The 112,994-nt window shown below is 40.8% G+C and overlaps 1 protein-coding gene across 2 annotated transcripts; it reads right to left on the minus strand.

The window, feature by feature from the left end:
- Positions 1-7,689: 7,689 nt before the first annotated feature.
- Positions 7,690-106,788, minus strand: HTR7 (5-hydroxytryptamine receptor 7). Of its 2 annotated transcripts, none has more exons than XM_069567956.1 (3): positions 105,873-106,788; positions 16,722-17,480; positions 7,690-9,381 (listed from the first exon to the last, which is right to left on the minus strand). In XM_069567956.1, the coding sequence occupies exons 1-3, from the start codon at positions 106,415-106,417 to the stop codon at positions 9,177-9,179; spliced, it is 1,509 nt and encodes a 502-aa protein (XP_069424057.1). In that variant the 5' UTR covers positions 106,418-106,788; the 3' UTR covers positions 7,690-9,176. The 2 variants fall into 2 exon arrangements, with proteins under 2 accessions (XP_069424057.1, XP_069424058.1); XM_069567957.1 differs by having other exon boundaries at positions 16,717-17,480.
- Positions 106,789-112,994: the final 6,206 nt, after the last annotated feature.

Genomic DNA, 112,994 nt, shown 5'->3' on the forward strand with positions numbered 1-112,994 from the left:
TACCTTCCTTTTGATCCATAATCTCTGAGCACAAATTATATAGTTTGAATAGAATCTAAGATATCATACGTCTGTTGAGGGAACCATAATTACAAGATGTCTCAGTTCTTTCTCAGCTTTTCGTAAAGTGCCAAATGCCCAACATAACTGTCATCTGTTACATATATTTCTGGTAAGTTATCAGCCTCTCTCATTTGTTTTGGATTACCCATCATAAATTTTGCTTTCACGTTTTTATTGATGATCATATCATATCTCTGTTGCTTGCACTGCATAAGCAGGGTTTGGGGATTTTTTTTTTTAATGTATTTAGCCAGCAGGAGTTTAAATAGCAAAGTGTTTAAGAAATTATTTTTCTTCTCCAGAGAAAGTGTAGACAAAGCAAGTTGAAAGAGAGACCCAATTAAATAAACTTCTGTCTCTGGACACAAAATCCCAAGGTCTGCGTGCCTCACACATAATACTAACAAGGCCTGCTTTTCTGGATTTACACTCCTTAGAGTAAGGAATGACATCACGATATGCATTACTCCCAGTGCTTTCAAAATGCACTGAGATGCTGAAAGTTTCCAAATGGCTTCTCTGTACGCTGTTAGGGACCATCTGGCTAGCTGGAGATAAACAAGTTTCAACATAGCACTGCTTCACTAGTGCAGAAAATTAACCAAAGGTCACTCTCTTGATATGACAAACTCATGCTAACGCAGCAGCACCATGTGGTGGAGGTCCTGCCCTAAGCTGCACACAGGAGACCTTAATTCCAGGCCCTTTCTGCCCGCTCACTGCACGTGGCACTCGATCACACCACGTCGCCTGGAGTTCCTCACCTGAAAGCTAAAGAGGACCAAGTCAACACTGTCTTTACTCCTTCCCTTCCCTTAGATCTTTCCCTGTCTCTGTTTTTAGTTCTTCCTCCCTATGAAGGAATATTTATTAGTATTTTATTTAAAGTTCTCAGCAAAAAGGCATTTAATCTCCTTCTTTAGGTTTCCTTCTAGGTATTGTTTCTGAAGTTATTTTAAACAGGATTGTTTTTTTAAATTTCTCTGATATTTCATTGCTGCTGCAACTGCTGCCGAGTCATTTCAGTTGTATCCAACTCTGTGCGACCCCATAGATGGCAGCCCACCAAGCTCCCCCATCCCTGGGATTCTCCAGGCAAGAACACTGGAGTGGGTTGCCATTTCCTTCTCCAATGCATGAAAGTGAAAAGTGAAAGTGAAGTCGCTCAGTTGTGTCTGACTCTTCACCACCCCATGGACTGCAGCCTACCAGGCTCCTCCATCCATGGGATTTTCCAGGCAAGAGTACTGGAGCGGAGTGCCATTACCTTCATTTTTAGTATATAAAAGAACAACAGATTTCTCTATATTATTCTTTTATCCCACTACCTTGCTGAATTCATTTATTATTTCTCATGGTTTTTGTCTGGAGTCTTCAGTGTTTTCTACATAGATTATCTTATCATCTGCACACAATGACAGCTGTAGCTCTTCCCTTCCAATTCGGATACCTGTTCTTTTTCTTGTCTGATTACTGTCACTAGGACTTCCAATACTTCGGTGAATAGAAGTGGTGAGAATGGGCATCCTTGTCTTGTTCCAGGTTTTAGCAGGAAGGCTTTCAGCTTTTCACTATTGAGTATTACATTGCTTGTGAGTTTATCATTAATAGCTTTTGTTATGTTGAGACGTGTTCCCTCTATACCCACTTTGGTGAGAGTTTTTGTCATGAATAGATGTTAAATTTTATCAAATGTTTTTTGCATATCTATGGAGATGATCATGTGCTTCTGTCTTGTCTTTTGTTAATGGGATGTATCACATTGATCCGTTTATAGGCTGAACCATTCTTGCAACCCCTGGAATGAATCCAACTTGATTATGGTGTACGATCCTTTTTCTGTATTGTTGGATTCAGTTTGCTAAAATTTTGTTGAGGATTTTTACATCTAAATTCACCAAACCTATTCTAATTTTCTCTTTTGTACTGTCTGTATGGTTTGGTATCAGGGTGATGGTGGCTTTTAGAATGACTTTGGAAGTGTTTCCTCCACTTCAGTCTTTTGAAATAGTTTAAGAAGGATTAAGTGTAAGTTCTTCCATTGAAAAGGAAACACTAATAAATGATACTGAAGATGATTCAAAGAAATGGAAGGATATCTCATTCTCTTGGATTGGAAAAACTAATATTGTTAAAATGACCATACTATGCAAAGCAATCTGTCACTTGAATGTGATGCCTATCAAGTCACCCAAGACACTTTTCACAAAACTAGAACAAATAATCCCTAAAATTTATTCAGAACCACAAAGACTCAGAATTGCCAAAGCATTCTGTGGGGGGCGGCGGGGGGGGGGGGGGGCGGGGGTGGATGGAGGGAAGCTAGAGGCATAACCCTCCTAGACTTCAGACAATTCTACAAAGTTATAGTAATCAAAAGAGTGTGATATCAGGGCTTCCCTGGTGGCTCAGTGGTAAAGAATCTGCCAGCCGATGCATAAAACACAGGTTCAGTCTCTGATCTGTGAGTATCCCACGTGCCACAGAGCAGCTAAGCCCATGTGCCACAACTATTGAGCCTGCGCTCTAGAATCTGCGAGTGGCAACTACGGAGTCCATGTGCCAAAACTGCTGACGCCCACGTGCCCTACAGCCTGTGCTTCACAAAAAAGAAGCCATTGCAACAAGAAGCCCATGCACCACAACTAGAGAGAAGCCCCCATCCACTGAGACTAGAGAAGAGACCACATAGCAACGAAGACCCTGCACAGCCAAAACAAAACGTGTGGTCCTGGCACTAAAACCATAGAGATCGATGGAGCAGAACAGAGAGCCCATAAAGACACCCATGGGCTTTGCAGGTGGTGCTATGGTAAAGAATCCGCCTGCCAAAGCAGGAAATGCAAGATGCCAGGTGGATCCCTGGGTCAGGAAGATCCCCTAGAGGAGGAATCACAACCCCCTCCAGTGGAATTTTCTTGCCTGGAAAGTTCCATAGACAGAGGAGCCTGGCTGGCTACAGTCCATGGGATCACAGTCAGACATGACTGAATGACTGAGCATACACTCACAAACAAATCGATATACCCATGGCCAATTAATCTTAGAGGCAAGAGTATACAATGGAGGAAAGATTGTCTTTTCAGCAAGTAGTTTGGGAAAGCTGGACAGCTGCATGTAAATCAACGAAGTTAGAACACACCCTCACACCATACACAAAGTAATACATGACACCATAAAACTCCTAAAAGAGAACATAGGGAAAACATTCTTGTATATAAATCAATGCAATATTTTCTTAGTCTCCCAAGGCAAAATAAATAAAAACAAAAGTAAACAAACAGGGCCTAATCACACTTGAAAGCTTTTGCAAAGCAAAGGAAACCATCAACGAAAAGAAGAAAACAACCTACAGAGTGGGAGAAAATATTTGCAAATGATGCGAACTGATAAGGGGTTAATTTCCAAAACATACTGACAACTTAAACAACTTAAAACGAGCAAACAAACAAACAACCCAATCAAAAAATAGGCGACAAACCTAAAGAGACATTTCTCCAAAAAAGATACGCAGATGACCATGATTTAAAGCACATGAAAAGATGCTGTGTGTGTGTACATGTCAGTCGCTCAGTCATGTCTGGCTCTTTACAACCCCATCAACTGTAGCCCTCCAGGCGCCCCTGTCCATGGAACTTCCCAGGCAAGAATACTGGAATAGGTAGCTATTCCCTTCTTCAAGGGATCTTTCCAACCTAGGGATTGAACCTGAGTCTCTTGCATTGCAGGCAGATTCTTTACCACCTGAGCCACCAGGAAAACCCAAAGATGCGAAACATTGCTAATTATCAGAGAAATGCAAAGCAAAACCACAATGAAGTATCATCTCACACCAGTCAGAATGGCCATCATCAAAAAGTGTACAAATAATAAATGCTAGAGAGAGTATAGAGAAAAGGGAATTCCTACACTGTTGGTGGGAATGTAAATTGGTACAGCCTCTGTGGAGAACAGTATGGAGATTCCTCAAAGAACTTTAAAAAGCTCTATTATATGACCCAGCAATAAGGAAACATGCAGCCAGTGTTCATTGCAGTGCTGTTTATAATAGCCAAAGCATGGAACTTGCATCCATCAACAGATTAATGGATAAAGATTTGATACACAAACACACACACATACACACCCACACATTAGCTTGGTGCAAAAGTAACTGGTTGTACATTGTTGAACTTTGCTGTTTGATATTGGAATACATTCTTAAATAAATGTCATTATGTTATACATTATTTTCATTAGCATTTCTCACTTTGTTTTTTTGCTAATGACTAATTACTTGCTGTTCATTTTATATTTATCTTAGACTATAGAAATGATATTAGACAAAGAGCAAATTCGAGTGATTTTTAAATTTCAGTTCAAAACGGGTCGTAAAACAGCAGAGACAACTTGCAGCATCAACAATGCATTTGGCCCAGGAACTGCTAATGGATGACAGTGCAGTAGTAGTTTAAGAAGTTTTGTAAAGGAGACAAGAGCCTTGAAGATGTGGAGCATAGCGGTCAGCCATCAGAAGCTGACAAAGACCAACTGGGAGCAATCATCAAAGCTGATCCTCTTACAACCACACAAGAAGTTGTCAAAGAACCCAACATTGACCATTCTACAGTCATTCAGCATTTGAAGCAAATTGGAAAGGGGACAAAGCTCGATTAAGCAGGTGTCTCATGAGATGACAGGAAATTTAAAAAAATTGTTGTTTTGAAATACCATCTTCTTTTATTTTGTGCCACAACAATGAACCATTTCTCAATGGGACTGTGACATGCAACAAAAAGTCAATTTTATATGACAACCAGCCATGACCAGCTCAGTGGTAAGACTGAGAAGAAGCTCCAAAGTGCTTCCCAAAGCCAAACTTCCACCAAAACATAGCTCATAGTCACTGTTTGGTTGTCTGCTGCTGGTCTTATCCACTACACCTTTCTGAATCCCAGCAAAACCATTTCATCTGAGAAGTATGCTCAGCAAATCAATGAGATGCACTGAAAACTGAAAAGTCTGCAGCCAGCATTGGTCAACAGAAAGGGCTCAGTTCTTCTCTACAACAATGCCCAATTGCACATCACACAACCAATGCTTCAAAAGTTGAATGAACTGGGCTACAAAGTTTTGCTTCATCCGCCATACTCACCTGACCTCTCACCAACCGACTACAGCTCCTTCAAGCATCTCACAACTGTTTGCAGGGAAAATGCATCCACAACCAGCAGGAGGCAGAAAATGCTTTCCAAGAGTTCATGAAATCACAAAGCATGGATTTTTACATTACAGGAATAAACAAACTTATTTCTTGTCAGCAAAAATATGTTGATTGTAATGGTTCCTGTTTTGATTAATAAAGAGGTGACTGAGCCTAGTTATAATAATTTAAAATTCATGGTCTGAAACTGCAATTACTTTTGTACCAACTTAATACACACACACTACATTATCACTCAGCCATAAAAAGAATTTTCAGTAACCTGGGTGAACTGAGAGAGTATCATACCAAGTGAAATAAATCAAAGAAAGACAAATTTTATATGATACCACTTACATGTTAATCTAAGAAATATTACAAATGAATCCATTTATAGATCGCATGTACACCCATGGTGGATTCATGTCAATGTATGGCAAAACCAATACAGTATTGTAAAGTAAAATAAAATTAAAATTAAAATTAAAAAAAAAAAACAGACATAGAAAAGAAATTTACAGTTATCAAAAGGGAAAGGGACAGGGGAGATGAATAAATTAGAGGAGTATGAGATAAACAGATAAATACCACTATATATAAGATAAACAAGCAACAACGATTTAATGTATTTTATAAGGAATATTTAATATCTTATATAATAAGTTATAATGGAAATACATTGAAAATATATATATAACTGAATCACATTATTGTAAATGTGAAACTAACATAAAATTATAAATCAACTATACTTCAATTTAAAAAAGAAAAATTTTTTGCCTTCTATACAAGTTCTAAGTATGGTGCTTGGTGCTGAGAATATTGGTTAAAAAAAAAAAAAGACACGGTTCATGCCCTTGAAGAACTACTAAACAATGAGAAAACATACATAAAATCAATAATTGAGAAGAGAAAGAAAAAATTCCAGGCAGAGGAGGAAAACACGTGTGAAGAAACTCAGATAGGGAGGAGCATGGACTGTTTTTTAAAAATCAATAGATTTGTAAACATTTCTATCCATTGAATTGAGAACTCACAGGACCACGGAAACACTAAAAGGAAAATTCTCATCATCCCCAGATGCCATTCAGACATTATTATATTTGTTGTTATTGTTGTTTAGTCACTAAGTCATGTCAGACTCTCTTGTGACCCCGTGGTCTGTAGCCCGCTGTGGTTCTCTGTAGTTCTCCATCCATGACATTCTCCAGGCAAGAATACTTGAGTGGGTTGACATTTCCTTTTCCAGAGGATGTTCCCAACCAGGGATCAAACCTGCGTCTCCCACAGAGATTGAACTTGCGTCTGTTACGTTGGTAGGCAGATTCTTTACCACTGAGCCACCAGGAAAACTTATTATTACCACAATAGCGTACACTATTTGTAAAATTGCCTGAACTTTCTATTTGTCTTGCTGAGGTAATGTCTATAATCGATGAATCTAATAAAATTACATGAAAATATGATCATCAAAAATATTTACAGGCATCTCAGGCACATGACACCATGGTAAATGCTTTAAGAATTTATGAAACAGTTTCCAGAAAACCTAGGTTCTATGAGTGCCTCCTGTTTAATATTTACAAAATAAAATTAAACACTAAGGCAACAGTCACTAAGTTAGCTCTCACAAGTACGCTACTTCTCAAGTATCATTTCCCAATATTCGGTCTTACCAGAAAATAACTGATAACCTAGAGTCAGAAGATAGATTAGTTATAATGGTCACTGTTGCTGAATAGTCCAAAAATACATATAAAATTTTTAAGTGATTTTCCCAATTCTTAGTTAAAAGCTGTACCTTTGGTACAAATTACATCATAGGTGAAATAGTATAAATTGTTTGACATTTTTTCTCATTCTCTCCCAGCTTCTACTTTTTCTTTTCCTTTGGCTGCTAGGCATGGAAAGTACAGTATCCAGTGCCAGCCACTCTAACCAGAATGAGGCAGAGAGTTCAAGGGTCAAGGGGTTCAAGTCAGGCATGATAAAGAACCAACTTTAATAACTAAGGTCCTAATAAAAAAAACACACACACACATATGAAAACCTGAATCAATCCAACTAACCATAAGGCCCTGCCTTAAACTACAGGGAAGAAACATGTCACTCCTTAAAAATCTCTACTGTGCTTACTATACTATATGGTGACAGGCTGAGAAAAGTGTCCCTTCTGATGTAAATTCCTCAAAAGTGAGGACTTGCTTTACCATCCCGGTTCCCTCAGTGTCCACAGTGCTGAACGCAGCAGGAACCTAACAAATGCTTATTAATCAAATCAAGGAATGAACAGTCACTATTTTTAAAAAGTTACAAAATGGATGCAATTAATTACAGAACTCTCTTAGCTACCTGTGAGGACTGCAGCAAATATATAAAGTTTGCCATTGTTAGTCTATGCAGAGTGACATTTGTAACATCAGACCATCAATTAAAAGTCATTATTTAAGTTGCTTTATTACAGCTACAAATAAACTTTATTTGATGTAATGTAATAAAACATTTTCAAATTTAACAACATTTACCTGACCAGAATGACTCATTTAAATTATGGATATAAGTATATACAGTTACTTCAGCAAATCCGCGGTTCAGGAATTGGTACAAGCTTTATCAGAAAGGACAGTGCCCACCTCCCCTTTCAGAGAGGCAGACCTTTCCTTGTGTGTGATAAGGAGCGAAGTCAGTGAAAGTTGGGAGAAATCTGCCATCCGTGCTGGAATTCCACATTATCCTGTGAGAAAACAGCTACACGTATTACAGGGAAACAATATTCTCTTTCCATTCTCTGTTGTCAAATGAAGGTTTCCATTCATTTTGTCCCCTTAGAGGTACTCTTCTCTGATCTATTTTCTGTCTCCCTAACTCATTATTACATAGAACCATTAAAAAAAAAAAATACCAAGTACAAAGGGAACTTTTCCATGTCCTGACCTGCCCTGAATATCTACCACTTTAGGGAGGGACAGGGGAGAAGAACAGAATTGACCAGGCACACATGTGATTTCAGATACAGAGAACACAAATACCAACCCTCTAGAAGGAACAGAATGATACTACAGAGGCTTCCCAGCACTGCCCCAGGTGACCGCTGGGGCACACATACAACGCTGCTCAATGAGAATTAGCACAAGGACGCTCCATCTCCAAAAGCATCACAGCCTGGCATGGAAACCCCATTGTTACCATCCTTTCCCCCCCCAAACCTCAGAATTAGGAGCCAGCCCGCAGGCCCACAGCACCCAGGTGTAAAGGACAGTCACAAGTTCTGTGCCAACCATCATGTTCATGTCCAGGGCAGGAAGGCAGCCCTCGCTCTCCATCCAGGGAAAACTCCTCACAGGAGGAATGCCCCTCCCCTCTCAGAAGCCCCCAGGAGAAGAGTGAGCGAGCGTGATTTAAAAAAAAAAAAGCTTTATTCAGGTTTTAAAATTCTCTCCATCCTGAGCTCTGTTCCTGAGTTACTCCAGAACGAGAAGCGAGTTAAAAAAGAAAGGAGGCTGGTGGGGACATCACAAGGACCCTGCAAAAAAGCCAAACTGTTTGACAGAAGCTTTGAACAGACACTGCTCTGGGAGATCATTTGTAGTAGCTGATGACTGGGTTCTGTTTTCTAATGTGGACATGCAATGTATTCATCACTAGGCTTACCGCAGTGGGCTGAGGAAAACACCCTCTGTCCCACAGCAAAATACATCTGTCTCATGAATGATTCCTGAATATTCACCACAAGGCCTAGACTCAAAAGCATGGGAAGTGTGCACTGGAACTTCTTCACTTGCACAGACTTGAACAGAAGCAAAGCACCAGAAACTGTGTTCTTTCTGGAACTCAGTTCTGTGTGTGCACTTGCAGCTGAGCCGATCAGGCCATTTTCACGTGCATACAGTAGCACGGATCCACAGAAAACAAGGAGAGGCCACCATCCCTCTCACGACATACTCTCAACAGTGGACATACTCTGCTGGTCATGTCTTAGCCATCCCAAGAAAGGACAGACGCCGCATTCCATTCCGAAGTCTCGGCAAATGATTGCATTCTGTTTCCACCTCTGTCTTGCCTTGTTTATTTCATCTCCATTATTCTGCTTTTGATCATGAATCATGACTTTTTTTCTACAGTAGTCAGAGTTTTGTCTACAGAGAGAGAGAGAGAGAGAGAGAGAGAAAGAGGATGCAAGAAAATGATTTAGCAGAACTGTAATTGTGAGTTTTGTGGTGGGTGGATTTAATTCTTACAGCATTTGATAATTTGAATTATTTGTGGTTTCTAAGGGGATATGAGCTTCTAAGGGGGAAGAAAAATTGCTATGACTCTTGTCATATATTTCGTAACATCTGCAAGTTGCAGAGGCCTTAATATATTTGCAAATCAGCTCCAGATAACCCATTTAGAAGTTCACTTTTATAATATAGCCCCAAATGGCTCTATTCTCAATAATCCTTTCAAAATACTACTGCACTTGCTGTGCCTGAAAAGAATAACGATATCTACAATGGGAAGTGTCCTCCTCTTCAAACTTAGAAGGGTGCATTACAGTAAACCATCTGTGCAGAGACTCAGAAGCCCCTCCTTCCTAGCTTCCTTCCTCCCAGATTCACAGAAATGGCATGAGTCAGGAGAAGTCTTAGCCAACAGCTGCAGAAAAGTCCCTTTCTCCTTAGTGCAGAGGCAAATCCCTCTAAACGCCTCTAACTCAGTACCTTCACAGGAAGTCTCAACTTACCAAACTACATCTCTGTGCTTGAGAGCTGGGTCTCAGAGGGTTTGGGGCCTCTGCCTCCCCATCCCATTGAAAGTACCTCCCCACGTGGCTGTCAAGACTTGAGGAGTCTCCCTGGTGACAGGATCAGTTTCTCCATAAGACACCAACTCTCAATTTGTTCCTCACCCCCACCACGGTGCCTGAGGGGAAGCACCATGCTCTGGCTTTGACCCACGGATCCAGGCTGCTGGGTAGCTAGGAAAAGGCACTGAGAAGAGGCTGTGCCCCCCTCCCCCAGGGCTCTACACTTACTCTTGCCCCAGGGCCTCTGCCTCTTCTCCGTACAGAGGAGACTGCAGTTCCTCTGAGGCTCACAGCGGCTCATGAGCTTTACTGAATCCCTCAGGCTCCAGCACCATCTCTGAAGCTCCCCTTTCCTCACAACCTACCTGTTAGTTTCCAAATGTCCAGACATCCTGGGTCTCTTTCCCAGTCTGGATGCCCACCTTCCTCGGGCAGGCCTCATCACTTTTATGTTGGTCTCCTACCTGTTTCCCTTCTCCTACTGTGAACTCCTATTTATCCAGTAGATCTTTTCTCACTCCAGCTCAAAAACCTTCATTCCCCTCCCCACCCATTTTGCCCACATGCCCTCCAAGTTGACCCCAATCTACCCAGCTTCCAGGTCCTACTGAAGACACAGCCAAGGGTCTTATTGTGTCTCTGTCCACTTCTAAGTCCCTCTGTCCATACTGTCCCCTCTTCTTGGAGTAGCCCCCAACCCACCTCCACCTCTGCCATCCCTTAATCCTACTCTTTATTCAAGACCCACCCCAAAGATCATCTCCTTCATGATGATATTTCCTTCATCATGGATATTTTCTTCCTAAGACATCCCCCTGAGGCTTATTTTTCTTGTAGACATGTTTATACTGCTTGATTTTATCTTGTGCTGTGTGTATTTAACTGTCTACTAAGAAAACAAACAAAAATATTAGAAAGAAGCAAGTGAGGTCAATTGCCTCCCTTTCTTACTTTAAAGAGACGCTACAAAGTTAAAATGTAGGCAAATACAAAGCAGGAAGTGAACAAGTTATTATTAGTACTAATTGATGATTTAATAAAAATAAAGAGCTGAATTTCAGCTCCAATGATGAGGAAAATACTACTCAGGGGAAAGAAAATTAATGAAACAACCAACTTTTTGTTTGGCTTTGTCTTTAAGACAACATCCTACCACAGACATCCAGGGTTTCAAGAGCCGTGATGTATCTTCGCAATTTTCAACAGGACCCATTTCATCTTTTTTTTTTTTTAATCACTCGTAAGTGATCCCTTGCCCATAAAGACAAGGCAGATTCAGTCTGAATTCCTAAGCTTCAGTACTCACCATGGAGCAGCATTCAGGACAAGAACTCAAGAGGCCTCCGCTACAACTGCAATGGGCAGGGACTGTAAGAGTCTCTTTGCTGGGAAGAAGGGAGAAGGGAAGGCAGAGCTTCTTGAAAACAATATCATGACATTTTTTTACACGGAAGTATTTTAGAAATTGCTGTTCAATACTGTTCACAGTAATGGTGTTGAAGAACAAAAGTCATCCAAATGTGACACTTAAAAGCCATTTAGCTTTTTGGCAATTCAAAGCAAATCCATAAATAAAGTCATCAAATTAAAAAAAAAAAAGTCCCTGCTTCTATCACATTATCACATTTGGTTTTATATTATCCGTATCTGGATACTTGTGAAAAGGTGACAAAGACTATAATTTAGGGTAGTACATTATAATTACCAGTGAAGTATTTATAGCCTTTTCCCTCTATTCACTCCCTAGCCAAGGAAGACTCCCGAGTGCCTGCCAGACTCCTGAGCCTCCCATTATGCAGATCAAAAAAATGGGGAAATATTTGGAAGCAGCAATACACAAGCTAGTAGATTGTTTATATAGGAAAGGAGGAAAACTATTATATAGGAGGAAAAAATAAAGCCAAGAAGATGGAGTTGGGGCAAAAGTAAAAGAGACTAGAATCTAAGCAGCCAGAGGAGGCGGGATGGAAAGAGGCCTGGAGAGATTGGAAGGAGCAGCCCAGAGTCTCTAGGTTGGCCAAGAAATGTGTGTGCTAGAAAGACAGGGAGGGGGAACAAAGGCTTGTAAGATTTGCTGTGAGCTATGGACTGGATGCCAGATCATTACTCCAGAGACTCGAGCAGAGTTAGGATTGACTTGGGTTATCCAGCTGGTGTTTACTTGAATGCAGCTGTGCAGAGCGTGGACCACAGCGGGGGTTCTGGTTGCTAGTCATTTACCAGCCACCACTCCCTCCACGTCTACAGCCACCCCAGCCCACTGGATCCGTGAGCTTCCAGAGGCAAGGGCTGCCACTTAGTTGTCTTTCTATCACTGCCATGCCTGGTGCCATGCCTTGTACACAACAGGCTCTCAAATATTTCTGGAGAAAACAAGCCAATGAAGAGATGCCTTAATTCCAACCTCTACCTTCTAATTCATTCCACATGATACCACCAAATCAGTCTCATGGTTTTGGTGACTTCGTTTTCCGTACTTGCAGAGATTTGGTCAATGGCTTCCTTCTGCCCACAGGAGGATTTTTGAACCTTAGCATTATGGACATTTTGGGCTGGGTAATTATTTGCTGTGGGGGCTGCCTGAGTAAGACAGGATGTTTAGCAGCATCCTCAGCCTCTACCCACCAGATGCTAGGAGGTCTTCCCCTTCCCTATCTGAGGCAACCAGAAACATCTTCAGACATTGTCAAATGTCCCTGGAGTGCAAATTAATCCTGGTTAAGAACCATTTGCCTACACAAAAAATCCCTAAAATTTCTGGGACTGGAATGGAATTTAATGATTTAATTTATTTGATTTTTCCATTATGATCTCTAAATCTCCCCTACAACAATGCTTCAGTCAGCCTGTCCCTTGCATAAAGTCTCACGTCGACACCTCTATAGGAAATGTCCCCTTCATGAGGAATGCATCTCTAGTCTCCCGTAGTCGTAAATGCTTTGACCCTGATAGTCATATTTGAGCCCATTTAGGAAGTATTCCCTGGTCAGAGGTAAGGATATCACTGAGCTATTTTCCTCTCCTTTGAATCTTATAGCTTTTCCTGTCTCCAATTTCCTTGTGCTCTCGATACAAAAAGAGTAAATGAGCTTGTGTGTGTGTTTACATATAGTCTGTGCAATAGAAATACACGCACTATGGCAAGAAAGACATCGTATGTTTTCTGTATCCTCCTCCATGCTTGACACAGTTATAAACAAGAATTTAAAAATGAGTCCTCCCACATTGGAACTGAAAAGAAAACTGCCTGCCATAGAATTTTTTCAATAGCAGCTATTGCAACTAATTAGAAATCTCCTAGAGTTAATGAATACTTAGATCCATCATCCCAAATGATTTTAACATTCCATAATTCTAAATAAACATCAATAATTAAACATTTAGACAGAAAGAGATGTAATGAGGACACAATCATTTTCTGAGACCAGGGAAGAGCAAACTATGACTTGTAGGCCAAATCCAGATTGCCACCTGTTTTTACAAATAAAGTTTTATTTGTATATCACCATATTCATTTGGTCACTTGTGTCTAGGACTTGTTGCTCACTACAACGACAGAAATAAGTATTTTCAGTGGAGACCATATGGCTAGAAAAACTTAAAATATTTACCATCTGGCCCTTCACAGTGAAAGTTGGCTGATCCTTGTCTTAGATTAACAGGAAAACTAATACCTAAGACTCCATACTAGCTAAAGATGCAGAGGCAAATATCTTTTGATGTTATGTTAGCTAAAATACTTTTATAAAAGTCATAGCAGCATGGAAGTTAAAAATACATTTGAACACAGATGTCCGGAGCTCAAATTCAGCTCCCCATGTAAGACTCTGAAAAATTATTTGACCTCCCCAACAGAATGAAGATAAAGGAAACCAACCTCCCATAAGGTTTTAAGAATTTAAATCACATAATTCACATGGAGTGCTTAGAAGAATATCTGAGAGTGAATCATCAATAAATGTGGGTAACTATTATTTTAAACTGGAAACCTATTTGTACGATGTTTGAAAAATTAGCATTTTTTGAATTATGTGTGAATTATTAGCTAAAGTAATTGATAAAATTATCCCCGAGTTCTTTGACTGTGTATAAGGAAAACTTAACACAGTGGTGTTTTCTAGTTCAGCACCTCAGTGGTTCTTTCCTAGTTTCTGCACTGGCTGCTTAACTGGACCCCCTGCCATCAGTCTTCTTATTTTATCTGTTCTTCTCACTGCTGCCAGAGAGACTTTCTTCAAACACCTCTTTCAGCATGTTACTCCTGGGAACTGAAAGCAACACGCTTTCCTGCTCCTGTGCTGAACAATTCTGGAGCCAAGCAAAAGAACCCAGTACTTGTTACAGGAAATAGTTGCTCCTAAAAGATAAGACTGCACACCAACTGAACTAGCTTACTCCTCAAGACTGACAGTTGGCTCATGAAAAGTGGTTTCAAGGTCCTCATTCAGCTATACCCACCAATGCAAAGTTATCACATCATAAACTCTGCCCAGTCCTCACTTCTCTGCCCTAGCACTACCCGGCCCAAGCTCCCAAACTCTATCAACAACATTTGTTTATTTCCTCATCAGAGAAATGACCAAGACTCTGTCAAGGAGGTGTCCTCTCAAACTGCAGTAAGTCTAGTAAACTTAACTTACTCCTATTAATGGGTTTTTCTAAACATCTTCTTAGTGAACTAATGGTTAAAATCCCCAGCTCAAAACATCCACAAGCTCATTGCTACTATAGACTGAAGTCATCTGACAGGTAGTGCTACACAATAGTTAAGAGCACATGCACTGGGCTGATTCATACCATATCTACCACTCGGGACTATGTAATCTTAGGCCGTTACTTTATGTTCCAAGCCTGTTATTCTTCTGAAAACTGGGGGTGCCAGAAGCAACTAGTTTACAGGTGGAATGATAAACACCATGATAGCATCTGGTAGGTATTCAACAATTGCTAGAAATTATTACTAGATTCTACAAACAGAAATTTGGCTAAGACATGGCTCTTTCCCTGAAGGAATTTAGAACCTGGACCTGGTGGATACACACTAGTGGTTGATTCAGTAAGAATCTTATAAACCTGGAAAGATCCTTGGCAATATAGGTCGCTCATTGCATATATTCTGAAACCAAGACTGTATTCTTTTATAATGAAATTTTATTCATTTTTTGATGCAACATGGGGAATTTCCCCAACCAGGAATCAAACTTGTGTCCCCGCCAACGGAAGTTCAGAGTCTTAACCACTGGACCATCAGGGAAGTCCTTGTATTCTTTCAAAAAAAAAAAATCTAATTTTTTATTATGAACAAGTTCTTATGTACAAAACAGGGTATAGAATAGAAGTAAAAATAAATACCTGTGAAGCTATTTCACAGCTCAAGAATTAGCATATCTGTAGTCTTACAACTTTGAGTTCCTAGGACAGGAAATGATGATCTCTGGTTTCCCTTATCCATATTAGGGAGATGTTTCTGCCTCCTTCATCCTGGTGATGAGTTAGAGAACAAGCTGAGTTCCTTGAGGTTTTCAGAGTCGTTTGGTGTGTATCCTAGTTGGGAGCTCTGGAGTCTACCATAACCCATGAGGGCACTTTGGGACCCTATTCCCCCGAGATAGCTGAGAGCACCGAAGTCTCCTTGGCCACCTTGATTACACATAAAAGCAGTCTAGTATATGGACAGCATCTGGAGGTAAGATTCACATGATGTGGGATCTAGACCCAGAGGTACCACTAATCACTGCATGATAGCTCACTCGCCATGACCCAGTTATGTCTTCTGTCAAAGTAAGGGACTGGACACGATGACTGGGAAGGTCCTTCTCAGCTACAGTGGTCCAGGATTCTCCGGCCAATTCCGAAAAACAAGGTTCAGTGAAGAGGGACACCTCTTGTCTCACCTTCAACACTGATCTATTCTCTAACCAGCACCTTCTATTTCCTCAATCTAGCTTATTTCCCCTCACTTTTCAAGTATGAAAATGTCTCCTCTACCTCAAATTTAAAACAAAATCTTCATTGGACCTGATGACTTTGCTATGATGTCTCCTTCCTTCTTCACAATACCAAATTAATCCACATGTGTGTTATATTTCCTTATCACCATAGGCTCTTTGTGGTCCTTTTCCAGACTCCAACATCCTATTATAATTGCTTCTTGAAAAGTCACTAATCGCTTCCTAGACAAACTCAACAACTCTCTTATCAGTTCCCAACTCCTACAGCTGGGTAGCACTTTCTGAAAACTCTGTACCTATCAAGGCTTTGCTCCACCCTGGCATTTCCCCACACTAACCACTCCCTACTGCCTCAGACTACTTCTTTTCTCTTTACTAGATGTAAGAGTAATAGCAACTAAAATGGTAATGTTACAAGAATTAGAGCTATAAGGACCTAAGGTGAATGTTATTTTCAGAGAAAGGAGAAAACACATCACCTTCCTTGTCAGCCATGGCATCAGCTGCGATTCATCAGCAAATCACTCTCTTCTTCCAATCCAACTGAATACCTATCTTTGGCTTTTGGAACTCTATGGGGTGGAACACTAGAGTACAGTAGTCTGGACTCAAATCTGATACACTTGGGAGAAAATAAGCTTGCTACTGGTTCTGGAAGCTTTCTGCCATGTGCTTCAGAAAGGAGGTCCATGAAAGGGTTGGGGGAATAGAAGGAAACAGTGATAAAGGACCTTACGGCACGAGCTCAGGCCTCTCCGGCCTCTCGGCGAGCTTCAGGGCCTCGTGCATGCCTGCGGCCGAGAGTTTCCGGTTGATGTTCCGGTACTGGCACTGGAGCAGGCTGCGGTAGGTGGTCCTCAGGTCCCGGTTGAAGAAGGCATATATAAAGGGGTTGATGAGAGAGTTTGCATAGCCCAGCCACAGACATGTCCTCTCCACCCACAGCGGGATGCAGCTGCAGGCGATGCCGCAGATGAAGGGCCTGGCGGTCGAGAGGAGGAAAAACGGCAGCCAGCACACGGTGAAGGCCCCGACGATGATGCCCAGGGTGGTGGCTGCTTTCTGCTCCCTCTTAAAGATGGAGATGTTTTTCCTTTCGTGTTTGAGGAGCCTCGAAAGGTTTGCACACTCCTCTACCTCCTTCTGGAGCTTCACCATGCCATTGAGGGAGATGACGCTATCGGGCTCCTCTGGCCGGGGGAAGCCAGGGAACTTGTGTTTGGCGGCGCTCTTCCTGGCGGCTTTGTAAATCTGGTAGTACATGAAAAGCATGACGGACATGGGGATATAAAATGCCACTGCGGTGGAGTAAATCGTGTAGCCAAAGTCCTGGCTGATCAAGCACACCTTGCCGTCATTGACGTTCTGAGCCCAGCCAAAGAGCGGCGGTAAAGTGATGGAGGCGGACAGAAGCCAGACGGAGAGGATCATCTTGGCCATGCACTTCCCATTCTGCCTCACAGGGTAAGTCAGCGGCCTCGTGATACCAAGGTACCTGGGAGAGAAGTGGGAAGAGAACACATGACTGCCATGATCACAACTGATCAACTGGGGAGTACCACTAGGCTATGAACCTAGTAGCTCCCTTCCTTACAGACCCTTCTAGGCAGGCATCTGTCTTCCCATTTCACAGAAAGGTAAACTAAGGCTCTGAGAGGCTTTGCATTTTATTCCAGGTCACATAGCCAGCCAAAGGCACTGCCAGCACTCAGCCTGAGCCCTCTGCCTGTAATGCTGGGCCATGCTCTTTTCATACCTTGCAGCCTCTCACAGTCTGTGTGGTCAAGGAACCAAAGACTCAATATCTGCCTTCACCCCATGACTGCTGCCCCTGAAATCAGTCAGGAACAAAATGTCAAGCCTGGTGGGATGTTGTGATATACCCTCACGGGCTGGCCAAGGTCTACTACACTCAGAGAGTATTCAACCCACTGATCTCCGCCGTCTGAATTCAGACCAGTTCTGAATTCATTTTTACTTCCCCTTTGCACTGAAATGAAAGCAAGTCTCTAAGATCACAGACATCTGTGAGATATTTAGGAAATCCTAGGGTTTTGGAATGGAAAGTAGCAAGTGATCATTTTTTTTTAATCCCCAGAAAATTCTCACACAAGAGTAATGTCCTAGAAGCAATCATTAGAAAATAAAAACAGCCTGCCTTGTCTTTCCAATTCTAAGGAGGATCACAAGGAAAAGCATAATTCTGAAAAATATTAGACAAACCCAACATATCCTCTGTGCTTAGTTCTATACAGAGAATAAATATTTCTCTGTGTCTGTTATCAAGGATTTATAATGCAAGAGAGACTCAGCAAACAGTGAAAACATAGTCAGCAAGATGTTCTGCCAAATGCTTGGTAGTTTTCAGCTTTCCAAATCTGTTTTCTTCTCTATATTTAATGGTCTTAGCTTCTATTTGAGAAGGGATTCAAAGAGCACTTGAGAAGCCAAGATAGGTAAAACCTGGCCATTCTGTCGGTTTTTTCATTTATATATATATATATGACATATTCTTGAAACATCAAAAGGAAAGGTACAGAGAATGACCAACTTACCAACATGTTATTTTCTGAAAGTCTGTCACTTGATGGGTTGGAGTTTAATACATAATTATTTTTGTGCTAGAAATACCCTCACACGTTATGCTTGAATTATCTCACAAAAGTCACTTTCATAATGACAATTAGCATCAATGCAATACTTACAGTAAGGCAAAAATTGACCTATAGGAAAAAAAAAAAAAGCAGCAGCCAGATTTGCTTATTCAGTGACAAGATTCATTCATTCCTTTAACAAATATCAACAGAGTTCCTTCTATATGCCAGGTACCATTTTAAATGCTGGAAATATGAAACTGATGAAAGAGACACAAACCTTGAAGGCGGGCACATGGGGCAATCCTGCCGGGGTGAACAGGACAACTGAGCTTGTGGTCATGTTAAAGTAACCCCTGACCCCTCCTCCCAAGCATGCAGGTGTCAGCGGTACCAGTTCTTCATCCTCATTTCTGCCTTCCTTTGTCCACAATAAAGCTGGCCCACAAGCACAATCTCTAGGGTTTTCAGCTGTAACTAGGATTATATTTTGGCTCCCAGATAGAATGCAGCATGAGAAGGAAGGGGGTTTTCCTGAGAAATCAAGAGTAAGAGCTGAAAAGGGACGGAAAAGAGAAAGGAGGAGGAAAGGAGGACGATCAAGAGAAGGTTAGTGTGAAGCAGCTTTAGTCTGGAGAAGGCACTGGCACCCCACTCCAGTACTCTTGCCTGGAAAAGCCCATGGATGGAGGAGCCTGGTGGGCTGCAGTCCATGGGGTCGCTACGAGTCAGACACAACTGAGAAACTTCACTTTCACTTTTCACTTTCATGCATTGGAGAAGGAAATGGCAACCCACTCCAGTGTTCTTGCCTGGAGAATCCCAGGGACGGGGGAGCCTGGTGGGCTGCCGTCTATGGGGTCACACAGAGTCGGACGTGACTGAAGCGACTTAGCAGCAGCAGCAGCTTTGAACTTATGTGGAAATGTCTGAAATTATCTGAGTTTTAAGCTATGGGGAAAAAAATTATTAAAAAAAAAAAAAGAAAAAGGTACATAAGGAAACCCCTGAAGAAAGATGTTAGAATTGACGGGCAGCTTACAATCAAGCTCATCTGTGCCCTAAGGCTGAATGCAGAGGTTTCACTGAAAACAAAAACAAAAAAAAACAAAAAAACAAAAAAAAACACCTCTCTCTGTCTTTGCTTTGGTTCAGGGGCTCTCTCCAGGTTTTTTCCCGCTAAAATTCTTTTGCAGACCTCTCTTTTCGGACCTAGTTTTTGCCCTCTACCAACTCCTGTGGATGGAGCCTGAGCTCTTTCCAAGCTTCCCTAGGCAGCCTTGGCTAGGACTTGGACTTTGATCATCTCCCTTTGACTGTAGCCACAGGCATAAAATGCTTTCTCCCAAGCCTGGAACTGGCTTCCAGGATTATTGTATCAACCCAGGCTGCAGGTCCAAAGAGAGATTAGTTCATATAGGCTCTTAGGTGGCCACCAGATGGCACTGTCAGACCATCTTACTGGAGGTTGGGATGGTGGGTAGTTAGAGCAGTTAAGTGCTGGAAGGAGGAAGGAGGATTACTCATGACAAGATGAGAAAGTATACTGTATTTGTGGGGTCATATAAAAAATTAGCAAGCCTGGAACTCACAACCTGGTGAACTCTAATTCTTGAGGAAGTCAGTTCAGTTTTCCCTTCCATCCTTCACATTTTCAGTACTTAAAAAGGAACTTATACCTTAAGGCTTAATTAAATCTAGCTTCTCTCTTACTCACGTTAAGTAATATCAAATCCACAAAGATTAATCCTGAGAGGTTAATTAATCGAGTATCAAAGGACATCTCAGAATATTAAATAATCTCATAATAACAGCATACTTACTCATTCTAATATATTTAGTCTGACATATTACATTTCAGTGATGAGGACTCAGTCCTTCCTGGATATACAAATTATATTCCATAAACTTGCCTGTTTTAGGCTCTAGTCTATAATCACCTCAAGTAATGTTCTACAATAGGGGGATTACATTTTCTTCTTTCGTCTCCTGGGTACCATCGAAGACTTCTGAAAGCTAAAATCAACCAAAAGATGATTAGGGAAAAAATATGAGTGCTCATTAAAGTGTCTGGAAATAAATAAAAAGCCAATAGCTTTCTAAAAAAGGATTAACAATCAGAAAATTTCATGGAAGAAAATAATTTCATTAACAACAATCAAAAAATTAAAATGTCCAGAAAAATCTTTTTAAATGATCAGGGCCCATATAAAAGAAAACATGAAATGCTACTGAGAGACCTAAGAGAATGCCTGAATCCAAGAGAAAAAAAAAAGATTTAAAAATCCGGTACTATAAAAGTGCCACCGTCCCTTCAATTAATGTAAAAATAGCATACAAGTCTAGTTGAAAACCCTAGCAAATCTTTCGTTAGCTTGACCAAATGATTCAAGTTCATCAAGTAAATATACAAAAGTAGACAAAATCCGGAAACAATGAAAAATGAAGAGATGTTTATAAAAAATAGCATAAATCCACAGACATAAAAACTGAATAGTAACTATTCAGAAATAAATAAATCAATAGAACAAGATAGAGCCCCAGAAGCATATTCAAAAGTATAAGAGAATTTAATATCAGAAAAATAAGTCATTTTAAATCAGAGTATAAGATTAGATATTCATGAAGTCTAACAACTGGCTAGCAGTTGAGGTAAAAAATAAATCTGAATTATCTTCCTTCTTATTCAAAAATAAATCCCATTGGATTAAAGATTATCACGTAAAAAAATTAAACCCTAAGACTGCTACAAGGAAATACAGATATTTCTGCAAATCCTGCCAGAGGTCATCATTAACCTTTGGATACAAAAGCTTGATATTATAAAATGATATATAAGCTTGAAACTATTGATAAACTTTTGACAAAAATTTTACACAAAAATACAAATAAATAAGAAACATTTTATTTAATTCAAAAATCACTATGCACAGAATTAAAAGTCAAATGACAAACTTGCGGTCCAAAGAACAATATATCAATATTCACAGATCTCTTACAGGTCGGTAAGAAAAATACAACCATCTTGATAAAAATAGTGAAGCAATAAAACAAAAAAGAATATTCTATAAGCGCTCGGAAATATGTATAACTTCATTAGTAATTAAAGGTATGCAAATTTTAAAATAATGTTAGAATTTGGAATCATTTGTCAATTTTTAAGAAAGACAAAACCCAATATTGGGAAAATGTAAAAAACAAGTGTGCTATCTTTTTGCCAGTGGGAGTTTCAACTGAGATAAAAGTTTGGGAGGGCAGTTTGGTAATTAATATACATCAGCATTTGTCTTTTAGCTCAGCAATCAAGACTTCTGGGAATCTGACTTACAAATATAATTGTACAGATGCAAAATGATTACTGTGCAAGGATATTAACTAAACATATAAGAAAGAGAGGAGAAAAAAGATGCAATCTAAATATCTATCAATAGATATTTTTGTGTGTGCAGCTACAGACACAAAATGTGTATGTATATATATCATGTTACCATTAAAAATTATGAGGTACATATCTATTTATTAAATATTTAAAAACCCAACCAGAAGTGGTTAGAAAATGATGACTAGCCCTAAAAGACAAATAATAGAATATCATATGTTGTATTAATCTGTTTACATAAAACTAGGTGTTTTCATGAGTGGGTGTGCATGTGTATATACTGAGATGTCTAGAAAAATATCTACCAAGATAGTAGCAATAATTTTAACTGAGTTTTGGAGGTTTAAAATTTTTTCTCTTTGTTTTTTATGCCTAAGTTTTAACTTTATATAATTTTTTAAGTCATTTTAATTCTAAGAACAAAATAAAAGATTTAAGAGGATTCTATGATTCCTAAGTCACATAAGTGATTTTGGCAACAGAGATAATCTGGTTTAAAAGTCTGACAATTAAATCTTAGATAGTTTTGTTTGATTAGCTTTTCAAAAGTGTTTTATTACATTCATAAGTTCACACAAAGAGCACAGAACTTACTGGCATTTAAAATCCTATAATTACTATATAAAGTAATACTGGTATTCAGGAAAGTGTTTGTCCAAATTATAAATTGATCCCCACAATCTTGTATAATACAAATCTTACCATTGGTGGGGGAGCAGCCTAGATTGATTCTAAATATTCCCTTATATGCGTGGCTAACATTTGTCAAACTAACATTTTATGTTCACTGTTAATTAGAAAGCAGGTGCTTATAAAGCCTTCAGAATTTTATTTTTAAATGCATACAAATGTGAAAGTACAGTAAATCTTAAAGACAACGGCAGCCAAGTATTATATAATTGAGAAATGTATGCAATTCACATTAGGGGTTCCATTAAAATGGGGTTTAGAGAAAAAGAGGATTAGAGAATTATTATATACATGGAGAGGGATTAGAATGCAAATTAACTCTGCTGCCTGTCTTCCATTCAAACTGTATAGAAATTATAGATAATGGCTCTTTAATTAAATGGCTTCTTCTGAGTTTTGTTAATATAGAATAATCATTTATGGGGTAAGGAAACTGGGTAGAATTACTCTGAAATACACTGTTTTTTTTTTTTTTTGAATGTTAGGCTTTAAAAAGGTCCGTACATTTAGAAGACCTCTTCTGTGAGACCTCCTACCTTACCGTAAGTGAAATTCATGGCAATCTCCAGCCTACATCAATGGTTCCCTGAATTATCAGATTATCAGAATCACCAAGAAGCTGTTGAAACACAGACTCCCAGGCCACCACCCAAAGACTCCCTTTCAAGGTCTGGAGACCCTGGGCACTTTATTTGGGACTGATGTTTCTTGTTCTTTATCCCATGTACTTTTAGAGTCATTGTCCCTCATTCAGTCACAAAGACTACACTTATGGCATGAAGGGCTTTTTTGTTACTTTATATCTCATCTTAATGGTATGCATCCCCTCAGGTCTAACAAAATCATCATGAATCACATTTCCAGTATCTCAGCCATTAGTTCTTTCAGAACTGTGCTAAATGAAAATAAGATAAGAACGGTTTTTACGTCTTAATAAAGTTGTAGATTTTTTTAATGTATAATACACAGCAGAGTTCTGTAAAATCTTTCTGACATGAATTAAAAATAAATATTTTTTTACAATAAGAAATACATTTTCCACCATCACTCAGTACAAATATATATACTGAGTTGGCCAAAAAGTTCATTTGAATTTTTTTCCTTAACATTTACGAAAAAACATTAAACAACTTTAGGGCCAACCCAATATTTATTTATGCAAATTTAAAACACACATACATGTATGTACATCTATGAAGGTATGTAGATACAGATGCATATATTTATACATATGAAATTCAAACAAAAGTCTTACTATACCATACTTACCATTACACCTTGCAAATCAATCTCTTCTACTGTATGCTATCCAATTTCAGATATTTTATATCCGGTCTTCAGTTCAGTTCAGTTCAGTCGCTCAGTTGTGTCCGGCTCTTTGCAACCCCATGAATCACAGAACGCCAGGCCTCCCTGTCCATCACCAACTCCCGGAGTTTACTCAGACTCACGTCCATCAAGTCAGTGATGCCATCCAGCCATCTCATCCTTGGTCATCCCCTTCTCCTCCTGCCCCCAAATATCAGAGTCTTTCCCAGTGAGTCAACTCTTCGCATGACATGGCCAAAGTACTGCAGTTTCAGCTTCAGCATCATTCCTTCCAAAGAAATCCCAGGGCTGATCTCCTTCAGAATGGACTGGTTGGATCTCCTTGCAGTCCAAGGGACCCTCAAGAGTCTTCTCCAACACCACAGTTCAAAAGCATCAATTCTTCGGTGCTCAGCTTTCTTCACAGTCCAGCTCTCACATCCATACATGACCACTGGAAAAACCATAGCCTTGACTAGACAGACCTTTGTTGGCCAAGTAATATCTCTGCTTTTGAATATGCAACCTAGGTTGGTCATAACTTTCCTTCCAAGGAGTAAGCATCTTAATTTCATGGCTGCAGTCACCATCTGCACTGATTTTGGAGCCCAGAAAAATAAAGTCTGACACTGTTTCCACTGTTTCCCCATCTACTTCCCATGAAGTGATGGGACCAGATGCCATGATCTTCATTTTCTGAATGTTGAGCTTTAAGCCAGCTCTTTCACTCTCCACTTTCACTTTCATCAAGAGGCTTTTTAGTTCCTCTTCACTTTCTGCCATAAGGGTGGTGTCATCTGCATATCTGAGGTGATTGATATCTCTCCCCGCAATCTTGATTCCAGCTTGTGCTTCCCTTAGCCCAGCGTTTCTCATGATGTCCTCTGCATAGAAGTTAAATAAGCGGGGTGACAATATGCGTACTCCTTGACGTACTCCTTTTCCTATTTGGAACCAGTCTGTTGTTTCATGTCCAGTTCTAACTGTTGCTTCCTGACCTGCATGTAGGTTTCTCAAGAGGCAGGTCAGGTGGTCTGGTATGCCCATCTCTTTCAGAATTTTCCACAGTTTCTTGGGATCCACACAGTCAAAGGCTTTGGCATAGTCGATAAAGCAGAAATAGATGTTTTTCTGGAACTCTTGCTTTTTCCATGATCCAGCGGATGTTGGCAATTTGATCTCTGGTTCCTCTGCCTTTTCTAAAACCAGCTTGAACATCTGGAAGTTCACAGTTCACGTATTGCTGAAGCCTGGCTTGGAGAATTTCGAGCATTACTTTACTAGCATGTGAGATGAGTGCAATTGTGCAGTAGTTTGAGCATTCTTTGGCATTGCCTTTCTTTGGGATTGGAATGAAAACTGACCTTTTCCAGTCCTGTGGCCACTGCTGAGTTTTCCAAATTTGCTGGCATATTGAATGTAGCACTTTCACAGCATCATCTTTCAGGATTTGAAATAGCTCCACTGGAATTCCGTCACCTCCACTAGCTTTGTTTGTAGTGATGCTTTCTAAGGCCCACTTGACTTCACATTCCAGGATGTCTGGCTCTAGGTGAGTGATCACACCATCGTGATTATCTGGGTCGTGAATATCTTTTTTGTATAGTTCTTCTGTGTATTCTTGCCACTTCTTCTTAATATCTTCTGCTTCTGTTAGGTCCATACCATTTCTGTCCTTTATTGTGCCTATCTTTGCATGAAATGTTCCCTTGGTATCTCTAATTTTCTTGAAGAGATCTCTAGTCTTTCCCATTCTGTTCTTTTCCTCTATTTCTTTGCATTGATCACTGAGGAAGGCTTTCTTATCTCTTCTTGCTATTCTTTGGAACTCTGCATTCAGATGCTTATGTCTTTCCTTTTCTCCTTTGCTTTTTGCTTCTCTTCTTTTCACAGCTATTTAAGGTCTCCTCAGACAGCCATTTTGCTTTTTGCATTTCTTTTCCATGGGGATAGTCTTGATCCCTGTCTCCTGTACAATGTCACGAACCTCCGTCCATAGTTCATCAGGCACTCTATCTATCAGATCTAGGCCCTTAAATCTATTTCTCACTTCCACTGTATAATCATAAGGGAGTTGATTTAGGTCATACCTGAAGGGTCTAGTGGTTTTCCCTACTTTCTTCAATTTCAGTCTGAATTTGGCAATAAGGAGTTCATGATCTGAGCCACAGTCAGCTCCCGGTCTTGTTTTTGTTGACTGTATAGAGCTTCTCCATCTTTGGCTGCAAAGAATATAATCAATCTGATTTCGGTGTTGACCATCTGGTGATGCCCATGTGTAGAGCCTTCTCTTGTGTTGTTGGAAGAGGGTGTTTGCTATGACCAGTGCATTTTCTTGGCAAAACTCTATTAGTCTTTGCCCTGCTTCATTCCATATTCCAAGGCCAAATTTGCCTGTTACTCCAGGTGTTTCTTGACTTCCTACATTTGCATTCCAGTCCCCTATAATGAAAAGGATATCTTTTGGAGGTGTTAGTTCTAAAAGGTCTTGTAGGTTGTCATAGAACCGTTCACCTTCTTCAGCATTACTGGTTGGGGCATAGACTTGGATTACTGTGATATTGAATCTGGTCTTAATGTACTAAATTGATTTCACGACCCAATAATGAAGCATGTCCCAAAGTTTGAAAATTGTGTGTTAGTTGCTCAGTCGTGTCTGACTCTTTTGCAACTCCATGAACTATAGCCTGCCGGGCTCCTCTGTCCATGGAATTCTCCAGTCAAGAATACTGGAGTGGATTGCCATTCCCTTTTGAGAAGTTTGAAAATTACTGACCTCCAATAACCATATGGAAAGGTGTTAAATATTATGAGTCATGAGGGAAATGCAAAGTAAAAACACACTGATCTACACCAGCATGTATCAGAACAGTTATAATTAAAAATGATGATGACAATAAGAATAATAAATTATGATGCCAGTGTTTTGTGAAGATATAGTACAACTCTAATTGTCATGCATTGCTGGTGGGAATGTAAATAGATGTAGTTACTTCGGGAAACCATTTCTCAACATCTTCTAAAACTGAAATAAATATATATGTATACATTTCTTTCTCTATGACCCAGCAATTCTTCTAAGTATACAATGAACATGCATCAAAATACACATATAAGAATGTTCAAAGCAGTAGTAATGGTAATAAACCCAAATAAAACCAACCCACTCTACATGAATAAAGTAAGTACAGTTCTACAGCAGTAGAAAGGGTACATAAACTGTGGTACATTTACACAGTGAATTCTATAAAACAACAAGAATGAACCAACTACTGTATCAACATGGATGATTCTCACAAACATAACTGAGCTAAAGAAGCCACACTCAAAAGAGAACACAAGGTTCAAAAATAGTGAAAACGAATCTATGGTGACAGGAGCCAGAAGTGTCACTGCCTTGAGGGGAGAGGACATGCTCTGGAAATGTTGTTTCTTTACATTCTCCCAACAGTGCAAGATGGTTTCCTTTTCTCTACATCCTCTCCAGCATTTATTGTCTCCAGACTTTTTGATGATGGCCGTTCTGACCTGTGTGAAGTGATATCTCATTGTAGTTTTGATTTGCATTTCTCTGATAATGAGCGATGTTGAGCATCTTTTCATGTGTTTGTTAGCCATCTGTATGTCTTCTTTGCTGTCTGTTTAGGTCTTTTTCCCACTTTTTGATTGGATTGTTTGTTTTTCTGGTATTGACTTGTATGAGTTACTTGTATATTTTGGAAATTAATCTTTTGTCAGTTGTTTCATTTGCTATTACTTTCTCCCACTCTGAAGGTTGTCTTTTCACCTTGTTTATAGTTTCCTTTGCTTTCCTTTGCAAAAGCTATTAAGTTTAATTAGGTCCCACTTGCTTATTTTTGCTTTTATTTCCATTACTCTAGGAGATGGATCAGAGAAGATCTTGCTTTGATTCATGTCATCAAATGTTCTGACTATGTTTGCCTCTACGAATTTTATAATTTCTGGCCTTACATTTAGGTCTTTAATCCATTTTGAGTTTATCTTTGTGTATGGTGTTAGGAAGTGTTCTAACTTCATTTGTTTACATGTAGCTGTTCATTTTTCCCAGCACCACTTATTGAAGAGGCTATCTTTGCCCCACTGTATATTCTTGCCTCCTTTGTCAAAAATAAGGTATCCATGGTTACATGGGTTTATTTCTGGGCTCTCTATCTTATTCCATTGGTCTATATTTCTGTTTTTGTGTCAGTACCATAGTATCTTGATGACTGTAGCTTGGTAGTATATTTTATCTGTGTGTGTGTGCGTGCATAGATCCATTCATTTTTAGCCACTCTTTTTTTACATTCTTTTCCCATATGGGTCATTACAGAGTATTGAGTAGAGTTCCCTATGCTATATGGTAGGTCCTTCTAAGTTATCTATTTCGTCACCCTGATACCAAAACCAGACAAAGATATCATAGAAAAAGAAAATTACAGGCCAATGTCACTTACAAACACAGAGACAAAATTCCTCAACAAAACACTAGCAAACTGGGTACTTCCTGGTGGTTAAGAATCCACCTGCCAACACGGGACACAGGTTCAATCCCTGGTCCAGGAACTAAGATCCCACATGTTGTTGCAGTTGCTTAGCCACTAAATTGTGTCTGACTCTTTTGCAACCCAATGGACTACAGCCTGCCAGGCTTCTCTGTCCATGGGATTTCTCAGGCAAGAATACTGGAGTGGGGTGCCATTTACTTCTTCAGAGGTCTTACTGATCCAGCGACTGAATCCATATCTCTTGCATTGGCAAGCAGTTACCACTGAGCCACCAGGGAAGCCCCAAGATCCCACATGTTTGGGGGCAACTAAGCCCATGTGCCATAACTACTGAGCCAGACAGCCCTAGAGCCCATGGTCCACAACAAGAGAAGCCACTGCAATGAGAAGCCCATGCACCACAGCTAGAGAGTAGCCCCCACTCACCACAACTAGAGAAAGTCCATGAAGCAATGAAGAGCACAGGCACTGCCAAGAAAACTCAGCACAGCCAAAAATAAATAAACATTTTTTAAAAATATAAATGTATTTATTTTAATTGGAGGTTAATTTACAATATCGTATTGGTTTTGCCATACATCAACATGAATCCACCACAGGTATACACGTGTTCCCCATCCTGAACCCCCCTCCCTCCTCCCTCCCCATACCATCCCTCTGGGTCATCTCAGTGCACCAGCCCCAAGCATCCAGTATCATGCATCGAACCTGGACTGGCTATTCATTTCATATATATTATACATGTTTCAATGCCATTCTCCCAAATCATCCCACCCTCGCCTTCTCCCACAGAGTCCAAAAGACTGTTCTGTACATCTGTGTCTCTTTTGTTGTCTCGCATACAGGGTTATCGTTACCATCTTTCTAAATTCCATATATATGTGTTAGTATACTATATTGGTGGTTTTTTTCCTGGCTTACTTCACTCTGTATGATAGGCTCCAGTTTCATCCACCTCATTAGAACTGATTCAAATGTATTCTTTTTAATGGCTGAGTAGTACCCCATTGTGTATATGTACCACAGCTTTCTTATCCATTCATCTGCTGATGGACATCTAGGTTGCTTCCATGTCCTGGCTATTATAAACAGTGCTGCAATGAACATTGGGGTACACGTGTCTCTTTCAGTTCTGGTTTCCTTGGTGTGTATGCCCAGCAGTAGGATTGCTGGGTCATAAGGCAGTTCTATTTGCATTTTTTTAAGGAAATCTCCACACTGTTTTCCATAGTGGCTGTACTAGTTTGTATTCCCATCAACAGTGTAAGAGGATTCCCTTTTCTCCACACCCTCTCCAGCATTTATTGCTTGTAGACTTTTGGATCACAGCCATTCTGACTGGCGTGAAATGTTACCTCATTGTGGTTTTGATTTGCATTTCTCTGATAATGAGTGATGTTGAGCATCTTTTCATGTGTTTGTTAACCATCTGTATGTCTTCTTTGGAGAAATGTCTATAGAAAACTATAAAACACTGGTGAAAGAAATCAAAGAGGACACTAATAGATGGAGAAATATACCATGTTCATGGATCAGAAGAATCAATACAGTGAAAATGAGTATACTACCCAAAGCAATTTATAGATTCAATGGAATCCCTATCAAGCTACCAACAGTATTTTTCACAGAGCTAGAACAAATAATTTCACAATTTGTATGGAAATACAAAAAACCTCGAATAGCCAAAGCAATCTTGAGAAAGAAGAATGGAACTGGAGGAATCAACCTGCCTGACTTCAGGCTCTACTACAAAGCCACAGTCATCAAGACAGTATGGTACTGGCACAAAGACAGACATATAGATCAATGGAACAAAATAGAAAGCCCAGAGATAAATCCACACACATATGGACACCTTATCTTTGACAAAGGAGGCAAGAATATACAATGGAGTAAAGACAATCTCTTTAACAAGTGGTGCTGGGAAAACTGGTCAACCCCTTGTAAAAGAATGAAACTAGAACACTTTCTAACACCATACACAAAAATAAACTCAAAATGGATTAAAGATCTAAATGTAAGACCAGAAACTATAAAACTCCTAAAGGAGAACATAGGCAAAACACTTTCTGACATACATCACAGCAGTATCCTCTATGACCCACCTCCTAGAATATTGGAAATAAAACCAAAACTAAACAAATGGGACCTAATTAAACTTAAAATCTTCTGCAAAACAAAGGAAACTATAAGCAAGGCGAAAAGACAGCCTTCAGAATGGGAGAAAATAATAGCAAATGAAGCAACTGACAAACAACTAATCTCAAAAATATACAAGCAACTCCTGCAGCTCAATTCCAGAAAAATAAACGACCCAAACAAAAAATGGGCCAAGGAACTAAATAGACATTTCTCCAAAGTAAACATTTTAAAAAAATACTAGCAAACTGGATCCAACAATACATTAAAAGGATCATATACCATAATCAAGTGGGATAAAACTATCTTTAAAATGGGGTTCTACTATACTTTTAAACCATTTTCATTAGTGTGTCCAAGCTGTAATTATAGTTAAAACCAGTAAACAATCTAAATTCCCTATTCTGACCTTAGCACTGAAGAAAAAATGTGAGCGGACAAGCAGGGACAAAAAAGTGACAAAATTCAACTATATTTAGAAACCACAACAAAAGCTTTTTCTTCTTTGAAAAAGTAAATCATAAAACAAGATACAAGTTTCCCTTTAAGGAGAGAATCAGAGAATTAAAGCAATTCACTTAGAAGCACTTTTAAAATATTCATATATTACTGCTACATAATTACTTACCACAATTCAGTAACTTAACACCAATTCTGCAGTTCTCACAGTTCTGTAGGTCAAAAGTCTGGACACAGTTCAACTGGGTTGTCTACTCATGGTTTCATCAGGCTGAAGTCAAGATGTTGGCTGGGGCTGAGGTGTCATATGAAGCTGAGGGTACTCTTTCAAACACATGTGGTTGTTGGTAGAATTCATTTCCCAGTAGCTGTAGAACTCACAGAGGTTGCCACCTTCAAGCATACCGGGAGAACACTGGCTGCAGGTCTCAACCTGTTTGATCTTTAGACCCACTTTGAAAAGGGCTCACCTGATTAGATCAGGCCCACTGAAATTCAAGGGGAAGGAATATACAGGGTGTGCACACTGGAACCATCTTAGAACTCTGCCTAAACAGATACTTGGTCATAACAGAAGCTAAAGATACAGAAAATATCCTACCATTTTCTGTAGGACACAAAACTCTGCAGGAATTCAACAAAGACCTATTTCCTACCTGCTCAAGTTGAGACAAGCCTTCCAGTGAGACTAATGTTGTCTGTACTCTATCATAAGGCAGTGGTTTTCTACTGAATTTTTCTGTCATTCAGCGCAAAAATATGTTACCTTATTGTCAACTCATTTATTTAGCCACCTGTTATATAAAACTCTCTATGTCATCTATTAAAAACTATCAAAGGAGATTTTTAAACAATTACAGAAAGTCATGAAAATGAACAATACAGGAGATCAATAGTGGTCCCTACATTACGCCTACTGCAGTTGTATCTGAACTTTATTATATAATCAGTTCAGTTAAGTTGCTCAGTTGTGTCCGAAACTTTGCGACCCCATGAATCGCAGCTCGCTAGGCCTCCCTGTCCATCACCAACTCCTGGAGTTTACTCAAACTCATGTCCATCGAGTCAGTGATGCCATTCAGCCATCTCATCCTCTGTCGTCCCCTTCTCCTTCTGCCCCCAATCCCTCCCAGCATCAGGGTCTTTTCCAATGAGTCAACTCTTCGCATGACATGGCCAAAGTATTGGAGTTTCAGCTTTAGCATCAGTCCTTCCAATGAACACCCAGGACTGATCTTCTTTAAAATGGACTGGTTGGATCTCCTTGCAGTCCAAGGGACTCTCAAGAGTCTTCTCCAACACCACAGTTCAAAAGAATCAATTCTTCAGCGCTCAGCTTTCTTCACAGTCCCACTCTCACATCCATACATGACCACTGGAAAAACCATAGCCTTGACTAGATGGACCTTTGTTGGCAAAGTAATGCCTCTGCTTTTGAATATGCTATCTAGGTTGGTCACAACTTTCCTTCCAAGGAGTAAGCATCTTTTAATTTCATGGCTGCAATCACCATCTACAGTGATTTTGGAGCCCAAAAAATAAAGTCTGACACTGTTTCCACTGTTTCCCCATCTATTTCCCATGAAGTGATGGGACCAGATGCCATGATCTTCATTTTCTGAATGCTGGGCTTTAGGTCAACTTTTTCACTCTCCTCTTTCACTTTCATCAAGAGGCTCTTTAGTTCCTCTTCACTTTCTGCCATAAGGGTCGTGTCATCTGCATATCTGAGGTTATCGTTATTCTCCCGGCAGTCTTGATTCCAGCTTGTGCTTCCTCCAGCCCAGCGTTTCTCATGATGTACTCTGCATAGAAGTTAAATAAGCAGGGTGACAATATGCAGCCTTGACGTACTCCTTTTCCTATTTGGAACCAGTCTGTTGTTCCATGTCCAGTTCTAACTGTTGCTTCCTGACCTGCATACAGGTTTCTCAAGAGACAGGTCAGGTGGTCTGGTATGCCCATCTCTTTCAGAATTTTACACAGTTTATCTATTATATATTATACGATAAACTCTGAATGTTCCCACCAAAGAATCTTCCCACTCAGAGAAAGAGAAATGGCAAGGCAAAGAGGGAGCCCAAATTTACTAACAACAATAAAGGAAAGAATGGCATAAAACCTTAGAAGTATGAAGATTACAGGAAGGAAAAAAATATATATAGAGAGAGTTATGTGACTGTACTCAGTTCAGTTCAGTTCAGTAACTCAGTCATGTCCGACTCTTTGCGACCCCGAGAACTACAGCATGCCAGGCCTCCCTGTCCATCACCAACTCCTGGACTTTACCCGAACTCATGTCCGTTGAGTCAGTGATGCCATCCAATCATCTCATTCTCTGTCATCCCCTTCTCCTCCTGCCCCCAATCTTCCCCAGCATCAGGGTCTTTTCCAATGAGTCAGCTCTTTGCATCAGGTGGCCAAAGTACTGGAGTTTCAGCTTCAACATCAGTCCTTCCAATGAACACCCAAGATTGATCTCCTTTAGGGTGGACTGATTGGATCTCCTTGCAGTCCAAGGGACTCTCAAGAGTCTTCTCCAACACCACAGTTCAAAAGCATCAATTCTTCAGTGCTCAGCTTTCTTTCTAGTCCAACTCTCACATCCATACATAACTACTATAAAAACTATAGCTTTGACTAGACAGACCTTTGTTGACAAAGTAATGTCTCTGCTTTCTAATATGCTGTCTTAAGGGGCTTCTAATCCCACCTCACACCAAGAAGCAGTACTGAAGAAAGAAGGTAAGTGAATCAAATCCTTAAAATTCTGTCTGTGCATACTGCGTGCTAAGTTGCTGCAGTTGTGTCCGACTCTGTGTGACCCCAAGGACTGCAGACCACCAGACTCCTCTGTCCACAGGATTCCTCAGGCAAGAGTACTGGAGAGGGTTGCTGTGCCCTCCTCCAGGGGATCTTCGCAACCCAAGGATCAAACCAGTGTCTCATGTCTCCCGCGTTGGCAGGCAGGTTCTTTGCCACTAGCGCCATCTGAGAAGCCCAAAACTCTGACTGTGCTGTACTTAGTCATGTCCAACTCTTTACGACCCCATGCACCGTAGCCTGCCAGGCTCCTCTCTCCATGGGGATTCTCCAAGCAAGACTGTTGGTGTAGGTTTCCTTGCCCTCCTCCAGGGGATCTTGCCAACCCAGGGATGGAACCCAGGTCTCCCGTACTGCAGGCAGATTCTTTACCATCTGAGCTATCAGGGAAACCCAAGAATACTAAAGTGAGTAGCCTATCCCTTCTCTAGGGGATCCTCCTGACCTAGGAATCAAACTGGAGTCTCCTTGCATTGCAGGTGGATTCTTTACCAGTTGAGCTACCAGGGAAGCCCAAAATTCTGACTATTACCATCCTCTTTGGAGAGAAGCAAATTGGGGTGATAAACTAGCATTAAAAAAAAAAGTAATGAAAAACTATCATGTACCAATTGTACATAATTTCAGCAAAGATTTGAGGGGCCACCATAATTTGCTCTCTTTTAGGACACTGGGATGAACTGGGACACACCAAGGTTTGGAAGGGGTAACCCTTAGCTAACTGGAAAGTGCTCTGGTACCGGACATGGAAGAGAGGTCAGAATAAAGAACAGTCCTCTAGTAAAGGCCACACTTGACTGCAGTGAAGTCCACTCCCTTCGCTTCCCCCAACTCGACACCTTTTTCAGGCTACAGAGAAGTAGATACAGTAAACAGTAGCCTAAAGGATAAAATTAACTAAATCAAATAGGAATGAGTATCAAGAAGAGTTCAACCACATCGTGTCAGAAGAAACATCAAGTTTTAAGTAACTCATGAATGAGCAAGATGAGGAAAAAAAGAAAACACTATAGTAACTACATAAACATGCGACGAAAATAACCCCAGTGAAAGAAGCAACTGAATATGCCCAAGACTGTTGAAACACAAAGTTCAAAAAGAAAACACAACTCTCAGAATATAAGCTGTTTTCCTACAAATACTTTTCGCTGTGAAAGACCTTAACGAGTATATGTTATCACTAAAGCAGAGGCTCAAAGGTGAGATTTTAAAACAGAACACGACACAAAAGGGGACCGTAAGGTAAGGAAATAAATTGAGGTCAAAACACCACCACTGTAGATCTAATACATAAATTAGAAGCAACTGGGAACAGAATAGACAGGCTTGAAAAGCTAATCAGTGGCATGAAATAAAGGCTTGAGGTAATAATGATAATAAAACACAGGGGGGAATTTTTATTCAAGCAATTAAAGAGATGATAACCAACATACAAAGAGAATATAACATAAAGATCACTTATGCTCCCAAAGAAAAGAACACAACAAATGTAACCAACCAAATGTAAACAGAGGTGTAATATGTAAAAAGTATACAAAGATACAGGATATCTTCCTTAATGCAAGAGCTGAATGTTATGATCTAAGCAATACAGGATAAAGTTGGAAGAAGTGACAATTATTATCAAGAAGACCTATCCAAGTAAAGTCACTAAACTTCAAAACATGGGAAGACGTATGCAGGCATCTGAAGTGAAAAAAGAAACTGAAAAATACGCAAGGGGAAAATAATCGAGCTGATTCTCAACAGCACCATCCCATAACAGGACATACTCAAAAATATCCAGAAAGATATGAATGTACAATAATATTCTACCTGCTATTAAAGGTTATGAAATCAACAAGGATACTTTCTCAAACATGAAAATAATGGTGGGGGCGGGGGGAGCGCGCGGTGGAAATAGTTCCCTTTGGGGAGGAAAACCAAAATTCATCCAATCAAAAGAATTTAGAACCATGATTCTAAACCATGGTTATCACTGAGCCTGTTTAAATGTAGAAACTAACACCTGTGGGAATTATATTAGAAAAACAGAATATAAATTTTACAAAGTAAAAATAAATCACAAGAACCAGGAGCTGAGGGAAATGGCATATGATATAGTTTTAGAGTTCTAATAATGTCCACTCTCACAGTAGGGCACAACCAACATTGTCTAAAATTTTAACATAGAGTCTATATAAATCCAGTTTCTTGACAGTTTTCATATTTTCCCTCATACTCTTCATACAATCTTTTAGGAACTAGGAGAAGGCACGGCACCCCACTCCAGTACTCTTGCCTGGAAAATCCCATGGATGGAGGAGCCTGATGGGCTGCAGTCCATGGGGTCGCGAAGAGTCGGACACAACTGAGCGACTTCACTTTCACTTTTCACTTTCATGCATTGGAGAAGGAAATGGCAACCCATCCCAGTGTTCTTGCCTGGAGAATGCCAGGGATGGCGGAGCCTGGTGGGCTTCCGTCTGTGGGGTCGCACAGAGTCGGACACGACTGAAGTGACTTAGCAGCAGCAGCAGCAGCAGCTCTGAAATTAATAAAGGTCTTAAAGGTCTGAAATTAATTAAGGTCTTAAAGGTCTTTTTTCTTTTCTTTTAAATTCAAGTAAACTCAGTTTTAATATTTTGTGAAAAAAAAGTATAATATGATTTCATTCTTAAAAGTTTTTATCTATCAACTTTCTATCTAGCTGCCTGTGGAGTTAGCCAATCAGAGAGCCAGCCATTCTTCTAAGTGGATATAAGAATAGACAACCTAAAGACGCAGACACAAAGAACAGCCTTGCGGACATGAGGCGTAGGGGACGAGAGGGTGGCAGATGAGAGGGTAGGACGAATTGATACAGCAGCATTGAAACATATACGCTGCTATATGTAAAACGAGACAGCCAGTTGGAATTTGCTGTATGACACAGAAAGCTCAAACCCAGAGCTCTGTGACAACCTAGAGGTGTGTAATGGTGTGGGAGGTGGGAGGAAGGTTCAAGAGGAGGGGACATATGTATACCTATGGCTGATTCATGTTGATGTATAGCAGAAATCAACACAATATTTTAAAGCAATCATCCTCCAATTAAAAATAAATAAATTTTAAAAAATAAAATTTGAAAAAAGAGAGACATCTAAAATGATGCTCACCAAATGTTAACAAAGGTGTTTTTTTTCAACCTCTGCAGAGAGAGAGTTCAGATGATCTGTTGCTTTATTTGCATTTTTTATTTGTATGTTTTACAACTGCTTGAAATTTTTATAATGAGCACATTTAATTTTCACAAAATTAAATTATTTCCCTAAAATATAGCAAAGCCTTTTAAAAAATAATGATTTCAACCAGTCGTTTCATTCACCCACCAGTTGGTCTCTTAAGAATCCCTCCAGGAACTTGGCAAGTTTGGAATTAATGGCTAATTTAACCAGATTCACTTTCTGAGAAATTTTGGCAAATTATCTGTTCTCTTTGAATTCTCACTAACTTCTTGGACTGTGAAGTAAATCGACGAGGAAGCCAGTTCTAAGCATCCTAACACTATAATCTCCTAATGAGCCGTGGTGGACTACAGACGGCTACGTATTCTTCGCCCCTCTCTCTTTGAGAAGTAAGCTCTTCCCCTCTCCTTTATTCTGAGCTCTCCCTGTGACTTCTCTTTACCATCAGAGAGTCGGCCAAGTGATAATGTGTAACTCCTGAGGCTGAGCCTTAAGAGATCTGCAGCTTCCACCTTCACTGCTTGGAAAACTCCGTCTTGGGAGTCCACTATGTTGCAAGGAGGCCAAAGCTACCCCTGTTAAGAAAATCAGTGCCATGTCAGGGAGCACCGGGGAGTCAGACATCTAAGCAAAGCCTTCCTGGACCTTTCATTCCAGCCTAGATAGCAGCTGAGTGCAGCCAAGTGAATAATCCCACATGATGCCATTGGGAGTCAATAAGTACCCACGTTCCTGAAACAGGAAATTAGGAATAATAAATGAAAATAAAGTTACAGGGTAGTTTATAAGGCAACAGTAGATGCCCCACCCCCCCCCAGGTGGTGCTGGTGGTAAAGATTGCACCTACCAGTGCAAGAGACATAAGAGGCACAAGTTTGATCCCTGGGTTGGGAAGATCCCCTGGAGGAGGGCATGGCAACCCTATATTCTTGCCTAGAGAATCCCATGGACAGAGGAGCCTGGTGGGCTACAGTCTATGGGGCTGCAAAGAGTAGGGCACGACTGAAGCAACTTAGCACTCAGTACAGATAATTGAGACAACATAACAATGCCATATTCTCCTAACACATGACCTTAGAAATTGGATTGGCTGGCAAGCACTTCACCCCAATACTAGGAATGACTCTATCCAACCACTTTGACTTGACATCTGCAGCCCCTAAAGTGAGCCACAAACACCAGTATTTGAAGCAACTCTAAAATTCATTCCATGCTTACTTTGGAATTTTGACTCCATCTTGACTGATTCATTTATTCATTCAAAAACTGTATCCTAAGTGTCTGCAGTACACCAGGTACTATTTTAAGGACTAGGGATACAGTAGTGAATGAAACAGACAAAAATCTGTTAAATATGAAGCTGACAATCTAGCAAGGGGGTGAGGAGACAACTCCGAAATAAGTAAAAATGCAGAGTCAGATAATTATGAGTGCAATGGAGAAAAATGAAGCAGAGGAGGGGAACAGGGTGGGATTGGGGGTAAGCTGCAACACAGACTTGCATTGTAATCACAGCCTTGAAGCCCTTTCACCTCTGTGTCCCAAGGTGGATATCTAGACCTCAGCTTTTCCTTGAAACATGAGATTGGTGTGTCCCTTTAGGATGAAGATCCCCATTATCTCAAGCAGGAGTTTCCTATGCAAGTTTCATTCAACAGAATCTAAACTCTCCCTTGCAAGGACGAACTTAAAGAAGACTGACTGTGGGCCTAAGCTTTCTTCCCTCCTCTAAGGACTGGCATTTAAATTATTTTTCTCCCCCTCTAACTTCAAGACTATAGGTTTATTCTGTTCCACCTACAGGTATAAATGGATGGGTGGGCACATGTGCATCTGCTGTGTATATACATTAATCATGTGTATGTGTAGTCAGTCAGCCATGCCTGACTCATTGTGACCCCATGGACTGCAACCTGCCAGGCTCCTCTGTCCATGGGATTTTCCAAGCAAGAACACTGGAATGGGTTGCCGTGCCCTCCTCCAGGGGATCTTCCCAACCCAGGGATCTAACCTTTGTCTGTTGCATCTCCTTCATTGACAGGTGTATTCTTACCAATGTACCACCTGAGATGGATCTTGCTGGGATCACTGATGCTCTCTCTGGATTCCAAAGACATTTCTCCACTGTCATCATCTCCTCCCTGAACTGTGGCTGCAGACTGCCCAGTCTTTATCCACTCTCAACTTCTGTGGCATTGTCTTCCCCACTTCTTTTTCTTAGCCTGCATGGACAGGTACCATCTCTACATAGTAGCTAGATGATATTCAGTCTAAAGAGAAAATGAAACCAATCTAAACCTTGCATTGGAGAGATCTGGTTTGAATTTTGGCTCTGTCCTTTTAATCCACTAAAATACTCCAAAAAAGCAACTCAGCCTTCCTGAGCTTTCTCTGCCTCATGCATAAGGAAGAGGAAAAGAGTATCTTGTGATTCACTATGACAATTACATGAGAACAGGCATGTAATTAAAGCTTTCACCCCACCTCCTACCTAACAGACATTCGTAATATATAGCTGACTTCCTTCCCTCCAAACGCCCTTTTAAAGAAAGGAATGGGCAAATAAGGTGATCCGGTAAGAGAATAAGAGGATTACAATACAAACATCTGAGAAAGGAAGTCGGACTAGAAGGTGGTTGTTTCTACATACAACAGAGCGTACAAGCACAGAGCAGGTATATGTGGAATTCACTGGTGTGATCGGTGGCTGCATCTGAATTGGTGAAATGGTGCTATTAGTGGTGAGAAGAAGACAGAAGCAAGAGAGAATGTTGAAACAGAGCAACTAGAACTTGAAAATGGTTTGGTAAGGATGTGGGATGCTATGTGCGCTCAGTCGTATCTGACTGTCTGTGACCCCATGGGCTGACTACAGCCTGCTAGGCTCCTCTGTCCATGGGATTATCCAGGAATAAGATAAAGGAGGAACTAAAGAAGCTCACCGATTTTCCTGCCAAGATAACAAGCAAAATGGTTAGCCAGTATCTGAGGTAAGCAGATCTCAATCCACTGTGATCCACCCAAGAAGCCTCTGAGATGGATCTTGCTGGGATCATTGAGGCTCTCTCTGGATTGCAAGGACATTTCTCCTCTCTCGTCATCCCCAACAGCTCTGCAGCCCTCAGGGTGCACTCACTGCCTCCTTCTTGAAACTTTTCCTTGGTTCAGTATTATCGCACTGTCCCAGTTTCCCCAGCCCTCTGCAACCTCTTGCCCTCTCCTCTCTACCTCCCTGTCCTCCCCTCGCACACCTTTATGTTTCAAAATTCCACGAGACTGGGCCCCAGCTCTACTTTTCTTCTAGTTCTAATTTCCTAGTTGTCTTCAACAATTACCAGTTCTTCAAAAATCTCTACTGGCTGATGATCCCCCAATTCAAATCCTCAGCCCAGACTTCCCATGGAGCTCCAAACCCACAAATGCAACTGCCTCCTTCATGTCTCTGTTTTACTATCTCTAAAATATCATACTCACGTCTTTGTTCAACAGACTGTTATTAAATACTCTGTACGGGTCTGGCCCCATCTAGACAGGTCCAAACACATTAGCATCTCCACAAACTGAGCCTCCTTCTGTTTCCTCAACTTCATGACTCCATCTAAGGGTGCAGTCCAGAAACCTGGGGATGATCCTGGACTCCTCCTCTTTCATCATTCTGCTCCCAGTTATTAACACATCCTGCCCTATTTTACCTCCTCAGTACCTCTAAAACCTATCCACTTCTGTCTCCACTGCCCCCACTCTTGAATCACTCTCTCTCCACTGATTACTGCAACGACCTCTAAATTTGCCCTCCACATCTCTTCATGCATCCAGGGCACTCTTCTTTTTAAATTTTGTAATGTTAATTTATTTCATTGATTAAGTAACATCTTCACATACCTCAACATTTTAAATCAGGTGTACATTAAGGAGTCTCACTTCAAATCCTATTTCCATCCTCCTCACCCTCATCTCATATATGAACCACTTTGATTAGAATCCTGTGCACTCCTCCAGCTTTTCTTTGTACAAACGCAAGCAAATAGAAATATGTGTTCTTACATGTAAGACAGCATACTGGATACAATATTTTGCATTTTTTCACTTTAAAATATCTCTTGAGGATATTTTCACATAGGTGCATTGTGAGCTCCCTCATGTTTTTTCAGAGCTGCACAGCATTCCATTGTATGGCTCTGTAATTGCTTACTTATCCAGTAAACAATAAATAATGGGCTTCCCTGGTGGCTCAGTGGTAAAGAATCCACCTGCCAATGTAGGAGATACAGGTTCGATTCCTGGGTTGGGAAGATCCCCTGGAGAAGGAAATGGCAGCCCACTCCAGTATTCTTGCCTGGGAAATTCCATGGACAGAGGAGCCTGGTGAGCTATGGACCATGGAGTTGCAAAGAGTCAGACACCACTGAGCAACTGAGCACAAATCAATAAACAATAGGATGAACAAATTCTGACGGTATCAACAACAGTCTTACCCACTTTCTACCTGATATCCACACTTCGGAGGTGAACACCCAGGCATATAAAGGATAAAGCAATTATAACATCTTGGTGATACGAACCCTAAAATTTAATGGCCACCAGTCCTTCAGCTCACCTTTGAAGAAAAGAAAGGATGCTGATGACAAAGGCTAGTGTTCAGCCACTCACGTGGCATAGAACTAACATTCCTTCCTACTAGCCAAGAACAGCCCCATTATCTGGAGCCTAGGGCCCACTTGACAACAACCCTGCAAAGGCTGAGGGTATGTGTCCCTGAGGCATCCTTGTAGAAAAGACAAGAAAACAAGTTTCCTTACTGAACTCAAAGTTGCTGCACTATTTGAATATGAACATCGCTTTACTCCTATGTTAAGAATATCACACATAGCAACCTAAATCCATCAATATTCAAGTTTTTAAAAAGCATATAAAAATATGGCACCTACAGCTTTGGGGAAGACATATGGCTCTCTATTTAATATTTCGAAAACACCATTTCCCCTTAAGTGAATTGTATGGAAAGTTACAAATTAAATTTATTCTATACTCTCTTTTCTATTCATTATTGTTGATAATTGTTAATTAATTTGCCCATTTCCATTAATCTTCCCCCAAAGCAATCAGCTAGCAAGTATATTTAATCTTCAAAAGCACATTATGTATGCATATGAATGCGTAATTTCAGTGTGTTTTCTTTCTGAACTAAATTGCTTATCTGATCTAGGCCTATCACAAATGTTCATATATTTCCACTGAAATAGAGTAGAATATAAATCAGCATGTACCAAAATGCATTTTCTAGTTTAAAGTTTTAAACATAAATCAGCTTCATATGTTAGAACTATAACCAAATACATACCTTAAAATAATTATGAGGACAATGAACAAAAGATGTTTTAGAATTATAAAATCAATGATATATTCCAACTCAGAAAGTAATTTTAAAAATTAAAGTCTAAAAGCCAAAGCAAAAATAAAAGAGTAAGATCAGAACCAGCCACCAGTGCTTTGAGCAAAATGAATAAAACTGAAAATCCCCTTTGTGGACTGTGAAGTAAGAAAGAAATGAAAAGAGAGGAAATATTATATGGAAAGGTCAATAATTTTCTAAGTAAATTAAAACAGAAAGCAAAAAATGAAGAAAAGCCCCTTGGTGAGAACCATAAATCATTATATCTTTAAAAACAGTATTTAGAAGAAATCTCAATTGAAAACTGATGGTAAAATTACTATAAAATAATTCAACAACCTCCTAAATTCAGAGAATATTAAAACAAATTCCTAAAAACAATACTCTCACATCATAACAGCACAATTTTATTCATATCCACTGGATACTATAAAATAGCAAATAGGCATCAGGTGTTTGGTTGTTTATTGTCTTAATCCTTTATTCTCATATTTTTTAAATAGTTTCTCTTAAAATGGCATTATTCAATAGTTTGAAATAACATTCAGTGCTATAATCTGTATGAGTCATCACAGAGTCTAATTGCTTAGCTGGTGTCTTGTCCTAGGATACACAATATACAGCAGTAAAAGAGACGCTTCCCCTCCTCTTCCTTTCTCCTTTAGCACACTGACCACTAAAAATCCACCACAACTTTAGTCCAGAGGCTATTTTTATTCTTCTCTTCTTCCCTTTGGTCCCATTTTACATGACAAGTCTGTTTGCATGCATGCACGCGTGCGTGCTAAAGTCACTTCAGTCATGTCTGACACTTTGCAACCATAGCCTATCAGGCTCCTCTGTCCATGGGATTCTCCATGCAAGAATACTGGAGTGGATTGCCATGCCCTCCTCAACATGTCTCTTTACACTAAAGCAAAAACCTTCCCAATTAAATATTATAACTGACAAACTTACTTTCTACTTGTATGGGGAAAGAATTATGTTCATTTTATACATGTGTCTACCCAGAAACCCACTCTGCATTATGTAAGGTTAATGAAATACGGCATATTTTTTTTCTTTTCTCCCCAGAATGATTATGCTGAAAGAATAAGAAGAGCAAAAATAATTCTGCCTCATGTTTTCACAGCATTTGAATAAAACTGGCTGATATTTACTGAGCATACAACATCCCAGGCTCTGTGATAAGTGCTTATACAGAGTATTGGATTCAGTTCTTACAGCCCTAAATGGTAGGTATTATCTCCATTTTACAAATGAGGAAATTGAGGTTCAAAGAGGTTAACTTACTCTCCCAATGTCACATAATTATTTAATAAAGTTCAAAACTGGGTTTCAAACATGGATTTTTCTCCAGATCCTCCTCTTAATCAATATATACTTTTCTACTGAGTCACTTACAAACCACATCCATATACCTGGTCTAGTATAATCCCTGTTTCCTGTTTATTCTGGAGAATCAATGGAAGTCTTGTTGGCAAGAATTTAGAAGACCTGACTCTGACTCAGTATAGAAATTCCCACTTTGAGCATCCCTAGCTTTTAGTTAAACTCATATACTGACAGAGAAGTCATAGCTGCTTGAAGCAAACATCTACACTGCTGGATGGTCACAAGTGTTTAAAAAGTCCTATTAAGTTCAGGACAAACACACCTTTTAATGGATTTCCCTCCCCTCCATGGGTGTCATTCTTTCAGAGCAACTAAGACTAATTCTTAATCTTTTCCATATGACACTTATTCAAAGTACTGTAGCCATTTGTGATCTTTTCACACTTTTCATTCAGTTAGGTCCTTTCCTTTGGAAATGACAGAACCCCAAGCAAAAATCAAGAGTAAGCAAGAAGGCTCATGTTGAGGTTATGCTTCAGGCATGCCTCAATCCAGAGGCTCAAATGATGTCACCAGAATCTGGGTTCTCTCCAACTCTCATCTCTGTATCCATCAAGATGGTTTCATTCTCAAGTTCAGTTATGGATATGGCATTTCAGCAGCCCCAGGGTTATATTTTGCAAGGATCAATCTGATTCAAAAGGATGTGCTCTCCCCCAGTACACCCAGAAAATGTCTGACTGTGTTTTTCTGTCCCAGATCAGTTTACATGTCCACCCCAAACAAATCACGCAGGCCAGGAAAAACACCCCACCCTCCACACTGGGGCATCCACTCTACCCAAAACACATGGAATAAGAATAGGGGTAGGGGTAGCTTCCTGGACAAAAATAATAGCTGTTCCAGGTATCATCCTTGTTTTAAGTGGAATATGTCAGTTATAACATGACTACAGAAATGAACTCAGGACTTCAAAAGTGCATGAACTAGCATTCAGTTCAGTCCAGTTCAGTCGCTCAGTCGTGTCCGACTCTTTGCGACCTCATGAATCGCAGCACGCCAGGCCTCCCTGTCCATCACCAACTCCCGGAGTTCACTCAAGCTCACGTCCATCGAGTCAGTGATGCCATCCAGCCATCTCATCCTCTGTCCCCTTTTCCTCCTGCCCTCAATCCCTCCCAGCATCAGAGTCTTTTCCAATGAGTCAACTCTTCGAATGAGGTGGCCAAAGTATTGGAGTTTCAGCTTTAGCATTATTCCTTCCAAAGAAATCCCAGGGCTGATCTTCAGAATGGACTGGTTGGATCTCCTTGCAGTCCAAGGGGCTCTCAAGAGTCTTCTCCAACATCACAGTTCAAAAGCATCAATTCTTCAGCGTTCAGCTTTCTTCACAGTCCAGCTGTCACATCCATACACGACCACAGGAAAAACTATAGCCTTGACTAGATGGACCTTAGTCAGCAAAGTAATGTCTCTGCTTTTGAATATGCTATCTAGGTTGGTCATAACTTTTTTCCAAGGAGTAAGCGTCTTTTAACTTCATGGCTGCAGTCACCACCTGCAGTGATTTTGGAGCCCCAAAAAATAAAGTTTGACACTGTTTGCACTGTTTCCCCATCTATTTCCTATGAAGTGATGGGACCGGATGCCACAATCTTCGTTTTCTGAATGTTGAGCTTTAAGCCAACTTTTTCACTTTCACTTTCATCAAGAGGTTTTTTAGCTCCTCTTCACTTTCTGCCATAAGGGTGGTGTCATCTGCATATCTGAGGTGATTGATATTCCTCCCAGCAATCTTGATTCCAGCTTGTGTTTCTTCCAGTCCAGCATTTCTCATGATGTACTCTGCATAGAAGTTAAATAAGCAGGGTGACAATATACAGCCTTGACGTACTCCTTTTCCTATTTGGAACCAGTCTGTTGTTCCATGTCCAGTTCTAACTGTTGCTTCCTGACCTGCATACAGATTTCTCAAGAGGCAGGTCCTGGTCTGGTATTCCCATCTCTTTCAGAATTTTCCACAGTTTATTGTGGTCCACACAGTCAAAGGCTTTGGCATAGTCAATAAAGCAGAAATCGATGTTTCTGACAGAATGTGGTCCACTGGAGAAGGGAATGGCAAACCACTTCAGTATTCTTGCCTTGAGAACCCCATAAACAGTATGAAAAGGCAAAATGATAGGATACTGAAAGAGGAACTCCCCAGGTCGTTAGGTGCCCACTATGCTACTGGAGATCAGTGGAGAAATAACTCCAGAAAGAATGAAGGGATGGAACCAAAACAAAAACAATATCCAGCTGTGGATGTAACTGGTGATAGAAGCAATGTCTGATGCTGCAAAGAGCAATATTGCATAGGAACCTGGAATGTCAGGTCTATGAATCAAGGCAAATTAGAAGTAGTCAAACAAGAGATGGCAAGAGCGAACGTCTACATTCTAGGAATCAGAAAACTAAAATGGACTGGAATGGATGAATTTAACTCAGATGACCATTATATCTACTACTGCGGGCAGGAATCCCTCAGAAGAAATGGAGTAGCCATCATGATCAACGAAAGAGTCCGAAATGCAGTACTTGGATGCAATCTGAAAAATGACAGAATGATCTCTGTTCGTTTCCAAGGCAAACCATTCAATATCACAGTTATCCAAGTCTATGCCCCAACCAGTAATGCTGAAGAAGTTGAACAGTTTTATGAACTAGCATAGATTACATGAAAAGCGGAATCATTGTTTCACATTTCTGTGTTATATTTATAATTCAAACTTATATAATGGTAATTGAAGGTATTTTTCCTTTGTTGGAGTTTTTTTGTCCCTCAAGTCCTGAGTACTCATTTTGTGCTAACTGTGTCTCTAGCCTACTCCTTAGAGAGAGTCTACTTATTGCCACTTATTATGACTTCTGTACCTTCATCTGACAGGTTTATAATTTGGAGGCTGCTTCACTTGAATTTTATTATAACATAAGACCAGTTAGATACATTTGGCTGCAGAGAAATTTTTTTCAGAATAATCAGCTCAAAATGGCCTAAGCAATGAGAATGATTTATTATCTCCCCAAACAAGAAGTCCTGAAGTTGGCCGACTCAGAGATACTTAATTTGCCAGCCTGATGACATCAGTGGGGACTGGGTTTCCTTCCATCTTTTCACTTTGCCATCCTCAGTGTTCGACTCAGCAGTTCCAATGGACAGGGTACGGCAACTGCCACCCAAGCATCACCCACAAACCAAAATCAGTAGGACTCTGACAAACTGTTTCTTCATAAGCATCTCTTTTTAAGAAATAAAGCCTTCCCAGATGGCCTTCTTCACATCCTTCTGCTCATGGCTTGCCAGCTGTAAACTATATCACGTATTTATCCCTAAAGCAATCACATACAACAATATGAGACAGCCACGAGTGGTTGAGTGAAACATGACCACATGTAGAAGAGGGGGTGCCTGAACAAAATAAGGTTCTTTTAACAAGGAAGAAGAGGGGATGAACTCTGAGAGGTAGCAGAAAAAAGTTAAAATCAATCATACTCTCATCACCCCAGGAATAGATCTGATTAACACTGCGGTGTATTTGTTTCCAAACTTTGTTCTATTTTCGTTGCTTCTCTTAAAAGGTTTTCATTCACTCATTTGCTTGGCAAATATTTATTGAAAATCTTCTACTTCCCACTAGTGTTCTAGGCATTGGAGATATGGTGGTGATAGAGGCACGGAAACAATTGGATACAGCTTCTCGGACAGTGTTAGGTGCCACGTACATTAATTAAAAAGGGATAAAGAGCGAAGAGGGTGCAGTGGGCAAAGAGAGACGGTAAGGTGCGGGCAGGACTATCTGAGCAGAGTTCTGAGAGAGGTGACAGTGAGTCACATGAGGGTCCAAAGAAGGGGAAGCCTTGATGCAGAGGTCCTGAGACCTCTGTCCACGAGCACTCGCCATGTCCAAAAGGACCAGAGTGGCCCCATCATCAGGTGGGTAAGTAGGGGAGATGTAAGTGATACATCTGGTCAGGAATCAGAGCTTACGGAGCCTGAAAGGCCCTTTTGAGGCCTTTGGTTTTATTCTTGGTGAGATGAGAAAGCCTTGGAGACCTGAGTGGGGGAGGCGTGGACTGACTTGCATTTTGTGATGTTTACTCAGGCTGCTCTTTGTAGAAGAGACTGTGGACACAAACTTCTAGGAAGTAGACTGTTTTCACGAATGTCTGCCAGCTTTTTAATGTCTCTTTTCCCCTGATTTACAAGAACAATGCTGTCCACTCACTAGCTTTCTCCTGTATCTCTGACAGTCTCTTTCAATTTTCTGTTTTAGACCATACCTGGCCAACAGAAATATATGATGAGAGCCACAGATTTAAAGCTTGTAGTAAAAAGAAATGAAGTAAAAGAAAAATCAGATGAGCTTGAATCTAATATTTTATTTAACCCATATTTCCTAAATAAAATTTCCACAATCAACTAATACAAAAATTTTAATGAAATATTTTAAAAGCTTTTCCTTATATAAAGTCTTTGACATCTAATTATATTTTATGTAGACAACACAGCACAATTCTCACTAACCACGTGTGGTCACTGCTCACCATATTGGACGTGGACGTTTGGGACAATAGTTTCTACTTGTTCTGTATTCCTTTTAATGTATCCCTTATGCTATATCATACCTTTAATATCTGTGGACTTAATTTCATGAATATTTAAACTGTAAAAGGTCCAGCTAACTTTAATACCTGTATCAGTCAGATATGTTGGGTGGATCTTGTCTCATTCTATTGTCTCTTTAGATTAACTTTTTATTTTCAAATATTTTGATTCAAAAACGCACTTATACAGTTGACTGCAGGCTAGGAATAGTTCATGATATTCACCTGAAAAAGGCAGAATGAATACTGACCGTCTTTACATCCTTTCTGTTCTGTTTTGTTCAGCTGCTCAGTTGTGTCTGACTCTCTGTGACTCCACAGACTGCAGCACGCCAGGCTTACCTGTCCTTCACTATCACCTGGAGTTTGCTCAATTTATCTGCATTGAGTTGATGATGCCATCCATCCTTTACTTAATTGGATAAATTTTATTAACCTTAGAAAAGATGTAAATCTGATTTACCTTTTCTTTAAGTATATGTCAGAACTATGTTAACATCCTCACACATCACAAAAGTGCATGCTTCCAAAAGTGCATTCAGCTCAGTTCAGTTCAGTTCAGTCACTCAGTCGTGTCCAAATCTTTGTGACCCCATGAATCGCAGCATGCCAGGCCTCCCTGTCTATCACCATCTCCCAGCGTTCACTCAAACTTACGTCCATCAAATCAGTGATGCCATCCAGCATCCTCTGTCATCCTCTTTTCCTCCTGCCCCCAATCCCTCCCAGCATCAGAGTCTTTTCCAATGAGTCAACTCTTCACATGACATGGCCAAAGCACTGGAGTTTCAGCTTTAGCATCATTCCTTCCAAAGAAATCCCAGGGCTGATCTCCTTTAGAATGGATTGGTTGGATCTCCTTGCAGTCCAAGGGACTCTCAAGAGTCTTCTCCAGAACCACAGTTCAAAACCATCAATTCTTCAGGACTCAGCTTTCTTCACAGTCCAACTCTCACATCCATACATGACCACAGGAAAAGCCATAGCCTTGACTAGATGGACCTTTGTTGGCAAAGTAATGTCTCTGCTTTTCAATATGCTATCTAGGTTGGTCATAACTTTTCTTCCAAGGAGTAAGCATCTTTTAATTTCATGGCTGCAGTCACCACCTGCAGTGATTTTGGAGCCCAAGAAAATAAAGTCTGACACTGTTTCCACTGTTTCCCCATCTACTTCCCATGAAGTGATGGGACCAGATGCCATGATCTTCATTTTCTGAATGTTGAGCTTTAAGCCAACTTTTTCACTCTCCTCTTTCACTTTCATCAAGAGGCTTTTTAGCTCCTCTTCACTTTCTGCCATAACGGTGGTGTCATCTGCATATCTGAGGTTATTGATATTTCTCCCGGCAATCTTGATTCCAGCTTATGCATCTTCCAGCCCAGCATTTCTCATGATGTACTCTGCATAGAAGTTAAATAAGCAGGGTGACAATATGCAGCCTTGACGTACTCCTTTTCCTATTTGAAACCAGTCTGTTGTTCCATGTCCAGTTCTAACTGTTGCTTCCTGACCTGCATATAGGTTTCTCAAGAGGCAGGTTAGGTGGTCTGGTATTCCCATCTCTTTCAGAATTTTCCACAGTTTCTTGTGATCCACACAGTCAAAGGCTTTGGCATAGTCAGTAAAGCAGAAATAGATGTTTTCCTGGAACTCTCTTGCTTTTTCCATGATCCAGTGGATGTTGGCAATTTGATCTCTGGTTCCTCTGCCTTTTCTAAAACCAGCTTGACCATCTGGAAGTTCACGGTTCACGTATTGCTGAAGCCTGGCTTGGAGAATTTTGAGCACTACTTTACTAGCGTGTGCTGCTGCTGCTGCTGCTGCTGCTGCTGCTGCTGCTGCTGCTGCTGCTGCTGCTGCTGCTGCTGCTGCTGCTAAGTCGTTTCAGTCGTGTCTGACTCGCATGTGAGATGAGTGCAATTGTGCGGTAGTTTGAGCATTCTTTGGCATTGACTTTCTTTGGGATTGGAATGAAAACTGACCTTTTCCAGTCCTGTGGCCACTGCTGAGTTTTCCAAATTTGCTGGCATATTGAGTGTAGCACTTTCACAGAATCATCTTTCAGGATTTGAAACAGCTCAACTGGAATTCCATCACCTCCACTAGCTTTGTTCATAGTGATGCTTTCTAAGGCCCACTTGACTTCACATTCCAGGATGTCTGGCTCTAGGTGAGTGATCATACCATCGTAATGCATTACTAGTCTTTTAAAAATTCAAGTATGGTATTCAGTACATGGTACAGAAGTGGCACATAGTTGGGGATGATCTGTGTGAGATAATGGATTAAGTGAATAAACACAGAGCAGCTCAGAAGGTACCAGGAACAGTGGGAGGCTCAATGCCTTGGGAAATGGAACAGACTCCCATTCAGTGTGAAGATCAACCATCACCAAGAGTGACAAAATCAAGTTCCCTGCATTTGTAAATCTAAGGAGTAAAATCTAATGAGATTATGGGAAGTTATCTGATTTTGGATTTGTTTTTTAGGTGGTTTTGTGGTTGTTTGTCCCAGCAAAAAAGAGGCATAGCCCAGAGCCCAGAACATTATAGGATTCCATATGTCTTACTTTCTCTCCTAAGAGTACCATTGGTTTGAGGAAAAAAAACAGGACAATCAAAACTCCTTTGCAAGGAATAAATATTTATATCTATGACATATCAGATTTCAAATTTTAAAATTTTTATTTTACAAAATTTTATTTTCTTTTTTTTTAATTTTTATTTTTACTTTATTTTACAATACTGTATTGGTTTTGCCATACATTGACATGAATCCACCACGGGTGTACATGCGATCCCAAACATGAACTCCCCTCCCACCTCCCTCCCCACAACATCCCTCTGGGTCATCACCGTGCACCAGCCCCAAGCATGCTGTATCCTGCATCGGACATAGACTGGCGATTCGATTCTTACATGATAGTATACAGTTTATTTTCATTTTTCATATTGGAATATGAGATACACATCATTGAAATAATATGAAAAGGTGTCAATTCAAAAGTAAAATTCTCCTTGTCCATTCGTAACCTAAATTTCTAACACTACTCTCCAAAAAAATTGCTGTAACAATATATTCTTCTTAAAATTATCTACGTATACTATATTTATACATGTTTATATGTAATCTTTTCATAAAAATGAGATTATACTCTACATATTCTACAACTTGCTTTTTCCCCTCCGACACATACAATGGACATGTCTCTGTCAGTAAATATAAATACATTTCCTTCATTTTAAAGCTGAATAGTGAGAATAAGGAATTTAAGCCAAATCAACGAGCCAAAACTTTCTGGAATTTCACTCTTAAATATATCTTTCAAAGAGAAAAAGTGTTTAAGACATTCTCTTGCAGAAACAATGAGAAAACTGAGCTCATATTTCACAGAAAAATCAGAAGACCTCAGAAGGGTAATATATGGTCAATACAATGCAACCATTCACCTTTTAACTGAAACTAAGAATCTGAGAAAGTAAGTATTTTACTTTCCCTAAAAAGTGTGTGTGATTCTACCGGGGGAAAAAAAGAATGATTTCAAGAGTCCTTATTTCAAACATAGTTTCGTTACAAGGCCTCTTCTTTTATTTTCTCATAAGCAGAGAATCAGAATTAAAGTCCCTCCCCATCACTTCCCTGGTGGTGGCTCAGACGGCAAAGCATCTGCCCACAATGTGGGAAACCCAGGTTCAATCCCTAGGTTGGGAGGATCCCCTGGAGAAGGAAATGGCAACCCACTCCAGTAATCTTGCCTGGAAAATCCCACGGATGGAGGATCCTAGTAGGCTACAGTCCATAGGGTCGCAAAGAGTCAGACACGACTGAGAGACTTCACTTTCACTTTCCCCATCACTTAAAAGCAATATTCATGCATCAGACTTCACACATCAAATCAGTATTTTGCGGGGAAAACTCTCTCAGCAGTTCTTTGCCCGCTGTAAGGTTCCTGGCAGAACACTGCCTGTAGCCGTAGGGAGCACAGACAGCAGTCAAGCCGCAGCCTGCACCTCACTCAAGGATTGTTCCCCCAGCCCAGCTCCCTGCTTTGGGCATGTTCTTCTTTGGTGCCAGACCTCAGTTCTCTCCCTCTTCTGTCTGGGTTGGATTAGACTGCATTCCAGGACTGACCTCTGGCTCTGCTCTGGTTTCCCCTTGGAAGGTTGATTCCTGCCATTCACGAAACATCACAAATACAGCAAGGATGGCTTCCTCCCACAACCTGGAGAGGCTCCTGGATACGGGCACTGGCAGATCCACGGCACCTCCAATTCCATACTCGTGAGCAGAAGACAATGCACCCACGCCCCACCTCCTCGGGTACCACACTGCTGCTCTGCTTCTCCACAAGGACACAGAGCAGCTTCCAGAGAAGCCAAGTCAGCAATGTAAGCGCAAAGGTCAGGCTGACTGGGGTCACACCCAACTTCTAATTCGTAAGCTAGAGCGAGCCATTTTTAGAAATATTTAGTTATTTATTTGGCTGCACTGGTTCTTAGTTGTGGTATGCAGGATCTAGTTTCCTGACCCAGGATCAACCTCTGGCCCCCTATGTTGGGAGTGCAAATCAACCACCAGACCATGAGGAAGGTCCCCAGAGTGGGCCATTTAACCCAAGACTTCATTAACTCACTGATAACATTGGGTTAATGACAGCACTTTCATAATACGGTTAAGTAAAATCTTATTTAATAAGATTAAATAATCCCTATTATTTATTGTGCTCGGTAAAGTTCAGTTAGGTAATAACACTATTATTGTGCTCAGCACAATGCATGAAGCTTAGTATATGCTTAATAAGTATTAGTGGAAATGACAGTGGTGATGGTGATAATGATGAAAACGATGATGACAATGATGATGCTAGACCTCGCCAAAAGACTTCAGAACTACTGGCTTCCTAAATAATGAACACGAAGAGCAAGAAGAGATTAAAAAAAAGCCTTCTTAAATGAACAGTGCAAAGAAATAGAGGAAAACAACAGAATAGGAAAGACTAGAGATCTCGTCAAGAAAATTAGAGCTACCAAGGGAACATTTCATGCAAAGATGGGCACAATAAAGGACAGAAACTGCAAGGATCTAACAGAGTAAGAAGAGATTAAGAGATGGGAAGAATATACAGGAGAACTATACAAAGAAGGTCTTATGACCCAGATAACCACGATGGTGTGGGCACTCACCTAGAGCCAGACAGCCTGGAGTGTGAGGTCAGGTGGGCCTTAGGAAGCATCACTACAAACAAAGCTAGTGGAGGTGATGGAATTCCAGCTGAACTATTTCAAATCCTAAAAGATGATGCTGTTAAAGTGCTGCACTCAAATATCAGCAAATTTGGAAAACTCAGCAATGGCCACAGGACTGGAAAAGGTGAGTTTTCATTCCAATCCCAAGAAGGGTAGTGCCAAACAAGGTTCAAACTACCAGATTATTGCACTCACGTCACATGCTAGCAAAGTGATGTTCAAATTCCTTCGAGCTGAGCCTCAACAGTACATGAACCGAGAACTTCCAGATGTTCAAGCTGGATTTAGAAAAGGCAGAGGAACCAGAGATCAAATTGTCAACATCCACTGGACCAAAGGAAAAGCAAGAGAGTTCCAGAAAAACATCTACTTCTGCTTCATTGACTACAGTAAAGCCTTTGACTGTGTGGATTACAACAACCTGGAAAATTCTTAAAGACATGGGAATACCAGACCTCCTTACCTGTCTCCTGAGAAACCTGAACGTAGGTCAAGAAGCCACAGTTAGAATCAGACGTGGAACAATGGACTGGTTTAAAATTGGGAAAGGAATACATCAAGGCCATATATTGTTATTCTGCTTATTTAACTTACATGCAGAGTACATGCGAAATGCCAGGCTGAATGAAGCACAAGCTAGAATCTAGGTTGCCAGCAGAAATATTAACAACCTCAGATATGCAGATGATACCACTCCAATGGTAGAAAGCAAAGAGGAACTAAAGAGCCTTTTGATGAAGGTAAAAGAGGAGAGTGAAAATGGTGTGAAAAAGCTGGCTTAAAACTGAACATTCAAGAAACTAAGATCATGGCACCCAGTTCCCTCACTTCATGGCAAACAGATGGGGAAAAAGTGGAAACAGTGTCTGACTTAGTTTTCTTGGGCTCCAAAATCACTTCGGACTGTTACTGAAAGTGAAAGTGAAGTTGCTCAGTCGTGTCCAACTCTTTGCGACACCATGGACTGTGGCCCACCAAACTCCTCCATCCATGGAATTTTCCAGGCAAGAGTACTGGAGTGGGTTGCCATTTCCTTCTCCAGGGGATCTTCCCGACCCAGGGATCGAACCCAGGTCTCCCACATTGCAAGGCAGATGCTTTACCGTCTGAGCTACAGGGAAGCCCTTGGACTGTGACTGCAGCCATGAAATTAAAAGATGCTCCTTTGAAGAAAAGCTATGACAAACCTAGACAGCATATTAAAAAACAGAGACATCACTTTGCTGACAAAGGTCCATATAGTCAAAGCTATGGTTTTTCCAGTAGCCATGTACAGATGTGAGAGTTGGACCATAAAGAAGGGTGAGTGCCAAAGAACTGATGCTTTTGAATTGTGGTGCTGGAGAAGACTCTTGAGAATCCCTTGAACTGCAAGGAGATGAAACTAGTCAGTCCTAAAGGAAATCAACCCAGAATATTCATTGGAAGGACTGATGCTGAAGCTGAAGCTCCAATACTTTGGCCACCAGCTACAAAGAGCCAACTCATTGTAAAAGACCCTGATGCTGGGCAAGATTGAAGGCAGGAGGAGAAGGGGGGTGACAGAAGGTAAGATGGTTAGATGGCATCACCAACTCAATAGACATGAGTCTGAGAAAACTCCGAGAGAAAGTGAGGGACAGGGAAGCCTGGTGTCGTGGCGTCTCAAAGGGTGGGGAATGACTTAGCAACTGAACAACCACAAGTAATTAACTCCCTAGAATCATGCCCCATTAACTTTCCTAGATATCAAGGAATGAGATGCCTGGACCCTTCCAGAGGAAAGGCACTCTGACAAAGCTATGACAGTGCCCTGAAATGACCAACTACACTTACCCAGAATCCTCCAAAACTACAAGGTAAAGCCTTGCCACTTTCCATGCTCTTGAGGCTTCCAAGAGTTCCTCTGAGGCTTGTACAATTTTCTATCACTCGTCCTGGAGCCATTTTTCCTCTTCCCACAAACCTGCCCAGTCGTTTTGTATTACTTTCGTTCCTTGCTCATACTTTCGATTCCATATTTAACTTCTTTAAACACAGTAAACTTGGGTATCTGAGGTTCAGTATTTGATAATTACATCGAAAGTCTACAGGCCAAATTGGGCTGTGTGCAGTGTCTGTTAGTAGTGCCTGGCTTCCTAAGGATTTGATGATATGTTGACTGTGATGATGTGTTTACTGGGACTTTAACTGTGAGGATTCTGTGAAGCCTGTAATGAAGATGTGTTTCTCCAGGGGCCATCTGCATCCATTTCTGCCAGGTCAGGCAGCATTGTCAATCCAGGATCCCTTTACATTAAATTCCAGTTTGGGTTTTTTGGTTTGTTTTTCCTTACACCTCAGGAGTAGTCCCCAGTCTGGTTACAAATTCTTAAGAGAGACTTTACACCACACAGTGCCAGGGTTAAGAAAGGCAAATTTCCCTGCTAAATCCCCTGCAAGCCCCACCCCCACAGGTCACTTTTTTAAGGTCCTAAATTCCAGTGGTAGCTTCAAGCTCACTCCCCCATTCTGTAAAACCCCTGGGTTTATTTCTTGCCTCCAGAATGCAGTCTTTATAGACCAGGTTCTAGGTCACCAAAAATCAGCAACTATGCCAAGGGAGGCTACCAGCTTCCATGCAGGTTTTCCTCTCTGCTTTCTCTACATTTCAGGATTATACGGATTTGTCTCACTTTTTAGCCAGATCAGCCTCGTGATTTAAATGACAAATATTTTTCACATTTTATCCAGTATTTCTAGGGTTTTACACTAGATAAGTTTTACAAAATAGCTAGTACATCCATGATACAACCAGGAATAGCCTGGATTTTAATCTGATGTTAAAATTTACTCAGTATTTTGTTTCCAGGGATTAGAATGACTTGTCTGCCTCTCCTTGTCATCTGCTTCAATGATCATGATGTTCCTGCTATACTGTGAAGGCCCCATGAACTCACCTGTCTGAGTTGCCTCTTATTACCTCCTCTCATTTTCCATTAAGCTCTGGCTCTTCACCACGAATTTTCCCAACCAGGTCTGCCCACAGGAGAAAGGTTACTGCATAACTATTATTTTATTCTGTGACTTCAAGCAAGATTTCTAGGAAATTTAGTTCTTGACAGGTACAATAAAATTACACAAAGAAAGATGGGGATTAATTACATTCTCATTAAGACAAGTCCTACTAAAGAGATGATATGGAATAGTATGGCACTTCATACATTATCTGTCATAAAATACACCACACACAAAAAACTATCTAGTTATGTTTCCAACCACCTCAGGGATATAACTGTCTATATCCTATAATGCCTTCATTATCTTAAAATTAATCACAAAAGACTCTGAAAAGATTCTCTAATAGCCCCTGCAAAACATACTAAATACCCCCATATTGTTCTTTCTCTGCAGCTCAAGTATTGGGATTTCAAGCCTAGCCTCTGAGATAAACAGCCTGGGTCTGAGTCCTTACTCTGATCCTTAGAGGTGACAGCCAACAGCAGGTCACTTCGTCTTTATGAGCCTCCAGTCCTCACTTACACAACAGAGATAACAGCTCCTCCTTTACAGAACCACATCAGGGTTTAAATAAGAGTGTTTATAAAAGCCTTGGTACAGTTCCTGGTACATAGGTTGCCTTCAATAAAAAACAGCTAAAAGAATGAATTCTATTACTACCTAGTTTTTTAAAAATACCCAGCATTCTTATAAATGGAGTAGGAAGCACAACTGGACCAACATCAGTAAAGCATAAGGAAGCCAAGAGATTTGTTTAAGGACTGGAGATTAATGTGTGCTGGCCTGATCACTCTTCACTCTGTGGAGCCAACCCACTCTCCAAGATGGTCAGTCAGGAGAAAGCCTAAATTCAGGATCTGTAATAGCTGGTTGTGTGGCTTGGTATCATTAGCACAAGTACATACAGTTCTATGCTATTGCCCGGTTCATTTATCAGCTGTTCCTGCTCTTGTCCTTGGCCTGGAATACTCTGCGGTCTTCCTTGGGCTGCTGCTGCTGCTGCTAAGTTGCTTCAGTCGTGTCTGACTCTTTGTGACCCATAGACAGCAGCCCACCAGGCTCCGCCATCCCTGGGATTCTCCAGGCAAGAATACTGGAGTGGGTTGCCATTGCCCTCCCTGTTCCTTGGGCTAAGTCCTACTTATTCTCCAGATACCAGGTTGGATGCCACTTTCTCCAGATTCTCCAGAGTTACTAAGTGCCCTGCTCAGAGTTCCTAGAGCATTTTCTCATCACAGCATTAACTACCCTGGACTATGATTAAATGCTCATGTGTTTGGATCCTCAGTAAGGTAAGATACATTAGGATAGGAATCATGTTTTTCCTTGATCAGAACTAAATCCAAACACTAGTACAATGGCTGACAGGCATTAAATACTGGTAGGATGAATGAATGAGTGAAACTTGACAAATTATACTAAAGGCTTTTTTTTCCCACAGACATCATTTAGAGGTATTAGAAATATCAAAGGTGTTTGATCACTCAGGCAGTGATCATTAGATCTAAATATCTAACAGAGGTAATCAAACTGAAGAAATGGCACAGACATACACTCAAAACACTATCTTCTTGGTGAAAGCCAAGTAGAGCCTAAAGGCAAGAATACTTCACCTGGGGATCTTCCCCACCCAGGGACTGAACCTGCATCTCCTGCATTGGCGGGCACATTCTTTATCACTGAGCCACTATGTGGTACACAGTCACGAAATAAACATTATCTGAATAACTGAATGGCCCCCTTGCATTTTTCACCCATCAACCTCAACACTTTGCCTATGGTTAAATAGTTAACTTTCAGCAATCCGCCTCCAGCCTTCATTTTGGGGACATACTTTAAATAATACTATAGTTGATCCTTCTCTTTTTTTCAGTGAATATATATGGTATTCTATTAATTTCATTTAGGAGCTTTTAAAAATAATGCGATGGTCCAGTGGTTAAAACTCCACACTTCCACTGCAGGGGGCATGGTTTGATCCCTGGGTCAGGAAGTTTCACATGCCATGCGGTGCGGACAAAAGACAAAATCAATCAATAAACAAATATATACCAGGTGATCACTAATATTTTACTAGTATGTGGACAGGTGTTTTTCTTCTCATTAATTTTGGGATGAGGGCTTTTTAATTATTTGTTTTTATTGAAATATAGTTGACTCACAATGCTGTGTTGTTTCTGGTGTACAACAAAGTGATTCAGTTATACATTTTTTTTTCAATATAGGTTATTACAAGAAACTGAATATACTTCCTGAGTTATACAGTAGGACTCTGTTATTCATCTATTTTATGTATAGTAGTTTGTATCTGCTAATCCCAAACTCCTAACTTTCCTCTTTGGTAACCATGAGTTTGTTTCCCAGGTCTGTGATTCTGTTTCTGTTTCATAGATAAATTCATTTTGTCATATTTTAGATTCCACATGTCAGTTGAGTTCAGTAGCTCAGTCGTGTCCGACTCTCTGCAACCCCACGAACCGCAGCGCGCCAGGCCTCCCTGTCCATCACCAATGGCGGCAGTCTGCCAAAACTCATGTCCATTGAGTCGGTGATGCCATCCAACCATCTCATCCTCTGTCGTCCCCTCCTCCTCCTGCCCCCAATCTTCCCCAACATCAGGGTCTTTTCCAATGAGTCAGCTCTTTGCATGAGGTGGCCAAAGTATTGGAGTTTCAGCTTCAACATCAGTCCTTCCAAAGAACACCCAGGACTGATCTCCTTTAGGATGGACTGGTTGGATCTCCTTGCAGTCCAAGGGACTCTCAAGAGTCTTCTCCAACACCACAGTTCAAAAGCATCAATTCTTCAGCACTCAGCTTTCTTTATAGTCTAACTCTCACATCCATACATGACCACTGGAAAAACCATAGCCTTGACTAGACAGACCTTTGTTGACAAAGTAATGTCTCTGCTCTTTAATATGCTGTCTAGGTTGGTCATAACTTTTCTTCTAAGGAGTAAGCGTCTTTTAATTTCATGGCTGCAATCACCACCTGCAGTGATTTTGGAGCCCAGAAAAATAAAGTCAGCCACTGTTTCCCCATCTATTTGCCATGAAGCGATGGGGCCGGATGCCATGATCAGATCCTTGGGTCAGGATAATTCCTTGGAGAAGGGAATGGCTACTCACTCTAGTATTCTTGCCTGGAGAATCCCACGGACAGAGGAGCCTGGCAGGCTACAGTCCATAGGTTGCAAAGAGCTGGACACGACTAAGCTACTAACACTTTTTTACACACACACACATATATATACACACGCACGCACACAAATATGGGCTTTCCTGGTGGCTCAGTGGTAAAGAACCCACCTGCCAAAGCAGGAGATGCAGGTTTGATCCCTGGATCAGGAAGATCCCCTGGAGAAGGAAATGGCAACCCACTCCAGTATTCTTGCCTGGGAATCCCCATGGACAGAGGAGCCTGGTGGGCTTCAGTCCATGGGATTGCAAAAGAGTCGGATATGACTTAGCAACTAAACAACAACATACATACATATGTGTGTGTATACCTACCTCTTCTTTATCCATTCATCTGTCAGTGGGCATTTAGGTTGTTTCCATGTCTTGGCTATTATAAATAGTGCTGCTATGAACACACAGGTGAATATACCTTTTGGAGTTACAGATTTTTCTGGATATATACCAGAGGGATTGCTGGGTTATATGGCAATTTGATTTTTCATTTTTGTGGGAACTGACATACTGTTTTCACAAGTGAACTTATTTATGAAACAGAAACAGACTCACAGATATAAAGAACAAACTTGTGGTTGCCAAGGGTTGTGGGGAGGGATGGACTGAAAGTTTGGGATTAGCAGATGCAAACTATTATTTATAGAACAGATAACTCTCCAAAGAAGCTGCACCAATTTACATTCCCACCAACAGTGTAGGCAGGTCCCCTTTCCTCTACACCCTCTCTAGCATTTGTTGCTTGTGACATTTTTATATGGACCATACCCCACCAGGTTCCTCTGTCCATGGGATTCTCCCAGCAAGGATATTGGAGTGGGTTACCTTCTCTGGGGGATGATCTTGACCCAGGCATTGAACCCTTGACTCTTACGTCCCCTGCACTGGCAGGCAGGTTCTTTATCACTAGCATCACCTGGGAAGCACAGCTGATTCTTTACTCTGTCTTAAAATCAGGTTGTTTTTTTCCCCCAACATTTCTTACTGCTCCTCAAAGTACACTGTAATGCTTGATGGTAAGGACTGAGCTCTGAATACAAAGCCCCACAAAGTCCTCCAAGAAACAGTTGCTGGGTGACATGCTAAGCACCCAGCATGGGAATGGTACATTTCCACCAGGCATGGGCTTCCTCACTGAGTTTCCCGTGACCACTGATGCGGCGTTTCTGTGAGCAGCTTAAACACCACCTCAGTTCAGTTCATTCACTTAGTAATGTCCGACTCTTTCTGACCCCATGAACCGCAGCACAATAGGCTTCCCTATCCATCAACAACTCCCGGAGTCCACCCAAACCCATGTTCATAGAGTTGGTGATGCCATCCAACAATCTTATCCACTGTCATCCCCTTCTCCTCCTGCCCTCAATCTTTCCCAGCATCAGGGTCTTTTCCAATGAGTCAGCTCTTCACATCAGATGGCGAAAGTATGGGAGTTTCAGCTTCAACATCAGTCCTTCCAGTGAACACCAAGGACTGATCTCTAGGATGGACTGGTTGGATCTTCTTGCAATCCAAGGGACTCTCAGGTGTCTTCTCCAACACCACAATTCAAAAGCATCAATTCTTTGCTGTTCAACTTTCTTTATACTCCAACTCTCAGATCCATACATCACCACTGGAAAAACCATAGCCTTGAGTAGATGGACCTTTGTTGACAAAGTAATGTCTCTGCTTTCTAATATGCTGTCTAGGTTGGTCATAACTTTCCTTCCAAGGACTAAGCGTCTTTTAATTTTATGGCTGCAGTCACCATCTGCAGTGACTTTGGAGCCCAGAAAAATAGTCAGCGACTATTTCCACTGTTTCCCCATCTATTTCCCGTCAAGTGATGGGACCAGATGCCATGATCTTAGTTTTCTGAATGTAGAGCTTTAAGCCAACTTTTTCCACTCTCCTCTTTCACTTTCATCAAGAGGCTCTTTAGTTCTTCTTCACTTTCTGCCATAAGGGTGGTATCATCTGCATATCTGAGGTTATTGATATTCTCCCAGCAATCTTGATTTCAGCTTGTGCTTCCTCTGGCCCAGCATTTCACATGATGCACTCTGCATATAAGTTAAATAAGCAGGGTGACAATATACAGCCTTGACGTACTCCTTTTCCTATTTGGAACCAGTCTGTTGTTTCATGTCCAGTTCTAACTGTTGTTTCCTAACCTGCATACAGGTCTCTCAAGAGGCAGGTCAGGTGGTCTGGTATTCCCATCTCTTTCAGAATTTTCCACAGTTTATTGTGATCCACACAAAGGCTTTGGCATAGTCAATAAAGCAGAAATAGATGTTTTTCTGGAACTCTCTTGCCTTTTGGATGATCCAGCGGATGCTGGCAATTTGATCTCTGGTTCCTCTGCCTTTTCTAAAACCAGCTTAAACATCAGGAAGTTCAAGGCTCGTGCATTGCTGAAGCCTGGCCTGGAGAATTTTGAGCATTACTTTACTAGCATGTGAGATGAGTGCAATTGTGTGGTAGTCTCAGCATTCTTTGGCATCGCCTTTCTTTGGGATTGTAATGAAAACTGACCTTTTCCAGTCCTGTGGCCATTGCTGAGTTTTCTAGATTTGCTGACATATTGAGTGCAGCACTTTGAAAGCATCATCTTTCAGGATTTGAAATAGCTCAACTGGAATTCCATCACCTCCATTAGCTTTGTTCGTAGTGATGCTTCCTAAGGCCCACTTGACTTCACAGTCTGGCTCTAGGTGAGTGATCATACCATCATGATTATCTGGGTTGTGAAGATCTTTTTTGTACAGTTCTTCTGTGTGTTCTTGCGACCTCTTCTTAATATCTTCTCCTTCTGTTAGGTTCCTACCATATCTGTCCTTTATTGAGCCCATCTTTGCATGAAATGTTCCCTTAGTATCTCTAATTTTCTTGAAGAGATCTCTAGTCTTTCCCATTCTGTTGTTTTCCTCTATTTCTTTGCATTGATTGCTGAGGAAGGCTTTATTATCTCTCCTTGTTATTCTTTGGAACTCTGCATTCAAATGGGTATATCTTTCCTTTTCTCCTTTGCTTTTCACTTCTCTTCTTTTCACAGCTATTTGTAAGGCCTCCCCAGACAGTCATTTTGCTTTTTCCCATTTCTTTTTCTTGGGGATGGTCTCGATTCCTGTCTCCTGTACAATATCACAAACCTCCATCCATAGTTCATCAGGCACTCTATCAGATCTAGTCCCTTAAATCTATTTCTCACTTCCACTGTATAGTCACAATAGATTTGATTTAGGTCATACCTGAATGGTCTAGTGGTTTTCCCTACTTTCTTCAATTTCAGTCTGAATTTGGCAATAAGGAGTTCATGATCTGAGCCACAGTCAGCTCCCAGTCTTGCTTTTCTGACTGTATAGAGCTTCTCCATCTTTGGCTGCAAAGAATATAATCAATCTGATTTTGGTGTTGGCCATCTGGTGATGTCCATGTGTAGAGTCTTCTCTTGTATTGTTCAAAGAGGGTTTTGCTATGACCAGTGCATTCTCTTGGTAGAATTCTATTAGCCCTTGCCCTGCTTCATTCTGTACTCTAAGGCCAAATTTGCCTGTTACTCCAGGTATGTCTTGACTTCCCACTTTTGCATTCCAGTCCCCTATAATGAAAAAGACATCTTTTTTGGGTGTTAGTTCTAGAAGGTCTTGTAGGTCTCATAGAACCGTTCAACTTCAGCTTCTTCAGCGTTACTGGTCGGGGCATAGCCTTGGATTATCATGATATTGAGTATTACTACCACCTGGCTTCCAGCTAAACTACTGCTCAGTCTCGGCCTTTCTGGGGAGAAAATTCCTCAGCACTTTCTGCACAGGTTTATCTCTGATCTGAACAACCTGTGTTTTCATTAAGAACACATAATTTAGAAGAACACCTGGAGGGACCATCTGATCTTTGCTTGGCATCTACCCACACACCCAACAAGCAGGATAACTGCCATGGGGGCCTGCACACTCTGTCAATGCCAAATGGCCAAGGATGATTGCCCCGCCTTGGCTAAGGAAGACTGATCTGCTTCAACCATAGGAAAAGACTGGTGAAACTTGCCTGCTGCTAGGTACCTGTTCATATTTCTCTGCGCAGGTCAGTGATCTTCTTCTTCCCATATACTTTCCTCTTGGGAACTCTGAAGCTAATGAGGAGGCCAGCTGTGGCACCTGGGTTAACATTCCCATGTGTGTCTGTCCCCGACGCACGACACAGGAACAAGCTAAGACACGATTAAAAAGATGGAAAAGCGATGAGAAGGGGAAGACTGAGAAACCGGGACAGGGTCTAGCTTCCCTTATTGTCGATTATTACCTGAACTTTTATTTTTAAACCACAAAGCCTTGAAATTCATGAATAATACAGGAAATCCGTAAAATGCCACTTTTCTGGAATAACCAGGACATTAAAATGCAAATTGCAGTTCCACACACAGCTGTACTCGATGTGACAAATTAAGCTCCTCTTATTCCTAGTCTTGACATTTACCTTCAAGATGTTTGTTCTATGCAGAGAGAAAGAGCAAGCAAGAAGCGGATGAGAGGAATGGCCACAACAGCCCCCCAAGGAGGCCAGCCTCCATAAGATGCCCTCAAGGGCTGAAAGGTCTCCCTGGGACCCTCCTTTGCCCCTAGCAGAGAGCAAGGGAAAAACCGTCTTCTGCATCGTCACACTTTGCCAAGAAAACCTTCTCCTAAAAACAGCATTCTTTCATAACAATCCGTCCTCAGAATGAGTGGGACCAAAATCTTGAAACTAACTAAACTGGAAAACTTATGAGTCCCTGTTGGACCCATAACTCCACACTTTGTTCACTCACCTACACTCACAAAGCCCATTCTCAAACCTTCCCTTCAGTTCAGTTCAGTCGCTCAGTCGTGTCCAACTCTTTGCGACCCCATGAATCGCAGCACGCCAGGCCTCCCTGTCCATCACCAACTCCAGGAATTCACTCAGACTCATGTCCATCGAGTCAGTGATGCCATCCAGCCATCTCATCCTCTGTCGTCCCCTTCTCCTGCCCCCAATCCCTCACAGCATCAGAGTTTTTTCCAATGAGTCAACTCTTCACATGAGGTGGCCAAAGTACTAGAGTTTCAGCTTTAGCATCATTCCTTCCAAAGAATACCCAGGGCTGATATCCTTTACAATGGACTGGTTGGATCTCCTTGCAGTCCAAGGGACTCTCAAGAGTCTTCTCCAACACCACAGTTCAAAAGCATCAATTCTTCGGCGCTCAGCTTTCTTCACAGTCCAACTCTCACATCCATACATGACCACTGGAAATAGACGGACCTTGAATAGACGGACCTTTGTTGGCAAAGTAATGTCTCTGCTTTTGAATATGCTATCTAGGTTGGCCATAACTTTTCTTCCCTTAGTATTCAACATATTTCTTTAGGAGGAGTACCTGGTATGGGCCTGGAACACTTAGGATTCATCAGCAAACAGCACAGACCAAGCTCACTGACCGGGGGTGGGGATGAAGAACCAACACTTCATCAGCTGCAGTGCTAAGTGTTTTACACAGGAGACCACCCAATCCCTGGGAAACTGAGGCACAGAGAAGGTATTTATCTCATGAACTAGTAAGCAGATGAGCTGGGATGTGAACCCCTGTACCCTGGACCAAGAATCAGCATGCTTATCCACTTCATTAGATTACCTTTCTCTATAGCCTTGTCCGGGCTTTCCAGGTGACTCGGTGGTAAAGAATCCACTCGCCAGTGCAGGAGATAGAGGTTTGATCCCCGGGTCAGGAAGATCCCCTGGAGAAGGAAATGGCAACTCACTCCAATATTCTTGCCTGGAGAATCCTGGACAGAGGAGCCTGGTAGACTACAATCCATGGGGCCACAAAAGAGTCGGACACCACTTAGGGACTAAACAACAACAAAGGCCTCCTCCACTTGCTGCTTGTCTACAATAAAGTGTGAACCCTCCCAATGACAGGGTCCACACCCTAGTTATCTTGGGAACCCACCACTCACAACCCATGTATAGTTTGGGTTGCATGCATGCTAAGTCATATCAGTCGCGTACGACTCTGCAACTCCAAGGACTGTAGCCTGGCAGGCTCCTCTGTCCGTGGAATTCTCCAGGCAAGAATACTCCAGGGGATCTTCCTGACCCAGAGGTCGAACCTGCGTCTCTTATGTCTCCTGCATTGGTAGGGCGATTCTTTACCACTAGCGCCACTCCAGTGTTCTTGCCTGGAGAATCCATGGACAGAGCAGCCTGGTGGGCTACAGTCCATGGGGTCGCAAAGAGTTGGACACAACTGAGTAACTACACACAGCACACAGCACCACCCGGGAAACCTTACGGATACTCAATAAATATTTATGAATAAGCAAATCTTCTATTACTACTAAATTATCCTGGAGCTACAACAGCAAATATTAGCGCCATCTAGTGGAAAGAGGCCTGGCACAGGAAAGACTACTATAATATCATGGAGTGGTTGACACCCACAGTCAAAGGGAGCCAAAGGTTACAGCAATTATCTGGATGACACAGGAAAATGTCTTCATGTAGGTGCCACCAGTGGCACTTGATTTGATAACTAATGCTAGTTGCCTAGTATATAAACTTAACATTCCAAACCCAAATCAGATCAAGCCGTAGCATTTTTAAAGGATCAACAAAGCAGAACATTTTCAGCAGAATTCTTCTGAAAAACCCATGACCGTGGACACAACATAATAGGGAAGATCTCAAATTCTTATAGGAAAGACCTGCAAACATGTATCTACAATATACGGTACTAATATTGTGAAAAGCAGATGATGCCAATCATTTGGAGACCAAAAATTCAATTGGGTACAGATATAAAGCCCTAAAGGGCTTCCCAGGTGGCTTGGTGGTAAAGAATCTGCCAGTCAATGCATGAGACACAAGTTCCATCCCTGGTTCAGGAAGAGCCCCTGGAGAAGGAAATGGCAACCCACTTCAGTATTCTTGCCTGGGAAATCTGATGGGGAGAGGAGCCTGGTAGCCTACAGTCCATGGGGCTACCAAGAATTGGACATGACTGACTGACTAAGTGGCAGCAACATAAAGCCCAAAAGGAATATGACTGTTTCTGACCTCTACTCCTCAGGAACCCACTGTATATTCTTTTACTAAATATTAGCTAATTGTGCTATCAATTTATTAGTATAAAGTAAGAATGAAGCCTCTATATAAATCAAGCAAATTGCATTTACTTCTTAAGACCTCTTATCAAAAACAATCAAAAAAGTAAGAATATTTTATTTTAATCTTCATTTGTTTTTCCCCTTTGACAAAAAGTTAAAACAAAAAAAGAACAAAAGAAGTCAATGAAAAATGCAGGGAAACATTGTTATAGGCCAAAATGCAAAAGTCAGAAAGAGTCTGTAAACTGCTAACCCCCACTTCCTAACCAGGAAAACTCCTATTCATCCTTCAAGACCTTGCTCAAATGTCACATTCACTGTGACAGTCTTCCCTTCTGTGTCCCACCGACAGCTGCACACCCTCATTACTAAGATCCTACAGCACCTGAGAAATAACACTATCATATGATTCATATCACATCATATTATCACTGTGCCCGGACATCCCTCTCCTACCTTCCTCATGAAGTTTCTCAGCACATCCACCAGCGCTATAACTACTGAACCCAGGAGTAAATAATGATCATTTGAAACAAATATTATTTCTTTCTTCCTAAGCTATTCTTTGTATTATTACACAACAAAAAAGCTCTTGAAAATAGCATAAAGATACAGCAATTCTCAAGGCCTTTACTCTGACTCTCTGTTTGTGGGTTTTTTCCCTTATGTGGTTTCCAAACTCATCCTGCTGACAAAATCAACAATCACTGAAAATGTAAAGTAGAAGAAATAACCAAGGACTTTGGTTTTCAACGCTATTTTTGTCTGTTCTGCCCACGATAAAACTGTGTCAGGAAGGACACCCCACACACATCAGTGCATCTGCCTGAACTGCAAAGAATGTGGAAAGGCTCACTAGGAGCATCAAATCCACTTCATAAATCCAAGCGCCCAGACATGGTCTGTCTCTTTAAATGTTCTTGGCAAATGTACGACTGAAGGTTAATAGACAATTAAGAATCTCTCTAGTTCCATGAAAATGATAAATAAAACAGAATGATCAGCCTTGCATGGTTACATAAAATCAGCTACAATTAAACAAAAATAAGCCACTAGGGAAAGCAGTGTGCTTGCTAAATGCATCTTACTGGCATACTGCGATGGTTAAATGCTTGGATTTGGAGAGATCCAGAGCCAGAATTTAAATCCATGCTCCACCATGTATAAAACAGGCAACACTGAACATGTTACTTGATCTCTTTATGCCTCAGTTTTCTTATCTGTAAAATGGGAAGAATAATAATACAATCCTGGGTTTGTTATGAGCACGTTGCAGAGAGTCTGACATATGATAAACATTCAATAAATATTTAAAAGTTATCATCCTTTATCTTATTTATTTATTCATTAGTTTAAAAAAATAAACATTTAGTGCCAACATTAAATATTGTGCTGGAGACATTTGTACATCATGGCAATTCCCACCTGGAAAAATGAAAAGATTTTATACTATGAAACTTTTTGATTCCAATATCTTTCATTCTAGTCATGTGAATAATAAAACATGGCTTCAGGGTTCTGCAAATATCTGATTTAAATTTCACTGTGACAATATAAATGATAAAAATATATCAATCATCTCTGGGAACTGTGCTATAAAGCATCACCCATACTTGTGTTCTGAATTAAACTTTACCACAAAGCAGATCCCAAGTGACTTAATTTGTGCTGCCTTGTTATCTCTGCTTTTTTCTGGAACCTTCATGACAAAGTTTCCTCATGGATATATTTGAACTTTATGGGAATGTGATGCTGATTAAGAAATCTTTTCTTGTTTTGATTTGCTAAAATTCAGACCTGCCCACATCTACTCACAGAAAACCATACAAACCAACACAGCACAACATATGTGTGTTCTGTTCAATTAAACAACATGATATATTCATAGGAATCTTTTGCCAAATGATGACAAATTAAAATAACCAAGGAACCCATTAATTGACTCTAAACTGAAACTTAACAATTACTTGCATGGACTTGTTACCTACTATGATATTAACTTGAATTACTTATTAACTACTGTAATAGTTAAATTGAAGAGCAAGCTGTTAAAAAATACTACCATTTGCAGTTATTCATCTGTGTGAGCCCCAATTTGCTTAATATCATGCAAAGAGAAAGAGAGTGTGCATGTTCATGAGACAGAAAGAGAGACACCGAATAAAAAGAGAGGGGAAATTAAATTGGATGCTTTTATTTATACGACTAGAACTGTTTTCTATAAACAAATTTCATTGGAAGTTTATTATTGATAAATCAGCCGCATTGATCTTTTGGATGACTTTATAATAATCAAATGTCACAAATTCAAACTAACAGCTTATACTAACAAAATGCCCCTTTAATCTCTTCTACATATTTGAACCCTAGATGATATTTCTTTTAAAAGAGAGGTTCAGAAAACTGTTCCAAGCTATTCTCTTTAGTGAGTCATTACCATAGGCCAGTAACTATTATGTTCCTTGGTGAGACACAAAGAAAAATATTACCGAGTACCTGTCCACAAGGTTTAAATCTAGAAGAGACAGACATATTGACATTTACAATAAGGCAGTATGTGGGACATGCCAACAAAGTATGTGTGAAATTATATACAATACCTGAAGGAGTGAGGACGCAGATTGGGGGATGATCAATTTCAACTGGAAAGTTAAAGGAATTAGTATTTAATGAGTATTTAAGTTGCACATTGAATATTGATTAGAATTCAACACAAAGATTAAATGGAAAAAAATGCATGATCCAGTGTGTATACATACACTTTTGTTCACGTCCACTGAAGGGAGGAGGGGGGGAGACAGAACATTCTGAGACAAGGCGAGCTTAAATTAAAATATGTCACAGCCCCTGAAACTGCACCTAGAATAAAGATGTACATTTGGTATTTAGCATACATCTAGTGAACCAAAAGAGAAAATGTTTAAACTGAACTGTTGATATTGCCTTCCAGTTTTTCCTTTCAGCCAAGATACCATTTAACGTCCAGCAAGTTGAAGCTTGAAAATCCTGTTTCTTGATCTTTCCTAACAATTTCTCACAAACATAAAAATTATTCCAGTTTTTGACCAGAGTTTTATTTCTTCAAATTTTAAGTATCTGTTTATAGCTGCTCCATATAGTTTTTTGGTAGTTACCTGAGAAATCTCCAAGGCTGTCTTTGGTATAGTCTAAAAAATACATCATGAAATTAAAGAACTTTGAAAAAAGAAGGAACCATAAGATCAAGTAACTCAAGTTTCTCATTTTCAAAGGCATCTATAACCCATAAAAGTTAGATGATGCTGTTGAAAGGATGAAATGAAACAGAAGGTGAAACAATTTTTTTAAACACAAAAACCACTAAAAAATATTTTTTTAAGTGTCATTCATGCAAGTTAACCACACAAGTTCTCAGCTCAGTTCAGTCTCTTGGTCATGTCCAACTCTTTGCAATGCCACGCACTGCAGCACACCAGGCTTCCTATCCATCACCAACTTCAGGAACTTGCTCAAACTCATGTCCACTGAGTCAGTGATGCCATCCAGCCATCTCATCCTCTGTTGTCCCCTTCTCCTCCTGCCTTCAATCATTCCCAGCATCAAGGTCTTTTCCAATGAGTCAGCCCTTAGCAACACATGGCCAAAATATTGGAGTTTCAGCTTCAGCATCAGTCCTTCCAATGAATATTCAGGACTGATTTCCTTTAAGATGGACTGGTTGGATCTCCTTGCAGTCCAAGAGACTCTCAAGAGTCTTCTCCAACACCATAGTTCAAAAGCATCAATTCTTTATGGTCCAACTCTCAAATCCATACATGACTAATGGAAAAACCACAGCTTTGACTAGACGGACCTTTGTCAGCAAAGTAATGTCTCTGCTTTTGAATATGCTGTCTAGGTTGGTCATAACTTTTCTTCCAAAGAGTAAGTGTCTTTAAATTTCATGGCTGCAGTCACCATCTGCAGTGATTTTGGAGCCCAAGAAAATAAAGTTTGTCACTGTTTCCATTGTTTCCCCATCTATTTCCCATGAACTAATCGGACCAGATGCCATGATCTTCGTTTTCTAAATGTTGAGTTTTAAGCCAGTTTTTTCACTCTCCTCTTTCACTTTCATCAAGAGGCTTTTTAGTTCCTCTTCACTTTCTGCCATAAGGGTGGTGTCATCTGCATATCTGAGGTTATTGATATTTCTCCCAGCAATCTTGATTCCAGCTTGTGCTTCATTCAGCCCAGCGTTTCTCATGAGGTACTCTGCATAAAAGTTAAATAAGCAGGGTGACAATATACAGTCTTGATGAACTCCCTTCCCAATTTGGAACCGGCCTGTTATTCCATGTCTGGTTCTAACTGCTGCTTCTTGACCTGCATACAGATTTCTCAGGAGGCAGTTAAAGTGAAGTGAAGAGAAAGTCTCTCAGTAGTGTCCAACTCTTTGCGACCCCAGGGACTATACAGTCCGTGGAATTCTCTAGGCCAGAATACTGGAGTGGGTAGCCTTTCCCTTCTCCAGGGGATCTTCCCAACCCAGGGATCGAACCCAGGTCTCCCACATTGCAGGCAGATTCTTTACCAGCTGAGCCACCAGAGAAGCCCAGGGAAGGTAAGGTGGTCTGGTATTCCCATCTCTTTAAGAATTTTCCAGTTTGTTGTTATCCACACAGTCAAAGGATTTAGTGTAGTCAGTAAAGAAGAAGTAGATGTTTTTCTGGAATTCTCTTGCTTTTTCTATGATCCAATGGATGTTGGCAATTTGATCTCTGCATCAAATTAGCTACAGCCATACCAGATGGAAATAATTATAATTCTTGGTTTACAACACATTATCAACATTGCTCCGTGTATGACTCTCTTTTTCATTTATTTATCTTTAAAAACACAGGGAACACCATGAATACACCATCCATCTCAAGAACCACGATGCAGACTATCATATCTATCCATGGACATCTTCCTATTTCTTTCTCTGCCTTCCAAGGGAAGACTCAATGGTCAGACTTGAATCAAGGATGATCAGTAGCATTTGGATAGATGGAAAATAATACACAAATATGAATAAAATCTTGAACAAAGTGCAGATACACAAAAAACTAGAACTAGGAGGCAGTAGAGGGAAACAAAGACCTATGCGGCTGAAATAACAATTTGTGGAAGGACTTAAGAGAAAATGCATCTGTGGGTAGCGAGCTCTAAATGCCACCTCAGGGGTCTTAAGCTTATCCTGAAGACAGTGGAGAGATTTTCAAAGGGAAAATGAATGATCAAAGTAGTGTTTGGGGAAAGTTGGCAGGATAGATAAAAGCAAAATAGACTGAAGGGAAGGAAACCAAAGTCAGAAAGTTCAGAATTGTGCAAGGAAATCTCACAGTAATGATCACTGGCCAACATTCCAGTAGCAGCCATTCTCCATTTCCCATAAAAATACCCACTCCTCATGAAAAATAGATATGACTTATAAAATTACTTATGTGAATAATCAAACTATTAATAAGAACCCTCAGACTATCTTTTGAAATATTCAACAAGACATAGCTTAAAATAAACACATCTATTTAAAAGTACAGAGAGTTAAAGGATAAACAGAGGCAAATACTAATTTTAAAAAAAGTAGATGGCCATATTAATTTCAGATGAAGTATACAATTCAGCTGACCTTAAATGTCTACAGGAAAATATAAATTTCACAGATTAACCCCCTGAAGAAGTAGACTAGTCAGTTAATAGTCTACTAAATAGACTAGTTAGTAACCTACTAAATAGACTAGATAGTAGTGAAAGAAATTAAAGGGGAAAAAGAGGCTCCAAAACCAGATGTTCTAATATGGACAAAAAGATATAAACCTATCTAATTCACTTTATAAATCTAATATAATTCTAATATCTGAAAAAAAAAACCTAGCTCCATTTAAGAACAAATTGTTGATATTAACTACAGACCAGTTTCATGTCTTTAATTTTAATAGGTGTTACATAGAGTCTGTTATCTAACAGGCACTATGCTAAAACACAAGAAAAAAATACAGTCTCTATATTCCTAACACTTATAGTCTAGCCAGTAAACAAGTAGTTATTAGTGTTACGGGGTAGATATAAAATATATAAAAATTACAAAAAATAGTGACAAACATTTTGAAATAAACTAAAAGAGCCACTCATAATGACCACAGTGGAGGTTAATACCAGGAATGCAAGTATAATGTTCAGAAATTTATTTACATGGTTGTGTATCAACATATCTAATATATATTAGCATATATACAAGAAATTTACATTAAAAAGCAATTTTTAAAAACTCTTTAAAAACAAAAAATAGTATCAGCTCATAACTACAGATCAGTGTATACTATAGCTTCTACACTTATTCAACGATTCCTTGATATATAATGTTTTTTAAAAACAGAGCTGGAAAGCAAGAAGAGGGTACCTTCAGTGAACCAAAACTCACATGGAATCCCTTAAAGACAAAAAGTACATGCATGCATACTAAGCAATTTCCAACTCTCTGTGACCCCATGGACTGCAGCCCACCAGGCTCCTCTGTCTATGGGATTTCCCAGGCAAGAATACTGGAGTGGTTTGCCATTTCCTCCTCCAGGGAATCTTCCCAACTCAGGGATCAAACCTGCGTCTCCTGAGGCTCCTGTATTGGCAGGCTGATTCTTAACACTGAGCCAAGTAGACTGGATCAAATTAAAAGAGGAACCACAGCTCAAAATACGCTGAGAAAAATGACTGCTAAAATACAAAGGGAAGCTTCTGGGACTGCTCTAAGCTAGGAAGCAGAATGGATATAGGATGGGGATCCAGAGCAACCGATAGTGTGGTTTGAGTGGGGACAGTTATCACAGTACAAACAGACAGGCAAATTTGCCACTCCCCACTCATACCTGTGCCCCAAATGCTAACTAGTAGGACAGCCCTCCTGGAAACGCATCCTCCCTCCCTCATCATTACTCAGGTGCTGCAGTGAAAGAGGCACCATTGGCAGATAAGCAAGATGAGCCCACAACCAAGAACCACAAAATAGTTTAGGGAGAACCCAAATCAGCAAAGTGAAGCACCAAACTCAACAAGACCTAACAGAGGAGGAATTATTAGAACAAACAGGGAGAGACTTGAAAAGAGGTATAATTTTTAAAAACATAATCAATAATCCCAAAATGATCACACAAGATATTAGTCAATAAAAAGTAAAAGTTCGTATAGAAATTATACCTTAGAAATGTAACAGGAGATTTGTTTTCTCAAAATGAGTTAATTCTAAGCTCATCTAGAAGAATACTTAGCTGATATTAGCCAAGGAAATAGTGGTCTCACCAAATAATAAAAAATTAAAATAGCAAGATACTGGCATAAGAACTGATAATCAATCAGATAGAATAATGGCCCAGAAACAGTCCTCAATATGTATTAAAGCTTTCTATAACAATGAAAATAACAAAAGAATGGAATGTTAAAAAAAATCCACGAAATAGCTAAAATAAATCACAAATATTTAAATTATCAAAGGATACATAAAGACATCTTAAGCAAAAGTGAAACTGAAGAAATAAAAGAAGATAGATTTAACTGTACTAAAAATATCACCAAAAATAAAAAGCAAATGATAACTCAGAAAAATATATCTACAACACATATGACAAAAAAAAGACTATCCTCCAAATGTAGAACACTCCTATGAGTTAAATTTTAATTAGTATAGATATTGAGATACAAAGAAAAAGGATTATTTGAATATTCACCATCTTAATGATACATATCTCTAATTGCAAAAGTAAGAATTTTATTTTCTTTCTACTTTTTTGTATATGCCAAATTTTCTACAATGAACAATTTTATAATCAGAAATAATTAGAAATAAAAGTTATTTCTAAATCAGTAAAATGAAGAACATAAAGGCAAAGACAACTCACAAAAGAACAACAGAAGGCCAGTTAAGATGCAATAAAATTGGACATTACTAATCAAAAATGCAAAACAGAATGAGATGCTATGTTTGTTTCTTAAAATGTCAAACTTTTTTTTTAAGTTTTTTTAAAAATGATACTAGCAAATGTTGGCAAGAATGCAATGAAACACATACTTCACATACTCTTAGTGGTGAAAACCAGACTGGTATAATCTTTCTGAAGGATGTGGCAATATATGCAATAAATATTAAAAATATACAAACTCATAATTTCTACTTATAGGAAATTAGCCTGAGAAAATAATCAGAGTAGCAAACTGGTATTTTCATCACACTCTTTAATACTGGTCAAAAATGACAAATAACCTGAACTATATCAACATATATATATAGCAAAATAACTTATGGTACACAATTATGCAGTCTCCAAACGATACAGTTTTGAAAAAGGACTTAATTGTGGGGTAACTATACTCAAAACAATGTTAAAAGAAAACAACAAAACATAAAATTCTATCTACAGGGAGAATTTAAAATGGTACAGTAGCTATGGAAAATAGTAGGTAGTTTGTAAAAAAAAAAAAAGAAATTAGCAGACGAATGGATGAGAAAGCTGTGGTACATATACATAATGGAGTATTACTCAGCCATTAAAAAGAATACATTTGAATCAGTTCTGATGAGATGGATGAAACTGGAGCCTATTATACAGAGTGAAGTAAGCCAGAAAGAAAAACACCAATACAGTATACTAACGCATATATATGGAATTTAGAATGATGATAACGATAACCCTGTATGAGAGACAGCAAAAGAGACACAGATGTATAGAACAGTCTTTTGGACTCTGTGGGAAAGGGCGAGGGTGGGATGATTTGGGAGAATGGCATTGAAACAAGTAAATTATCATATGTGAAATGAATTGCCAGTCCAGGTTCGATGCACGATACAGGAAGCTCGGGGCTGGTGCACTGGGATGACCCAGAAGGATGGTATGGAGAAGGAGGTGGGAGGGGGGTTCAGGATGGGGAACACATGTACACCTGTGGAAGATTCATATCGATGTATGGCAAAACTGCTACAATATTGTAAAGTAATTAGCCTCCAATTAAAATAAATAAATTATATTAAAAATTTAAGAAGAGACACTGAAAAAAAAAGAAATTAAAAACAGAATTAGCAAAAATAAATAAATAAATAACAAAAAAAAAAAAACAGAATTAGCATATAACCCATAAATTTCACTTCTGGATATACATCCCCAAAAAACAGAAAGCAGGGTCTTGAAGAGACACGTGTACATTCATGTTCAAAGCAGCATTATTCACAGTAGTTGAAAGGTGGACACTACCCAACAGAGAATGGATCGGCAAGATATGATATATCCGTACAACAGAATACTATTCAAGCTTAAAGAAGGATATTCTGACACAAGCTACAATATGGAGGAACCTTAAAGACATAATGCTGAGCGAGATATGACAGTCACAAAAAGACTAACGCTGTCTGATTTCCATTAATACGTGGTACCGAGAGTAGTTACATTCATAGAGACAGAAGACAAGAATGGTGGTTACCAAGGCATGAGCGGAGAGAGGAATAGAGAGCTATTTACTGGGTACAGAAGATCACTTTTGCAAGATGAAAAGAACTGTACAGTTTAGTAATGGTTAAGACTAAATTTTATGTATGTGCATTGTACTGCAATTTTTTAAATGGGGGGAAAAACTAAGCATGAACCCACTTTTGAAAGACATTGATATGGAAGAGAAAGAGAAAATTATCACCACCCTCGACCATCTCTACCACCACTGTTTTCTAAGGAGACTGATGGTATAAACACAAAAGATTAAAAGTTCTCTGAGCAATAAATATTACTAATAAAATAATACCCTCCATAAGATACTAGAAGTTTAGGAAATGAAGCAAAAAGCAAGAGAGAAAGGAAAAGATATACCCACCTGAATGCAGAGTTCCAGAGAACAGCAGGAGAGAGAAGACTTTCTTAAATGAACAATGCAATGAAGGAGAGATAAACAACAGAATGGGAAAGACTAGAGATCTCTTCAAAAATTGGAGATACCAAGGGAACATTTATTGTAAGGATGGGCATGATAAAAGACAGAAAAGGCAAGGACTTAACAGAGGCAGAAGATATTAAGAAGAGGTGGCAAAAATACAGAAAAACTATTCAATAGGTTTTAGTGACTGGGATAACCACGATGGTGTGGTCACTTATCTAGAGCAAGACATCCTGGCACATGAAGTCAAGTGGGCCTCAGGAACCATTAACACAAACAAAGCTAGTGGAGGTGATGGAATTCCAGCTGAGCTATTCCAAATCTTAAAAGATGATACTGTTAAAGAGCTGCACTCAATATGTCAGCAAATTCGGAATATTCAGCAGTGGTCACAGGACTGGAAAAGTTTTCATTCCAATACCAAAGACAGGCAGTGCCAAAGAATGTTCATACTACCAGACAACTGCATTCATTTTGCATGCTAGTAAGGTTATACTCAAAATCCTTCAAGCTAGGCTTCCACAGTACATGAACTGACAACTTGCAGAGGTGCAAGCTGGATTTAGAAAAGGCAAAGGAACCAGAGATCAAATTGTCAACATTCACTGGATCATAGAGAAAGCAAGGGAATTCAAAAGAAAACACCTACTTCTGCTCCACTGACTATGCAAAAGCCTTTGACTGTGTAGATCACAACAAACTGTGGAAAATTTTTAAAGAAATGGGAATGCCAGACCCTGTTTCCTGTCGCCTGAGAAAGCTGTATGTGAGTCAAGAAGCAACTGTTAGAACCTTACACGGAACAAGTGACTGGTTCAAAATTGGGAAAGGAGTACAACAAGGCTGTATATTGTTACCTTATTTAACTTATATGCAGAGTACATCATGCAAAATGCTGGGCTGCATGAATCACAAGCTGAAATCAAGATTGCTGGGTGAAATATCAACAACCTCAGATATGCAGATGATACCACTCTAATGGCAGAAAATGAAGAGGAACTAAAGAGCTTCTTGATGAAGGTGAAAGAGCAGAGTTAAAATGTTGGCTTAAAACTCAACATTCAAAAAAACTAAGATCATGGCATCTGGTCCCATAAATTCATGGCAAATAGAAAGGGAAAAAGTGGAAACAGTGATAGATTTTATTTTCTTGGGGTCCAAAATCACTGCGGATAGTGACTGCAGCCATGAAATTAAAAGATGCTTGCTCCTTGGAAGGAAAGCTATGGCAAACCTAGATAGCGTATTAAAAAGTGAAACCATCACTTTGCCAACAAATACCAATATAGTCAAGACTATGGTTTTTCCAGTGGTCACGTACAGATGTGAGAGCTGGACCATAAAGAAGGCTGAGCACTGAAGAATTGATGCTTTTGAACTGTGGTGTTGGAGAAAATTCTTGAGTGCCCCTTGCAAGATCAAACCACTCAATCCTAAAGGAAATCAGTCCTGAGTATTCATTGGAGGGACTGATGCTGAATCTGAAGCTGAAGCTCCAATACTTTGGTTGCCTGATGCAAAGAACTGATTCACTGGACAAGACCCTGATGCTGGGAAAGACTGAAGGCGGGAGGACAAGGCGGCGACACAGGATGAGATGGTTAGATGGCATCACTGACTCGACGGACGTGAGTTTGAGTAAGCTTTGGGAGTTGGTGATGGACAAGGAGGCCTGGCATGCTGCAGTCCATGGGGTCACAAAGAGTAGGACATGACTGAGTGACTGAACTGAACTGAAAACTCCATTACCAAAGAGAATTTACAATATGTTATAAATGGCTTCTAAATACTTTGTGCAAGTGGATTCTTCTAGGAAAGCTCAGAGAAGAGGCTGAGTGGCAGCTGACATCTGGGTTATATAAGAAATGTCTAAGAAAAAAGACTGGAAGGATACCTCCTAACTGTCCATGATGGTTATTTCTGGATGGCAGAACTCCTGGTGGTTTTTCTTCTTGTTCGTATGGATTCACTTATGTATTTTCTAAACTTTCTACAAACAGTATGGGGGGAGTTATTTTTCAGGGTTGTTTGGAGTACAGTAAAAAAAAAAAAAAGGGAGAAGTGATGAGCATGAAAGAAAGCTTAAGCGAGAGACACTGCTGTGTGAAAGACAAACCTACAGGATTAGGGCTAGGCCCACTGAGGAACTTTATCTTTTTTGCAGTTCATTCATTTTCTGATTCACTCTTCTCATACGTATTTATCAAGATTCAAAGGACACCAAAATGAAGAAGATTCAGCGCTTGCCCTCATGCCGCCAGTTTTTACAGTCAGTTTTCACCTACGGTCAGTTCACCATGAAGGCAGAGAAGAACTGGACAAATGCTGCATACGAAGGATAAACTGTAAAAAGAACTAGAAATCTTGTCAAAGTACCAACTGGAAGCTAGGATGGAAAAATGCTGGGAATTAGTATATATCAATAGATGTGAGATTCTGTCATAACTATCTGAATTATTTCACTGAGGAAAAAAAAGCCCCATAGAACCTGGAGAATGTATCAAGAAAGATGTGCCCCTAAGCAAACTGTCCCAACAGTGCATGTTCAGGCAGCTAACATTTTGATAAGTATTTTTGAATGAAATCTTTCAAAAATAATGTGTATGATTTTTTGCATCCTGAAAGAGCATCTGCAGAACAAAATCAAATGTTTTCCTGATGACTCAATGTCACCATGAAAAGAATCAAGTATTACGCTGCCTATGACACAGCTATGCCCTCAGACGCTACTGGGTTCTCTAGGATTATTTCCTCCATACTGGGTCCAGATTTCTAGGGTTTTCTCCTTCTTGTATGTGTTGTTTCCAGCAGCTTTTTATAGCTTTTATCTTAAATACATTGAATTTTAGAGCTGGAAGGGAACTCAGAGACTAACCAGTTTAACCCACTCATCTCACAAGAGGAAACTGTTCCCTCCTTCACTCTAAAGTTCTGTCTCCAACTTGGTGACATTTTAATGCTCCTGCTGTGATCGACACCTCTCCCTTTTCTGATTTTTCTGCCTCTGACAACTGGGAAACCAGATAAGCAACTTTATTAGAATGATACCAAAAATAGCCATAATCGAAATGGAAAAAAATATTCTAAGAACACAAAGTCTGACTTTTACCATTGTTCTCCTGGGCCATACATTGTGGGAACATGGAGGCCTCTTTTCTATTCTTCAGGTTTGGTGAATCTGTTTACAATATGAAACTGAAAGTTTCCAGGACTGTCAAATGATGAATGCTCATCCTCTGAAAAGGAGGACTTCTTCCCCTTATGAACTGTGTGGACTTGAAAATTATTCTGAGCCTTGGTTTGCTCACATGTATAAAGGGAACACAGAAGAGGAAATAGCAACCCACTCCAGTATTCTTGCCAAGAAAATCCCATGGACAGAGGAGCTGGACAGGCTTCAGTCAATGGGATCACAGGGAGTTAGACAAGACTGAGCATCTGAGCACAGACATAAAAAAAAAGAAATAAAGTTTACCCAGGATAATAACGAGTGTATGACATGAAGTCACGTGCTTTAACGAGTGCTCAAAAAATGGGACGTGCTCTTGCTGTGTCTCCTCACTTTTCCTTAAGCAGCGCAAGAAGGAATATTTGCTAATGGACATCTTCATTTTTTGCAGAGGCTTCAGGACCTGAGTACAATCCTGCTCAAAGCAAAATGGGTTCTTCATAGGGCTTCTCAATGCGGATACCATTAGAATCACCTGGGGGCTCGTAAAAGGTGTGCTGCTTACACGGCACCTGCAGGCAGATATTCTGATCTGATTGGCCTGGGTTGGGGCCCAGGTAGAAGTCGCGATAAAACGACTGGTATGAACATAAAGAAACTGAACTCCCATTCATTGCTTTTGGGAGTTACAGGAAACATCTTAGTTCAATAGTTTCTTCGGTTCAGTTCAGTTCAGTCGCTCAGTCATGTCCGACTCTTTGCGACCCCATGAATCACAGCACGCCAGGCCTCAATAGTTTCTTAGAAAGTTAAATATGTTTAACTCTGACTGTAATTCCACTCATAGTTATCTACCCAAGAAAAATAAAATCAATGTCCACATAAGGACTTACCACTATTTATAGTAGCAGAAAAAAAAAAGTGGAAATATTCCAGATGTCCTTCACTGTTGAGTGAATAAACAAAACACAGTATATACATAAAATAGAATACTGTTCTGCAAATACGTGTGTATGTGTGTGTATAAAAGGAATGAGCTACAGATACAAACTACAGTATAAACGAACCTCAAAAATATATTATGCCAAGTGAAAGAAGCAAGGTACAGAAGACCACATATTGTATGATTCTATTTACATGAAATTTTTTTTTAAAAAAAAGGCAAATCTATGGATTCTGAAAGCGGAAGACTAGTTGTCTAGGAGTGGCAAACGGGAAATAAGGGCATATGGAATTTGGAGATGCACTGAAAATTTTCCAGAACTGGATTGAGGGGATATATTCACAACTCCATACATTCGCTTAAAATCACTGATCTGTGTACTTACATCGGGTAAATTTTACAGTATGTAAAGTGTCCTTCCCTAAAGCTGTTAAACAATAACATGACAAGACGAAATGAAAACCACCACGGAAATACATGTTCCTTCCATTCCCTCCCAGAAGATCTCTCCTACTCCCTTTTCATTAACACTGCTTCTCTCTCCACTATGGCAATGAGACATGCCTAGGGCTGCAGACCCAAGTCAATAGGGATCTGCTGGGTTTGGGACCTTGTCTTTGAACAGTATATCCCGTTCCCCCATAAATTCTCCCAAATAGCCAATGATTTGTTGATAATTTTGAATCACAACCCTAAATTGCACCATTAAAGCTTAACCTGATATCTGGTTTCTACTTCTGCGGTCAACCCACTTTGAATTGTCCTCTTGGTTCCCATGCTCACTTTCGTCCTGGATGCTAGCTTTGGTTTAGCCTTATTCCTCAAAGCATACACCTGAAACAAGAACCCTCCACTCCATCCCAGATTCTGGGTAAAAATCCTCCTTTAGATCACCACCAGCTAGTTTCCCACTACTTCTGGGGAGGAGCAGAGTTCAGGCAGTATCTCACAAGCTAAAAGGAATATTCCAGGAAATCCTCCTTCAAAAAACCCCTTTTATGTAAATGTCAAAACATTTTTCAAACCCAGATTTAGTAGTCATTGTACTTCTAGTATCAGTTGACTGAAAAAATTCAGAATGACACAAACGTATGATAGCTTAAATGCACTTAAGTAAATTTGCATTTATTAATCATAACGACATCTACATTAATCGGGAAGGAAAATTTGCTATTTTAAAAAATAGGGAAGTACTCCAGCTAGTTCTGCATTCTGAGAAAGGGAAGAATTCACTTCTGGGGGAAAACGTCACTGCTTAGAATGACAGAGCCCCTAGGTCATGAAACGGAAGGCTCTAGGCTAAACTGATGAGAGAGAAGTTAAAGAAAAATAAATTGTTCTACCTAATAAAATAATACAGCTATTTTAAGCTGTTCCTAGGTAGCTTAAGAGAGTGATAGACTTTCAATTTTGTTTTTGTTGTTGGGGGTGTGGGCAAATAGGGAAGGAAAGACTCCCAACACATTGAAAGAGATGTTGGGGGGAAAAAAGTTGATGAGAAGAGGAAATGAGCTTGAATTCAGACCACTCTTATTTGGAGCAAGACCCTGGAGGCTGATAGAACAACTCGACCAACAAAAGGGGATGCAGTTCCTGACCATTTTCTTGAGTTATTTCTTTAGAATCATAAGAACTACAAGTGATTTTACAGATACTGGGCGAGGATCCCAAGCATCTAAACCAGGAGATGCAAGGATCAAAAGTCAACATAGGCCCCACAGTCCTGCCAAGGCTGTTGTTTCAAAGGACAGTTGTAACATTCTAACATTATAGTAAAAGCAATGATTTCCACACCTTACAAAAAAAGCACTCTTGCATAAACATTTTTATTTTCAGCACCAAAATATCCTATGAGAAAGGTATTACCAACTCAACTCTATAATGGGGAAATTGAGGCTCAAAGAGAATGAAATGATACTTATAGCTAATAAGGAAGCCACGGAATGAGAACTAAACGAAAAGCCTTTGCATTCCAAAAGCAGTGCTCTTTCTACATCAACACAGGTATGGAAAAGGAGTGAGAAAATAAAAGGGCATCAATAAAATTCTAATTAATTTTATCAGGTTTCAGTAGCCAATACAAAAAAACCTGAGAGGTCAAAGAATGAAGCACTGCTCAAGACACATTAGATGCTACTGCTAACTTTAAACCACTTCCCACTCAACAATATGAATATTCATTAGTTTAATAATTAAACAAATACTTATTGACTTTTTATCTTATGCCAGTGCACTGACAAAAGCTAAGTTTCAGTAATTATAACTTGAACACTGTTCAATAATTGTTATCAATAAATGGTGTAATGATATTCTTCCCTTGATGGTGAAGTGAAGTGAAAGTTGCTCAGTTGTGTCTGACTCTTTGAGACCCCATGGACTATACTGTCTTCCTGTCTTCCCTGGTGTCTCAGCTGGTAAAAAATCTGCCTGCAATGTGGGAGACCTGAGTTTGATCCTGGGTTGGGAAGATCCCCTGGAGAAGAGAACGGCTAACCACTCTAGTATTCCGGACTTGAGAATTCCATGGACTGTGTAGTTCATAGGGTCACAAAGAGCCAGACACGACTGAGCAACTTTCACTTCACTTCCCTTGATGGTAAGAACCTGATTCCCTGCCATAGTGCTTTGTGGATGTTATAAGCTGATGCCTTTCTTTAAAGAACAAAGAGTGTTTACCCTGAAAGACATTAATTACACTGAACACAAACCGTCTGCCTACACTGCTTGTAAATTTGTAACCAGATAAACACAGAAGCCCATTCGTGACTTGTTTCATTCTAGAGCACCCCAGGTAAGACAAGAGTCATAGCTGAGAAGTTGCCCAAGTACAGCTGAGCAATGACGTGGGTCAAAGTCATCACAGGAAGATGTGAGCCAGCAAAACCACCCTATTAACAAAGAAAATAAATAAATAACTTCCTCAACTTATGTTCTGCCAGTCACTGTCTTTTGTCACTGGGGTCACTAGACAAGAAGTCAGCCCAGTGTGCCTTCCAAGTTCTGCTTCTGCCACTTAGTCGGTTTCTTCAACAGACACTTTCTCCGTGCTTCAGTTTTCTCTTTATAGAATGTAATGGTTTAACTACATCATCTCTAGAATCCTCTGTCAATCACTAATCAGCAAGCTACAGACTGTACACTCAAATTAGGATAATTCAAGGAGACTATTTACAGAGGAATGGGCAGGAGGTAGGGAAAGTACAAAGGACAGAGAAGCCACAGGAGAATAATCGCCATCTCAGGAAAAGGCAGGAAGAAGGAGCCAGTTACAGGACAGAAGGAAGGAGTCGGTAGCAAGGGCCACCATGAGATGAGCAGCAACTCCCCATCACAGGGTACAGTCAGTGCCAGGTGACCACCCTGCAGAAAGGGCTGGATCTCCCTTTCCTGTCCTTCACTGGACTTGCTGTTGGCTGAACCCAACCAGGAGCCAAAGAGCAGATCCGTTTTCTGGAACGGATGGAGGAACAGGCTGGAGGAGGACAGAGAGTAAGACCTGGAGATGGGAACCAGCACAGGCTCTTTGAAGTTTTACCACTAGCTGATTCTGTTTGTCTGGCACTTTGAGGGGACAACTTGACCTCGTTTGACCACTGACATGCCAAACCTGGACCTTCTGGGCAGTCAGGAATGGGTACAGAGCAACATTCCCAACAAGATCAGCCCCGATCCTGTCCCTGTACAGAATATTTCCAGGTCCTGATATCATGCTCCTAGGTGAACCCTGAAGGTCCAGACACGTTATTTGATTTTCATCTTTAGAAGAGAATACATAATCTAAAAGGAATAGGCCATATTTGCCATCTACTTAAGATGGCATAAGAGTTAAGATACCAACGGTGAAATCACATCAAATCAAACCCAAGTTTGATTTCAGGTTCTGATTCTGCGTAACTCGATTAAACTCTCTAAGCTTCTCCTTGTTTGTAAAATGGGGATAACAGAACCTATCATGTGATTGGGAAGATTCGGAGATGGTCAGCCTGTAGCACAGGGCCTGAGTGATACAAGGCAACCTTTAATCCTTCACTGGGTATTTATCTAACAGCGTTTCTTGGGGAGTTGTTAATGACTATTACCTGAGTTATTTTCCTCCTCCTTCCTTCTGACTCTGAAGGACTCCTTCAAATGACTTTCTAGGGTTCCCAAAATGCCAACAATCAATCACAGGTTTTTACTGAGGCTACACATTAAACGAATTTGTTTGAAGAGTTATCACCTCAGACAAGACAAAATGAATAGCGTTCAGAGGAAAAATTGTTCATTTTGAAATCATAAATCTTACACATTGAAAAGAAAATCAAACCCAAAGAAGATATAAATCAATCATCACATAATACCATGGAAAAATATAATTTAGAAAAAGGAAACTTGGATTCCATCAAAGGGATTCATTTTGTCCAGTGCCTTTAATGACTATATAATCCTATTTTTGAAAACCTTGGGGGACTCGGGCAATTATCTATAGAAACACAAAGATAACATAAGGATGGATAAAAGATCACTGTAAAACAGAATGTGACAGTACAAAATATCATGAGTACAGCAAGCATCAGGTTTTAGATATCTAGCTGGGGCGTAGATAAGAAATAACTAAAGAGAATATTCCTGACACAGAAGCCAAGATTCAAAGACATTACAATTGAGCTGTACATGCTCATCTGGCCCATCCACACTTCCAGGCTGTGTTCTTAGTCCTGGGCACTGGAAGAGGCTGAGGGTGAGCAAATCCTATTAGTCTTCCAGATACTGCTTTCTGGTTTTGGAGTATCCAAGGTCTACTGGGGAGGTAGACTCATAAACAACCATCCAGAAAACATGATGGACATGCTGCCATAGCACAAATCAACCTGGGAACATCAATCCAGAGGGAAGGAGAGTCAAAGTACTAATGGCTTTCTGTAAGTTCGCTTTGGCTGCGTAACAAACTAATCTAAAACGCTATGGTTTAAACACTAGCCATTCATCCAGCTAAATATTTGGTGGGTCAATGGGCCTGCTCTGGGCCAAGCAAGCTCGGTTCATCTCAAGTGGGTTATCTTATGTCTGTGTTCAGGTGATGGGTCTGCAGGTGCCTGAATAGTTTTGCATGACTTCATTCACCTGACTGGTAACGGGCAGCCAGGGAACTCGGAGGCCTAAGCCATGGGTCTCTCATCACCCAGACGGGGCTCCTTCACATAGGTTCCCAAAAGCAGCAAAAAAAAAAAGGCAAATTCCAAGTCTCTGTGCACATCATGTTTGCTGAAGTCCCATCAGCCAAAGCAAGAAAGAAGATCAAGCCAAGAGTCAGTGTGGGAAGGGCTGTACAGACAGCCTTGAAAGGCACAGAGCATTGGGAAGAACTGGGAGCCATTTCTATAATCTATCCCAAGGCTACCCACAGCGACATTTGAGGGGAATGTAACAGTCTCCAAGGAATTCACCAGGGGAGGAGCCATTCCCTGGAAGAAGAATCAAAACAGGAACCAGCATGGAAACGGAAAAATGAGCCACAGACCCACCAAAAATGGATTAAGAGAGGTTCTGAAGGCAAGGTTAGACTTCATCACTTGATTTCTTTTCTGAGGAAGTTTATTTGAAATATTCATGGCGGTAGTGGATCCCATCGTACTGTCTCCAGTGTCTAGTCTTGTCCCTGGGGCTTGGTAGCTAACCCACTAAGGCTGCTGGGGATGTTTATACAATATACTCTGCAGGCAAAAACCCCACTACCTGACAATCCTTACAGGGATACCTTAAAGAAAAAACAACCTGGAAAAGAAATCCACAGCATCTTTGTAAGTCACGAGAAGCAGAACTGTGCCTTCAAAGACATAGAAAAAATGCTCCTGGTAGCTATAATGAGGTCCCTTACTCAAGGGAGTAAGGAAACAAGACCCGCCAAAGCAGAACTGACTCACAAATCATGTGGCTTCTATGTCCCTCTTTCATTTTCCTTCCCTGTTTCATGTTTAATGTCTTAAATAGTCACAGATAGTCTCAATGTGTGTGTCTTAAATGACACAAATATTCAATTTTCCCCGGCTTCATTCATTTATCGATTCACTTATCCAGCAAATATTCATTAAGACCTTTCACATATCAACAGAAGCTGGGAGCAGACAGAGATTTAAAAAAAAAAAAAAAGATGTCTCTGTCTTCAAGAATGTAACATTTGGTGTGTGGTGGACAGAGAAATACAATCAACTACATTTCAGCCTGGTGATCATAGAGAAGGAAGCTCAGAGTAGTAAGGGAGAGTCTGGGAGGGGCATCTAAGCCAGACCAAGGTGTCAGGGACAGCCTCCTAGAAACCAGGCCATGTTAGCTTCATCATGAAGAATACTTGGGAAATAAGCAGAAAAGAGGAGGGCATTCCAGGCAGAGGAAATAAAATGCACTGAGACATCAAAACAGAGGAAGACATGGAATACTGGAGAAAACGGAAGCAGCCCCAAGGCTTCCTGTGATACATAGGAGGTACAAAGAGAAAGGGCAAAAGCAGCTAGGATGTTATCCAAGGAGAGATGGTGCGTCACAAACACTCCCCTCCCCATTATCTAAAACCTTATATAAGGTACCAGTTATTATCCTTCCTGATGACCCACTGAGCACAACTTAGCATGACTGAATTCAAGTCCCTGACTTGCCTCAAGCAGCACCTGAACTAAATCATGGAACTGACTTTGGCCCCAATTTCCGTCATCCTTGGACAGGTGCGCAGGCAGGCTGGCATTCCCTGAAGCCTCATCAAGATCCCATATAGACTATTCTGGAAGTTGATTTACTTTTTCATTTTAGGATGAAAGAGGAGAGTCAGAAAAGTCAGCAGTGAACCTTCCCATTCAAACAACTCTCCAATCCCAGAGAGCTGCCCTGAGTGGCTCATAGAACTCAATTCTCTAGCACATTAATATTATTAATATTAACATTACTAATATTAATAATAATAACTGCTCTCAATCAGTGGGTATTTTATGTAAGTCAAGCCCTTGGCTAAACCTTCATGTATATAATCTCATTTATACCTCACATTAACTCCATGGAGATATTTCTATCATACATGAGAAATCAGGTTTAGAAATAAGGTCTAACAACTCACAGTTCAATTCACTTCAGTTGTTCAGTCGTGTCTGACTCTCTGTGACCCCATGGACTGCAGCACGCCAGGCCTCCCTATCCAGTACCAACTCCTAAAGCTTGCTCTAACTTATGGCCATTGAGTTGGTGATGCCATGTAACCATTGAATCCTTTGTCGTCCCCTTCTCCTCCTGCCTTCAATCTTTCCCAGCATCAGGGTCTTTTCCAACAAGTCAGTTCTTTGCATCAGGTGGCCAAAGTATTGGACTTTCAGCTTCAACATCCGTCCTTCCAATGAATATTCAGGACTGATTTCCTTTAGAATGAACTGGTTGGATCTCCTTGCTGTCCAAGGGAATCTCAAGAGTCTTCTCCAGCACCACAGTTCAAAAGCATCAGTTCTTCAGTGCTCAGCTTTCTCATAGTCCAACTCTCACATCCATACATGACGACTGGAAAAACCAGAGCTTTGACTAGATGGATCTTTCTTGGCAAGGTCACAGTTAAGACCTCTGTTGGCAAGGTCACAGTTAGGAGTTACAGAAATGGAATGTGGCTTCTGACTCTGGCCCTTCCCCAGTCCTATGGAAATCCTGGTCTAAACAACCAGCATCGCTGACCTTTCCTAACCCAAGCTCCCCTACTCTCCTCCAAGTTTAGCAGACTCATTTATTCACTCAAGGCTATTTTTGCATTCCCACTAGTGTACGTGAGCCTGCAGAAGATGAATCAGACACAGTCTCGAGCCTAAAGTGTTTCTACTCTAGTAGGATATTCATTAAATCCATTGATCCATTCATTCAATTAATATGACTAAGCACCCACTGTGTGCCAGAAACTCTGCAAGCACTGAGAAAAACAGAATTTAAGACATGCACACAAATAATTATCATAAGGGTCACTGCAGCAGATACAGAGTTGAAATGTAGGTTTCCTGACTCTAAAAGCTAACCTTCTTCAAAGAGCTGATTCTAGTCATTGCCTCTACTTCCTTCTTCTCAATCTCTCTTCACTCTGCTCCCTATGGGCTTCCATACCACTTTTTCACTGAAGCCCCTCTTCTTAGGATCACCAGTGACTTCAAGGTCACCCGATTGACTGGCCATTTTCCTAGCCTTATCTTGCAACTGTTTTTGACACAATTGATATTCTATCTTTGTCAAAACATGTTTCCCTTAATTTCCATGATGGCACTCTCCAGATGTTCCTATTTCACTGACCACGTCCATGTCTTAAACTGCGCTGGCTCTTTCTCTTCTCTTTACCTCTAAATGTTTTACTTCCCTAAGAACTAGCAGCTGGACCCCACCCTATGGCTTTATACGTCATTTCCAATGATGCCCAAATTTGTATCTTCAGTCCTACTTCTCTCTGGAATCCTAGACTCTTGTATCCAAATGTCTATTGATACCAAACTTACCACTCAAAACAGAACTCTTGGAAATGCAAATCAAAACTACAGTGACATACCACTTCACACCAGTCAGAATGGCCATCATTAAAAAGTCTACAAATAACAAATGCTGGAAAGGGTGTGGAGAAAAGCGAACTCTCTTCCCTGCTGATTTGGAATGTAAATTGGTGCACCTACTATGGATAACATACATATAGAGATTCCTCAAAAAAACTAAAAATAAAGTTGCCATATGATCCAGTAATCCCACTCCAGGGTACATATCTGGGCAAAATTATAATACAAAAAAACATTATAATACAAAATTACAATATAAAACAATACAAAATTATAATACAAAAACAATACTGTTCACAATAGCCAAGACATGGGAACAACCTGAATGTCCATCAGCAGGTGAATGGGTAAAGAAGATGTGGTGTACACAGACAATGGAATGATACTCAGCCATAAAAAAGAAGGAAGTAATGCCATCCACAGCAACATGGATGGACCTAGAGATTATCCCACTAAGTGAAGCCAGAAAGACAAACACCAAATGACATCCATCACTTACATGAGTAACCGAAAATATGGCACAAATGAACTTAGCTATGAAACAGACATGAAGAAGAGACCTATGGCTGCCAAGTGTAGGAGGAGAGAAGGACTAGGGGTTTAGGGTTAGCTAGATACAAACTAGTGTATTTAGAATGGATAAACACGGTCCTTGTGTACAGCATGGGGAACTATATTTAACATCCTGTGATAAAGCATAATGGAAAAGAATATGAAGAAGCACGCGTGGGTGTGTGTGTGTGTGTGTGTGTAACCAAATCACTTTACTGCACAGCAGAAATTAATACAACATTGTAAATCAACTATACATCAATAAAATAACATGCATCACACCTATATAAAATGAAACAAATAAATAAATAATAGAATTCTTGATTTTTACCACCAGTTCTGCAATGCTCTTATTTGGCCAACAGCATAACCATCAACTGAGCTGCTTGAGCCCAAAGCACAAGGTCATCCTTTATCCCTCTCTATCATCTAATCCCTCAGTCTGTTGGGTTATTCATGTCCAACTCTTTGCAACCCCATGGACTCAGCACGCCAGGCTTCCCTGTCCTTCACTATTTCCTGGAGTTTGCTCAAACCCATGTCCATTGATGCCATCTGACTATCTCATCCTCTGTTGCCCTCTTCTCTTCCTGCTCTCAATCTTTCACAGCATCAAGGTCTTTTCCAATGAGCCATCTCTTTGCAGCAGGTGGCCAAAGTATTGTAGCTTCAGCTTCAGCATCAGTCCTTCCAATGAATATTCAGGATTGGTTTCCTTTAGGATTGACTGGTATGATCTCTTCGCTGTCCAAGGGACTCTCAAGAGTCTTCTCCAGCACCACCATTCAAAAGCATGGATTCTTCGGCACTCAGCCTTCTTTATGGTCAGACTCTCACATCTATACATGACTACTAGAAAAATCATAGCTTTGACTACAAGGACCTTTGTTGGCAAAGTGATCCCTCAGTTAGTCCTGTCAATGTACAGCCCAGATGTATCTCAAATCCTTCCACTTTTCTCCAACTTCGCTCTTCTAATCTTCTTTTATCTTAACAATTACAGAAGCTTTCCCAATGGTCTTCCAACTTTCTCTCTCACTCCTTTCCATTTCATTCTCCACAAAGTAACCACAAGGAACTATTAAGACTATAAAGCAGATCATGTCACCCAAGATTTCAAACTCTTCAAGGCTCTACTTTATTTAGAATAAAATCCACTCTCTTTACCTGTCCCAAGCCTCAATACGACTATGACCACTGCTCTACTGTCATCTCCTTCTGGGCTTTCCCTTGAACTCTACTCCAGTCACACTGGCCCAGAGCCTTTGCACCAGCTGCTCTCTTTGCCTAAAATGTTCTGCCTCCTGACCTCACAGCAAGATCCATCACATTACTTTACACCTCAATGTGTATGCTGCCTCCTCAGGATGACCCACTCTAAAACATCATTCTGTTTTAATTTTTCATCTGGCACTTATCACTAATGAATCCGTGTGCATGTGCATATGAGGCTTTTTTTAGTTTATCTGTTCCTTATCTATTTATTATTACTCAAATATAAAATTCAAGACAGCAAAGGCCTCATCTGCTTTATTTAGGATAAACAAGAGTAACCAATGAAGACTAAGTAATCAATAAATACTGAAGATGTGAATAGATGAATCCCCTAGGATTCCCTTAACTTAAAAAAAGGGCAATTTTTCCATGTTAAGAAATTGCTATCAGAAGACTATCCCCGTTGTGACCCCGAAAGGAAGCCAGAGTGGTAGAAGCCTGCAGTATTCAGAAAACTGTCAACTATGAAACTGTGAGGCAATCTATTTTTCAAAATAGGAGATTCTGCAAAGACTTCTCTTGAGAATATCAGAGACATCTTCAAACCAAATGTATAGAATATACATTTCCCCAAAATAAAATTCTGAAATATTCAGGCAGCTGGGCTGGATTGATGATAGATGGCTTAAAGCATGCCATTTAAATCTCCGCATATCTGACTATAAATATTGATAGCCCCCGTGAGGTGGATGGTTCTGCCTGACGTTCCAGATAAAAGAACCATTTGGAAGGAAGAAAGCTTTCCAGCTGCCTCCCTTTGACAGAGTGGGAAATATTATCAGAATGCCCAGAAATACAGAATTTGAATCAGAACAGAGGCCAGGATGAAAGTGAGAATACAAACTGGCTAAACAGGCAAAAATAAAGCTCCCCAAATAGATGCACTGGATGCTCCCCCGAAGGCCCACAGCTGCTCAGCCCCCAGGGGCTGGCATCCTGTACTTCAATAGGCAACATCAGAAGCATGAGCACGTAGGTCTGACCCCACAGCCCTCGTTTTGCAGCAGTCTTGACAAGAATTCTTCAGGCACAGAGAGGATGCTCAAAACAGACCACAGAGTGCTGGGGGTTTTATCGATGGAAGTGCTCAAACCACCCAATTGTTTGCAACCAGAAGCTATGTGATTCACCATAGCACACAGGGATTGACTGAAAAGCAATATGTACAACCTAACTTTTTAAAGGTACAAATGTTCTGGTATGTGAAAAAAATAACTTATGCTCAACTAGATAACCTCTTGAGGACGAGGCTGTGTCTTTATATACCTTTGTATCCGATAGTACTTAAATACCCAGTAGGCAAACAACAACATATTTTGACTAAGTTAATGCAACCCAGAGGGAAAGCCATAGGTGTCAGGCATGAAGGTGGTACTCAAGGCGGGGAGCACAATAACTGATGGCTATAGAATCAGTTGCTTAGTAAATAAACATCACCCCCACCATCTCCTCTATCCTGCTTGCCCATGTACCCTCTACCTGTCACCTCCCCTCCCTCTCTTCTTCTCTCTCTCCATCCATATCAACCCCCACTTACCTATCCCCTTTTTTACCCTCCCCCTTTACACACACACACATACATACTTGGCCTGTTTGTTAGGGCCTCTTGCTCAGATTCCAACTTAAATCTTTGAAGGAAAGTGCTAGTCGCTTCAACAGTGTCTGACTCTTTGTGACCCCATGGACTATAGTCCACCAGGCTCTTCTGTCCATGGGATTCTCCAGGAAAGAATATTGGAGTGGGCTGCCATTCCCTTCTCCAGGGGATCTTCCTGATTTAGGGATAAAACCCAGGTCTCCTGCATTGCAGGCAGGTTCTTTACCATCTGAGCCACAAAATAGATCTTAATATTCCATAATACGCCACAGTGACCTCACCTTAACTGTAACCCAAAAGCTAATGGATGCACTGGAGTGGGGGAATGTCCTGGATCAATGCTAGAGGAAAACGTGCCAGAACCCACCTGGTCACTGTCCCTGTCTGAGCAGCAGGAGAAAATACCTTCTATCACTTGGCATGCTCAGAAATGATGTTCAGAAAGCCAATACCCCTCTGTGCCTCAAAAGAGGGGGACTCACCCCTAGTCGAATGGGATTCACTGCTTTCGTCCTATATGCTCTTGGGTGAGTTACTTCACCTCTCTCAGCTTCCCTTTCCTCATCCGGCAGGAGCAGTGGGCATGAGAGTGTCCACAGAGTGGTCATGGGAATGAAATGAGTTGTACCACATTAAGCTCTTGGCACTGGGTCTGGCACATAGTATGCGCTCAATAAATGATTCTATAGCCATCAGTTATTGTGCTCCCCGCCTTGGGTACCACCTTCATGCCTGACACCTATAGCTTTCCCTCCGGGTTGCATTAGCTCAGTCAAAATATGTTTTATTCATTGAAATAGAAAGAGTCTGGGGTTTTTGTTTCCTTGTGCCTGCCTTTTCACCCTGCTTCATGGCTCAGCAATGGTGATAATAAAAAGCTGACTCCTGGGCTCTAAACTGCTCAATTTTTTTTGCATCACTAGGGCTTTGTTTATGCCAGTGTTCTGCACATGCGTGGAGAGCAGAAAGTGACTCACCAGTTTACTATGCCTTAATGGCATGACCTCTCAGGACTGTCCAATTGCCTCCACACTGCTTCTGTTTCATCACACAATCTCCCAACCCTAATTTGGTTTTCAAAAAAACTGCCCCAAGAGGAATATTTCATAAGAAGCTGGAGAATAAGAAGGCAAGGCCAGACATTTGGGAATCAGAGGTACCCACCTTCCCTCTCCTCCTTCCTTCCTCCCTCAGTCAATCCATATGGATTAACTGAACACCTACTATGTGGGAAGTATTATGCTAGGGGCGGGGCGCACAGTCTCCAACAAGAGAGACCTTGGTCCTGACATGTCTGCTGTATGGACAATCCCACAAATCATGAATCCACTACAGTTAATTTAAAACTGGTAATTACAGACCAAGGTGAGTGCAAGGAAGAAAAACTGCAGGGAGTTATAAGACTAAGATAGTCTGGGGATTCTCAGAATGCTTCCACGAGGCAATAACATCTAGTCAAGGACCTGTCTGAAGAGTGATAAGAATTAACTCACCCAAGAGGCACATAAGAGTGTCAGGGTGTGGGGTGGGGAATAGGCAATAAAAAGACTTGTGAAGTCCCTGAACAGCAAAATATCAAGGAAGCAAAAGAAGCTCAGAGTTGCCAGAATATGGGGGGAAGAGAGACAGGGGGAAGGAGAGAGATGATCTATAAGACAGAGAATTGAATTGAATCAAACCAAATATTGAGTAGAAGTCGGCAAACTCCAGCAGCATTATATCTGGTCCCCACCTGTTTTTGTATACCAGCCCCCATCAGCTAAGAATGCTTTCATATGTTTTAATAGTTGAAAAAATAAAAAGGATAATATTTAATAACATTGTGAAAATCATATGAAATTCTAATTGCAGGAGCCATAAATAAAGTTTTATTGGAACACAGCCATGCCTGCTCATTTACATACAGTCTACAGCTGCTTTGATGCTACAGAAGCAGAGCTGGGTAGTTGTAACAGAGACCATATGGTACACAAGCCCAAAATATTTACTATCTAGCCCTTTACTGAAAAAAAAAAAATGCCAAGCCCTAATCTAGTAAGATACTCAGAAATCAGATTACAAAATCTTTTTCAATTATATTAAAAATTTAGCATCTTATCCCCAAAGCAGGGGAACTCATGAACCCACTAAAGAGTTTAAAGAGGAGAACAGCATAATTCAGTAGTGCCCAAACCTGTCTGCACACTGGACTAACCTAGGAAGCTTCCAAAATATAATGCGTAAGTTTTGCCCCCAGTGTTGTACATCAGCTGGGTTTGTGTATGGCCTCGGTATGGGTTTTGGAATTTTTGGAAGATTCCAAGGTGATTCTGATGTGCAGGTAACTTTGGGAACCATGGATAAAATCACATCTACCTTTTTATAAGATCACCCTAACTCAGGGCTTCTCCCTCTGGCTGTATACACATTAGAATCACCTGAGGGATATTTTCAAACACACTGATGCCCAGGCCCACTCCACATCAGGATCTGTAGAGACGGGCTCCGAACACTGATATATTTTAATTGCCCTGATGATTCTAACATACAGCCAGGGTTACACACTTTGTTATCAATGTGTGGCAAGAGTAGATACAGGGAGAGTCCTGGGAGGCTACTTCAAGGGGTCCAAGTTAAAGATGACAGAGACTTAGGTTGAGTTTCTGGTCCTGGGAGTGGGGAGAAGAAAAGTGAAGGGACAGTCAGTAGGATCTGGTGATGGGCTGGTGACAGTGAGCAGTTGGATGGGAAGTTTCAAAGGTGATACCTAAATGTCTAGCAAAGAAAATGGGTGCAGCCTACTGCCATTTACTGGGATGGGAACCTTGTAAGAGGAACAAGTTTAGGGGCTAAGAACATTAGTTCTATTATTCTGACATCTTGTTGAAAGAGAGGATACCTATGATGGAGTTAAGTCAGACTGAGGCTATAAAGGAGGCTGGGGTCATATTACAAAAGGCCTTGAATACTATACTCACAATATCCTCCTCGTTCGGCAAGCAATGGCTACAATGCAGTAAAGGAACACATAAGGGCTTTTGATTCAGTTGGTGTTCTTGCCCTATACAGTGTGTATGTTTCCTCAGCTTCCTCATCTACAAAATGGGATTTGAAATGTTCATACTCCGTCTCCTCCACCTTTGGCCAGCAGACCTCAATGACAGCAGAGGCCTCGTAAACACCCTTACAAAGGTGTTATGAAGATTAAATAAGATATTATGTGTAAAGTCTCTATGAATTTATGTAGCACAGAAGGCCCTTGTTCCTAAATGTCCATTCCAAGATGAATGGATAAAGAAGACATGGTACACAGATACAATACAATGCCGTGTTGTGCTTAGTAGACTCAGTCATATTCAACTCTTTGCAACCCCATGGACTGTAGCCCACCAGCTCCTCTGTCCATGAGGATTCTCCAGGCAAGAATACTGGAGTGCGTTGCCATGCCCTCCTCCAGGGGATGTTCCCAATCCAGGGATCGAACCCAGGTCTCCAGCATTGCAGGCGCATTCATCTGAGCCACCAGGGAAACCCAAAACTACTGGAGTGGGTAGCCTATCCCTTCTCCAGGGGAACTGCCTGACCCAGGAATCAAATGGGGGTCTCCTGCATTGCAGGCAGATTCTTTACCAGCTGAGCTACCACCTGGCCATAAAACAGAATAAAATAATGCCATCTGCAGCAACATGGATGGGTCTGGAGATTACCATACCAAGTGAAGTAAGTCAGAAAGAGAAAGACACACACCATAAGATATTACTTATATGTGGAGTCGAAAATAAGACACAAATTAGCTTATCTATGCACAGAAACAGGCTCACAACAGACTTGGGGTGGCCAAGGGGGAGGGAGAGTTGGGGAGGGATGGAGTGGGAGTCTGGGATAAGCAGATGCAAACTATTATACAGAATGGATAAACAACAAGGGGCTACTGCACAGCACAGGGAGCTATATCCAATATTCTAAGACAAGACAGAATGGAAAAGAATTTTTAAAGACAGTAGTCATTATTCCCAAAGGAGAATGACACAGTGACACCTTACAATGATGCTTTAGGAAGAACATTCGTGTGAAGGATCCACACATGGGACAAGAAACGGGCACTAAGATTTAGAAGCTGTGATAGACAACATAACAATATCTGTTCAACCACTAGCAAGAAGTCAGGGACATGTAATCAGTAGAGTCCATAACCCTTCAGGGCCCCCGCTACCCTCCCAGCACAGTTCTCCTCCTTCTCGAGCGTGGCCCTGGGTGTCCCTCTAGCCGCTATACTCACTATCCAGTCGACAAGATGGAGGGAAAAAAAACAGAAAGAAAAGGATTCTGTCAACTCTTAAAGAATATATACATGCTGAAAATTAATTTTAGAGATGATCAAGGATGACTTCCTTCAAAGGGAAAGGGGATCCAGAGAAGCCAGACGGCAGCCTGCACTGCTGACTGCAGCAGAATTAAGGCCAAGAGCAGAGCTCAGATCGCTGAGGCGAATGAGTCACGGCGCCTGGCGAAGGAGCAAGGCTTCAGCCAGACACCAGGCAGAATTCAAGACTATGGCTCTTGCAAATTAGCCAGAGGAGTTCCTGTAACTGCGGACAATCCGAAGACGAGCCCTGCCCTCACACATGAGGCTGAAAACCACCAGATGCTGACTGCGTTAAAACAGTAACTGCATCTGCCCAGATTAACCATACATCTGATGTGAATCCTAAACACCTCACAAGAAGTCATCAAATAAATACTTCTGTCCCTTTAAAGTATAGATGTAGGAAGTTGCCTAAAATATACATGGATATTTTCATAGTAACTTTTAGAGAACCCTCAAGATACCTTGCCTGTATACACCTCTACAGGCAAGAGATAAAACATTGCTGCTGCTGCTGCTGCTGCTGCTAAGTGGCTTCAGTCATGTCCGACTCTGTGCGACTCCATAAACGGCAGCCCACCAGGCTCCTCTGTCCTTGGGATTCTCCAGGCAAGAACGCTGGAGTGGGTTGCCATTTCCTTCTCCAATGCATGAAAGTGAAAAGTGAAAGTGAAGTCGCTTAGTCTTGTCCGACTCTTAATGACCCCATGGACTGCAGCCCACCAGGCTCCTCCATCCATGGGAGTTTCCAGGCAAGAGTACTGGAGTGGGGTGCCACTGCCTTCTCCGAGATAAAACATTCAGTTCAGTTCAGTTCAGTCCCTCAGTCATGTCTGACCCTTTGTGACCCCATGAATCACAGCACGCCAGGCCTCCCTGTCCATCACCAACTCCCGGAGTTCACTCAGATTCACGTTCATGGAGTCAGTGATGCCATCCAGCCATCTCATCCTCTGTTGTCCCCTTCTCCTCCTGCCCCCAATCCCTCCCAGCATCAGAGTCAAGCATGCCCCTCTGATCATCATGTTTCTCCCCACCTAGAAGTAATTAATCACGACCCTTGTTCTCATGATGTATATTTCCTTCCTTTTCTTTGTATTTCCATTTCTCTGTATCTCCAAACAATGTTGCTTGTTTCTACTTTCACATGAATGGAATTACATTATATGTGTTCTTTTTACTGTTTCTTCTGCTCAGCATCATGGTTGTGGTTTCAAAGCATTATATTCATGGGTGAAAGGCCACAGTGTCTAAAATTTAAGTTAAAATACTGTGAGGAAGGGGTTGCAAACTAAACATTAAATACTTTGTGATGGATAGATTAGGCTCTTTATACTACTCTTAGCTCTTACATTTTAAGTTTCAAAATTTTTATAATAAAAATTCTCTTAAATTACTTTGTGAGATTCCTTTTACTACAGCAATTTTCATTGCTGTATAGCAACAGTTTGCTAAGTAAAGTCTCAAAATCAAGAGCATCAGAATCATCTGAGAATTTGTTTGAAACGCAAATCACTGGGTTCCACCCCAGACTTACTGAATCAGAAGCTCTTGGAATGGGCCCCAGTAACCTGTGTGTTAATAAACCCTCCAGATAGTTCTGATGACACTCAAGTTTGATAATCATTACTGAATAGTATTCTATTATGTAAATGCTCCACAGCTTATCCATTTTACTATTGATACATTTATATATGAATACATTTCAAATTTAGGGGTTTCAACTTTGTGCATATTATAAGTAGTTTGTACAAGACTTTTGGTGACAAGAGTCTCCCTGACATATACCTACTGCTACAATAACAGAATCGTAAGGTATACCTATTAATATTACCTGATAATGCCAACTATTTTCAAAGTGGTTCACCAATTCACAGTCCCACTAGTAATGTACGAAGGTTCTCTCTGCTCTACATACTTGCCAATATTTGGTATTTTTCAGATATTTTCATTGCTGCCATTTTAAAGGGTTAAGCACGTTTAAGCTTTCCAAATTGGGATCAAAAAACATGTATTAGGGAATAGAACTCCCAACATGAAATCACAGTATTGCAACTATATTAGCTGGTGGATCTGCATGGAACAAGCCTGACACAGAAAGAATTGGGCATGATAGAGAAACTGAAAAAGGCCAATATTATTATACTACGAAAAGCAAGGTGAAATACAGTACAAAATGTTGTTGGAGGTAAGAAAGGAACAAATCAGGGACCCTGCAAGCATGCTAAAGACTTTGAATTATATTCCTAGTGAAATCAAAAGCCAATGAAGTTTTTAAGCAGGAAATTTACATGGCTGTATTCCTACATCTGTATATTTAAAATCTTTCAGGCACACATCCAATTCTCCCTATAATGGAGTTGCTTAATGCTTCAGACTATGCTTCTGCTAAAAACAACTAGAATAGCTGGATAAAGCACAAATACATACACACACCTGCTTAAAGGCATAACAGAGTTTTTGAGACAACCGGAAATTGAGGGGACAAATCCTAGCGATAAGGGAACCACAAAGAGATGAGCCAAAATTCTGCAGTCATTCTTTCCCTTGGGACATTTGCCTAAAGCAGGGGAGGGGTAAAGGGCTGAGGATCCAGGCAAACAGCCTCAACACAGTTGCTATTAAGAGGCTAAAATACCAGAAGATATTTCAGCAATCTCTTGAGGAAAGAAAGACAAAACTTAAGAGCCTTGAGATGCCAAGATCCAAATAAAAAAGCAGCAGAAAACTAAGCCCAGCACTTGGCTGGTATTCCCCTCTAGACATCTGCTCAGCTCTAAAGCGGTGCAGGGCAGGAGGCTAAGAAGCCAAGGAGAAGGCTCCCCAAAACACTTTCAGCGAGAATTTTGATAGTCTCGCACTGCTGAGGAGAGAAAAGACTTCTGGACTAGCCAGGGGGAGAAGTCACTGAGAACACCCTATGCTCTTAGCTGCAGTTCCAAGAAGGCTACAACCTAGAAAGAGGCATCAGCAAGTGGCAGACACAGCTTTATCAAAACACAAACAATGCCTATGGTCAGCTAAGTCCCTAGCTGGATTATAATAATCAGTCCCCCAATGTGCATGCCTGGAAGTTGTTTCTCTGGAGATAAAATCACATACAACATTCACAATTTTCCATACAAAATGTTGAGTATACAATCAAAGTTAATTAAACATGCCAAGACACAAAGCACAAACCCAGAGGGGAACAAAACACAGATCACTGACAAAGAAACCACAAGTGATTCAGGTATTAGAGTAGGAAAAGAGTCTAACTATGATTAATATATTCAGAAATATAATAAGAAGGTGGGAAAATTCATAAAAGGCGATGAATTTCATCATAGAGTTAGAATCAATAAAAAGAAATGCAAAAACTAGGATCAAAAATAATTTCTAGTACTGTAAAATTAAAACTACTGAGCAACATATTAGACATAGCAGAAGAGATGATTAATAAATAAGAAGGTAGGTCAAAATTCTTCAAAGCTGAAGCACAAAGAAAAGCTAAAATGGAAAAGAAAGAAGAGTGTAAGATACATGTGTGATAAAGGAAAAAGACCTAAATTATGTAAGTTTGAAGACACAGGAGGAGAGAGAAAGAAGGGGCAACCAAAGTACTTAAAGAGATACAACCAAGTTAGAGATAGCAATGCACAAACACAAAAGTTACTAAGGACCTCATCAGGGTTGACAGTAAATATACAACAGAAAATAATCAATAATGCCAAACCTAGGGACATCATAAAAAGGTGGATAAAAACTAAAGGCAAAAAGAAAATCCTAAAAGTAACCAGAGGTTAAAAAAAACACAATAGCTTCAAAAGAGTATTAATAATGTTGGTTAATGACTGACTTTTCAACAGAAAGGATGGAAGCCTGAAGACAATGGAATAAGATTTTTTAAGTGCTGGAAAAAAACCTTCAATATGTTAATAGAATGACATACTTAGAGAAAATATCATTCAAAATGACAATAAAATAAAGATATTTTCAGATAAGTAGAAACTGAGAGGATCTGTCAGCAGTAAACCCTCACTTTGAAAAAATGCTAATAAAAGTCTAATGGGCATAAGAAAATGATCCCGGATGAAGGCATGGTCATGTAGGAAAAAAAATAAAGAGCAATATATAAGAATGAATAGTGATTGTTTAAAGTAACAATAAAAATTCTAATACATTTTTAAAATGTGTATTGTAGATTAAAATGCGTCTATAAAATGAAAGATGTGAGAGGGTATATAAAATTAAAATGCAATAAAGTATCTTATTATCCAGTATTACATTTACCCAAAAGAAACAAAAATATGTACACAAAAATGATTTATACGTTATATATTGATAGAAGCACTGTTAGTGAAAGGCTTCCCAGGTGGCGCTAGTGGTAAATAATCCACTTGTCAATGCAGGAGATGCAAGAGACAGGGATTCGATCTATGGGTTGGGAATGATCCCTGGAGTAGGAAATGGCAACCCAGTCCAGTAATCTTGCCTGGAAAATTCCATGGACAGAGGAGCCTGAAAGGCTACAGTCCATGGGGCCGTAAAGATTCAGACAGGGCTGAGCACGCAGACACCTAATTCCTAGTATCCATGGTTAGTGACAGGTAGAAACTGAAAACAACTCAAATGTGCATCTACAGGTGAACTGATAATCAAATTAAACGGAACACCACTCAGGAAAAACAGGAACAAAATACCCACACACTAAAAACCATTGATGAATCACATATACAGGTTTAGAGTGAGCAAAAGAGGCCAGGTTTAGAAGTACACAGTATACTACTCCATTTTGTGAGCTTTTGACCAAGAGAAACTAGTTTATGATGCTAACAATTGGGATAACTGTTATCTTTGGAAGTAATATAACCTGGGAACAAGTAAGAAGGGGCCTCTGGCTGGTTAGTAATGTTCCACTTCTTGATCCAGTTACATTCACGGATTCACTTCACGGAAAGGGATCAAGCTTCATATTTAGGATTGTTCATTTTTCTATACGTATTTCCAAAAAAAAACAAAGTTATACACAGGATAACAAGACTATATCAACCACTACAATATAGCTTGACTAGTATCATTAATACACGTTACTCCCTAATTACCCCCACCCAACTAGAGATAACTACTCTCATAAATTTGGTGCTCACCATTCTTCTGCACTATCTTATATTTTGACTCCTTATATATAAGTTCCCCTAAATAATATATAGAATTGTTTTGCATGTTTTTAAACTATATATAAAAGATAATTTGATTTCTGTTTTTAAAAGATCATTCTAAAGATGGCACAAGGAAACTTCCTAGTATGACAAAATATTCTATATATTATTTGGAGTGTTGGTTAAATGTGTAAAAACATTTGTCAAAGCACATCGAAATGTACATTTAATATCTGTGCATTTCACTACAGGTAAATGTTACCTCACTTAAAACCACTGTTTAAAAAACAAATCATTCTAGCATTTTCATAGGCAATGGATGAAAAGTGAAATCAGGAAGGCCAGTTAAAACATTACAGTAGACCTGGTGAGGACCAGACTCATCTCTCTGAGAAGTAAGGAACTAAAGTCAGGTTGTGGTCATAGTTCTTTGAACAGCTTAACTGTGAAGTGAAGGGCTTCCCAGGTGGCTCAGACGGTAAAGACCCTGCCTGCAAGGCAGGAGACCCGGATTCAATCCCTGGGTAAGGAAGATCCCACGGCAAAGGGAATGGCAGCCCACTCCAGTATTCTTGCCTGAAGAATCCCATGGAGAAGGAGGAGTCTGGTGGGCTACAGTCCATGGGGTCACAAAGAATCAGAGATAACTTAGCAATAATCCCTCCCCTTCCCACTGTGAAGTGAAGCAGTGACTGGAGGGAGGGATGAGGCCAAAAAGAAGTTCTCAAAAACGGAAGCTTAAGCCTGACCCTATTGAGAGGCAACACGGAAGACAAAGGAGAGATGAGGGGTTACGGGCTGAGTCCTCCAGAAGGTGAGAGGGGGTGGGATGGTCTGGTCTCTGCTGGGACAAATGCCTTCTTGCTTTTAACTAGAAGGAAGTAAAGGTACAGATCAGGAAAAATTGTTTGGTGATAGAAAGACAAAGGAGTTTCCATTCAATGGCTGCTCTTCTTCAATGATCATGGGTCATTACCTATAAAGGGTGGAGACTGGAGTGTTGAAGCTTATGAAAAGGGGCATGAAATTCCATTGGAAAAGGCTGGGAAAGCATCCCAACATGGTGGGGAAAGGTTAAGAAAAAAATCTAAGGTTCTATTTTGCAAGGTTAAATGTCCAACAGGTATCCAAATCAAAAACAGGAATATTATTATTCATCTTTGCTTATGCTTCATGAAGCACAGTGTAACAAATATTAGGTACATGAAAGAATGAATGAATGAAGATTAAATCTTTTCATATTTTCTTGGTACCTTTTTATATTGTTGCCCATATTCTACAAGGGAACTGAAGAAAAAATAGAAATAATGTACCTTATCAATCAATTGCTATCAAATGCATTTTCCTTTTCCTCAGTTTTAGTTCTGTTTGTTCTTGGAAGAAAAACAATCTGTGTCTTCCAATGTTACAAACTCCTCATTTTATCAAAAAATGACATGTTCATCCTCTAAAACAACTGTTCAGCAGAATTCATCAATGGGGCAATTTTCATTAAAAAGAAAAAAAAAACCTAAGAGATAAACTCTGCATCCCTATATTAACACAACTTGTGACATTCATAAGAATATATATAGTTGAACAAGAAATTAGAAGCTCTTGCCAAGAAGGATTAACCTGTCTCTGTACTGGAGATGTTCCTGCTGCTGCTAAGTTGCACATGCATCATGAGTAAAGAAAGCCTTTAGCTTGCATACAGGAATCTCAGGGTGACCCCAGGAAACAATAAGCACATTGTGCTATTTGTTTATGATTTATCAATTGTGAAATTGAAAAAAAAGATTATAAATGCATTACTTGCAGTCGAAATTATTTTTGTTACATTAAGCTCCATTGAAAAGGGCTCCATTCATACAAGAAGCACAGTTTTGGCTGGATGAACAGTCAGATTTTTACACTTATAATTCAAGCATATACTTACTACGTATATTGAGTGCACTCTCCTAGTTCCTGTTACCGCAGTCAGACTATAAATGTGTATCTGTGGTCATGCTTAACTACAGTAATTCAGAACTTCAACTGTCAAGTTTGGAGCTAATATTCTCACGTAGGCAGTTCATGTTCTACTCTTAAAAATAATTCCTTATTTGCTATCAGAAACTCCTAAAATAATACACAAAATAGCAGGATCAATTTTTTTAATAATCTATATCTTTAACTAAATGCACTTTTTTCCCTGAAAAATATCCCCTTCGTTCAGTAACTATAAACCCTGGTGAAGCAGTAAAACAGCAGAACGTATTAAATATATACAAAACACACAGAGAGAAAACAGCCGTGTTTACAGCGAGGAAAAGAAGGAAAATCTCAGTTTTGTGCTAACTATCCTTTGAGACATTTTTTTAAAATGTGGAGGCACCAATTATTTCTCCTTTGCTGGAAGGTCTACACATTTAAAGGTTCCGTAGGTCCACTAAGAAAATAAGCAACTGCTTCTCTGTATCATCAAACACAACAGGATACCAGTCCTGTGCCGATTTTAAAACACTAACAAAATTCTGTGAATATTAGGATTTAACATTTCAGTTTCAAGAGAAGCAAAGAGTTATTTTGTCTCCAAAGAGCATTAGACCCATACTCCAAATTGTCAATTGCACAATATCTCTAGCACTGAAGGCTAGCTCCATCGCAGAATCTTACAATGCTAGAGTCTGAAGAAACCTTGCAGGTCTCCTATTCCTTTCTCCTACTCCAATCTGACACCCAAGACAGGGATTTTTTCCTCAGCATCCCTGACAGATGGTCAGTCTCTGTTTCAATTACTCCAGTGGGGGAGTTCTCAAGAGAAGATTCCCAAGGGATATGATGAAATGCTAGAATCAACCATTCAGACAGGGAGTACAGCTCCAATAAGCCTGTAGATACAGACAGCGTTGCCAGACACCAAAACCAGACTTCCAAAAGAAAGTGATTCAGAATCAGCAACGTTAAGACATGTAGACTCCCCAATCCTGGGACCACCCTAGGTCTTTTTATTGGCCTGGGACGTAGCGCCTACAATCTGGGAAGCAAGGTGGCTTTTCTCCTGCTGGTTTCTTAAGGAACTGATTCTTTCAGGCTCACAGCAAGGGTTTGTTAGGCTCAGAGAGGATCAAATTTCTTCCTTCTGAAAACCAAGCCAAGGGACCCCCTGGTGGAATTGCTAATGCTTAAAATACTCCTAACTTTGGTCTTAAAATTCTCACTGCAATAAACCAGGGCATTTCAAGCTCTTCTTTTAAAGGTATATACAGGCTAAGCTGTAACTGAAGTAGTTTGGTTGGTGTAAGGTTGACGTGTGGGGGTTGATGGTTTAAGCGCAGCCCTTCATCCCGCCGTGAAGTCTGGTTTATCTGACCAGGAAAGGCGAGCGCGCGGGGCTAAGCTGACAGCACACCCCCTGCCGGACCCCGTCACAGGGCTGCCCGGCCCTTACCTGTCGATGCTGATCACGCACAGGGTCATGATCGAGGCCGTGCAGCACATGACGTCCATGGCGATAAAGACGTTACAGAAGAAACGGCCAAAGATCCACTCGCCCCCAATAAGGTCGGTGACGCTGACGAAGGGCATGACCGCCACGGCCACCGAAAGGTCGGCCAGCGCCAGGGACACGATCAGGTAGTTGGAGGGCTGCCGGAGCTTTTTGACGAAGCACACCGAAATCACCACCAGGCAGTTGCCGGCGATCGTCAGCAGCGTGATGAGCGTCAGGATGGAGCCGATCACAACTTTCTCGGCTCGGCCGTAGTTGATCTGCTCCCAACAGCCGGAGGTATTGTCCCGCGGCGCGTCCCGGATGGGCCCGGGGCTAGCCGTCACCTCCACGACCCCGTGCAGCAGGTGCGGCGCCCAGGAGCCCGCGACCGGGCCGGCGCCGTCGGGGCTCAGGTCCGGCAGCCCGCGCCCCACCTCCGGCAGGAAGAAAGAGCGGAGGTGCCCGTAGAGGTCCGGGCGGCCGCTGCTATTAACGTCCATCATCGTGCCGCTGTGCGCCGCTGCCCATGGAGCCGGCGCCCCCCGCCAAGCGCTGCGGCTGCCGGCCCGGGGGCTTCACCTCGCCGGTTCCGCTCCGCTCGGCCCAGCCATGAGGCCCGCGCCGACCGCAGGGGGGCGCCCCGGCTCGGCCTCGCGGCTCCGCACGTCCCGGTCCCGCAGCCGCAGCGGACAGCACGGGAGCGCGGCCGCCCCGGGGACTACTTGCAGGACGCGTCTCCAGCACCCGACGGACGCCTGGGACGCGCGGGTTCGCAAGCCGGCGGGCCAGGCTCGGCCAGCCACACCGCAGTCCGCAGCCCGCAGCCGCCGCGCCGCTCGGCCGAGAGCGCCCGGGAGGCAGCGGCAGAAGTTGCGGAGTGCGCCCCGCCCCTCGCGCCCGCCGCCGCCGCCGCCGCCGCCGCTCCCCTGCGGCAGCCACGCCGCGTCCCCGTCGCCGCCGCCGCGTCCGGCCGCTGACCGCGCGCCCCGGGATCCCGGACGGGCTTCCCCTGCTGGGCCTGGGCCGCCGCCTCTCCCGCGCCTCCCCTCACCCACTGGGCGGCGGGGAGGTGCTCCTGGCGCCTCCCGGGATCCCGAGCCGCCTCGCCCGGGGCATCTTTCTTTCCGCTGGAGGCTCACAAGCCCTCCGACAGACCCGAATCCCCTTGCAGTAGTAAAGATAGTTTGGTGGGGGAGGACTAGGGAGCCAGCGGATGTCCGGACTCATTCCAAAATGAAGAATCTGGGGAGGAATTTTTTTTTTTTAATCTTAATTTTTAAAAAGACCAAAAAAAAAAAAAAAACACCTTTCTGAGAACTATACCAAGCAACAGATAATTTCCTATTCTTATTTTGACCACTGATGGGAGAAAGCGAAGATGAAAAAAGAGAAGCAGCTGGATGGGGCGGGGGTGAGAGCTCAGATGGAGAAAAGGGACAGCGAGGGACGTCTTAGGGTCCTGGCACCTAGGAGGAGCTAGGGGCTCTGGAGAAGGCTCTGGAAAAGGACCTTCAAAGAGCTTTAAAAAACCCATTGTGACAACCCCGCCCCCCCGCCCAGGCGTCTAGAAACCGGCCTTTCCCCTCTGAATATAGCTGCTGCTGCTGCTGCTGCTGCTGCTGCTGCTGCTGCTGCTGCTGCTGCTGCTGCTGCTGCTGCTGCTGCTGCTGCTGCTAAGTCTCTTCAGTCGTGTCCGACTCTGTGCGACCCCATAAGACAGCAGCCCACCAGGCTCCCGCGTCGCTGGGATTCTCCAGGCAAGAACATTGGAGTGGGTTGCCATTTCCTTCTCCAATGCATTACAGTGAAAAGTGAAAGTGAAGTCACTTAGTCGTGTCCGACTCTTCGTGACCCCATGGATTGCACCCTTCCAGGCTCCTCCGCCCATGGGATTTTCCAGGCAAGAGTACTGGAGTGGGGTGCCATTGCCTTCTCCATCTGAATATAGACCTTGGCTGTATTCAGACTTCATAGCCTATGTTCAGACTTCAGAGCCTAATATATTGAAGTATTTACAGCCTAATATATTGAAATGAGGGCTAATTCTCCACGGCGTTCTGGAAATCTTGCACATAGGAAATGACCGCTTATAATGTTCTGCAGAAGAATCCTGGAGATGTATGTTGATTTAATCCCTATTGCCTAAAATCCCCTTGGTATTGAAACCCAGTCAGGGTGGAGCTGGTTTTTTTATTTGTGAGACTTATTTCATTCCATTTTGTTCAAATATTTTATCGGAAGCTAGCAGTGATTTCTTTAAAGACCCTTAAAAATAAGCAAATCTGTTTTCTAGTTAGGCCCTACTGCTACTGCTAAGCCACTTCAGTTGTGTCCGACTCTGTGTGACCCCATAGACGGCAGCCCACCAGGCTCCCCGGTCCCTGGGATTCTCCAGGCAAGGGCACTGGAGTGGGTTGCCATTTCCTTCTCCAGTGCATGAAAGTGAAAAATGAAAGGGAAGTCGTTCAGTCATATCCAACTCCTTGCAACACCATGGACAGCAGCCCACCAGGCTCCTCTGTCCATGGGATTCTCCAGGCAAGAGTACTGGAGTGGGGTGCCATCGCCTTCTCCAGTTAGGCCCTAGCGTATCATAAATAAGAAGAAAGGGAACAGAAACCTCAGAATGTATTGATGTGAGTGCTGGGTTGGGTAACACTTCATTCTTCAAGGGTTTTCATTCGTCCTGTTTTTCCAGATAAGGGAACAGTTGCTATTTCAGGCAGCTGGTAATAGGTTTCCAACCCAGGTTATTCTGATTACTATGTTCATATTCTTCCCTCTAAACATTCACAAAAATATTTTTTAAGTGGAAAAAACTAAATCCCTAAATCTTGGGCCAATATTGACAGCTCTTTCACTACTGTGAATGTGTCAGGGGGCCCTCCTCTGTTTGGGGTAGGCGGATCAGTATATTCAGAGGAAGAGTGGAAGGTAACATATAGACCACAGAGCAGCACTGTTTCATAGTTAAGAGGATGGGTGAAGAAGTGTCTTCAACCTTACGTAAATTAGTATTAAACGTAATTTCAGACAAAAGAAAAGTAGTCTGCAGTTGGAAGGCAGCTGAAAAATCATTCTCTTCAATGCAGAGAGGGAAGTAGAGGCTGGGACAAGTGACTTGTCCAAGATCATTCGTGACTACAATGAAACGGATCAGGTTTTTGGTTTTGTGGTTTAGAATTGTCTCAAGGCCTCATAAAAATTCCTTAATGTGGTAAATTTCACACGATGTTCTCAGCTTTTCTCATTTTGACTTTAACTCATTTTAACTCATTTTGGCTTTTCTTACTTTTTCCTTCTTGGGAACTCTAATCAGGGTCACCTTACTTTCTATCTTGGCTCTCTTAAGTAATATTCTATATTAATTAATTACACAAAGAATCTGAAAAGCAATATTCTAGATTTGAATCTACAGTCAGTATAATTTGCCGCCTATACTCTGGCCAGCCCTTACCCAGCCCACTTAGGTTTCATAGCAGCTTCTGATGTTTTTTGCTTTTGTTTTTTTCATTGTAGACATATAAATGCACCAAATAATCGGTAAAATAGTACTTTCAAATTTACTTCCTCTTCCACGTTCAATATAGCATTAGCTCCAAACTCCCCTTTTTATAGAGAAGTCACCTCTATTATATTATCCCTGGTGATGGCTGAGTGTATTTCCTAACAGTTGCTAGGTTTCTAATTTATAAGCTGTCACAATGCATAAACACATTTATTGAAAATCTCAGCCTCTGCAGCATCGCTTATGTTGAGTTTGAATTTCATCTATCATTGTATCATTCCAAAATCCAGACAGAGCAACCTGGAATTCTTTCAGTTTGCCTCTAACCTTGACTAAAAAATAACCATATCTTAATAAAAATGCTAAAATCTCATTTATTCTTTTCCATAGTTTTCTCACAAAAAAAAATGCTAAAGATACAGCTTCACAAAATGTTCATTAAAATACCTAACACTCACCTAAATGGATTCTTTTGCCCTTGGTTTCCTGGGGTTTAAAAATCCATATCAGGGTGTTGCTGCCTTTCCTTTCCTCCTGCAAGCCTACTCTGGCTGTTATTTTAGAGATAATAAGAGAAGTGTTGGCATTTAAATCAAATCATGTCTTTAGTTTTTATCCCTTGTATTTCTTGCATTAAAAAAATATAACTCTGCTAACTTTAAAAAGTACCAGTCCTTGTCTAGACTCTCATCTCCTATAACAGCATTTTCCTAAAATTGTCAATGAGGGCACCTGAAATGACAGCTTTCTGAGGCTTCCAACTGGCAATCTCCTGCTCTCAAAACTGCTCTGGGGGAGGACAGAAGAGCAGCCGCATCCTACAATAGGAATTATCATCTTTTTATAAGATCTTCTTCCTGTAGGTACTCATCTGGCTCATCTAAATGCGTGTGCTTAATCACATCTTTGCAGACCCACACATATCCATCTGGAGAACATAAGCTTAGGAGAGTTTATTTTCCCATAAGCCAGCATACTCTGATAGTCTAGATTTACTTTAAGAAACACAAGTAAAAATAAGGCTTTGTGTGCCATAGGATTCATTGGCAACATACTAGTTGTTAAGCATACTAACGTCATGGTGACTGAGGCTCCAGTAATTTCCAATGCCCAATGCAGCTGTCTTCCTACAGGGTTACTCTTGCACATCCCCAAAGCTTCTCAGCTGCTTACTTGTACATCCAATTGGCTTATTCAGCTGAACTAATGTCTGGGTGTTGTCCCCAGAATTAGACAAGAGAAGGCTAGGAAAACAATGCTTAGATGGGTATTGTGCTAAGATTAGTATATATAAATAATCAAATCCTACCCTGTGGACCAGTCAGGCTGTAAAGCAGTAGCACAGAGAAAGAACATACATCCTAGCAACTGTCAACGCAGATATTGGGAGGCCCAGTTGGAATAGAAGCAGTTAGTCTGGTACATAAGAGTGTCCTCTTCTCTGTGACAGGCCCCCTCACCGGGACTAGTCTCATCCTTTCCAAGCGCTGAAGCCTCTTATGGCACTTTTTTTCACATCTTTATTATAGCACTCACTGCTGCATTATGCTTTTATGTTTAGGTGACTGGATTTTCTGTCCAAGTGAGAATACCCCAAAGATAAAGACATTTCCTTATTCCCTCCACACACTAGGTGCTCAATAAAATCAGAGAACAGATAAATCCAAAAACGCTCATTTATTTTCCTAATTACTCAAACTTTTTCTTACCAGGACCATCTTGAAATATAAGTGGTACGTGCACACCCTCTAGTGGTGAATTCATTCCTCATACAAATTCCACACAGAACTTCAATGGAAAGCGTCAGCTTCCACGGTCCAAACCGGAAGGATTAATGAAAAGCAAAATTAAGTTCCTTAACTTAAAAACAGATAATATGAATATTCACTCATTGATTGAGTCAACATTTATCGACTGTCTAATCCCAGATACTGTTTTAGGAGTTCTTTTTTAAAAAGGACACAGTAAGCTGGAGATCCTGTTGGATATCCAGGTAGAGATATCAGATAATAAGATACAAGTTCAGGAGATAATTTCTCAAGAAGAAGAGTAGATAGAGAAGAAGCCTGATGAATTTACCCTAGGATGGCTGCTCCAACATCCTGAGGTCAGGGAGAGGATGAAGGACCAACAAAACCTGAGGAGAGACCCTTGAGTTAGGAGGGAAACCACAAGAGACTGGATGCTCCAAGTCAGAGGAAGAAGATGTGTCAAGGAAAATAAACTGATGAACTGGACAGAATGCCAAGTAAGGAAAGAACTAGTCCAGTGGAATAGCTGGAATAAAAGTGGAGTAGAATGGGTTCATCATGAGAAGAGAGAAAATGGCAACTGGGAGGGCAGGCAACTTTTGTAGTAGTTTCATTCAAAAGAGTAACAGGGAATTGGGCAGAAGCTAGAGGGACATGTGATATTTAAAGAAAATCAGAAAAGAAAAATAGGAAAGTCCTTCTTTTAAAAATTGATAGGATGCACCTTATTCCACATTTTCTAATCTTCTGTATAATTTTAGCAATTCTTCTATAGTCTTCAAAATAATATGTGAAATGAAAATTTCCATCATGTTCATGTCCCCATTTCCAGGCAAAATTATCCTTGATCCATTCTTTCAGTCATTCAATAAACATGTACCAACTATATATTGTGTTCAGTGCTAAGGATGAATAATTAAGACAAATTCTCTGTTCTGCAGGTGTTCACTACCTGGTGAAAGAGACAGACTAGACACAGTGCAGTATGAAAAGCCTCATAGGTATGAAACAAAGATGGAGCCCAGAGGAAAAGAGCTGTTCTTGGGGGAACCAAAGAATTCACAGAGCTAACATTTCAGTTCAAGCAGAAGTTTCATCAATAGACTGAAGGACAAGGGGGTGCAATGCTGACAGGTGTTCATAACTATATGGAAGACTTGCCCATAATATGTCATGTAAAATGCATTGGAAACAGCAAGGGTAGACTTGTTGGGAGGCAATCATAACAAATCATGTGTGTCCAAACAATCAATGCTGGAGAAGGTGTGGCAAGAAAGGAACGTTTATATGCTGTTGGTGCAAATGTAAATTGGTACAGCCACTATGGAGAACAGTATGGAGGTTCCTTAAAAATCTAAAAAAAAAGAAAAATACAAGCAACTCCTGCAGCTCAACTCCAGAAAAATAAATGACCCAATCAAAAAATGGGCCAAAGAACTAAATAGACATTTCTCCAAAGAAGACATACAGATGGCTAACAAACACATGAAAAGATGCTCAATATCACTCATTGTCAGAGAAATGCAAATCAAAACCACAATGAGGTAACATTTCATGCCAGTCAGAATGGCTGCGATCCAAAAGTCTACAAGCAATAAATGCTGGAGAGGGTGTGGAGAAAAGGGAACCTTCTTACACTGTTGGTGGGAATGCAAACTAGTACACCCACTATGGAGAACAGTGTGGAGATTCCTTAAAAAACAGGAACTAGAACTGCCTTATGACCCAGCAATCCCACTGTTGGGCATACACACCGAGGAAACCAGAATTGAAAGAGACACGTGTACCCCAATGTTCATTGCAGCACTGTTTATAATAGCC

The sequence above is a fragment of the Ovis canadensis genome, chromosome 22, assembly GCF_042477335.2.
Source record: "Ovis canadensis isolate MfBH-ARS-UI-01 breed Bighorn chromosome 22, ARS-UI_OviCan_v2, whole genome shotgun sequence".
Lineage (NCBI taxonomy): Eukaryota > Metazoa > Chordata > Mammalia > Artiodactyla > Bovidae > Ovis > Ovis canadensis.

Coding starts and splice junctions, on each gene's coding strand:
- HTR7 (XM_069567956.1), bottom strand. CDS start 106,417: ATGATGGACGTTAATAGCAGCGGCCGCCCGGACCTCTACGGGCACCTC. Junction 17,481..105,872: donor TGCGTGATCAGCATCGACAG/GTAAGGGCCGGG, acceptor CTTCTCTCCCAG/GTACCTTGGTATCACGAGGC. Junction 9,382..16,721: donor GAGAGGCCTGAGCTCGTGCC/GTAAGGTCCTTT, acceptor CTCTCTCTGTAG/ACAAAACTCTGACTACTGTA.